We start from the raw sequence: 135,481 nt of genomic DNA, 5'->3' as shown, positions 1-135,481 counted from the left end.
TTCTGTTTTATTATTACTATAGTACCCGTACACCTCGTTAGTTGTCTTTTTATGTACTAGTTTAGAAAGTTCTTTTGTTTTCTTTTTATTTGGAGTGTGTATAGCGATTTGCAAACGACGTCCCCACTCTATGAGGCAAGTATTAATCGACCGAACCGCCGCTGAGATCATTAGCCAAAGCCTTTCTTTTGCATTTTTTTTATATTTTTTTGCCTTGATTTTGAGGGATCTTTTTTTTTTTCTTTCTTTTTTTCTGGCTATCTTTTGAAAGCCCGGTGTAAATTTCCGTCGAGTGTCACGATTTTCTATTGGAAGAGCGATCAGTGCGGGCGCGTATTACTACACCAGACATTATAACAATAGATCAAATAAAAAATGAAAAAAGAACAGAAGGAACGATTTAAACGTTGTGAAAATGATCGGCTCGTAAAGTGGACACGCGCGGACGGTAATGCTTGTTTAAAAAAAAATTTAAGTTTTTCTAATCGACACTGCAGAGGTTTATAGGTTTTTTTGTGCCTGTAAAACATCCGCGTTCAATTTTCGTTCGCCTATTTCCGGAAAGAAAAGGGGTGGACTGCAGGCAGCAATTCGTGACGTCGAAAACGACTCCTTCGGCAGCGTGTAATCTTTCCAAACTCGGAAACACGACTGGATGCAACACTACACGCATTGTTCTTTTCTTTCTTTCTTTCTTTTTACTTTCACTTTTACTTCCGGAATTTGCATTTCACGACAGATTTTCAGTTTCGAAGTTTGTTCCACGCCACTCGGTGTTCAGACAGACAAACGCGAGGGAGAAGTCATTAATGAGATTACATGCTACCACGATGATCCCCAGTGGACGCTTTACGAGCCATCCATCCTGGTTTTGTGTTTGTAACAAAGACGTTACAATCTGCGCATGCGCGCCGTTCACCTTGCCTGCACAGTTCCAGGTATCTTACAGAGTCTTCCATTGGGGATCCACGGGTGGATCCGCGCCTCCAGCTCGACGAATGCCATTTGAAGTGTTTACTGCGTCTAAAAATGTTACAAAAGTAGCAATGACTTCGTGTGTCGTCCTCGAAAGGATGTGTCCTTCTCCTTGTCCAAGGTTAGGTTGTCTGAAAGCGATAACGATTGCCAAGGAGCGAAATGACTGGCTACGACTTCGTGCATCTAGAAAACGCGCGACAGCGATCCCAACGCAACGTTCGATAAGCATCTGAAAGGGAAGACCTGGTTCGGAACCCCTGTCATAGGTTCGAATGCCATGAAGAGGAGCTGATCAACCTCCTCTCCAGCGTTCGCTCTGCTAAAGTGCGAAGAGATAAGAGGTGCTTCCCCTCCCGTCCTCGCCTCAAAACAGCAAAGCGCCCCCTTTTAAACTATCAAATAGACCTTCCTTCTTTATTTCTTGCTTGCTCTTTATCCTAAGCTTTCGTGTCCGTGTCATCCATCTCGTGTTCAGACTCCTCGTGTACAGGTATTTATAGATTCTATGCTTTTTCTGGTTCTTCCCCATGTCTCAGTCTTCGGTCGAAATTCAGTTTACTCACTGCTTTTCTGCTCTCAAACGATGACCAGCCCATGTCGCCTTGAACTCATTCGTTTGGAGTGTTCCCATGTGCCCCTAGAGCTATCCTGCAAACGCTCCTTTGTCGTATCTCCAATTTTGCCTGAATTTCAGAACTCACGCACAAGACTGCATTTCCAAAGGTCAATCCTGGTACCATTACTCCTTTCCATACTCCCCGCACTATTTCGTATTTATTAGAGTTTCATAACGCCCTGGTGCTTTATAATGGAAGAATTCCTTTTACCTTTGCCAATTATATGTCTCTCGTATTCCTGTAGGTATTTCTTTCCCTCGTTGATCCACATTCCCAGATATTTGCACTTATCCACCATATCTATCTCTATGTTCTGCATCTTTAAAGGATCTCCCTTAATGTCGTTACAAAATACTTCCAGATTTTGTTCTGCTGAATTTCAATCCGAGCGTCCCTTCCACGTCGCAGATTCCAGGCAATTACTGCAACTCTTCTCAGTTATCTGCTAAGAGTACAATTTCATCTGAGTACATTAGGCCTGAAAATTTCTGTCTCACTGTTTTCCATTCCCTTCATGTAGGGATCGCACAGCCGCATTTGTTTATTTCCAGTCGCTACATCGGCTCTCATTCTGTCTTAAAGGGAGACTGACAGGGTATTTATGCTCGCCGAGGTTTTTTAGTTGTACATAACATATGAGAGCCCAACTACCCAGAACAGAATTTGCGACTCGAAATTCGGTTTCTTTCCGCCCGAAAACCACCGATCAAGAACTGGCCGGTTCGAGTCTCGCTCACTCTCTTTTCCGTGGTCACGGGCCGTTTTCTAAGGTTTCGACACGACCACCAAATTTAATCAAAGTCGTGGGTCACTGAAGGGACACACTCAATATTAAAAATAGAAAAAAAATATGAAACACATTTTTTTTTTGTGGCTTCTAAAAGCTGCACATACGTTGATTGAAAATAAAGGTTCCACAGAGAACCGGAAGCATTCTGTGCGTGCGTCGTTTCGCGTGGCGTGGGACTCGCGGGGACGGCGATGGCAGCGGACGACGGGCGTGGGACCTCTACTTCAAAACTGTCGTTCGCGGGTACCGGCGAATTCTGTCTGCCTTTAAAGGAGAAATTTGGGACTGATCAAAAGAATTGGTATTCATCCCGTACGACTAGCCGGACCACCAAGCCGATTTGCACGAAGACGTCGCCGAGCCGTCGCTCCCTTCTCCTGGCTGTAGACATCGCTCGTGCAAACGTCAAGCACGAGCACGGCGAAGGGGGGGGGGGGGGGGGGGGGGGGGGGCCTGGGGCCCACCTCCCCTCTAAATCTTTTATTTCGCTGGGACCTCCTCTCCCCCCTCTCCCTCATACAGCATTTTGTCATGGGCACCCCCCTCCCCCCCAAACAAAGCCTGGCTACGTGCCTGCCCAGCTGTAATAAGAAATTTAGCCAGTGCAGTACAACCGCTAGCCTGGGGTCTTTAAAACGCGCATCAAGCAGTAGTGATACACGACCGCACGCCGGTACGATGCTCACCCAGATCGAAACGGGCAGGGGTGTGATTAATAAACCGAGGATCCCTGGGTTCTGCAGCGCGAGTTTTCGCTCCACGTGTTCCGCGCTGGTGTGCGCTAGCCCACCACTCGGCCACCGATACCCCCGTAGTGTCTTTTACTAGTGCTTTTTATCGCGAAATCACTCATTACCCCAAAATCTTCGGAATTGAGCGGAGTTGCCCTTTAAATGATACTGAAGTCAGACTGCGGTGAAGGGCGACTGACGGGCATCCTAAACCGCAGTTCGGCGGCTATTATAGCTTACGTAATCATAAATGCACAACAACAACAACAAAAAAATCCGCTTTTCTTTTTGTCACACTTTGCAAGTTTGTTTCTCCCCTTTTTTTTCACACTGTGAAATTTGTAGGGGGGTGGGCCATCTTTCGGGACATTACGGCGCACGCCCCACAATCCACTGGATGCTCTTGAACGCAGAAGCGCACTCACATAAGCACAAGCCTACACGCTGTCGCATGGTTTGTGCGCACGTCCACAAACGCGCAAGCACGCACCACAAACACACACAACCAGAGACGCGGCTGAGAAGAAATATGTGGGCAATGCCGCGAGGCCACAGCGCGTCCCTTCCCCAGTGCTCCGGCGTCGGGTCCGGCCCCCTCAAGCTTCATTTGGCGCCTAAGACGCGTGAACGGAGCCCACTTTCCGGGGTCCTGGCTCCGCGCCAGCCGAGCCCGGGGCTCCGTCCGACCCGGGGTTCAAGAGGTCCGTGCACCCGAGCGTCCCCGCCGGCCAGAGAGCGAGCTGTGGCCACCGCCAGCACGCTTTTCTACGGGGCGTCCCCCAATAAAATATCTGCACCGTTTTTTTTTTTATGTTATGGCTTTGCTTTTGCTAAAATGTAGCGCTAGCTGTCCGGACCTGACGCCAAAGCTTCGGAGCTTGCCGCTATACTATTCAAAAGTTACGGGCGATTACCCCAAACTTTCAATAGAAAGATGCGCGTTCTCCCGGTAGCTGATGCCATTCAGCCAAAATGTTTTCCAGCTTCATGCATTCGCAGGCTTCCTCGGTCACTATTTCCCCAATGAAAATTTCCAAAAAAACACTTTCTTACTTTTGAATAATAGAACATGTATTTCTGAACCTTGGCGACGCGTAATTCATTTTTGCAAAGAAAAAAAATATACGTTGTAAACTTGAGCCTTCCTGTAAAATCGGACGGGAAATGTCGGCGCCTGCACGTAAAAATTTCACAAGGGTGTATTATATTGGTGAATTTTACTTAGCGAAAATTCAAGGCGTGGCTTCCTTCCTGCGAAAAACGAGGCCTACAAACTTGCCATGGGGTCAATGGCGGCGGACGTGTTCGCAGACGACCGAGTTAGCGATAGCTTTAAATTGTGGCGCCATCTTCCGAAAAGCGCCAAGAGCAGACGACGCATTCTTTCGTCCGCTGTGACGAATAAAAATGGCATTTTGTTCGTACATCTTGTTATTTCATTTTAGGCCCAACCATAGTTTTCAGACTGTCACCCTTTCATATGGCGGTTGCAACTTACCCATAACAGTACATCACGCTAAACTCGATCATGTGTTAGTAGGAAGTTTTCGTAAATCGTTTCCGCCGTCCCGCAACCCGCTACGATAACCGGAACTCTACAGTCAAGGCCATCGGCGCGCAGGCGCAGTAGGGGCTTCTTCGTTGCGGTGGGCTTAGCGTATGGCGAAACGCGGTCTATACGAAAACTCCCGAATATCGGGGTGTCGAACCGGAACCAAATTACCGTTTTTAGCCGAACAGAAACTGAATCAAACCGAAATCGCTGCCGCCATCTTGGAACTGAACCAGAACTGAACCGGGAAAAAATATAACGGTAACCGGTTCAAAAAGGTTCACGGTATTTTTTTTTTTTTTTTCTTGTTAGTATCGTAAAATAAATATTTGGGAGAATAAAAAGTTGGCAGCTGCATTTCGATGTATTGTTGAAATCGTAATTGCATTCTATGATAAATTGCGGGTTTTCGTGCCGCTTTTGTCTTAGCACTATGATTAATCATGTGTAATCATGTGTCACGTAGTCGCGCAACGCCATGCTGCCAAGACATGCTGTCAAGTAATGTCACGTCGTGTGACCCCAGCACGTCACGTGACTCACTCCGTCATGTAGATTTACATTGAGAACGTCACTAGATTGATTAACGTAGTTGTCACCATGACATCAGGGCTTACGTGACATCGAGTTATGTGACACCGTGACATACGCAATTTTCACGACACATAGTCGAGTCCCGGACCCGGGTTCATGACGATCAGCATAGCCAAACATTCGGGTGACAGCTCGTGTTCAATTAAATATGATAACAGCTAGCCCAATTTTAACAATATCTGAAGCACAGCCCATGCTTTGCTAAAACCAGCGCATGATGATGATAGCAGATCACATGGCCGCTTGTTCTAATTGCGAGTGGGAAAGCTGTTTTACTTTTCTTTTCTCTTCGTCTGCCATTGCGCGGAGAGGAAAACTAATGGGTGTTTTTTACAAGTTGTCAGCGTCAGGGATTACTTTTAAGCTGTACTTACTGAAGGTACAAAAACTGTTGCACGAACCATATGTATACAGATAACTGGACCGCCCAAACATGTTTTCGTTGTTGCTGAACTGCCTCGGAAAGTTGTCACCAAAAATAGGAGTACCGAGAGCGTTAAAGAGGTACTCCACCGATTTTTTGAGCTACCTCAACTAACTATATTTTCTGACTCCCCGGCCTTTAGCCTTTCCGGTATGCTATTTCGCATCGCGAAATTCATAATAGGTATTGTGAAATCGGCAAATGAAAATGGTGCAAAATCCAATATTCAAATATTCGCGCACTTTTCAGTGCCGTGACGTCAGTGGCAGGCGGGCTTGCCAGTCGAGCAAGGAGTCTAAAAATAGAATATGCCAATCATTTGTTCCGTGCTGGAGCGCGGATACGGGAGCGAGCTTCCAAAGCACTCATTTGACACCATGAAACTGCTTTAAATCCGTTGGGAACAACTTCTGTAGTCCAAATAGTTAACCCCTGCCTTCCGCTGATGTCACTTTGTTGTTGCCAGTAGAGACTTTTAGTTTGAAAAACATGGTGAAGACCAAAACTGTAAATTCAATAACTTCGCGAAAAAACAATATTTTGACGTAATATTTGGGATACTATTTTAGCAGTTTCTGTTAGTTAGTTTAGCAAAATTTCAAGCAAATCGGAGACAGTGAAGAAACCGGTGGAGTACCCCTTTAAATGTGACCTATGAATCCGATGTTGCATAGTACTTCCGAGTGTGTACAGGAGGGAAACCTGCGTTGTAAAGGCTTCTTTGCCCCGCATCTTCGGCACAGACTAGAAAGCTTGACCCCAGAAAATACTGTTTGCAAAAAATACTCTTGTCCGAAAGCCCCTTTTCGTGGTGCCAGACGCTGTGAGACGCTGCACTTCCTCACCACGCTGCACCAAGAAGAATTTGCGCCTCTCAAAAACATGAGTTGCACTAAGCGCAAACCTTCTGCAGGGTGCACTTCTCACCCCCGGATTTAATTTTCTCAGCAAGAACAAATCGCAATGATTACCAGCATATATAGGGTGACTCAAGTCACCAGGCTCGATCTAAAATGGACCGTAAAAATCGACGCCTGCACGTAGCAATCTAAACTTTTCGTCGAAGATGTATTTCACAGGTCGGTTTTTTCTTCTAAAATTGCAAGGCGTAGCTTTCTTTCTGTAAAAAATAGGGCCAAGAAACTTGCCAGGGTCTACGGCGGGCGGCGACGCAGACGACCAAGTCTTGGAGCAGGGTGTGTTTGGCGTTCGTATTGATAGATGGCGCAACCTCCTTAACGCGACGGTTCGCGACCACCGTGGTTTATTAAAATGAACACAATCTTTTTAAAATGTACCTTTGGTTAAAAAATAAATTTTGTCACTTTAAGTGCAACACTTAAAGGGATTGTCCGGTCAAATTTTGTATTCGAGAAAACAATTGAATATCATTGTTATTGCCTCGAGACGCATCGTACGTGCAATATCGGAATTTTATAAGCCCCTCTGCGTGAGTAATTGAATTTATACTGCTCATATCGCATTCTAGCATAAACGCTGCTTTCGTTGGCAACATTGAAGCTCTGACGTCACAAAACACAAAGCGAGCAGTTTTGTCTCGTTGTTTGCCTGCGAGTGAACGCTTCAGCGTGCTTCGTTTTTGTTGTTGTGCTCGACTTATTTCGTGGTTGGGTGAGATTTTTGTTGCGCGGTTGGGTGCCACAACCACTGGGCAGCACATGCGAGCCAAGACATGACGTTCCACACTTTTCCGCGAGACTTGCAGTGACGAGCAAAGTGGATCGTCGTCGTGCGTAGGGACTGGGTTCCCGTCCAGATCGAGATCCTGCTTATGCAGCTATCGTCTCGCAGAAGAAAGCTACGAGCTGAGCTCTCAGCGGACAGAAGGCTTGTAAGCTGAGGTGTGATGCTGTGCCAACGATATTAAACTACGTCCACCCACTCCTCGCTTAAATCGGATGAGTCAATTTAGGTCTGTTCGATTCGCCTGAACTGGCTAAACTAGTGCAGCAGTGCAGGAACTGGTGCATTCGATTCAACCGTAAGTTGCACGACCGCTGCACTGGCTCGTTCGATTCATCCCAGTTGTGAACGAGTTCAGACCGAGTTCCTCAAAATCTTGCACCGGCTCCGGACTCTGTTCAGCGTCCGTGCAGAAGCAGACGACAAGAGCAGACGGCCATAACAGAACTCCTCGTCCGTCTCTGCTCGCGGTGCCATTTTTCGCAGCGCTTGCTCAAATATCTGCGATCTTTAACAATAACGCCGATACGGAGGTTGCATTTCCTCTCATTTATGATAATAACGTACCCGCGGTGGACGCGGAATTGAGATCCTAACTGAGGGTGAGTGTTTGCTTGATTATGATATTCTAAAAGCGTTTTAGGCACCTGCTCGCGTAGGTTTGGCTCCCTGTGGTGAGTGTGGTGAGTGTTGAAATATTGGCTCACGTAAATTGTTTCTTTTTGATGCTATGTGGGGATCCACAGTGTTGATATTCTTACTTACAGACACGGGAAATGTATTGCCCTCTTAAGTCTCCGCCTTCAGTTGCTCTTGGATGCATATTGACGACTCCGATACATTGCAGAGGTCTGGGATTTAGTGCGTTGGCACTCGCATGTCACCGTAGCTGAGCATAATACTGCATGCTTTGTCCGCTGGTATCTGTGGACGCCCACTAACGGGCCTAAAAAAAACACCGAGAATCGGTGTTTTTTTTTTTTTTTTTGCCGATTCTCGTTTTAACTTGACGCCAAAGACTGTATCGTCAGGCCTTCGTCTTCGAAGTGACCGGTATACCTACCGCGCGCTGCCGCCAGTGACTCCCGACGCAAAATCATCCTGATGCCGCGAACTTATCGTCGAAATGCAAAGATTTCCTTTGAGGGCATTTGCCGCTACCTTCTAGACCTGTAACCGACTATAGTTCAGAACTTCCTGGCCAAATCGAACAGACCTTGATTATGTAGCGAAACCGAAACCAACAGCTTGGCCATCTCGAAATGATACGAGAAGTTGTATTTAGCACGCGTGCAGCCCGATATCTGTTTGACCCGCGTGTGAAAATGGAGCGTAGCTACGATTCACCAAGCTGGTCCAAGTCAAGTGACGACATGCATTTGAACGGTTCGCCATTTGCCTTCGGCCCGCGGACGTCGCCTCTGAGGGAATGACCCGCAGCCTTATCACCGATCCAGTGGATCCGCCGAAATGAGTACCCAGATGCCGCTTCGTGTACCTAGATGCCGCTTCAGAGGCGAAATCTGCATCCTTTGCTTTGCAAGCACCCCTAGTTCGATCGGCGTCCGTCGCAGTTGTGTTTGCGCGAAACGGCATACGTTTGCTCGAAGCTTATGGCTGTCTGCGAGTAATATCCTGCTAAAAGGCGCGACATTTTTTGCACGTGCTTGGGAACTGCATTAAAAGAACCGTATTTCAGTAGGGTACTGCCTAGGAGACTATATAATTTGAAACAAAATACAAGATATCCATCGACCAACGCTTGTTATCCCGACCATCCGACAAACCTTTGCGTTTTGTGACGTCACGCAGCACCTACGGATGTCAGCCATTGACACTGGCGAAATTCAGGGTGCAGTTTCGTACATAGGATCATGAAAGGTTTAATTATTAACGGGAGATCATATATCAAAATAAAAATGACGTTTGTCTACATGAAGGCTCCCTCGACGTAACGAGCGCAAGAACTTAAGTACTTCCGGTTTCGACCGGACAATCCCTTTAAAGTGACCAAACGTGTCTGCATAACGGCGGCGATTTTGCTGCCAACGGATTTCGTCTGCGTGTCGTCTTTTAGCGAGTTCGTTTCACGGCACTCGTGCCCACGCGTGCCCACTCGCAGCGTGGAACGGGTTCGTTTCGGCCGGCGCTCCACGAGTGGTTGCACTCTCCGAGTTCGTTTCAGCGCTGACACCCCACGCGTGCATGCACTCGCTGCACCGAGAAAATCGGGAGTGCGCCAAAATGCAATCCCGTCATGCCTCGCTCCGGAAAAAAAAGTAGATTTTCTGATAGAAATCGCGTCCCGCGGGCAACGAAATCAAACGCGAGCTTGAATTGTGAGCGTCTGCTATTTCACGAAGAAAGCAATTGACAACCCTTGATTTATTTGCAGGTTTTAAATCGCCCTGTTGCCGTACAAACGCTGAAATATACCAGTGTGTAAAGAAATGCTCAGAACAAACGCAACAGCGGCCTCCGAGATGTCTATCACCATCCGTGTGCGGGTGAAAAATTTAACATTTTTCGATAAAACTCACCCAGCAGAAACCTCTGACTGCCCAATAAGCAGCAGAGAAAGCTAAAGATGGTGACTTTACCCGAGGATTGGGCAACATCATCATGTTTAACATTTACCTACGCAGCTAACTTGCCCCGTCGTATTTTGTTCGAGAAAGCTTTCGTTCTCGACGCCTTCACCAAGGCTAATATCTAATCCACAATGACGATCCAAATCGAAAGTCCCAGTTTTGCTGGATATTCCAACAGGCTAGCTTTAAGCCGTACCCTTTCAGTGGTTCACGCATAATACCATGCTCAAACGGATCGAGCTTCTGCTCGGACAGCATCATCAGTTTTCTTCAGTGTAAACGGTTATAAGGATTGAAAGATCGCAACCAGCTGCTTTGTGGACAGCTGGTTGCGGAAATTTACGCCGTCTGTAACTATCTCTACGGAAGCCGAGCTGCTTGAAAACATCGCAACTATAGACTACAGGTTGCAGTTGCCAACGCTTGTAGATAAACGTTGGTAGCGACTGCATTTTCGCATTCCCACGCATCGCTCGGAACAGAAAGGCGCTAGTTTCGGTTTGAAGTCGGTACCTTTTCTTCCACATAGATGGCGGCAGCATCAGCCTTCTGCACTCGGTGCATTTGGCGAGTTCGTTTGAGTCCAGTTTTCCGTGCAACACTCTGTGAGTGCGATGCATTCTGGGAGAGAACTCGAACGGTGCCAGTGCGTGTGAAACGAACTCGCTATTTCTTTCGCTGGTCGGCTGCACTTTCTGACGCTGCTCCCGACGCCATCTATCAATACGAATGCCAAACACACCCCGCTACTGGACTTGGTCGTCTGCGTCACCGCCCGCCATTGTTCCAGGCAAGTTTCTTGGCCTTGTTTTTTACAGAAGGAGAGCTGCGCTTTGTAATTTTACAAGAAAAAACCGACCTGTGAAATACACCTTTGACGAAGAGTTTAGATTGTTACGTGCAGGCGTCGATTTTTACGGTCCATTTTAGATCGAGCCTGGTGACTTGAACCACCCTATAGTGCGATGACGTCACCTGCAAACCATGTTAAACAGTTAAGCTTTCTGGTGAAACACGATGTTCGCAACACTAGTAATAGATGTTCCAATCGTAAAGTTATAACACGTTTGCAAAACCGGCTTCAGGGCGCTGCCATCTTGCTCGGCTGGGGAGCGCTTGGACGCGTCCTAATTAATCCAATTATGAAGCCTTACTAAGGCGTCATAATCGGATTACGGCCGCGCCCAAGCGCACCCCACTGGGCAAGATGGCGGCGCCCTGAGCCCGGACTTGCAAACGTGTTATACAGATAAAGCAAAGTTGTAAAGTGAGGCCCAACACAAGTGCACGTAAAAACCGATTATATAACATTAACCTCCCGAGGCAGTTTTTCGCGAAGTTTGGAGGTCATGGCACAACTATGATTTCATTTTTTAATACTGCGACGCGAAGTTGTACCAATCACAGGTAGTTTAGAAGGCGTACTCCAAATCCCAACAACCTTTTGATTCGGGTAAAATATAAGTGACTCTGGTAAAGAAAGGGATGTTGAGTCGTATAAAGAGAATGTTTTCGTGTTAGTCTAGATTTTTTTTTTTTTTTTTTACTGCGGTGTCAAAATTAAATAACAAAATTTCATATTTTTAGTACCTGAAAATAAAATAAGTGTATGAACGATAGAAAAAAAAAACTCTAGTAAACTCTCAATTGAGTAACCTTCAAGCGACCTAAGGAAAAAGTTCACTTAAATGAAAGTTCACTAAGCTGAATAGTATATTGACTAGAATATGGAACAGCATAGGCCACAGCATACATGGAGTCAAAAGTGTGAAATGAAATTTATGGAGTCATGTACATTGATATACACAAAGTGCATAACAGTTACGTTGCTGCCTTTCTCATATTGAAAAAAAAAAAAATCTTTGAAGTTAATTTGCACTAGCACTCTTAAAGAACATGAACTAACAAAGCTGTCCTGAGAGTCTATGTTTTTTTTTTCACTTCCTCTGGCAGCTTGTGCTGTGACGAAGCCATACCGCAACGGCATCGTCCACTGGCTTGCTACATCCCCTGCAGAGTCGTTTCCTTTTGGGATTGAATGCAGTTTCTCCTTCAAGCTTCGACTTCTGCTTCACTACTGTTGACAGTGTCTACGGTTTAATACCAGTACTTCGCAACGTCCACTTGCCTTTGATCGTTGTCTAGACGCTGAAGGAGATTGAGCTTGTCTGATAGAGACAACCGCTTCCGTTTCAGCGCACTCATTACTAAACTGGGCGCACAAACTTCCCTCCTGCTGCTGATACCCAAAACTAAATGGCCGAACGGAATTGAAGACAAAGAAAAGACAGACACACCACGTGGTTTGTTTTCGTCTACTGCACCGCCGTAAACGCCAGCGATGATACGCCGCTGCTACAGAGGCAGGCATCGGCTACGCCAGCACTGCAGAGCACGAAACTTTGTTGACCTGATTGCAAAAATAATCCTGGGTCCACCGATCAACTTCGTTGAACTGAAATATTCGCTATTTCGAAATTCATTAATTTGTTTCACTGACACATCTTTGCATAAAATGCATAGGAAAACCGCCGGAAAATTTTTAAAAGTTATTCTGAAATATTCATTGAACCGACATTCGCTCATGTGAGAGTTTACTATATACAGATAATCATTTCATGCCGGAAATCGTGCCCATTGCCAGAGCAACGCGGAAAATATATTCTCAATTTTATTTTGTCTCTACAAAGCTGAACCAGAACCGAACCGAAAGCCGTGAACCCGAACCCGAACCGAACCGGCAAAAAATTTGGTTTGAAACTCTGGTTAATATTCGCCCAGTGCTCACGAAAAGAAAACATAACACTGAAGGGAGAAAAAAACGGTCCACTGTAAAACTGAAATTTTTCTTCCTATTGTTAGTGACATCAGGCTAAACTCCTCCCACCCCATCCCACTCCAGAAGAGTAATGCTGGAGAGAAAGCGACCTCCTCTTCAGCGTTTGCTCTGCCGAAGTGGAAAGTGGTGGGAAAAGCTTTTCCGGACCTTTCCATTAACCTGTTACAGACTATAGATAAAAACCAAAAAGCAAACCTACCATTTCTTCCTCCCTTTCATGTGTATATTCATCATCATCATTTCACCTGTTAACACACACAGCCAAGGAGGCAGCCAGAACTTGGCTGTACGGGCTTCTGCCTTTTGGCTGCCTCAGGCACTCGGCTGTGTGGAAGTTGTGCCATTAAACACCTTGAACCTTGAACCTTGAACCTCACTTAATGAAAGCAGAATGCAAATGGCAAACTTTAGAAATAATTGATAGCAAGTTAACTATGCAGAGCAAACAAATGAAACTTCGTGGAGATACTCATCATATGTTGATAAATTTTAAAACATTTCAGTAAATACTTACCTTGTAAAAAAAAAAAAATCTAGGCCATGTTTTTTTTTGTATTAAACGTTTTGAATATTAGACAGCTAGTGATATCAAAAACACTGGCAAGGTGGCGCAAGCTGCCACCCGATTACCAGCGTTCAGGCACACCCATCCATCCATTCATCTGGAAGCAGCTCGATCTTGGTCACAACTCAATAGAGCCAATCAATTTAATTTCATTACTTGAGGTTATCTGCTTTTTTAAAGGTACTTATTTACTTTTGCATCGGAAATTCCGAAAAATGTTGGACTCAAACTTTCATCTGCTCAAGAGAGACCCTCTTTAAATGATCTTTGCACCTACGACCCAACTTATCTTTCCAATTACATTCGAAGGAAATGGCACTGGCGGTCGGACAGGGCATACTCAGACGCTAGATTCTTTGAAAAATAGGTTTCCGCATATGTTCAGTGGCCACAACTTCTATGAGGGAACATGCTTGTTTACAAACAATGAGTTGGTGTATTGTGTGATTTACATGTGTGTCAGGAGGACCGGCAGAGCGAACGCATTACAGTCAACAAATACATTTATAATGCACAAAATATTTATTTGATTCACCCAAAAAGGAGCTCGTAACAAAGGGTGAGATGTAATACCAATACTGCAAAGATAAAACAAAAGAGCCTCTTCATTGCACTAATGGTTCAGTAGCCGCCTCCTAACGCTTCGTAAAAGAAACCTTGAAAGCACAAAAAAGGTACACTAGTTGAGTTGGTTGTAAAACATAAATAAAGGCTCCCCGATAAACAGACAGCAAACACCTGGCAATCTCCGAAGAGAGGGAATCGTGACAAAAAAACAAGCTTAATACTTCCCAGTCAATTTCCCCAACTGCCACCAAAACAGCAACATGCACGGGGGAGGGAGCTATCTCAACGCCCAACTGTTTTACAGGCTCGATTGCATTGCTTCAAATAACTCGCCCACGACACATCTCGAGGCCACTGGCTCTACCAGACGACGTACAAAAATACTCCCGCCCCTCGCTAAACAAACCCCCTCCCGATGTAAGCAGGAGGGATCCAGAAATACACCTTAAAAATGATCTCGACTGCCTCCCTGTTAAACACAAGTTTCTCGCATGAATACGAGCAACCTAATCTGGAGCTCAGGTCTGGTCCAACCTTGATCAAGCGCAGAGAAGCTTGTCGCCAAAAGTCCGAACTCCCCACAAGACGTTGTTCCCTGCCAGCACCCAACTTTCACCACTGTGCCTGCATCTCGGTTGCAGTGCCACAAACGCACAGGACAAGCAATGCCATTGGCACTAGAAAGCTTATGTCCCAAACAAAGTACAAAAAACTGTGTTTGGGTCCCGAACTGGAAGATAAAATCATCAGCATCTGCAAACACTCTCTTTCATCTTTCCCTCTTCAGGTGTCCCAGTCAGTCACAAACTGATTTATAACGGCAGCAAGCACCTTTCAATCACACAGCACGCATCGGAAGCTCTCTTCCATCAGAGGTGCTTTGTTTTTATTATGCTTTGGTTTTCTGTCCCCAGACGAAGAACCATAGAAGACTGAAAGCCTGCACTAAAGCCGACGCTGCCTAAGAAGGGATGTACCGTTCCAACTGACTTGTCACTGACAATCAGTGGTAAGTACAAAGTTAGTTCGAGTCGGCGCTGCATCCATACTGTTCCTAGAGCTGACTTGGCACCGCAACGTACGTGTGGCTCGCCAAAATGCAAGATCTTGCTAATCAAACGGCAAAACAGCCACCACACACCAACGATCCTCAGTCATCTACCTTTCATCAACCCTACGCACAGAAAGACTCGGCGGCACAGTAAAGGATACGCAATCGCGGTAGTTTTGCTCCAACCTGACGTCCTTGCGCTACACAAGAAGGTGGCCTCGAGCTAACAGTTAAAGCTTGGCCCTGAGCATGCCCATGAGCTTCTCCAGCTTCATGGCCTTGCCCATGTCGCCCTTGATCTTCATCTTGCCGCTCATGAAGGCTGCCGTGGGTTTCAGGCTGCCCGCAAACATCTTGAGCAGGCTCTCCGTGTCCATGGTGAACGTGACGTCGGGGGCAGCGCCCTCGGGAGGCTCTCCCTTGCCGACACTGCCGGCGCCGTTCTTCAGGTCCACGAAAAAGTTCTCTCCGCCTGAGAGCGCACCCCGCCCCCGTTAGTTTTCGGAGCACTGCCGACGCTGTCTAAAAATTACGAGTTACTACAGTGCCGAGGGTGAAAAAAACGGCGGGACGTCTCTTTCCCGACGCCCGGCCTCCAGCGCGCTCCCATTGCTTTCTGTCATATTTTGGCCGCCGTGAATGCGCGCAGGTCATAAGACAACAAAGCGTCGACTAAGGTGGGAGGCTCGAACTGGACGCGGAACGACGGAGGGACCTCTCTGCCACCCTCATCCTGTCAGTAACAGTATCGAGTGAGCAACAAGGAAGTGGATGTAAACTAACATCAGAGCTTGGAGAGTAATGTTGTCAATATCGCCAGCAATGCAAGTTACGTTGCCACAGTGGTGACTCGCAAGTACTGGTTGCGTAATGTGACGGGCGGCAAAGGCACACATTCGTGGTGCCCCGGAAAGCGTCTGCAAACCGTTTCGCTGTGAATCGACGCAACATTGCAGCAGCTCGCTTAGAGCTACGGGATTCGTGACTTGCTTTCATACTCATTAGATGGTGCATCGGTTGCCACTTGAGCGTTCTATCCTTCGTTGCAAGAATTAGCCTGCCCCCATTCTGCCTAGCTGGAACACGAAGATGCTCCTTCGAGGTTATGCAGCTGATATCAATCAATCAATCAATCTTTATTTTTGGCCTTCTAGCCAACGTTGCCCCATACAAAAAGCTGCCAAAGGCAGCTTGACGGGGTCTAAGGCCCATTTGGAGATTGGCAGCAGAACTAACTTTCCAAAAAAAAAAAAATAAAACGCGCTAAAATAGTTTTATACAAAATACCAAAATCAAAATACCAATATTTATCAAAAATACTAAGGTCGCACACAAGCGCGCAAACCAGAAAAATATACGCACAGCTTCTGTTCATAATATTTACAAAATATAACACTTTCTAAAAGAGAAATACGGTTAGCAAGAGGCAATATATCAACAACAAAAAAGCGTACGCAGCCATTTTTCACATTACACAGAAAAAACCTTTTTAACAAGAATAGATATACCACACAATAAAATTATTTCACATGTATTTAAACACAATGTCTGACAGGACTATAAGAAGTACATCAATAATAATTTCCTTCCCATGTTATATATATCAATATTGTTGGTAAGTAAATGGAGTAATGAAGGTAGACGATAAGTGATTGACTGATAAGTATAATTAGTACGAGCTCGAGGTATGATCCATCTTTCCGAGAGGCGCGTGTTCATGCGATGAGGATGTTCGGAGAGGTTCGCCATTTCACATAAAAACAAAATATGGTCAGAAGTTGAAAAGCGGAAACTGCGAAATCTCTGCACTAGTCTGCAAACGGTTCTGCTTTATTCTTTATTCAGAGAACTCCTGCAGTGCCTAGAAGGCATTATTGCAGAGTAGTAAATCCTCTGTCCTTCTGTACTACGAATTTCATTGATTGTCAGGCCTACTTTTTCTGTCTTCGGCACAAATTCGACACCGACGACTCATTTACTACAAGTGAAAGTAATACTGGCAGTGTTTGTTACAGCATTTCAGAGTTTAACATCCTGACAAAGGGCCTCGGTCTCCGTAGAAACAAAAACTACTCAAATAGTCTAGAGTGGCCAAGATTAAACAGGCCTACTGCTTGACAACCTGCTGACAACAAAGCTTAGAAATTGAGCCAAGAAGTTGGATGAGACACTTCAAGTGTGGAGCAGTTAGCTCCTTGCCCTAATGTTAATTCCTGTAAAAAAAATACCTTATGCCAATTTTACCCACCTAAAATAATATTTTCCAGTGCCTGGTGAACAACTGTCTAGGTGTCTTGCACCGAGTATGTGGCTCAGATGCATTAAGTTCTTTCTCACCTTTGACCTGGAAGAGGAAGAGTCCGCCAGTCTGGCTGACGAGCTCTGTGCTGAGCTTTTTGCCGATCTTGTGCACAATGTCGTCGAGGGCATTCCCGCTGCCGCCACTCGTTGCCTCCGGTGCCGGTGCCGCTGCCGACAATGGAGGGCTGCTTCCCGACCCAGGCTGCTGATCAAACTCCTTCAGGCAGTCATCCGGAATGAAGAAGTCCGGCTCCAGCCTGGCCCCTGCAGAGTCGAGTGACAAGTTCTTTTACTATGGTACTGTATTTACCCAATTGTAGTGCAATCACATTTGTAACATGACAGGCGACTTCTCGTTTTGCCCGATGAAAAACAATAATACCGCAAATGCAACGTTGCTACCTTACCTACCCTACAACAACCCCAAACAGGGTTAGTACTATTGGAAAAAAAAAAAAGGTGAATAAATTTGGCCCGTTGGCCAAGTCGATCTGCTCAGTCGACTCTGCCAATAGGCAGTCCAGCTGCAGCAATAGGACTTTAAGGGGGGACACTGGCTAGACTTCTGAACTACTCAAGTGATCGTAATAAACTTTGCAGGGGAGATTTAACATCGGATGTAGGTGTATTGTGCAAACTTTCAGCCCTCTAGGACAATTTTACATACCTGCATAAGAAGATGTGTCGCTCTTTGTTAAGAAATCAATGATATGAAAATGAAGCTATTAAGCACCATTTTGACTGCTTGAATATAAAGTGGAAGGTGGGGGACTTTGGGCTGTCTAGTTTTTATAACTACAGTTGAACCTCGATGTAACGAAGTCGGTAAAATTCGCAATTTACTTCGTTACATTGAAATTTCGCTAAATCAAAATTTGGCTTTAGCATGCGAAAAAAAAAAATTCCGAAACATTTTACGGGTATGAAAACTCACCGAAAATGACATTTATTTAGGGGCAAAGTAGTCCGCGAGTTTTGCTTGCGCCTTGTCCGACAGTAGCAGCGGCGTCGGCGGCGTCATACGGCGTTCGAGCGCCCAGAGCGCTTGCACGGCATCTTGCTGCCCATGCGACGCCGTGTACCTCCTCAGTACGTCCATTGCGTCGAGCACTTCCCGAGTCCTCGTGATCTCGGCAGTTTCTTCAGGATGGCGTCCAAAACGTTTGCTTTTTCATCCAAAGAAAGAACTTTAAGTTTCCTTATGGCAGCAAGCACGTAAGTGAACCGCCCGGTTAAAAAATAAAGCTGTTTAGTTTAGGCGGTGCCAATGTTTCCAACCTACACAGCACTCTTGACCGCACAGTTTACTTGCCCCCTTGCGCCCACAGTGCCCACAGTGTGCTTGCGCCTTTGCTTTACATCACGCTCGCAAGACGATAATCGGTCTTTTCGGTCTTCTCCTAGATGGCACTGCCCGTGCGGTCGCGCTAGAGTTCCTGGCCTATACAGGAACTCTAGGTCGCGCGGTCGCGCCATCACGTCGCTCCCCCGCTGAAGTTGGCTCGCGCGCTACCCGGGGTACAGTGGACTATGATGATCAGTAAATGTCAGTGGTGATGCTGTTATGCCGTGTAAACTTTTTGCTCAACATTTTCTGGCCAGCCCCGCGGAATCCGCTTTGCCGCATGCCTCGCCGGCGCTACCGGCTCCGCATCCTTGGGCAGCCTAGGAACGTTGGAAGGCCTGTCCCCGTGAAGTAACCTATCAAGCGCACGCGTTTGCGCATAATTTTTTTTTTTTTAACCACAATTTTTTTGCGAAGTTGTTTTTTAGAGTTGATTTATTTATTGCCTTCTATGGCAATGGCGCTTCGTTATATTGAAATAGCAGCAAAATAGACTTCGTTGTATAGGGACTAAAAATACATGGGGTCTATGGGCAAGAAATTATGAAAAATAAAATACTTCGTTAAATCGAGGATTTCGTTACATTGAAGTTCGTTATATCGAGGTTCGACTGTATATATGAGATGCATATCTGTCCGATGTCAATTTTTGAAACATAACTGCAAAAGAATCGCACGGAAAATGGATCTCGCAACGGATTTCGTAGGCTGCGTGCGGAAAAAAAGAAAAAAAACAATTGCACGGTTGGGTGTAGCCACGTGACTTCCACCACTCACTCTCTCCTCTCCACTTCACCGTGCGGTGCGGGGGTTTTGGTTTCGGCCAGTTGCATTCTTTGGCTTTATTAAAAAAAATATGTGACTCTGTAGCAAAATATTAATTAAGTCATAAACTAAACGCCATTCTTGACCGATCATCACTCGCCGACTGCATATTTTTAGACTTTTCGAAAGCATTTGATAAGGTGTGTCATAAGCTTTTACTTCTTAAATTAAGTCAGCTTAATCTCTATCCCAAACTTCTTATATGGCTCGAATACTTCCTCATTAACCGTTCTCAGTTCGTTTCAGCTAACAGCCTCACATCTCCCCCAAGTGGCGTCCACTCCGGCGTGCCCCAAGGCTCTGTGCTTGGCCCTCTCCTTTTTCTTATCTACATTAATGACCTCTCTTCTTGTGTTTCTTCCCATATTCATTTGTTTGCAGATGATTGTGTAATTTTCCGGGAAATTTTATGTGATAACGATATAACCACTCTTCAATCTGACCTTAACGCCATCTCTGTATGGTGCAAAACATGGTGCATGGAACTAAACATTAACAAATGTAAACTTATGCGTGTCTCTAGAAAAAATATTAACTCGCCCGTCTACTCTCTTAATAATGTGCCTTTGGACGCCGTATCTTCTTATAGATACCTTGGTGTCCACATTTCATCTAACCTAACTTGGAGCGTTCACACCTCGTACGTCATTAATAACGCTAACCGCATGCTGGGTTATCTTCGACGTAACTTTGCTAAAGCACCTTCATCCCTAAAACTACTACTCTACAACGTCCTCATTCGCTCTAAACTCGAATATTCCGTTTCGGTTTGGGATCCAAGCCACGAAAACTTGATACACTCACTTGAAATGGTTCAAAATAATTCTGTTCGTTTCATATTGTCTAACTATAATAGAACTGCAAGCATCAGTACAATGAAATCTAACCTTGATCTGCCATCCCTAACATCCCGCCGCAAAATCTCTCGTCTTTGTCTCTTTCACAAACTGTTTCTTCTTCCCTCCTTGCGCGCCGAACATATTTTACCCCCCCAATACATCTCATCTAGATTAGATCATGTTCATAAAGTCGGGATTCCATCGTGTAGAACTAATGCTTTTTTTCAGTCATTCTTTCCTCGCACATCAGTGGAGTGGAATGGCCTTCCCGCCCCGACAGCAACAATCAAAGATCCCCAGCAGTTCAAGAACGCCATAGCTAACATTGTATAAATAAGAGTCAATTTACTGTACTAATAACCACTGCATTTTTTAACTTTATACTTATACATTGTACCCACTCCCCTCTCTAATGCCTTTGGCCCTGAGGGTATCTGAAATAAATAAATAAATAAAAGTAGTATTCCAACACCATATTGAATTTCCCGGCAAAAAATGAAAAAAAACTTTTGGGGAGTGTCAGTGGCCCTTTAAAGCAGAACAGAGAATGGTTTCTGCTTGCAAGCATTAAGCAGATTGGATTGCATTAAAAAAACTTCCTTTGTTTTCCCATCTGCAATACTCTGACTGATTCGACTGCATGATACCCTCAGTTTTTGGGGTGGCGTCAACCTACAGGGCAAAGTGACGTCTCCATGGCAGCACAGAGCTCCCAGCTCTTCTCTGCATCTAGCAGCCCTAACTGGTGCCCCGCTACAGCGAGATCTGATCGTCCCATTGCTTGCGACTTTGAAGTGGCAAACGCTTGATTAAAAGAAAGCCAAGTGGACGGAGTTCTCTTGGCTGCCCTCCTAAGTGGCTACCAGTTTCGTACAGCAGAAACATGCAAGAACCCCCTGCTTCAAGCTTAAAGGCCGACGACCAGACTCGAGATTCTGCAAGGCAGAAGATCCTCCTCATCATGGGGGAGGAGGAAAGAGGCAACGGTGGACAGGGTAAAGGAGGGAAAGGAGGAAGCGAGGGAAAAGTGGAAAGCGCAAACTGATCGTGGGTCTTTAACGGGAGAACAAAGACGCTTGTCTGTTCTGACCTGGGACGTTGGCGTACTGCTCGAAGTCCGTGACGCCCTCCTCCTTCAGCAGCCTCTCGTCAATGCAGAAGTTCCCCGTGAAGGATCGGCTTGGCTTGGTCAGAATGGCATAGGCCGCATCTGCCAGGATGGCCGGTTTGCGGCTCGAGCTGCGGCTGAGCTCCGAACCCATCAGCATGTCCAAGGCTGCCGTGTGAATTGCTGGCAAAGAAGAAAAGGGCAAAATGCTTTCACGTCTGCAAGCGTGGAAGAACTTGGCAGTCGGGTACTTGTCAAGCCTCGAGGCCTGGGGCTAGGTGAATGAAAATAAAAAGGGAATATAGGCGTAGTCCGAAATAAAGCTACCAACTAAATTTTTTGTTGTCAATTAACATGGAGGCTGTAGCATGCATGCTCATTTTCAAATAGGCCTACTTTGGCCAGCCTTCACCCGCTTTCGCAGTTTAAAAGGCGGGAAAAAAAATAGCGAGAAGGTCTGCAAGACTTTTCAAAAGGAACGTTTCAAGGCTTATGCATTAAGTCACAGAATCAACCTGATTAAATTTGTTGCCCCAGAAATCAAGCACTTTAGTTGAAGTACAGTGTATCTAGTTTTAAGCCCATGGACAGGAAAGCTTGCCATGTCTTGCAAGAAACACCCTGTTACTGCAATTAAGCTTGGTTAGACAAGCTCACCTAATGAGTTTGAAACATATGGCACCAAAGAGCCATGTGCAAAGAGCAGTGACCATACTTAGCAACCTTGCTAAAACATTTTGGCAAGATCATGTTCTACCTCGATGACAGCACAGCCTGCACTGTCAGCTCTGCATATAACAATGGCAAGCCCGAAATACATATATGGTCACAAAGATGCCAATGTTTTAAATTCACAAGCCATAAGGACCAATCACAAATTATGGGAAAACACATACAATGGAGAACAAATTCTGAAAGAACAGATACAAGGCGCCAACAAGTCCGTGACAGAATTATTTTAGTAAAAATAGATGCATCTTGTCCCATCCTTTGTATTCTTTGATCCGTAACTATAGCTACTATACTGCGTTCACTCCTAGGCTGACAGTGCAGTGGAAGCTACATTTTTGTTGAACCAGTCGCACGTCTATCTTTTGGCACATGATCACGCTCAGGTTCAGGTGATGAAAGGGTGGTGGTTGATTGCTCTGGCAAGTGCACAGATTCCACCTAACTGTTAGCTTAGGGGTGAACAAAGTCGGGCAAGGCAGAGCAAAATGAGACAATTTTTTAAATGAATCCCGTTTTAATGTGAAAGCATTAAATGTCCCATGGAGAGAACCGGCGTGATCGGCTTTTGAAGCCACACCAAACGGCACCTAAACTCCCCAGTCCCAATGGAGCGAAGCCTGTCGTCCGTAGCAGCGATCTGAAGGATACATAAAGGACGAGCGTGTTATTAACGGTGCTAAATATGAGGAAGGGACAAAGGGACGAACAACAACGACAAAGAACAACTTCCAGATAGCAACAAACATTTATTAACCCGAAGTTTGTATATATAGGGTAGGGGGAGAGAACAGGGGGGAGGGGGGAACGGAAAGGAGGTGACCCAACGTTCTAGGACACGTCACCGTTCTGGATGCCAGGAAGAAGTTCGAGACTGAGGAAGCTTATCTCCTTTGCAGATAAGTCGATGGAGGGGGAACCAAAGTTAACCTTGCATCGCGAAGGCTTCTATTATTTCGCGCCCGTACTGTGAACTGTGATCACTGATTCTTTCGGTCGAAGGGGAGTCGACTGAACAAGGTCCGCACTCCGAAGGGTGCTTCGCGATCAGGTGAAAGGAGTACTCAGTGACGCTGGTGGCAGCCTTCTTGATTTCATTTGCGTGCTCTCGTAAGCGGTCGTTGAGGCAGCGCCCCATTTGTCCAATGTATCTTGCACCGCACGACATGGCAATAAAGTAAACCTACTCTTTACAGCAGGGCACATAGCTGGTTTTGTGGTCCTTCTGACATGAAGGCGCTGGTCCGGGGTTGTTTACTTTCTTGCAAATGGAAGCTAGCCTGAACTTGCTTCAGAACACCACATTGGTGTTGAATCCAAGTGCGATGAGTTTCAGGCGGCGCGACGTGTTCTGGATGTATGGGGTGTAGGCGAGGCGAGACTTTGGAGGGGGCTTGTTGGATCGTGGGCGCAGGATTAGCTTTTTGATGGTCAATTCAATCATGTCATGGGGGTTGCCCACCCTAAGGCTGGCGCACGTCATAGTTTCAAGGAACGAGGCTATCATTGGCTCTCGCGCGGTGTAGCTCCGAGGAACGCCACCAGAGAAGCCCTCTTCACGGCGGCGCAGCGGCCCGGCTGCCGGTAAGAGAAGTGCCTGCCTGGGCAAACTCCGGAGAGGCTGCACAGCCAAGCTCGGTGCAGCAACTTCAAGAGAGCTCAGCCAACGGCCGCAACCTTGGCAGTACCGAAACATGGCCGTCCACGCAAATTTCACGTCTTTTGGGGCTCGTTGCTCCACGAACAATGACTGTGCATTTTTTTCACCAGCATATTTAGACCAGTTATACCAGGCTTTCTATGAACCAAATTATAAAATCAATTACATTGCGAAATTTGCATGCAGATGGCGCTAAACTCAAAATGTCTCATTTTTCCCTGCCTTGCCCCCTAGCACGTGCATTCTGTCATCATACAGAGAGACATTACCTATTTCAGAAGTCGCACGAAGTGGACTGCTAAACAAGATCTGGATCGCTAGTGTGTGCATTATTATGTAGGCAGATTAAAATAGCATTGATCGGCAAGGTCCACCTTCTCCTTAGAGCTGTTAAAAGGACCTCTGAAAGAAGGACAGCTGATGACGTGGGTTTTCAGACAGAGCAAAGGTGGTGCAACTCACTCGACTTGGGCCAGAGGGCGTTGACCGCGATGCCGTCTCCTCTGAGCTCCTCCGCCATCCCCAGCACGCACATGGACATCCCATACTTCGACATGGTGTACGCTGAAAACAATGAGACCCAGTCAGAAAGCGAGATGGCACAAAGCATGCAATTCAACAGAAGCCACTTACAAATTAAAAACGTATGTAGCCTTAACGACACCTCATCACCATCCACATTATAGCGAAGCAAGTGTTTACGATCTTGACTGATGTCGTTCCCGTCGGACATCACGCGATGTGCGACGGGAATCAGGAGATGGGCGATGTTTCTGAATTTTTATGCTACGGATATTTAATCATGTCGTATTACACCTGAGACTGCGGTGGAAGAAATCGGAAGAACTTTCAGTAGAAGGAACAGACACAGAGACGTTCTCTGTGTCTGTTCCTTCTACTGAAAGTTCTTCCGATTTCTTCCACCGCAGTCTCAGGTGTAATACGACATGATTAGCTACCACCAGCTCGCCTGCACTCTCACCGTCTTTTCACGGATATTTAGCCAGAAAAATGGGATGGGCAATCTCTTGGGGGAGGGCGCCCTTACCGGATTTCAAAGTAGTCGCCATTTTAGGACTGAACATAGAAAGGTATGTGCCCGATTGATTTACACGGCAATACTTCACTCAGGGTAAATGGTCCTGAAGATTACCATAAAAAGAGAAAGACAACTTCTCAAGTGACACACAATAAAAATTGCCTTTGCCTTGAGACTGAGGGTTCTTGTTCCATTTGTTCCATTTTACTTACGACACTGTGCATATATTTTTCACCAACTGTTGTCTGTTATCGTATCTGTGTGTGAGAGGCCACGAAATACACCAATCATTCCAGAAGAGAGAAACACTTAAAAGCTAACCACAGGTACTACTCACGAATAAGCTCCAGAAAAAACTGTAACCCAAGTCCAACTCTTCACTTACCGACGTGGTTCTGGAACCAGACGGGCTTCATGATCAGCGGTGGACTCAGCATCAGAATGTGCGGGTTGCTCGACTTCTTCAGGTAAGGGATGCAGATCTTGGAGCTAAGATGGGCAACATGAACGACAGGAGTTGCTATCGTGAAACCTTTTTAGTTTCAATGAAACAATGAAAACTGAAGTAATAGTGCAAAAGACTTTAAAGGTCCCTTTTCAAAAGTCAGCCCGTCTTCTTCAGAGACAGATCCGATGCTCTAATGGAAGCCTTACGCTGCTTCTGCACACCAGGAAAAGCGAACGTCTTCAAAAGCATAAAACAGAAAGCAGGGAGCTGATTCTATCAAGTTGGTTCTTTTACGTTGTGTTCGATTCACTATGTCCAGTGTGCTTGAATATTTGAGATTTTGACACTGCCACTAGACGGCTCCAAGTTTCTGAAAAGGTCTATAGGCTCCTGAGCTTGCTCCCCCGAGGGGAGACGATTATTGGTGCTCTAACAGAAGAGAGAGAGAGAATGAGTTATGGAGGAGGGATAGAGTATGTTGCTGCCTGTAACATTGTAGAGCACTTTTAGGGAAGGCCGAATGTCGCCATTTCTTGGATGCGATTTCGACGAAATGTCAAGGAGTGCTTTTTTAGGTTGCCTGAATGTGTAATATTTTCTAAATAGGCTACCTTATAGTTTCAAGTAGAATGCTTGAGTGTGAAGACACTAAGAATGTAAGGTGGTCTGCACCACTTGGCAATGCTTCAGCATTCATGCTGAAACAATAGAAATAAATTGCATGACAAGAAGTTTCCGTGAATTCACCCGTAGCAAAGTGCTTTTCGGACAGGCATTTGTGATCCGACAGTGCTAGTTTTTCCTTTTTATTTCAAATATTGCCGCGAGCGCAGCTGACCAAGAAGGCAGTGTACTCATGGCCTAATGGTTATCGCGCGTGGGTTCCACGCAGAAAGCCAGGGTTCGATTCCTGGCGGCAGAGACGCATTTTTGTTGACTTTAACGTAATGTTCTGGTAAATTCGAGAACCGTGTTACTTCTTCGAGGTCAGAATGTTCTACACGCCAAAACTTCTACGCCGATTATTCCAGAAGTCCACATGTGTACATAAGGGGCTCCGCGTGGCGATCTGCAGTCAGTCTCGCCCCAGCGATCGATCCTGCTCTCTCGCTGACTTCGATGCCCGCGACGCTTTGTTACTATCTTCTATTTCCTTTTTGTTTTGGGCACAAGTTCGCCCCATTAAATGTTTAGTTTCCTCTGTTATTCTTTGTTTCCTCGCCTGTTCCTTCGGGACAATATACATATATTGGAAGGATTATGCCGGTAGGAAATGCGTCAAAAGTGATCTTGATGCATTTCCCAGCTCGTTCGGTGCAACCGCAGTCTACACAACTCTGCAGCACCTTGATGAAAAGGCAGATTTCTACAGAATTCTACCGGAATGAAATAGCAAGTCCTGGCTTTACTGATGCACCACAAATGTGCCCGAAGCACCTCCTCCACAGCATGGCACAAGAGAGTTGATGAAAATAAAAAAAAGTGCAGGCACGCTGGTGAACTACTTCCACGATGAGAAAACCGTGACCAGGAACAGATAAAAAAGATGGAGAGTTCCTCCTATCTGTTCCCAGCCTTGGGTTTTTCCATTACAAAGAGAGTTGAGTTGGCGTGTAATGACAATGTCTCTGCCATGACCAACGATTTCACAGAGCTGGCCAAATTACTCATATTTTGTAATTAAATTACATTACTAATTACTTTGTTGAAAAGTGCTGAAATGTAATTAAATTACATTACAAATTACCACAGCCAGAAAGTAATTAATTACCATTACAAATTACTTTTAAAAGTAATGACATTACTTTCGCATTACTTTTGTATACTTTTAAATATAAAGGGGGTATTGATAACTTCCTTTTACAGATAACTTTATTTACATTATTTACACAGTTCATGGCACACAGCTAGAACTCTCTGCTGCATGTTTACCGATGGACAGAGGAACGCACGCGACTGATCCGTTTCCCACCCCAACCCGGACAATTATTTTCGGAGATGACTGAGGACCCTACGCGGGTTATCTCTGGGTGGGGGGAGAACAATTGTCATTGTTCGCAAAACCGCGTTGAGGCCGTTCCACGAGGGGCCTTAGTTCGACCTACTTCCCCTCCTTCGTTTCCCGAGAATGTCGAGCAGAAAGGCTCAAATGGCAGGCACTTACCAGCCCTATTTCTCACAGTGGAAGACAACACAGAGAGGGTACGCAGCATGCATCAGGAAAAGTAAGCGGACACTTTTAAGAGGGGCAAGAAAACGTCGAATCCAAAACCGCAAAACATAAGTAGATAATCGCGCTGAGCGGGTTTTCACAGTTCAAGAGAGTGGCAGAAAATGTCTAGCTGATAGCGGGCGCGAGAGTCGCATCAGCCGCATTAGCATCAGCAACATAGCGGCGGCCTAAGAGCGTTTTTTTGGAAAGGTGTAGAGGAAAAAGAAAAAGTAAAATGAAAAGAAAAGCGCTCTTGTGTATTTTGGACGCAAAAATATTCCTGGTGCGAAAAGGTAATTAGGTAATTTAATTACAATTACAATCGCTGGAGTAATTCATTACATTACTAAATTACCTACTACAAAAAGTAATGAATTACATTACTAATTACTGGAACAAGTAATTAAATTACAGTAATTTCATTACAGTAATTACATTACTGCCAGCTCTGCGATTTCACCACCATCACAGCTGAGAGAAGAAACAAAAATTTAGAGGAAGCACCGCATTTTTCGGACTATAGCCCGCAGATTATACATGTTTAAAAGTTGAAATTTTACCCGATGCGGACTACCTACAGGTCCAAGCTATACAAGGATTTGTATTTTTTCTAGATTGTTCACTGTGACAAGATGTGCAAGCATTTTATGAATAACGGAGAGTATTAATGTTGATCTCTGTATGATACAAGGTCCTTTGTGAGCTAAAACAGCAGGCATTTGTCAGGTTGTGCTGTGTATGATCATTCTTATGTTTGAACTAGTCACCAAGTACAGACTATGCAGTGGGTATGGACTATCAAAGCAAAATCTTTTTGCTTCTGAGCCCAAATCTGTCCCCGCAGACTATGCACCTCGTGCAGACTATAGCCCAAAAAATTTAGTACATGACCAAAAAAAAAAAAAGTTGTAATATCTGTGAAACTTGTACCACTTTCATGGCTTTACAAAAAGAAAAAGAAAGCATACCTTTTTCCATTAATCTAGGCCTATAGTTTGCTCACCTACACATTACTACCCTTTTTTTCTACACCCACTGTGTGCGCCACCCTTCAGTGGCACTCGGCATATTTCCTCACTTGAAAGAAGAAGGAGAAAAAAAGACTTCAAAAGCTACTCACGCGAGGAAGGTTCCCCTGATGTTGACAGAGTGCATCAGGTCGTAGCGCTTCATGTCGGTGTCGAGCGTGCCGGTCAGGCTGATAGCGCTGGCATTGTTCACCAGGATGTCAATGCCCCCGAACTTGGACACCGCGTCGCCGACGGCTCGCTTGACTTGTTCCTCGTCACGCACGTCCACGATGCAGGGAAGGCACTTGCCGCCGGCAGCCTCAACTGGAACCGGGTTTAGAAACGGCAAAATTCAAAGGGCCACTCTGCCCAAAACTCTTTTTCTTTAAAGCCCTATACCCTGTATCAAAAATGCCTCGTAGAAGCAGCAAGATGTCTACTGGCCCTGTCTGGGCAAAGCTGCTTTGGGGCTGGCGTGGTTAGCTCTGTTGCTGGGCGTCGCCTACATGCTGCTACAACCTGGCCATTTTAGTTGCCCCCCCCCGCTCCCCGCAGGAGTTGAATAGGCCAAGAGAGAAGGGAAATCCGTTTCGACAGGGCTCGCACACACGCAAGTTGCCGCCATACTACAATGGAGTGGCGCTACTTTTAACTTCAAAATGACGCAACAACACTTGGTTTATTCCTGTTAAATAGGGGTGTGCGAATATTCAATATTTCGAATATGCATGGAATATTTTCCTTATTCGATTCGAGAAAGTATATTCTGAAATTTCCGAATATTGGGTTATGGTAGAGTATTTCGGCTATATACGAATATTCGATCAAATAGTGAATACTCTGCGCGCATGACATGCCCTGAACATTCAGAGCTTCCTTAAAAGCTGTGTTTAGTTGCCTAAAATTGCGGGTATTGAGGCCTTTTTCCTATAAATCCTAACCCTTCACGTTATTCATAGAACTACCGTGCTTGTATGATTCTAACACGCAGGCAGATTTAGCTCTCAGATATTTAAAAAGTAAATTGCTGCCGATTTTATCGCACAGGTAAAATAATGAAGGTTGAACGCATACCTCATGGGACAAATTTTATGAAACGCACACCAGCACAAACATAAATACCATGCACTAGTCGCCTTTGTCGAAGTCCAACGATGGTTCTTCGCTGTCCACAAAGGTAATCCTTGCCTTCTTCCAAAGCGTTTTAAGAGCCATGCTTTTTTTGCTTGTACGGGTGTCCGACCGTCGCCTCCTGGGAGGGTCGTCTTCCAAACAACACTGCGAGCTCGTCGGGTCGCTGGCATCGCGATATCACGCAGTGCTGCTTTGTTGTTATCTTTCCCCGCCAGCGTGATGGCCTTTCGTTTAATCAAAGCCTCCTAGTGGAATTTCTTTTGTTTCTCCATCTTAAAACGGCAGACAGGAGTTCGTAGAGATGAGAGAATGCACGTGATACGGATACCAAAATGGCAATGGATCGATCGATGATACTAGCTGCGCCCTTTGTAACAGGCGGTAGCTTGCACCACCTAGCCTAAGAAAATGTTTTGCTCCTCCACTTAAACACCCAATTTATTTCCCTCTACATCCCTGCAACTATGGGCAGGGGGAAAGAACCACCAGGCTGACCTATGAGAGATTCGGCAAATACAAAATAAAAATAAAAAAAAAAGGAAAACACCCTTTTCCCTCCCGCCTTCTCCCCACTGGCGAGGGAGTCACCAATTTTCCTCTGGTCAACCATGTTGGGGTTCTTTCCAAATCCAAACCCACTGAGAGACAGGGTTGAGACTTCGGGCCGGAGCAACATGAAAAGGAGCCCCTCTTTTTCTTTGTCCTTCCTGTCTCCGGTTGTGCTAGTTGGATTCATGGTTTTGCCCAAAAAAAGACGGACACAAGAGAGAGAAACAAACACGAGCGCATTTTAAAATTAGAAAAACATACAGATATATCGTTGATTTCAATGCGTCCACGCATGCGTCGTGTCACGATCACGCATGCGTCGTGTCACAGAGAGAGAAACACGTCGTGTTTCTCTCTCTTGAGTCTGTCTTTTTTTGCGCAAAACCATGAATCCAAACGTTCACCAACTCGCCCAACAACAAACTATTTTATTGTGCTAGTTGCTTTTAGCAATTTCAGTTTTCCCTAGTCTCCTTCCAGCAATGCACTAACCTCTTTTTTGTTACCCCAACCCTTTTATAATCCACCTTTCCATCTCCTCCAACAAAACACTGGTCCCCCTCTATGTCTGTTCTCCCCTCAAGAAGGGCAGGTTTAAACCCCTTGCACCTCAAAACCAGGTGTTGCATAGGTTCGCTCTCCATTCCACATATGAAACAAATTGTATCCATATCTTCGAATTTTGCCCTATAAGTCTTTGTTCTTAGTACCCCAGTTCTGGCCTCAAACAGTAAAGAGCTCCCTCTAGGATTGTCACACTAAGTTCCTTTCCCTATTTCCTGTTTTTGTAACCTATATATGATTAAAGCTGATTCCTTTCCCACATCTCTCTCTCCGCATCCTTAACTTTGTTTACTACTGACTTCGTTTGACTGCCCGCTTGTAAACATTTGTTTATGCGCTTTCGAGTCCGTTTTGCGCAATTTGCGTTCAATCTTTTCACGTATAGGAACTTATAAACCTCAGCTGCACACCTCATCTGCTCCGTATCAGTTAGCCTTCAATCAAACTTTACTTGTTGCCTCTTCAGGCACGTAGCCAGGGGGGAGGCCCATGGGGCCCGGGCCCCCCCCCCCCCCGAAATCTTCCATTTTGCTGAGACCTCCTCTCCCCCCTCCCCCTCATTCAGCATTTTGTCATTAGCGGGCACCCCCCGAAACAAAATTCTGGCTACGTGCCTGTGCCTCTCTGCTCTCAACCATACCTAACCCATATCCTCCTTTAACCCTTCATTTGGTGTGTTGCCATGTGCTTCTAAAGCTAAGCTGCTTACACTCCTTTGCCTTACCTCTAAGCTTGACTGTACTTCAGATTTTATACACAGGACTGCATTACCGAAAGACAACCCTGGTACCATTACTTCTTTCCATACCCCCCCTCACAACTTCATATTTATTAAAATTCCACAATGCTTTGTGTTTCATAATAGCCAAATTTCTTTGTCCTTTCTTCATCACAATATCTTCATGTTCATTCAGATATTTTTTTCCCTCATGTAACCATACACCTAGATATTTATACTTTTCTACATGCTTTATCAGAGTGTCTTGTATCTCTAGAGGTTCCCCCTTCTCGTCGCTATGAACTAGTATCCCAGACTTGTCCCTACTGAAGTTAAGGCCTAAAGTGTCCCCTTCCCCGTCGCAAATTTTGATTCGTTTCTGCATTGTCTATCGACTCTCTGCTACAGGTACAATGCCATCCGCATACTTCAGCCCTGGTAAAGCCTGATTTACTTTTTCTCTTACTCCATATAAATCAAATCAAATACTAAATTCCCTTGCTCTAATATTTTTCCATTTCACTAAGGCAGTGGTTCTCAACCATTGATGATTCGCGGACCCTTTGTGGATCGGTGGAGATGATGGGGGACCCTACTCATGGTGAGGAGAAGGGAAAGGTATAGGTTAATTTTGATAATTATGCAATAGATGAATATAAATAAGGGCGAGTGTGAAGTAGACTACTCTAATTGACATGCACATGAGAAAACTCGCCCAAAAGTGGAATGTTTCAACTCAATCTGGAAAGAATACGACTTTTATTGCCGAGCTTGACTGATGAGGCAGTGCTTTGCAGACCCCTAGGGTGCCTTTGCGGACCCCCATTTGAGAACCACTGCACTAAGGTATATCATAAAGAGCAGGGGAAACAATGGATAGTCCTGCCTAAGTCCTTTCTGTATTGCTGCTGTAAACAACTGGTCTTGATGGCGATGAGGCTAGCCACCATATACCAAGTTTTGCGGGTTTTTGTCTTTTTTTTTTTGTTGTTTTCAATTGTAAAACTTACATATTTTTTGCCAACGATTTTGGCAAAGAAAAGTGTGCTTTAGAATCGTGCAAACATATGTATTAGCTCACGACAAAGGAGCAGTTTTATTTTTCGTTTTGCCAAGCTTGCATTGTGAGTCACTTTTCTAGTGGCCTTATAGTTTATGCTGCGGGAGCAAGGATATTTTCGGCTGCAGGCGCAGCTGTCACTGCGAAAAGGGAGCACCTCTGTACTGAGCATCCGGAACAATTATTTTCTTCCATGATAATTTGCAATATTTGCAATAGCAGCTGGAATCTAACTTGCTGGCTAAATAAAGGCAATTTTTTTTTTTTTTAAATGTTACTATTAGTTGTTTGTGCATCAAGATTACAGCTTGCATTTCTACATATGCTATCTAGACATGAACAGTTTTGTACACTCTTAAGATTGTCAATTTATAGAACTTATCAGTTGTGCCTTTTGCCTGTTTTCATGTACAGTTAACAAGTGATTACTAGTCAAGGTACAATAGCTGTGCTACCAGTTGCATTGTTTATATGCTGCCAAGTCAGCTAGTTTCATTTACTCGAATGTGTTAACATAATTTTCGGTCTTGAAGGTGATAAACAAAGTACTTGCATATTTTCCTTCGTTATTTCTTAATGGTACACGCATATTCTAAACATATTCAATATTCAAAGCTATATTTTTCTGCTATTCGTATCTGTTTCATATTCGAAAATTTTAATATTTGCACACCCTTACTTTTAAATAATGTTTTAATGTCTTTTCGAGCAAAAAGTTTGTGTCCCCGTGGTGTGGCAGGTCTGTAGCCAGAAATGTTTTTCTGGGGGGGGGGGGGGCGGGGTCAATTTTTTGAGGCCACAACTTCGAAGCATTGGAAGAAAGAGGTGGGCGGGGGGGGGGGATTCAGGGATGAAATGGCATCAGTCAAGCTGTTCGGGCCCCAAGGTCTTTCTGAGCCAGAGACGATGAGCCTATGATTTGCGGGCTCATCACCATTCTTCTATAATCTACCTCTTGACGCGTTCACCAAGATTTACCAGCCTTGTCGGGAGTCAGGAGCGCAGCCGCGGCATTCTCATCTTTGCATGTCTATCAGGAGCTAATTGTTGGGTGCACCGTCCCAATCACCGCCTCTGCGGCCTTATTTTGCGAAAACCAAATGTTGATTCAGTATCCCTTTAACTGCTGCTGTTCTGCTAGAAATTCAAAATTCCTTGGAAGCAGAGATACTCATTGAGCTGTTTAACATGGTTCCCTGATCTTGTCCATCACAATGAAAACTGAATATATTATCATTATAATCATTACTGATCAAATCTCTTCCCCACTCTGCCTAGTAATACAGCTCGAGGCGAAATCAACAGAGCTTCCTGTATCCACTTCACGGAGCCAAAAAATAGAGAGTGGTTCTCAGCTCCCAAGAGATCATGTTACACAGATACTCAGCTCTACTTCTTTTACTCCCTTTCAAAGTGAAAAATACTTTCACAAAGTTTTCGAACCGGAATTTCACCAGAACTTTTGGACTCCAAGCTAGGAAACAACATATATTTCGGGAGCTTGTTTTCGTCTTTTCTTCGTTTTCCTTTTTAGTTTACTAAAATTAGACAACTAGCTGATAAGGTGCGTGTACTTTGGATCGAAAGAAAAAAAAGAACCGAACTGCACGGAGATGTATTGTTTTCGGATGTCCACGTACCTTCTTGAGCGGCGGTGTAGATGGTCCCAGGCAGTTTGGGGTGCGGTTCGGCCGTCTTGGCAGCGATGACAACGTTAGCACCGTCCTTGGCGGCTTTCAGGGCGATCTCTTTGCCGATTCCACGGCTGGCGCCCGTGATAAAAAGCGTCCTTCCAGCGAGTTTCCTGCAAGGGGTTGAACCCGATTAGACGGTTCCAGCGCGGAGACAAACGGCGCGGACAACGTCCCAAAAGAGCGTCACCTTGCAACCGACAAACTCGATAAAATCAGTAACAGGACATATTTACTCTCACCTTGAAAGAGTACGTCGGACAATCGAGACCGGTAAACAAGGAAAACGGTGCAGAATGCGCCGGTAAGCCGCAGGGCGAGAGTGGGTGAGATTAGTACGACGGTGTATCGGCGATGTTGCGATGCTGGTCCTACTTACCCTGTGTTAATCATCTTCCTACGGTTCTGCAGCGCCTTGGAGGTACGGTAACCTTGTAATGCGCTGAAGGCACGATTTGATTTTCAACTTGCACCCGGAAATAAAAGCTCGCGGTCGGCAACGACGAGAACTCCTCAAGTGGTTCGGTCCGGGCTTGAAATCGGTATTGGATTCGATCTACGAATGACTTGGCTTAGCTTGGCTTGACTTCTTAAAAACAACTGCTCAAAAGCAAATCGAGCCAAAAAAACACGATGTTTGAGGCGCGGCATTTGAACCTTGTGTTCGAATCAGTCGACGACTGATAGACTACTCAGGAAACTGCAGCACGAAAGCTCGTGCTGCAGAGCTCAGGCGTGGGTACACCGTGGGCGTGGGTTCCCCACCCCTGCCCGTCTCGCTCTGAATGAGAATCGTACAGACGTGCAATCGTTTAGCACTACCTAAATTTTTCATCTACAATGGGTACCAATGTCGCCATGTCCTGGCAGACTAAACTCCCGCTGCTGTATAAACAACTAACGACTAATTAGTTTGTTTGTTTGTTTTCTCGAATAATAGGACACGGAGGGAGGAGGGGGGGGGGGGGGGGGGGGGCGAAAAGCATTCTTGGCTACGCCAGTGTTTTCATAGATCGATTGTGCGTTCTGCACATAGAGTACAAAACAGTAAGTGACCTCCTAAAAACATTCATGTCCTCCTGAAATGCTGCCGTGGTTGTGCCTTTCATACATTTAGGAAAAGTCCTCGAAACATTGTTCTGACGAAACCTGAGAAAATATAAAACTTTTTTCCGGAGGTATAAGGAGCCAACCTTTAATTGCATCCGTCTTCCGCATTGTGTGTTCGGCCCAAGGCAGCTTTCTGGCTTTTGCCTCCGTAGTAGATAGCACCAAGCGTATTCCTTTCACGCCGCGAGAGTGCTGCATTCAGCGCCACAAGCGTAAGCTTGTCTGGTAATGGGGCAGACATTCTGTCCATCGGTCCGTGGCGAGCGGCGGCGACCCCGATTTCAGCAGTTCTCGTGTGGACGTGCGCATTACGGCCCTGGTTTCTTTATGATGTTTTAAGACCATGGGCGTACCAACCGGGGGGGCAACGGGATAGCCGGTGACGAACACAATATCGCTGCTCCTTCTCTTGAGTTGCCCAGAGTTGAGATTAACTACCTGAAGCCAGAGCTGAATTAGTCAAAGGGCCCTCTATCTGATTTTGTCAATGGTGTTTCCTGTCTTTTCTTATTTTGTCTTTATCTTCTAGGCTATTTGGGGATTTTGTCCTTTTTCTAGGCGTATATAAATATATTAATTTTTTCCGTAACTTCCTCATTAGTTTCAAAAGTTAGGAGGGAGATAGTATGTATCGAAGGAGACATCACTAAATGTGTTGCTAGTTGAAAGAACTGTGCTGTCTGTCCTTGTTCCTAAGCATTTTCATTCTTTTTTTTTTTTTTACTCTTGGATACCAAGTGCACCACCCCCAGCCCTAAGGGGCGGGGGAGGGAGTTTTGGTTCCCCCCCCCCCCCCCCCCCATTCAAAAACAAGTTGGTACGCCACTGTTTAGGACCATTGGGAGCCTCGATAGATTGAAATGCTTAGAGCATATTCTAGGGGTCATTTGGATGCCAGTACGAGTCGTCTTCACTGCTCGAATAAAATGCGGGTAATAGAACCAAACTGCATGCTAGAGAACAGTACGCACATTGCAATGGCTGCAATGTGATATGCAAGCCTGGCGTAAAAAGGTCATAGGCAAAACAATGTACGCGTGAGAGGTTATTTACGCTCCACATGAGCTTTTTCTAAAGAAAAGCTTTGGCATCCTCTTTTCCGCACGCCGTCACATTTGTTACACAACTCAGCATTGAATTTGGTTGCCGGAACAAACAAACCTTTGTGCCACGAAAATCCACTATTTGAGAACTTGCAGGTTTGGGAGGCTTTGGTTGCGATCGTGCGTGCCGAACAGCTATGCACACGTACGACTACGAGTGCCGGAACGGGCCGACGGGCCTTTCGCTTGAAGGTTTGATCGCCCGATTCTCGACATCACAGCGAAGCAACCATTGGCTCGATTGTTCCTGCAATTTCCCTCTGTGGCTGTCAAAGTGACTAGCAAAACTACTTGCATAAATAAGTTATTTTGCCCACTAGTCTGCAAAACAAGTTCGTCAGACAACTGTCCAAGCCTACTTGATGCGTCGCACTGCAGTAATCCACTTCTGTCGCCGTGTCGCTTCCCAAGATCTCGAAGGGAAGCGGTGAAGTTTGACGCTTGAGTCACCTTCGCGACTGTGGCAGTCTTTCACACAGCAGTAGCGACGTTTATTTAGGGGGGGGACTCTAGTAGTAGGTGAGACGTCACAGGAACCCGGTGAGGTCATAGAGACTAAAAGCTGCGACTTGCCGATACGAAAAACAGTTCCCAGAAAGGCTCGTGCCGATGGGAAATGCCACGTTCACACGCGATTTCTAAATGCGCCCGCACGCAGTTCTCGCGACACGGGCCGTCCTGGACTACCCAGTCTTTTATTTTGTAGCCACTAGATGGCGCAACTTGTAGTGCCGCTGACTGCCCCTCGACCTGCAAGCTTGCCTTCCCCTGACGTCACGGCACTGAAAAGCACGGGTATTTTTGAATGTTGGTTTTGGCATCATTTTCACTTGCCAACAAAAGCAAATAAAACGAGAAAGGCACAGCAGCAGACGACAATCAGTTGGGGAGATGAAGGTCCCGAGGAGGGTCCAAACTGTTAAGAACGGTGAAGAAAGGGGAAATAAACGAAAGGGGGAGAGGAGGTCGACTTCACAGCACAAATTAAGAAAAACGAAAGAAAAGAATGCGAATGCAAGGGCTGTTGGAACATGATGCCACAATAACGAACAAACAAAACGAGAAGGACACAACAGCGAAACGACTATTTACTTCTTTGCAGGAGCGGGAGAAAATATATCCAGATTCGATGACGCCGATGCGGCCATATCGAGCTCACGGTGTCTATTTTTGGAGAAGTGACGGCGGTGCTCGCAGAAGCGTTTATGGGAAATAAACGAAAGGGGGAGAGGAGGTCGACTTCACAGCACAAATTAAGAAAAACGAAAGAAAAGAATGCGAATGCAAGGGCTGTTGGAACATGATGCCACAATAACGAACAAACAAAACGAGAAGGACACAACAGCGAAACGACTATTTACTTCTTTGCAGGAGCGGGAGAAAATATATCCAGATTCGATGACGCCGATGCGGCCATATCGAGCTCACGGTGTCTATTTTTGGAGAAGTGACGGCGGTGCTCGCAGAAGCGTTTATGGAGCTTGCAATTGGTTTCGCCAATATTTAAGTGTCGGGACATGCGGTGCAAAAAATTACGTAAGCAGTGTTAGCAGATTTGCCGGTATGGCTGTCAGGAAATGTGTTTGAAATTAGGGGGAGGAGGAGTGACATGCTTGCAGGTAAGGCATCAAGGGCCGTTACTTGGTGCGGTACCGGGTGAGTATCGTGTTGGGGATTTAGGGGCAGCAGACGGAAGACGGCTTTTTCATCTTTTCACCAAGAGAGATTGGAACTTTAAGAAGTGGCGGCAGGCAAGGCGTTCGTTGGGGCTTCAGAAATCTGTTTAGAAGGGTAACAGTGGCCACTATAAAAAGAAAAAAAAAAAATAGAGCTGATGGGTGACCTAGGTCTGCGCTGGTTTAGGGCAAGGAGTGTGGTATATGTCAGGACGAGTGGATTGGTGGGTTTTTTTGTGTCTCGGTGGAGACAAAGGGGCGTTGAAGGGGGGATGTGCGAAACGCGGTCTAACGCTTTGTCAAGAACGGGGCAAGGATATCCCCGGTTCAGAAAAATTGTGGACATATAGAGGGCCTCATTATAGAAATCGTCAACGTCGCTGCAAAAAGTGTTGAACGCGGAGAAATTGGGAAAATGGGACGGAGTCGATTTGGTGTTTGGGATGGCAAACGTTTTAACTGAACAGACGTTTTAAAGCTGCGGTTCTCGACGAAGATGGTGAGGTCAAGAAATGTAGGAGTTGAAACTGGTCCCAGTTCAACTGGTGACCAGACGTCCCGATTTAGGCGGGACAGGTCCCGCTTTTCGGGCCACGGTGTTTTGTCCCGAATCGGCTGCCTCGAACCCCGAATAGAAAAAAAAGACGCGGTTAAACGAAAGTATCGCACCAGTAAGAGGTTGCTTTTCCTGGTGAAGGTACAAGAATATGCTTGGAAGAGATGATGATGAAGCTGAAGGTTAATTTGTATATGACATCCGAACAGTACTATGGACATAGGATTTACAAAAATAAATACTATACTAAAGAAATATTCCAACCAAATGTATTAGATGTTAGATGACCAAACAGTTTGTGAATTGCAAAGAAAAGAAATAAGCACAGTGTATAAAAAATAATAAAAAAAGACATGATTTGTTACCCCTATTCTAATTTTTCAAGTCTCGCAACACAATAACTTAGATTTATATTTATTCAAAAAGGGCACGACCAAGGAGTGAAAACAACGCGGAAAAAAATAATGACTGCAATTTTAACACCTTTTTGTTCATGAAAGCCCCACCATACTAAAACAAAAATGGCTTCGTTTTTTTTTTTTTTTTAATAGTGTTGTAGGCGTTACAGAAAAAAAATAATGAAACACGTTCCGATCGTTACTCGGAAATAAAAGGAACAAATTATTGACCTTTGCTACCTCAAAATAAAATGAACCCACCACTGTTACCGATCAAAAGTAACGCACATTACTTTTGCGTTACTTCTCGTTCACATATATAGGGGCACAACGAGAACCGCCCGCAAGTTCAAGGGAGATGGGAGAGTGAAGGATTACAGCCCTACCAGGCAGGGGGATAAAAAGGTGCACGGCAGCTGAAATGTTGAGTGTGAACAAGGGAGAGGAAAACCTTGAGTTGGTGTACGCAGGACTGAATGATGAGTAGTACACTATTCGACGTTGCAGTTGCAAGTTTTGAAAACTCGCACACGTCTACTGCAACGATCCGGCAATGTACACTCGCACCAGAATCTAGAAAACAGCGCACATTCCTCGCAGCTCTGCGAAACGTAGCAAGGCAAGCACTTCGGCATAGTTTGGCACAAATGGCTCAGCAGTCCATATCACTGGATGTTTCTGTGCGCTGTGAATGTGTATGCAATAGGAACGATTAACCGTTGAAGTTGAAAGAGAGAGTAATTCGGGCGATTAATTTCCTTCTATATCTGTCTGTTAATGTGCGCAGCAGATGTGGGCTACAAGAGAGCAGAAACTCTCCAGGGCGTTGCACGTTGCAATGCAAAAGTTCATCCTCCATAGAGAAACATGCTGCACTTTTATTTTCAGAGCTTTCTGGTGAAGAGTTAGAGCGGCAACTTTTATGACCGTCCGTCATGACTGACCACTCGAAACAGAACCGACCGATCTCTTCGAGACTAAAAGCCCATTCATGCACTTGCGTCTGCTTCACGATCTGCTTACGGCAAAGTTGTTGCAATTTCTCACGAGAGAATACGCTGGCACACTGACGCCATCATGAGGTAACCCCAGAACTGCATTTTACTAGAGCGAAGGTTTTTCACTATTTGCGAGATAAAAGAAATACAAAAACTGAAAGTGTTTCACGGCTTCCCAACAGATGTTGTCAGTGTGCTCTCTCGTCGTAAAATATTTCAGGTGGCTTTAAGGCACATGGTTGTAATCCGTCGCAAGAGTGCGAACAAGCCTCGAGTCAACGATAGTCTACTCAAGTCGTAAAAAAAGACGTCAACAGGGGGGTGGTGTTCGGGGGACAGCGACGATGGCGACGTTCTCGGGAGTGACGCTGCGGTCGACGAAGTAGACCAGACGTGCGTCCAGGCCCGCTGTAGCCAGGCAGCGTATCCGGGCGATGTCCAAAAGAAGCTTGCAGCGACAGCCTATCTCCTCTCGGCGCTCAATGGACAGGTTCATCCGCACGTACCTACGATTCCAGGCGGGCGAGAAATTACTTTTTGAATTGGCTACTACACCTAAGGCTCCCCACCTTCGGATGTTTACCAAAACAAAAACATGAATACTAGGTAAATCTATAAAAAATGGTGCCCTCCCCCCCAAAAAAAAAACAAAAAAAAACAAGAATGAGAAAAAAAAAAACAAACAAGAGTAATCCAACTGTATATCTGTGTAGTCTTCATGTTCCTGACACCTTGTGTGCATGGTGCCCTCAAGCTTAATGCCACTATGCAATTTTCCAGATTTTGGTGGCCATGGCAATGCCACAGCAACCGCCAGAAAAAAAATGATTGGCTAGTTGGCTTCCAACTAAGCAATCACTTATTTGGGAGACCACATTCTAAAGGTGCTCGGTGTTACGCTGTCGTCACGAGGGGGAACTCACCTGTTTACGGCAACCTCCGGCGAGTCTGAAAGATTGTCTTCGTTGGCTTGTGCATTGGAGCGTGCCTCTGCAAGAATTGTCCATGTACGAGATTAATAAGAAGGAAAACTGGGACACTTGCTTAGTTTCCCACGTTCTATGGTGTTGGTAGCCACGAAAAACCTGGTGGCAATTGAGGATGCCTCTCTTTCCCTGAACAAAAGCTTCGGATACTTGCTACAGGGATGAGACAATTCTCGGAATTTAGTTAGCTGGTGCTTAGAATATACTGTACAGGGTGTGCTGTCGCCATGACAAGGGGAGAGAAATACTTCCAGTTCTCCTATGCTTCCCTTGTGTTTGGGTCGGTGCACGACGGCTCTTGGTTCTAGCGAGCAATTACGAGAGAGCTACGTTCCAGAAATACCCCAGCGTCCTGCATCTCAGTTTCCGACGCGTACTGACACAAACAAAATGTCACAACTGAAGTTATTTGTACTGACTCAAGACGAGGGACGCCAACGCCGCAACCGATCATAGGTGTCGCCAACAGATGGCGCAATGTGACAAGCAAGTCAAAACACTAGAAAATTGTTCATTACAGAGACTTGCGTCGCGCCAAAAGAAGCGCAATAAAAGAACTTTTGAAAGATTGTCTGCTAAAACTAAGAGCCGGCTCGGAAACCTTTTTGGGGAAGCTCAGCGCTTAACTTCGGCGCCTGGGGGAGCTAGGTACCCGTTGCCGTAGCCTTGCCGTTCACGAAGTAGCTGAATGTGTTTAGGGATTTGTAGGTTAAGTTGTTTTCAGGTATATGGACCAGACTAGTTAACTAGGTAATCCTGAAGATGCGCCCACGATGCCTTCAGCAGATTCGTCATTTCTTTGAGGAACAAGTGCTCTTTCTTTCCACCTAAAAATCAGGAAGGCATGTCGTCCCGTATAAGTAAACTTCAGAAGGTACTACTACAATCGGCACTTGGCGGGGAGACTTTTAAAGAGCTCGCTACTCACTGTGGGTCCTCAAAAACAAGCAAAAAGAAAAGCCAACCGGAAGACTGCGTAATTGCGCTAAATTTAGCGGGAAAATTGACGTCACGTCACTCAACACCAATTCAGTTCCTACTAAATTTAACGGGGAAATTCAATTTCTCCGCTAGATTCAGCGGATATATTAAGTTTCTCCGCCAGATTTTGCGGAGACTTTGACAAATCGCCTAAGCACCAATTAAATTAGCAGGGAATTGAATTGGTGTTAAGGTCACGTTGCATCAATTTTCCCTCTATATCGAGCGGAGAAACTGAATTTGGTCATAGGTAATGTGACACTAAGTCATGTGATGCTATTTTCCCCGCTAAAATGAGCGAAGAAACTTCATTGGTGTTGAGGTCATGTGGCATCAATTTTTTAGCAAAATTTAGTGGGGAAACTGTGGGAGGAGGGAGAGTATGAAGGAGGAGGGGAGGGTATGGAGGGGGAGGAAGAAAGGAGGGGGGGAGAGGGTATGGAGAAGGAGTAGGGGCATACCCTTCCGTCCTCCTCTGCAAGAGCTGCGTTCTGATTTCGCATTACAGAGATTTGTAACCTTCTTTAATTTCTTGTTTACCTCACACCCTGTGTATATATAGGTAAGTTTATTGTTAATTCACGCTGCTTTTTTCAAACAAAACACAAACGAGGCTCTCGTGTTTTTTCCTCCTCGACTCTTCTTTTTCCTTCAAACTGCTGGTCCCACATGCGCGTGGCACTACGAGTGCAAGTGTGAAAGCTACCGACGAAAAGAAGATAACCCCTTGTTAGCGGAAAATACACTCAGTCGTTTCTCACAGATCGTGGAACAAAGGCAAGCTAAAATGGGAGCAAAATAAAAAAAAAAATGAATAAAAAAAGACTCCCATAATTAGGATCTACAGTAAAACCTCGTTATAACAAAACGGGATATAACAAACTAATGGATATAACAAAGCAATCATAATTCCCCTTGCTTGCTAATAGTGGGAAGAAATGGACATGGGCTATAACAAACTAATGGTTATAACGAAATAATTACGACCGCTCCTTCAACTTCGTTATAACGAGGTTTTACTATAGTCTTATTTTTCATAGTGCATCCAGCTACACTGGATGCGTCCCATGGAAGTTGTGGCAACGTCACAATGATGCGACTGCACAGAAAAAACGGACCGTAGGGTTCTCCACCCCTGCTCTTGTTTCATGGTCCCTACCAACTTAATGACAATGAAGACAGTGGGGAGTACGGACAGAGTAACCACGCACCCCTTGCCGCGCAAGTGGCCCATCCGGCGAGGCACGTGAGCAACTCGAAGTCTCGTTCCGACACCCCGACCTGTTCCAGGAAGGGCCGGCCCACAAAGGAAGCCCACCGGCAGCGATGGTGGCAGCAGACGGCCATCAGCAAACCCTGCAGTCTGCAAACGGCCGTTCGAAATCACTCGTGGATGTTACGCCAAAACAACTTGTCAAGTTGGACAGGTCCAACGTGCGTCCGGGTTAGCCTACATCTCGGCCATAGATTTCACTTAGTTTCCGGATCCGTCTTGCAGAAGATGCAGGATGGATCAAGAGCCCGAATGCGTGATTCACGGCTTTCCTTGCTTTTCCAGAAGAGTGGAAAGCCAGCCACCGAAACAACTATAAAAACTGGTGGCATAGTGTGGTGGAGAGTGCGCACGCGTGGAACAGATTTAGGTTTTTCGGTTTGATGTGTAACACTGACGTCAAGCTTATGCAAACTGCCCCATGCAGTGCTCGTGTTACCGAATAAAGTAAATTGTTATAATCAATCCAACATCATTTGGAGTGATCACTCAATTGCTCAATGGCAAAAGTGATTGAACATTGACTTCAGGAGGAACTGTTACTTTTGGATTCCTTGCCTTCGTCCTTCATACTCGTCTTCAAGCTCCAAAAAAAGTCACACGACAAGCATTTTGTCATGCAGGAGAGAAACAGGAAACAAACTCGACATGAGGCAGACTTACGCAGACGTGGCAGCACCCGAGTCGGATGTTTTTGCCGTCGTCTCAACGAGGCAGCGAATGGCAAAATCTGTGGACACAAAAGCAAGTGGTCAGTTCCGCACCAGTGTTTCCCAGAATGTCATTCCGACATGAAATGGGGCTGCATGTCACCACTTGGTGAATCAAAGCATAGCTTTACACGAAGACAGCAGAAGATGGGGTAAAATTTCAGTAGCAAATGTTTCAAAGGTGAGAACTGCATTGGGAAAGTTGAATAGGACGATTTATTTACCAAGAATTAATTTCAAAACAAAAGTCCAGGCCCAACTCCTTGCAGTAAAAGGCGAGTGACTTTATACTTAAACATGTTTAGCGGCAGTGTTTCGTGCAGTTAATAGACAAAGTCAGCCTAAAACCTCGAAGCCGAATCAGAGAATCAAACTAAGATGATCCGTAAAGACGTCTCCCTGCTATTATCTGAAACTCAACCAATAGCGATGCAGGCAACCCATTTTACAAAATAAGAAACACCTAGACACACAATAGAGCTGAAACGTTCAGTAATTTGGATACCTGTGGCTTCTCCACACAAGTGTTTGCAGAGCCCGACTAGACGTCCCTCATGTACTTTCACAAGGTCGACGTTACCTGCAGGATTGAAACACCCCATTAAAACCAGTATTTGTTCAAGACTACCGCTGGCTAATACGGAACTGACTCCAATGCTGACTACTTGCAGAATAAAACTAATGAAAATCAAAACTCTAGTGTTTCTTGTGGTCCTGTACCAGTTGCAAAAAACAGGTAAATGGCTGCACATACATACAGTTACTGCACCCAAAAGCATGTGATTAAATTACTTGATTACTACGTATGAAAAGAAATTTAGCAGTCACTTTAGAAGTAATCTTTTCTTCGCATAACATTGGACTAAGTCGCACGATGATCGTGCCGCATCTTGAATTGCACTTCGTTGTTAAATAAATTTAGCTCGTGTAAGTTTGCAATATTAAAGTACTTTTTCTGATAATATGACGTCTGTTTTTTGTTCTTTTACCCTCTTTTATTCCTGACCGAAAAAGAAAAAAAAAAAAGAAGAAAATTCAAGGGTTTCAGAAAGCAGATAACGAGATGAATTTTGTTTAGGGATGGAGCTGACACGTAAGGCAATCGTAACTCACCTAGGCAAAGGTGCTCAATGTCAATCTGTAACCTCCGAATTTCCGAGCTGTTCTCCTGCTCCTCCCTGCGTATCTTGTTCTCAAACTGAAATGCGAAGTTTGCTGCAATGAAGGCGTCGCCCAGCAAGCAGGCGACCTTCTAAGTTTTGTAAATGGCTTGGCATTTTTTGGAGAAGAGGCAATTCGACCGTGTTTCTTTTGATCTTTGTTTCTCGGCCCTCTTTTCTCCGTCCCCGAGAAAAAAAATATTGCACGACCACCTGTGAACTGCTATACTATGCTGCTGCTGGCATATGCTAAAAGCGTGTAAATACTACAGAGTGTATTTGGATAAAAAGAAAGACCTCCATATCCATGCGATTCTAAGCACCACCCTAGTTTAATATGACGAGATTTAGAAAAAAGACATGTTTGTAGGCAAGTTTAATTACTCTGCCTTAAACGTAAGCACACCTCTCTCCAACCCCTTTCGTTGCAGAAATAAAAGTGCATACACTTTACGAACATAGTTTCTGCACTTTCATCAGTCACGGAGAAAAAAACTGACAAGTACCTTATGTCGAGACGACGCCCGATCGACTAGGAGAAAGCGGCATCCTTTCCCAGAGAGGATTTTGGCCAGCCAATAAGACAGACGCCCTGGAAAGAAAAAAATTAATATAAATCAAGTATGGCCCTAGTGCACCATTACGATGTGGTACCGTACCAGCATAGATCCTTTAAAAGAACTCAGAAGTGAACACCGAACCTTACAACACTTTAAAAACTCGAGACCAGAAAACACAGAGGCGAATAACGCACACAGACCGTCCTTTTTTGTGTTTGTAAGTCTCGTGTTTCTAACATGCAGTGATGAAAGCGGCATTGGAGCAGGTTTTGTAGCAGGCGAAAATATGCGGAGCGCAAGTTCGTCTGCTTCTTTTTGCAGGGGTTGTGTCGACGTAAGAGTACTGAGCTCCGATTGGTTCTTATTGAAGGATAGTGGGAAGATCTCAAAGCAAGCTGCCTTGAGGTGTGCCCACTATCCTTCAATAAGAGTCAATCAGAGCTCTGCGTTCTGACATCACCACAACCCCTGCAAAAGAAGCAGACGAACTTGCGCTGCGCATCGGTTCAGAGCAGCCATTGACGTTTCTGGAGCAGATGCCAACATCTGTTAGCACACAACATGAAAATAAAAAAAGTGTCGCTAAACGAGTTAGTCTTTGATAATGACTGAGGGTTTCCTTTTGATACTGGAGCATATTACTTATTATCTTTTGTAATAAGAATAAAAAGGGTGCTAAAGGAACAGTGAGCTTCCTTTTAATAAACGAAACTCTGGCCAGAGTAGGTTCCAACGGGTATTTAAAAAAATGATTAGAAAATTATCACAGCGCAACACTTCAGTTCGGATCAAGCCTCACTCCCCTACCCCTTTTACACTCGGTAGTTTATTTAGCCCGTAAATATAATTTCCGTAAAATGCCAGCGAAAACCAGCATATCTGCTAACACGGGTATCAATGAAAATGCTTACCCCAAGTTTTATGAACCTACCAAACTCAAGACTTTAATATTTTAAACTTCAAATACAACCACCCACAAATATTAAGAAAGCCTACCACTGCACCCTAAATATGACACTACTCTTTAGCTGCGTTGGAACCAGAGTTGAGTCAAAGTTGGCTGCTCTTTCGATCGACAGCTGCACAGGAACCATCCATATTTCTTGAAATATAGAGCCACTTTTTTTTTTTTTTTCTTGGCACAGCTTTTTAAAAGTAGGTCAATCTACGATCAAGAAAAAGAAAGTAGACCTGTAATAATAATGAGCATAATTTCTGAGCCTGTCATGCTACAATTTGCCTGTCATGCTACAATTTCCTTAACAAGTGTCCCTTGCAAAATTTTAGAGCACATAATCTATTTGCATCTCGTTAATTTTCTTAATTCCCATACATTCTTTTCTCCTGCTCAACATGGCTTTAGAAAACTGTTCTCATGCGAAACTCAGCTATTAACACTTACGCATAACCTTCACGCTTGCCTCGATCGTTCATCTCAGGTTGACTGCATTTTTTAAATCTCTCTAAGGCATTTGACAAGGTTTCACATAGGCTCCTTTTGTATAAACTCAGTAAACTGAACATTGACTCTCATGTTTTGACTTGGATCAACGCCTTTTTAACTAACCGTTCTCAATTTGTTCATGTTAATGGCATTAACTCGCATTCCTCTCCTGTGACTTCTGGTGTCCCCCAGGGTTCAGTACTCGGCCTTCTTTTGTTTTTAATATATATCAATGACCTTCCTTCGCATATCTCATCCTCAGTTGGTCTCTTCGCAGACGATTGTATCATTTATTCTGAAGTAACTAACGATTTTGACGTTCCTGCACTCCAGTCTGACCTTTACAATATTTCTCGTTGGTGTGATAAATGGCAAATGGAGCTCAATATTAACAAGTGCAAATCCATGAGAGTATCACGTCAAAATAACACCTGTCCCTCGTACCATATAAGAACTGTTGAGCTGGAATCCGTGTCCTCATTTAAATATCTTGGTGTTCATATCACTAACAACCTCTCATGGAACATTCATATTGAGTATATAATTAAAAACGCTAACCGCATGTTGGGCTTTCTAAAAAGGAACTTCTCTCTTGCCCCACTGTCCTTAAAACTACTTCTTTACAAATCATTGGTCCGCAGCAAACTTGAGTATTCTTCCGCTATCTGGGACCCCGGTATAACGCTTGCATTATCATTAGAAGCTGCTCAAAACCGTTCTGTTTGTTTCATACTGCATAACTATCATCGCACATCTAGCGTAACAGCAATGAAAACTACCCTAAACTTGTCTGACCCCTCCCTACGTAGAAAAATATCTCGTCTATGTTTATTTCATAAAATTTACCACCACAATGCAAATCTTCGTCAGCATCTGTTAACACAACCATCATACGTCTCATCACGTCTCGACCATCAAAATAAAGTTGGCATCCCTCAGTGTCGCACCTCAAGCTTTCATCAGTCTTTCATACCCATGACATCACTGGACTGGAATCGCCTTCCCGCACCTGTTGCCAGCATAGCCGAGAATGCCGGATTCAAAGCTGCACTTTGCGAATATTTCTTGGATTTTGGTTGACAGCGTTCTGTTTTAACAATGTTCTGTTTTTGGATTTTTATGCTTACCCGCCTAATTACTGTTTGTCTTTGTGTGCAATTAGATGTGTGTGTCCACTCCCCTCTATAATGCCTTCGGGCCCTGAGGGAATGAATAAATAAATAAATAAATAAATAAACCCAGGCACTCCCCCATGTCAGCTGCTGCTCCTAGCAGTGCGATGCAGAGCAGCGAAGCTCGACGCGCGTGCTCTGATCAGAGGCGGCAGAGGTGGACACAAGCGGCACAAGTGCCCAAAACTGGCCACGGCACGGAGGCATGTGGCAGACACAATAATCAAGTGATCTAATCAGGAGGAGTACAAGACCATGATCCTGTCTTATCGTAGTAGCTGCCATCTTGCCATTTTTTAAAGTTTACTCGCCACTTTTAGCACCTTACATCGGCGACGTCGTCTGGAAATTTAGTTCATGTCGGCGATGCACTGGGCAGCACATAACTGGCCGGCGTGGTTGATGAGAAATTTTTGTTTAACCTTATTTCTAAAATGTATACATGGAACACATGATTAAAAAAATTATCACAAAAAAAAAAAATTCTTTCAGCAACACTTACGTTGTTAGACGCAAAATTTAGGTGGAGAAGGTGGACACTGCAGCTTGCTAAGCCCCGCCCCAAGTTTACAAGCTGCTTACATCTCTCATTGGCTGGAGAGATGATGTGTGAAATGTTGATTGTAAATAAAATTGTATCTCCGTGCCGTAACAGTATTTTAATCGGGAATTTTTCTAGGTTTCAGAAACTAATTTCGATAGTCATGATTGTTTTCAAAAATATCCCAAGATTGCCTTTTACGCATTCATGTGAAGCGATGATAAACATGGCTGCCGGCGTCTGCGGAGTACAGCTCAATGAGCGCAGCTCGTCGAACTCGTCTATTTTTTAAGTGTGCGAGTCGTTTTGCATTTGCTCAAGTGTTCAGAGGAAGATCTCCTCAATCGATGTAGTAGTTTGAAACGAACAACTATCGCCAGTATGTGCCTTCGAAAGAGTTGAGTGGGTGCTTGTTTTCGTAGCGAGACTGTCCGAACTCTAGCGTCCAACGTCAACTATGTTGCTCAATCTGGCTTGATTTGTTGGTTCGCGTTTGTTGGTGTTGAATAAAGATGTTGGTTCCCATAAAAGCGGCCCCGCTGCACTGTGAATCGTGCCACCGTCATGATTGCAACCATAGTTTCAATACCGAGAAGATAGCTACACAGGTAAGAGTTAGCGAGCCATTCGGCTGGATGCAATTGGGCGTTCAGCTCACATCACGTTTGTCTGGGTATGTTCCAGTCAGTTCACTTGAAAGGCGAGTAGATCTCGAGTTTTGCAGTGTACCTGGCCTGCCAAAGTGAATATTTCTAGGTTACGTTATAATTGTGCAAGTCATGATGCTCACTCACCTTGTTTGTGGACTCCGTGCGAAAAAAAACAAGGATATCAAAGCTGAAATGACTGCACATTCATTTTGTTGCTTTATTTCGTCCCCTCGTCTGCTTTTTGCCTAACATTAACAGACGCTTGTGTTGGACCATTGCTCGCACATGATGAAATGCTAGACCCCTGCTTTCATAATCAGGTCTTGCGAGTGTTGTAGAATTCTTTTAGACTGGGGGAAAAATACCAGATAGACAAAGACAAAAATGGGCGCCGATGCACAGCTTCCATGTCCGCATCTTATAGGCATTGCAGACGATGATGGTCAGTGGTGAAATAGCAGACGAAGCCAAAGGCTGCCGCGCGTCTGCTTGCATGACTAGCAGGCGGTGTCAGATGCCAGACTGGACACCGGATGTCGCGAAAAGGAGACAAGACTTTGAAGCGTGTTCGGCCGAGCGGCCAAGCCAATCCAGTAGCAATGGGCAGGGCCACTGATCTGTGGGCCAGGTTTAGATTGGGCCGTGACCACCACCTAAATAGCGTATAACGTAAATATTGCGCAAAATATTTTTTCTTTCGTGGAAAAATTAAGAAAAACCAATGTGTCCGAAATAAATTAAAACTTTTTTTATAGCAGTGTTTTTTTTAAGTTAAAGCGCAGTTGACGCTACGAACCAGTGAAACTAATCAAACAGTGTAAAAGCGCCACGTCACGGCATTTGTCATATTCCTATACGTGTTCTTTCATTGGCTAGACCAATCAAGTGCAGCGAAGGCTCTGTGGCGTGCACTTTTAATGTGTGTTCATGGCAGGGTGCAAGATAGACAGGTGGGAAAACGAGAGCCAAATGAGTGACCGCATTGTGTCCCCCTCGGTTTTCTCTTTTCCTGTGGCGCCATCTATGTGGAGCACCGCGAACTCTCACTCCGGGTGGGCGACCGATGGCGACCGGCTAAACTGACGGAGATGGTTTTTTGTGGATTTTTAATGAAAGACTGTCGTGCTCTCGGTTTATTTTGCGCAGTCTCCCATATAGTTCCACGCAAATCCAATTCTGAGTTTTTTCCTCTCGCCGCAGCGCCATCTGTCGCAAATCGGGGGTACCCGCAAGCAGACGAGTACACAATCCGGTCACAGCGCTGCGGTAGGCTTCTATGTTTACTTCTATGGGCCGTTTCCCCACCTGTCTATCTTACACCCTGGTTCATGGTCATGTGTTCAAGCCTTCGACTGTGCTTTGACCTAAGGCAACGTTACTAAAACACTCAGTTGGGAAACTCGCCGTCGAAACCTGGGCCGCTGGCGTCCACCGAGACCGAGCTAAATGCGACAACAGCGCCACTCTTTATCGTTTGTCTGTACTGTAATCACCTTGAGCTTTTTGAAAGCCTCTTTTTGCGTAAAAACAAACGGAAAAGACTCTTTTTGTATTAAGTTTATTGGAGTTTAGTACCAAATGATGGGCGCGTGATGTTTTTTTCATCTTTAGTTCGCAAGGTTTTGCGGAACAATTAATATTGTTTTTATAAAACCATGCCTCAGCGGGCCTTTCAGGTAGCGCGTCCCGACCTAGGTGCATTTTAACTTCGGTAGTTCGACGCAGCGCGTCCGCCGGGGAGACGGGGGTTCACCCCTGTCAAAGCCAAAAATAGAAGTCACGTGCAGTTGCTCGAGTGGCCGCTGCGGGAGAAATGGTGGCGTTGTGTTCGTCATTAACTCGATGCTCGGAGACAGATTGGGGCCATATTTTTAGGGCTGTCTCTATGGGAGTTTCCCAACTTAGTGTTTTAGTAACGTTGACCTAAGGTGAGACAAACTATACGGTAAGCACAGACGCAGTGAAATACGTATTTGCAGTTTTCCTTTCCTTCTACTTCTCTAAATATTAAAGTCAACCAATAACTAAATATTTTTCTTTTGTTATTTATGTCGAAGCTTACTCGGCGCAGGTGTGGTACCATTCTCAGAAAAATGGCATTTTGGCGCAAAATGCAGTTAAGACCTTCAGTCGTGGCGAAATTGGCACAGCACTTCCAGCAGTGATGAGGAAAGTTCACAAGCTTGCCTGTATATTGTTTTCTTTAGCAAATTTTAGTTTTATGGCTGAAACATGTAGCAAGCATATTCCCAGACAACACTATGGACCTTTTTCCAACAGGCCTCCGCGCATGCCTACACCCTCTCCCCTAACCCTAGATTTGTTTTTTTGTCATATTCGGAGAGCACCGCCTCGCACGACTGAAATTGTCAGCACTTATTTCTGCTAATATTTCATCTTTCTTGACAATTATATTTTTTTGCCATTGGTAGTAGGGGGGCATAAAAAGCAATGCAAGCTGATACAATGGCACAATGCCAATATACACTGGCAGGTGGAGGCACGTTCTGCTGCCCCTCATTTGTAGTTTGCATACAACCCCCAAGATGGCACTCATTCTTGAGAAAGGTACAATATGCGATATATGGATACAAGGTGCATTATGTGCAGGGAGGAAATTGAAATGCCAGAGCATGTCATCATAGAATGTAAAGGACACAATGCGAGAAGGCTGACTTCCGCAGGGGATAGGATTCTATGAGAACAATACAACAAAATGTTTTGATGAAGTGGAGCCCAGTAAAACAAGATTAGAGAAATAGTAACTAAAATCAAGGGGAGGATAAGGCTAAATCTGATAAATTAGCATAAACATAATTTTACCTGAATAAAAAAAAAGAGTTTGGCTAGGTGGCGCAAGTTACCGCCCGATTAAAAAAAAACACCTGCCATTCACCCATCTATTGCACCAGTCATGGCTCGCGCAGTAGAGAGAAAGACGTACCTCTGCCAGCCCCGAATTCAACGTAGCAGGCCTGTCCGCCGAGGAGGCCACGACTCTCGGCTAAGCCAAGCAGCGCTGCCTTCTGCCTCAAGTGTTTCTGGGCGACCGCACAGTCCGAGAGCTCGTCCAGCTCGGCAGACAGGCCTTCGTGAAGCCCCACGTACGTCTCCGGCCGATCTGCAAGGGCTGTCGGTGCGACGACCCCAAAATGAAAACAAAACAATTACTCGAAATGGTTGGACATCCGTGCTGCGACACGGTTGTGGTGAAGGTGAGGCATCAGTCTCTGGAAGCACTTAACACGCACAAGCTAGCACTATGGTGCCACGAACACTTCTCTGTCCTCAAATGTGGTCCCTCCATTTCTGCTCAACTATGTTATACGAATGCCACGCTACTTATTGCCCTGGCGGTGTTGCAGCAGCTGGGGTGGAAGCGACAGACACCTGTTCTGGTGTGGGTTGCTCACCAGCTTGAGTCCACAAAAATTTCAGCGGCAGAGAGTTAGGACGCCGCAAAAGCGACGCTAGCGTTGCCCAATACTTTTGGCCGGAACTTGTAGGAACAACTGTCAGCATCGCAACGTCCGACAACATGACACGCCAGCTTTTGCGACGTCATTTGTTGACACTTTGGGACCACTTTTGATGCAAGGATGGGACAAGGCACCAAACGCACCAGCCGATGACATGCCGAGCCATTGCCCCGCATTAGCTGGGTCAAGTTTCGTGCACGCCGTATTTCTTGGAATATAAGTCGACCTTCTACTTCTGCGGAAATTGCTTACAAATAAGGGTCAACCTATATGTGTTGCCAGAGGACGTCAATTTATACTAATAGCGAGCGAGCTTTCCCACCCCATTTGGCTAACAGAGACGCTCCCCTGGGCAGGCTACTTCACCGAGCACGCTTGTGAGAAGCAGTAAAGCTCAATGCATGCGCCCCAGTACGAAGTGGGGATGCTTCACACAAGAGCACCGGTGCAACGCGGTGAAGTTCGACATGCATGCTAAGGCTTGGAGGCACACGTCTCTGGAAGTGGGACGACTATGGACAATGTGAAATAAATGTTTCTAGGAATTTCCTTCCCTTCCATCATGTTAAAAATAAAAGTCGACCCACATTTGAATACATTTCTGTCTTGTTCGGCGCGTTTTCCATTATAGGAACTGACCTGCATTTGCGACCCAACTTACATTCGAGTAAATTCAGTACCTCACGCACTGCACAAGGTACATCTCACATAATTCGATTGTCAGAGAGAAGAAGCAGGAATCCTTGCGTTTGAAACAGCCCAGTTTTTGTAAAACAACAGATGGCTGATCTTAAGCGCAAATACAAGTATCCTAACTCGCCAACTGAAGGGAAAATCATTGAAGCTACATGAGGAGCCAAATTTGTACTACCATACTTTCCGGCCTGCAGTCCGCACCTGGTGCTTAGTTGACATGAAAATCTTCTCATAGACGGCACATCTCGACAAATGTCTGTTGTTTTAGCTCGCAGAGAAGCCTATAATATACATAAATCATCATTAAAGGGACACTGACAGGGTATTTATGCTCGCCGAGGTTTTTAGTTGTACGTGACATATGAGAGCTCAACTACCCAGAACAGAATTTGCGGCTCGAAATTCGGTTTCTTTCCGCCCGAAAACCGCCGATCAAGAACTGGCCGGTTCGAGTCTCGCTCACTCTCTTTTTCGCGGTCACGGACCGTTTTCTAAGGTATCGATGCGACCACCAAATTTAATCAAAGTCGTGGGTCACTGAAGGCACACACTCAATATTAAAAATAGAAAAAAATATGAAACCCATTTTTTGCGGCTTCTAAAAAGCTGCAAATACGTTGATTGAAAAAAAAAGTTCCACAGACAACCGGAAACATTCTGTGCGTGCGTCGTTTCGCGTATCGTGGGACTCGCGGGGACGGCGATGGCAGCGGACGACGGGCGTGGGACCTCTATTTCAGAACTGTCGTTCGCGGTACCGGCGAATTTTGTCTGCCTTTAAAAGAGAAATTTGGGACTGGTCAAAAGAATTGGTATTCATCCCGTACGACACGCCCGACCACCAAGCTGATTTGCACGAAGACGTCGCCGAGCCGTCGCTCCCTTCTTGAGGTTGAAGACATCGCTCGCGCAAACGTCAAGCGCGACGTGTCTACTTCGAGTTGAATATGCACGCGTACGATTTCTTTACTAGGTGAGAATGTCGCCAATGCGTGGTGCATCCCGACTTCGACCCGGGAGTGCTTTTGCTAGAGGAAAATCGGCAGAAAACTTTCCAACTTACAGTTTATCGGCTGAAGTATTACTAAGGAAAGAGATACAGCAGTTTCGGTATGCCCCAGTAGCTCAGTGGGAAAGACGTCCCCTTCACACGCGGTAGGACCGGGTTCGATCCCCCGTTAAACGAATTTTTTTTTTTTTTTTTTTTTTTTCAAATATTTTTTGATATTTACATTTCTGTTTTTTTTTTTACAATTATTACTGAAGAAACAAACAAAAAAGAAATATAAGAAACAAATGTTGTAAACGGCACGTCGCTGAATTAAATGGTATGGGATTTCCTTTTTGACACCTGCGAACTCAATGTAATCACTTTCCACAAAATGCAAGGAGCATATAAATCAGGTAGCGTCCGCTTTCCGAGGTGCCCGTAAATGGTCTACAGGAATTGCAGCCAGCCATTGGTCCCGATCCCGTTGATCTTTCGGAAACTCTGTCGCACAATGCCACTTCTGTTTCGGACGCGGGACATGTGAGCCAGCTCTTCACGCAACATCTTGGGTGTATTCTTTTCGGAGCCGATCAAGATTCACCACGGGCACTCACTACTCATCTCCAACCCCTCAATATACAAAACAACTCATCTTGGAGTACAGAACAACGAGCGGAACATACATAACTGCAAAAGAATCCCACGGCGAGCAGTTCCCATACGCCGCATGTCGTCTGCTACCGGGAAGAAGAAGAGAAAAAAAAAAAAAAAAAAAACACACGGTCGGGTGTAGCCACGTGACTTCCGCCACTCACTCTCTTCTCTCCACTTCTCCGACCTCCGTCGGGTTTCGGTTTCGGTTTCGAGCAGTTGCGTCTTTTGGTTTTATTAAAAAAATACGCTACTCTGTTGCAAAATATTAATTGGGTAGTCCTCCGACACCATAATGAAGCGCCTGGCAAAAAATTAAAAAAAAATTTTGGGGGGTGTCAGTGTCCCTTTAACATAGTCTTTCATTCACAAAATTCGTCTCGTCATAATCAACAATATTGAAAAACGAAAATCCTGTATAGTCTGCACGCATAAGTAGATTGCCCAGCCTAAAATTTCAACTTTTAAACACATATAGTGTGCGAACTATAGCCCAGAAAATATGGTAATTCAGTTCTTGAGGTGAAAATAAAGCGCCATTCACACTGTTGCGACCAAGTACGACTGAGAGAGACCAGACCGGTTTTTAAGGGTTTTGTGACTTCTTAGGACTGGATGCGCTGCAGCGGAGCTAGTCCTAAGAGATCGCAAGAGGCTTAAAAACCGGTCTGGTCTCTCTCGGTCGCAAGAGTGTGAACGGGCCTTAAGGAACACTCCCCAGACACCTGCATTTGGGAGAGGAGGGGGAGAAGCTTGAGGGAACTCGGAAGAAACGGTTTAGAATTCCAGTCTCTTAATAATTGGCTTTTGCCTAATGTTGGCAAATTTGCCTAATTTTGGCTTTAATAATGGCTTTTGCCTAATTACCAAAATGAATATGAGATACCCTACAGCAGCAACATGTCACAATCACTGCTCTTTAAGTACAGAAAGAAAGAAAGAAAAAAAAAAAAGCTGTGTTACGTAGCACATTTCACAGATGTGATGTGAGCAAACTGACATATTTCACATTGTATGGAGCAAGAACACACTATCAAACATGGCAATTTTCCAAACGTGGCAATTTTCTTCCAAACTCTCCACCGTTGAAAATGATAAAGTTCTCTTGCAGCTCACCTTCAGAAATTCTTTCCAGTTTCTCGATGGTGGCCAGCAGTTCTTCATCACTCACATCCTTGAGAAACAGCTAGGCAAATAAGGCAAAAACCGGCGAACCGGGTTTACATAATGAACTTCAATTAGAAAAAAAAAAAACGTATATTAGAAAAGGTACTTGACGTATACATTAGGCTGGACGGTCCTCTTTTTTATATTTTATATAGGTGTTCCATAAAAAGAGAAAGCCGTCTACAACTCCCTGTAACACCGAATTAGAGCGCAGCTCTTGAGGAGGAGGAGGGAAGGGTACTGGGGGGGGGGTGAAGTGACCTGGGGGGGGGGTCACGTTACCTAGGGGGGCACGTGACGATGCCGATGTCATCTGTGACGTCACTGATGACGTCATCAGTGACGATGACGATGCGGACTCCGATGACGTCATCAGCGATGATGACGATGACGATGCGGATGTCGGTGACGTCATCAGTGACGTCACTGATGACGTCATCCGTGATGATGACGATGCCAATGCCGGTGACGTCATCAGTAACGTCACTGATGACGTCATCAGTGATGATGACGATGCGGATTCCGGTGAGGTCATCAGTGCCTTCACTGATGACGTCATCAGTGATGATGACGATGCGGATGCCGGTGACGTTATCAGTGACGATGACCTCATCGGGGAGGTCATGTGACCTCGGGGGGGGGGGTGTCACGTTACTTCGGGGAGGGGGGGTCGTCATGTGACCTCAAGGGGAGTCACGTGACTTTGGGTGTCACGTGACTTTGGGTGTCACGTAACCTTGTGGGCCACGTGACCCTAGAAGAGGGGTCACGTGACCTCGTGGTAATCTTGGGGATCACGTGACCTTGGGGTGACCTTGGTTACGCCGACGCCGCTCAAGCCGGGAACGGGCCCCTAAGAGCTGCGCTCTAAAAAAAATGAAAGCCGTTTGCAACTCCCTGTAGTGCCGGATTAGAGCACAGCTCTTGAGGAGGAGGAGGGGAAGGGTACTAAGGGATAGGATAGTAAGGTGCTGAGGGATAGGTGACTCCCTGAGGTCACGTGACCTCGGGGGGGAGGGGGGTGGAGGGGGGTTCACGTGACCTCAGTGGGGGGTCACACGACCTTAGGGGTGTAACCTTCATTAGAGTAACTCTCACGACGATCACAAGAGTTACCCTATAACCCTTGTGAGACTAACCCTTGTAACCCTTGTGAGAGTTATCCTCATAACCCTCACGAGGGTTACGAGGGTTACGCGCAATTATGCCAACCGCGACGGCGACACCAACGCCGTTCAAGCCGGAAACGGGCGCCTAAGAGCTGTGCTCTGAAACTCTGAGGTTAGTGACCGTTGGGGAACTGAAATAGCTATGCATCAGAGCTCACCTTGGTAGAGTTTTGGGAGCCTTCAGGTTTCGGGAGACCGGAGTTGATGTTCCTTACAAAGTATTCCTGCAATGAAAAGAGTCTCAGGTTGGTTACTCTTGGTAATCGACTTTAATATTAAACATTTGCTGCACCTGTAGAACAAGACGAAGAACTTACGTGAGCTTCCTTGGCTTTTGCGTTGCATTTTTTCAGGTGCTTACTCAGCAGTGCGGCCGAGCAAGTGCTACAGGGTTTCAACGATAAAAAAGTGTAAACATTGGCATTCGTTACATGCGGTAAAGGCTGGTTTACACATTCACGTTTCATTGTGATCGAGTACGCTTCAACCGCTTTTACCTGCTTACGACGACATAAATGCTGGCACCATCTATTGAGTAGCCCCAGCACACATGCGATTTTAATATATTTTTTCATTGTTTACGCATAGTTCTTTCACTGTAGGCTAGTAATTCTTCTGGCAACGTTACCTTATCCCATAGATTGTACATAGATGTGACCTCGCAAATACTGGAAAACGTTCAGTCCCGTTATAGGCAGATCTGAAGGGTCCCAGGTGTGCCCGTTAGATGGCGCTAGTGTGTTCTTTCGTCGCAAGCAGTCACAAACACTTGCACCGCAGTCGGTCGCACTCAAACGCCAATGTGTGAACCGGTCTCAATTCTGAAGCGAGATCTGAGCTTACTGTGTAGCGTCCAGAGGACAGGTTATGCGATCGTGACCGGTGCTCTGCGGGTGAAATCGTACGCGCGATCTTTGTTTTACTAAGTCTGGTACAGCAGAAACGGAAAAGCTTACGTTTTTCAGGTCGCACCTCAAGACGTGTTCGCCGCAATAGTCATGACCGGCCAGCGCTCGCATCCTGCATCGTCGACCCTTCTTTGGCACGACAAAAATGCACCGATCGTCACACATCTTGGGAATTTAAAGTGACAAACTGGATCGGCACATGACCTGTAACATTCGAGGGTTCATTGAACGATCGTACGAACCAAGGCACTAAGGGCATGCAATGCACGAAGCGCGAACACTTCAAAACCACGAAAAACACGGCACAAGTGATGATCTCGGGGAACATAGAAAGTACTTCATCAGTGCACACCTCAAGTAGAGCGCAGGACTCGACGCACAACATTCACACAACACAACACACAACTGAAACCGTGATTGCCGTGATCGCATGAGAATGAAACCATGAAACCATGAATGGCATGAAACTACGACAACCACAACAACCACGCTGAAAAACGAAATGCCAGGAGCGCCGCCAACGCCGCAGGCTTGCCAAGTTTGAAAAAAAAATAGAATATTTTGTTTTCGAAAACTTTTCTGTTTAACGATGTATACTTTCTTATACTTAAGTATGCTTTATTAAATATTATTTGCAAAACAAAATGTGTCACGTTTCTTGCACGTTTCAAACATTTAACTCAATGACGCACAAAAGCTTGAAACGTTGCTAAGTTTAGCGACGTTTTAAGGCCTCCCTGGCCACCTTGGCTGCTTTGGCTCCCAAATGGCACCCGCACGAGCACTGTGATGATTATCGTCGGTTGGACATGTGCGAAGACAATGCTGGGGAAATAATCGAAGGGATTGGCAACGAAGTCTTGTTCGCCGTGCCAGCGATCCTGGCAGCCATCGTCGGACTCCTGGGCTTCGTAGGGTACGCCGGTTCGTCAATGTCGTGCGCGCTCAGGCGTGACCTCCGCTGGCTTCTTTTTTAATCTACGCCTACAGTCAGCTGTCCTTCTCGATACCTAGTCCGTGACACGCAGCCTGCGAAAGCTCTCTTTTTATATATATAAATTTCTAATTTGATTTTAATTGGCTTTCGAACGATACTGTCAAGTTGTAGGTGTGTGGCTTCCAAGAAGCGCTGTTGTGTTGTAAGCGGACATGTCGCAACTTTCTTGGAAGCGACAAGCTCTCGTTAAAGACCGTGGCTCATTGCGAATATACGTCAGAAACTTTAATCTTCACCGTTAATCGAATACCCAAAATGAACAATCAACTAGCGCAACTCACGATACGCGGTTAGGTCAACCGTCGCTGTGTAAACCGACAAAGTTTGAGCTGATGCAACTGTGTATGGAAGATCAACTTCACGTCTGTCGCGGATGTAAATCAAATTAGGACCTGATACTTTACTTCTATTTCGTTGATTCCTATTTATGCTGGGGGCGCGGGGTTGTCGCTCAAAAACACCTTTGAACTTGGTAGTGTGTGTGGTTATTAGAAGGCGATCGATTTCAAGATATACTTCCGGCGATCGGAAACCTTCCGCGTCATCAGCTGCGTTTCGCTGTATCTCGGGTTGTTTGCTTGCTTACATAACTCGGAGGTATTTTGGGCGCTGGAAAGCGTCACGGGGAACTTGCGTTGCTAGTGAGCAAACGCCATGGTTGCGTCAACAAGGAAGTTATCGCAAGTGCCGGTTGCATGAGTGAGACAATTAGTTGCTCGAAAAGACAAAGGAAGAGCAATTTTGCAGGCTTGGTTCCTTCTATCGCTCTCCTTTATTTTTTTTTTTTTTCCCCGCTCGTTCCCTCTTCGACTGCTGGAATCTAACCCAGTTCCTGGGTTTGGAACTGCTACACCGTGTTAAGAGTTCTCTGATCTGGATAAAAAAAAATTTAAAAAAAACCTAAGACAGCAAAAAACCAAGTCATAAAGAAGTGGTTTCGAGATGGTCCGAGTCATTAGTGTTGAGGTGCAGGCGACCAATGTCTGAAATATCCAAATTCGGGATACTAACCTACATGAGATGTGCGGGATAGTGCACTTTTCAATTTTAAATGAAATAGTATTAGTCTGGTAGCAGTGGACAAATAGATAACAGAGGCCGTACCCTTCGAATCGGGCGGCATCTTGCGCCACCTAGCCTAGAGTCACATTCACACTGCTCGTGCATCGTACAAAAGACACAGCGTTTGCTACAGACATAATAGAATTACCTGTGGAAATGCCTCAAGCACCTTCAAAGCTTTTGATTGCTTCATAGGTTCATATCTGTGTTTCTAACATGTCTGGAGACATTTTGTTTCACCAGCATGACTGAGTCCACAGACAATCTTTTGTATGATGCATTAGCAATGTGACCGCAGCATCAGAGATTCCTCTTATTGCTGGAGCGACCTATTATACCCTGCTGCAGGAGGACGAGCTTCTCTCGTAAAGCCCCCACTCCTTCCACTTCAGTAGAGCAAAACGCTCTATTAAAGTAGAGGGCTTTGCAGAAGTTCTTGTCCGGCGTTTCTCATTGCAGTATGTTAGCACTGGACAGGTAGATGGTGGGCACCCTTCGAATCGGGCAGCAACTTGCGCCACCTAGCCCGAGATCTGGCACGTGGCTCGAGCGACCCGCTAACAGGAAACAGTTTGGCGCGTGCAGATGGCAGCAGCTGCGGCAGCTCTCGTCGGCCCGAGCGGCCGAGCATTTGTGGACGCGGCGGCCGGACCCCACGACTGATCGGCTGGACAATGGTACGGCCGGGCACCCGGACGGCAACAGGATGCAGTCGCCACGCTACGGTGCCGACGCGCAGTGCCCCATCTGCCTCACTGAGCCTCGCTACCCCGTCGAGACAAACTGCGGACACCTCTTCTGCGGTGAGTGGGGCCCTTTGCTTCCCAGTCATGGTCCGTGCCTCGGTCGTCTCCGTGTTGAAACCCGGGACCCAACGGAGCCACGCTTTGCTCCGGGAAAGCAAAATACTCTCAAGTCTGATTTCGTTACCCACTCTTGCGACTACGGAGATCGGATGAAACTCGGAGAGACTAAAAATGAGCTTGAACCAACTCTGGTACTTGGTAAAGTCTCTAGAGATGGCAATGACTCCAACCAGGCTAGTTTTTTAGATTTTGGCCATCACAACTGTCGTGTTTTAACAGAATTTCAAAGCTTGGGAGCTACGCGTTCTTGTTCACGACGAGTTGTAGCTGTTTTGAGTAATGCTGCGACTAGCGTCACTAGAACCGATCCCTCAAATATGACTCGGATCTGGCGACGTGCCCATCCAACATTGACCCGGCGTTTCCAGTGAATGTTTAAACTTCCCGACTTCCTTATAACAAACTTTGTTATAACGTGGTCGGTTAAAACGAAATAGCGGCAACGGCAAAGCGCTCTTGATTTCCCATTCACGTTTGCGCTTTTTCTGTGTAATTGTATCGGTTTTTAGCGAAGGAAATTGAGTGGCTCCTGCGGTGAAGAGAAATTTTGTGACAATTTAAAAGAAAATAATCAAATTCGGACAGTTCGTAAATTAACAGACTGCCGCACTTTGCTACCGTGGCCGAGCAGCCACCCACAACGGGCCGCAGACGTGCGGCAAAGGCTGCCGGCGGCAGCCTCTGCATCGTCGTCTGCTCCCCGCTCCTTATCTGGGAAGCGGCTTTTCCTCATCGCACGCACAGAAGCCATTGCGGCGTGCCGACAGGGGCGTTCGGAGCGCTAGCGACAACATTTTGATGGTGATCATAGAGAAAACCTAGATTTCAGGGAGCAAGTAACCCCAACCATGGAGAGCATTTGCAGTTTAATAGCGGATGCCTTCTGGGCAGATTGGCGCAAGTGCGCCTAGCATTTGGTTGTCTCGTGGCCAGCGTGGCGAGGAAACCGGGCGGAGAGGCAGACATGTTGCAGATGGTGAACGCTTCTGACTCCTTGCAGGCTACAGCTTGTTTTGCAAATACGGCCCACAAACCACGTGACCCCGCTCAAGCAGTTGCCCCCCCTCTGAAATTTAGGTTCTCTATACCGACGAAACACGAATTTGAGCCCTTGAGCGCCAAACTCGGTGCCGTGCATGCTTCTTAGTTTGCTTTATGTTCTGTGTCGGTATCACTAGGCTCCATTTCACCTTATGTCGTACCGCAGCGAAGGCTAGAAGGGCGAGCTCATAGCGTTGGCAGCCGCCCTTACTGCACGAGAGCTTGTGCCGCCGAAATCTGCCCCAGAGCAAGCAGCTCGTGCTTGTAGCCTTTCCTGCGGTACGACATAAGGTGAAACAGGGTATGGTCGGTGTGGTCGCTCTCTGCGCAAAAGTCTAGCTTCAGCGAAGCGAAACAAAATTGGAGAGGGTGCGCGTGCCCTCTCCCATTTTGAGCGCAGACTAAAGCTGCACACGTGCTCTGCTTCTTCTCCTCGAAAAGGCCAAGAAAAATTGTCCCCGAGTATAGATACAGAGATCTTGCGATAGATGTTTTCCTGTTCTTCGTATGTCAAAGTGTAGCCAGCAATATGGTCTCGTCAGAACCAACGATGTCTGCAAGTATGCCTCGCCATTCCGACGCAGCCGAAATGCGAGGGACCTTTCCCTCTAGATTATTACATTAACTCTATACAGATGGAGTACAAGCTCTGTTTTTCTGTGATTGACTAGATGTACATAATTTAATTTTTTTTTTTCTTTTTTTGCTTTATGCAGCAAACTGCCTGGTGCTGTACTGGCGCCATGGAAACTGGAGGGGTGCTGTTCGGTGTCCTGTTTGCAGGCAACAGGTAGGATCCCTGTTCATCTCCCTTGCTTCTTTGTCTGCGTGCAGCAACCTGTAGTCGGTGACAGGTTAATAATTCAGGGGGAGGGAAAGGAGGGCTGGCGAGGAGGAAGCAGATGGATTGCTGGAGATGAGACGAGGAAACATCCTCCTCTCTTCACCATCCCACCTGCTTCCTCCTGCCCAGCCTTCTTTTCTTTTGCCCTTAACTTTTAACTGTCACAAACTATGGAAAAGTGTAGTAATTAAAATAAGCATGGTGATCTGTTGGAGCCTTACACAACCATACCCGCAAAGTTTTACAATTTTATTGTAAAGGGCCCACTTTTTAGCTCTTTCTTACGGTTATCGTATTGACAACAATATTCATACAATTTTTCTGATCCCGTGTAAAAAAAAAAAAAATACTAAATTGTTTTTGCTCGGGCTGCATCTGGCCAGTTTACAATTTGGCGTTGGCAACACTGATACATTGACTTGTATGCTAGGGGGCGCAAGCTACCGCTCATTATAAGGGGTATAGCCGCTAACATTCGTCCATCCATCCAAATCCAATATACTTTCTGTTTAGGAAATCTCCTTTGTAGTGGCAACTTTGGTTGTGGCGCACGTCGTGCATTGTGTTACCGGAACTTTTGCGCATGATATCTTGAAATCACCTTTCCTACAAGATGTCGGGGAAAAAAATTGTTCAAGTGGTTATTCCCAGCTATTCGACCGACTTTCCATTTATCAAAACATTATGCAAGGGTGAAAGGTATGCATTTCCTGTGCCACCGCAATGTCATCATTTCGCACGCTGGTTGCTGGGACATTCTGTGCCATGTCAGTATACGAAAAAGCACGAGGACTCTGCAAAACTAGTTGCAACCAACGAGAAACTGGGAGAGTACTTTGGTCGATCAACAGCTCACAACACCACTCATGCAGAATGCCTTTTCACGACATTTTTGATTGAACACTACGTGCCGTTCACGGCGGGCGATCATGTCGGAGACCTCTTTTGGAAATTGTTCCCAGGCTTAAAGGAAGCTACTGTAGTCAGCTACAGGTTAAGAAAGGTTTTCGAGGGAAAGGAAGGCTGAGGAGGAGGAAGCAGACGGAATGCTGAAGGGAGGAGGAGGTCTTCTTCTCTCTTCTCCAGCATTCCGTTTGCTTCCTCCTCCCCAGGCCTCCTTTCCCTCAAATACTTTTCTTAACCTGCAACTGACTATAGCTGCGCTTGTGCTCGAACCAAGACAGCTGCGACAGTGAAGGAAATAGCTGAAAAAGAGATTGGCGATGTTGTTAGTAGTTTAAGGTGCGTGCCGTTCTTGGTCGCGACTGAAAGGAGCAATGACGTTGGCAGCGATGCCAAGCTCTATCCCACCGTAGTCACTTTTTCTGACAGGATGATATGCACTGTGCTTCTCGTGATGCCTGCTCTTGAACGCGACTCCATGGGACGAAACATTGGTGCGCTTGCTGTCGAGACATTAGAGAGCAGGAACCTTCATTTCCAGAACTGTGTCGGCAGGGTGCGCGATAACGCACCAGACATGATGGGAGCCAAGAACGGCGTTGCTGCTGTTCTCAAGGAGAATCACAAGAACATTGCCGTCATTGGATGTTGCTTGCATTTAATCAATCCGGCGGCACAGAAAGGCTCAGCATGCCTCCCAGTAAGTGTAGATGAGGCACTAGTTGATGTTTACTACTTCCTCGAAAAGAGTTCTTTAAGGAAGGACAAGCAGAAATCTTTCCAGTCTCTCCATGATGGTGAGTCCAAGAAAATTTTGAGGCACGTCAGTACTAGGTGGCTGTCTCCCGGCAAGAGCCTAAAACGGCTTCTGGAGCAGTGGCAGCCACTGCTTAGCTTCTTCCATAGTGAGGCAAGGTCATCTAGCCAGGTCTTGAAGCTACCAAGCAAACTAAGGGAACTCGAGGCAGGCTCTAAGAAAGCTACAAAGAAAAGAGAGAGTGCTCATCAAAGCAAGAGACCAAGAATGGACACTTGTGTTCCTCCGACGTATATGGCTTCTTCTCCGAGAATCCAAAAGCGTCAAGACGACAAGGTCTTGAACAGGGAACAAAGACTGTTTATGTTACTTTCGTCGAATGTCAACAAGGTGTATTGCCACTTCTTGCTTTCAGTCATTCCAGTTTGAAAAGGCAAACTTGCTCCTGCAGTCTGGGGCCCTTAGATACATTTGCTCCGGGAGATCCTTCACAACCTGCTTAGGGACCTGATGTTGCGCTTTGACAAACCGTCAGTGATCAAAGGAACTGATGTGCTGACAGACATTGACTACAAGTCTTTTGACAACCAAAGAGGTAATGAAGACACGGTACTTGGCAGCCAGAGAGCGCGGAGCTTGCAAAACTCGAACTAGGAAGCCAGGCAAGAGGTTTGTGCACGAATCACAATTTATTTATTTATTTATTTATTTATAGAGTACCTACATCTCCCAGAGGGCATTACAGTAGGGGGGTTAAAATACATAAAAGATGGTTGCATCACACTTGTTAAACGCAAGTAAAACATAGTGCTTGAAAGCACCAATACACAAAAAAATGCAAAAAACATCAAAGATCTGTTGCAAGAAAAAAGGAATACAAGCAGCAAGCACATTACTAGCAGAAAACACGATACAAGTATAACTAATAAACACAATACAGGATATTGAACACTGAGGGAGTTTTATAGGTCCAATAGGAGAGAAGAAAAGCTGGCATCTGAGGTTTCTGTCACTACAAGTTCAGGAAGGGCATTCCACTCATGAATGCTCTTTGGAAAAAAGGAATGTTTAACCCTTTCATGGTTACATTTTTTGTCCAAAGATGCGCCCCCGTGGTCGGGTTTTTTTACTCGATGCGATAGCAAAGAGTATACACTAGTTTATTGTCGCATAAAAAAATATAAGACTTAAAATAAATAGTACACACGCTTCAAAACATCTGCGGCACACTCGCTGGAGGCTGAACAAAACAAAAAAGACTAAAACTTCCACGCGCCCGCTTCTGAGACAGTCTAGCAGACGGTGCGGCTGTGTGTCAGACTCCAGACTCCGAACCGAGCTGGTTTCCAGTTGTTCGTGGGATGTCGAGCTGTCATCCGACTCAGAGTCCGAGAAGGGTTCAAAGTCCCCGAAGAGCCATCGCTCCAATCTCCACTACGCTACCCCCGAGCAGCCAGCACGGGCGGCCATCTCAAAAGTATCACTTGCACAGAGCGTCCAGTTTCGCAATTTCAAAAAGCCGCGCCAAAACAAACACGACCGGAGTTATATGGTCATAGTTCCCTACAACACCACCAGATGGCAGCACGTCCCCGCAAACGCGCCCGTTCAAGAAGAGGCGCGAATTTTTGAATGAGCGGTCGCGGACGTACCGGTACGTCAGCAACCATGCGGGACGCTCCCGCGGTGACGTACCGGTACGTCAGTGACCCTGAAAGGGTTAAGCAGTTCTGTTCTACATCTAATTTCTTTTATTTTAAGCGAATGATCTACCCTTGAGGAAATGTAATCAGGACTATGGAGATACTTATCCTTGTTAATGCGTGTGTTCTGTAGGAAAATACTTCTAAAAAGTTTTAATCGCAAGCACTTTCGTCGTGAAGCCAGCAAGTGCCAGTTAAGTTGCTCTTTAAGTTTGGTGACGCTTGACCGAAAGGCGTAGGTATTTGTAACGAAGCGCGAAGCTCTATTTTGTACGCGTTCAATTTTTGAGGACAAGTTGAGGAAATGAGGGTCCCACACTGAACACGCATACTCTAAGATAGGCCTAATGTTAGTAGTGTATAGCAAAGCTTTTATATCTTCAGGAGCCATTTTAAAATTCCTTTTTATAAAGTTTAGGACACGGTTCGCCTTAAGTGTTACTGTGTCCACGTGTTTGGCCCAGGAAAGAGTGCTGCTAAAATAGACCCCTAAATACTTTACCTCCGTAACCTCTTTAAGGTCAGTGCCGTTCAGATTGTACCTTGATAGAAAAGGGTTGCGTTTTTTGGTAAACCGAATATAATTGCATTTATTAATGTTTAGGCACATTCCCCACCTGTTACACCACGCCGCCACTGTTTCAAAGTCAGTCTGGAGTAAGTAGGAATGATCGTCGTTGCAAACTTGCCGGTAGATAACGCAATCATCCGCGTATAAACGAATACTAGATGTTAAGTTTTGAGGAACGTCATTAATATAAATTAAAAAGAGAAGAGGTCCAAGTACGCTCCCCTGGGGAACTCCTGACGTAACCCCTGCGTACGGGGATTTAACACCATTGACAACTACACACTGAGTACGATCAGTTAAATAATCTTTCAGCCACTTGATAAGATAACCAGGTAACCCCAAGGATGACAATTTGTGCATAAGAAGGGAGTGGGGCACTTTGTCAAAAGCTTTTTGGAAGTCTAAAAGCAAGCAGTCAGTTTGTATATTTTTATCGAATGAGAGAGAAATATCATGGACAAATTCAATCAACTGCGTAGAGCACGACAGACCCGAGCGAAAACCATGCTGCTGCGGGGTAAAATAATTATTTAACTCTAGATGAGATACAATATTTGAGTATACAGTGTAGACCGCATATAACGTATGTCGCGGGAGTCGCGAAAATCCGCACTATAAGCGGTACCGCACTATAACCAAAACATCAATTTTTCAGGTCAAAATACATGCCATCAGACAACTTTGTAAAATAATTTATTTTATGTTAGATGAAAAATAAAGCTCAGTTTGAGGAAAGTCTTTATTTCACCAGACTAGTACACTTCTCTCTCAAGTGTGTCACACATTTTGAAATAAATGAGCGGCTTTTGCCTGGCGCAGCCTCTTAGCGGCGTCGCGGGTTGCGGACGGATGTTGCGAGCGTTCAGGATTGCTAACCCTAATCACTTTTCTCCGGAGATGAAAACGCGTGAAAATTCGCATCCTTCATACGGTACGCGCCAGTAATACCTTGCACTTGAGCACACGCATGAAATGCGCCAAAAAAGAAATCCGGGCGATGTTCGAGGACACAAATGCTTAGAAATCACCACTGTAGTCGAAGCAAACAAACACGACGACACGGGCGTTTCTGCCGACTTGAGAGCGCCGCCACGACATCGCCGCTCGAGTAGGTGGATCTTAATTCTCTTCTAATACGTGCCGGGTTATCATAGCGACACACGACGAAAATTCACAGTCAAGGATAGCGCTTTTACGCGGAACGATGAGATGAACGCCGTCTACGACGACGATCACAACGTTGATCACAACCGACGCCTTGTTCGCGGATAGAAGCAGCCGGCCCGCGACGGGCACACGGGCATGCAACGCGCGCGAACACTTCTCCTGTCGTTGCGGTTGTTGGTTTCCAACGCAGTGGAGGGACGCACGCATGTGAACGACACGTGCGTGCGTACCTCCGTCGCTAGGGCAACTGAAGCCTCTCTCTTCGCTTCTCCCGCTTCTTCGAGCACCCTCCTTGCCCCGCGAGTGCCGCTTGCGCAACGCTTGCGGCTCGCGCCGTCAGCGCCGTTATCTAGTGTCGCACAGGCAAGCGTGCTCGCTGCTCCGGTCGTCGGCGCGGTCGGCGGGCTGTGCCAGAAACCGCACCATAACCGGTATTTCCCGTCGCGCGCCTGCGTTTTAAGCGGTATGTAATTACATGGAGTTCTATGGGAGGCGAACCGGTGGTTTAAAAAAACCGCGTTATACCCGGTCCTGCACTATAAGCGGTTACGTTGTAAGTGGTCTATACTGTATGATGTGTTCTAGCAGTTTGGAACAAACACTAGTCAGCGATATTGGCCTGTAATTAGATACCTCGCGTTTAAGACCTGCCTTATGGACGGGTGCAATATTAGCAGTCTTCCAATCCGACGGCAGCTTGCTCGAGAAAAGCGATTTGTTAAACAATATAACTAGGAAGGACGTAATCGCGGTAGCACACGATTTTAACACGTGGTTAAGGATTCCATCGGGTCCTGTGGCTGAATGAGGTTTTAAATTACAAAGAAGTTTAAGTACACCATTATCCTCAATTACAAATTCTGGCATCCCATTAAGTTCTGACATAGATGGGGCCAATTCGTCTGTCTCTGCTGGACTAGAAAAAACAGACTGAAAAAAATTATTGAAGCAAACCGCTCTCTCTAAGTCGTCCGAAGTCAATTCATTGTTCTGAAGTATTGGAAGTTATTACCCGTTCTTTTCACAATTTTCCATAATTCTTTTGGGTTGTTAAGCAACCTGGGACCCAGGGTAGAGAAGAAATGCAGTTTAGCTTCCTTAACCTCTTTTTTAAAGGCGTAATCGAGGCATTTTAGTTCACTTTTCGTTGCCGGGTTTTTTGTTTTTTTATACTTAAGAAACAGACGTCGTTTCTTATTTAGGAGGCAACGCAAGCTTTTGTTTATCCATGGTTTATCGTGTCTACGCCTTCCTGATAACATTTTACAGGGAACATATTTATCGATAAGAGCCATAAGTACACTTTTAAACAACAACCACAAATCTTCAATGTCAAGTGACGTACATGAGCATGAACAAGATTCTTTGTAAGGACAAGCGACCACATCATTTTGAAGTTTCGTCTGAAGTCCGAGATTTTGAAAAGTGCGGAGCTGGCCAGGCTTTCCACCATTGAACAAGCCAGGTTTGCTGACGTCAAATTCTTCATCGACCACTTCCCAGTTCTCTTGACAGTTGCAGAAGAGCAAAGTATGGAGTCTGCCCTGGATGATGTTCAGGCTCAGTTCAGCCACCTACAGGTGGAAGATCTTCCTGCTGAAATAACTATGCAGGACTGATGAACAGTGGGGTGCAATCTCTAATCTTCAAGACATGAATGGGGATGGCATCTTTAACTATGCTAAGCTTTCGAAAGTGATGCTGGGAATCTTGACGGTCCCACATAGCATCGCAGAGTGCGAAAGAGTTTTCAGCGAAGTGAAGAAGGCACGCATGCAGTTCCGCTCCTCCGTGTCAAAAAACTCTTGAACAGTTATTAGTAGTGAGATGCAGCCAGTTTGGGAAGGACTTCTTGAGAAAAGCAAAAACTGCAACTTTTTCAGTATTGGCCCAACCTTCTACTTCTAAAGAATAAGACATTTCGTGCAATGTATGATGTGTTTCTGCCCTACTTGAGGCTTTTCTTGCCTAAACCAAGTTTTGAAGGATAAAACAGTTTTTGTATTTCTTCACACAATTGTAGTGCTTTTTAGACGCCCCTGTAGTAGTATTTTCAGCATTGTAGGGTTGGCAGGTCTGCACAACAACCAGGAATTTAGAACAATCGCCACCACACCAAGCGTGCCCGCTGATCTCTCCAGGTGAAGCTATATTTGCCTTGTTCAGAATTTGCCAGTCTAATGGTGGTATGCTGTTGCCTGTTTTAACTTTTTGTCAACAAACTTCGCTTTCACAAAAGCGATTGAAAATCGGTGTTCTAAAAGGGGAACTCTGCTCAATTCCGAACATTTCGGGATTACGAGTGATTTCACATTAAAAAGCACAGATAAAAGGTGCTACATCATTTGCTTCGCGTAAAAAGAGATATATGTTCTGTGAAATCTTTCTATAGACAAAAGGTGAAACCGAAACTTTGGCTCGTTGGGCAACATTGGCCTCGGGCCGCCAAAAACGTGGTTACCACGCGGTGACAACGGTCACATGATCCTTTATGCGATGACGGACGGTATCTGGGCAGGCCACCCTTGGGGCAGGGGTGTCCAAGGTGCAAGTATCGCTTGCACCTTAGTCTTTACTACGTTTTGGTGTAATATGAAATCTGCACAACTGTGACATCCCTCTGCGCTTGTAGTGTGAACGAAACTCCGAAAGTCAGTACTCGCAAACGGTGAGACGACGACAACGGGACGGCTCCTAAGCTGAGAAGCGCGCTGCGCAGGCCTGTTATGCCAATCTCGTGGATACCGCTGAGTGCCGAGAGGATATGCTGCTGATGCCACCCGTTGGAAGAGTAAACACAAACAATAAGTAGCAACGTTGATGTCGTTTACCTCAACGTTGGCTACGCCAACACCGTAGCATTGATTGCACCTCAATTCGCCTGCTAGAGTTAGCGGATGTCAAGAAGTTCGTTGACCGTTTAAGAAATGTTTAAACAGGACTAGCTCGTAATATTTGGCGTGTGGTCCTTCTACATGTTACTCAAGAGGACTGCATTGCTTTTTCAAAACAACAAAAATGATGTGAAGTTGCCCTTTAACGGTCAAGTTTTTGTTTTCTCGGAAAACGTTTCCTGGTGGTCAGATTTCGTTTCCAAGGTGTAGTATAAACGAAGGGTCAATGCGAAGGTTTTCTCTTAATTATCTAGAGGGAGTATGTACAGTGCTTGCAATCAGTTCAGGTTTAGAAGCCTCAAATGGAAATATTGAAGGCGAAAGGTTGTCATCTTTCTCGCATTCGGTTTCAAATTCCGAACCGGAGGTACTTTACGGAGCTTCTCCTTCGGATGGTAAGCTCTCGTTCCCAGAGTTCAATTCTGAGAAGCGTCAAAGGTTTGAGTCGGAAGAGTTAGTGCTCCAGTCGCCACTACCGCCAGAGCAGCCGACAGGCGAAGTGACCATCTCGTGCTTATCAAGCGTGAGGAGCATCCGACTTCAAAATTATAAAAAGCCCCAGCAAAGCAAAACACCGTGTAACATATCAATTATAGTTTGCCAAAGACACAATATATTTATATATATATATATATATATATATATATATATATATATATATATAGCAACTCCTCGCGCAGTGCACGCGTTTTCACGTCTGGAAGTGAACTTTCTGACAACCGTCAAAGGGTTCACTTGTAAAAAAACAAATTCTTTAACACCATTTAATTACGGGAAGAACACCAATTTGGCGACACTACGTCGATGTGCAAGACAATAAACATTTGTTGTAGTTTTCTTTCGACCATCAAGGGTTCCTACATTCGTTCAGCTATGCACTCTTGTCGAACGAGGCCCTGCCGTTTTACAATACCCCATTTCATTGGAGGGCACACTAGTCTGTCAAAGTGGCTTAAGGAAAGATGTGGCAGGTGTGCTCTTCTCCGTGCGCAGGTGTCTGTGATGTTACGGTGCTTCCAAGAACAGCAGGTGAACGAAGATGCGGACGTACAGCGGGAAGAGCGCTCGCGTCTCCTCAGGGACATCAACGACTACAACCGCCGGTTTTCCGGCGAGCCCAGGCCGGTTAGTGTTGCCCCCCCTTTGTTCTCTCGTCGAGATAACAGAACGGCGACGGAAGAGTTTCGGTGCTTTCAGAAATTGAGCGATGTGAAGGGGCAATGAATCGCCAAATTAATAGCTTCTCGAAAGGGTGCGTTGCGACATATTTTCTGAACCATGGCTAGCTACAGAATTGAAGGACAAGTTACATTTCTAAATGTACGCTACGCGATACAGCACAATCACAGCATTGATATTTTTTTTACATTTTGCTAGGTGTAGTAGAGCACAAAATTTCACCGCTCTGATTGGAGCCTTAGATAGGCCCTTTCTACCACACAAGTAGTTTTGATACTGTAATTCAGTTAAAGAAAAAACACACACACAAAAAAAAAAAAAAAAAAGCGATCGCTTGTGTGTTGGTGTTAATAGTGTCATGCTGTTGTACATGCGTAGAACAGTGGCTTTCAAAAAGGGATCCACGAAGCCTTTGAGGCCCCTGAAGTTCTTGGCTGATGTACAGGCCACCGGGTCTAATCACGAGCCTCCTAGAAACCGCGTGTTGTATGTATCGGTGCGCCAAGACTCGTACGGAGGCGAGTTTTTTGTCTCTTTATCGGGCCCACGCAGCACTACTGAAGGGATTCTGGAAGCGAAGTGAACCCGGGATTAAAACCAGCGACAGTTAAGAAATAAAGACGAGTCGGATTGAGTGTTCGGCACGGGAGCGTATGTACGGTCCCATGTCGAATCCAGGGTCCGACACGGATTGAATCGGATTATGGGTAAGGCAAAACTACTTTATGTCAGTGTTGCATGCACGCCCTCCAACTTCTCCAAACAGTCGACATGTTTACTAAATATGGGCACGAATGTTTATGAAACTAAATACTACGTGCCTTCACTTCACGAGTATAAAATAGGACACTGTCATAACAGAGAACCATTTGCGCAAGATTAGTGCTCTTCATACTCTGCGTATCGGAATTTCTCTCGCACACTCTTTTGCAACGTGGATAAAAGCTTTAATGAGGTAATGCTCCGCTCCCCAGCCTTCGGGCTCTAGTCCATCATTAGGAGAGACGGTAAGGCTGTCCTACAAAGCGAAATGGGCGAAACCATGTGCACCAAGTGTGCAAGGTCAAATATTCTCCATTTCCAAGCGTCATAGTTGCTTCAAACTTTAGTCATTGTAATCGTCCAATAACCTCCAGTCAGTGAATGGCGTCCCCCCCCCCATCCCATCCCATCCCATCACTTTTGCCGATCAAGGATTGGTCCCCGAAGCGTCAGTGGTTGAGAACCACTGGCCTAGAAAGTTACCTCTAGTTAGCGTTTCGTTTTAATGTGCAACCGACTATGTACTACCTCGTCTTTTGCTCATCTTACACAAATCTTGTCCCAACATGTAACTTGTTAGGTGCGGGCACGCTGGAGAAAGTACTTGTGTGTTTCGCACATTTGTTCGTACCATTTTGCGAGCTACGACTCTGTAGGAATGTCTAGATGTTAAAGGCCTGATCACACTTGCACCCCCAGCGCTGTTCGACAGTGCTGCAGCGGTGCCAAGTTACATCGTTATTTTGCGCCACCGTTTATGCGTCAACTTTTAGTCGGTTCTTTGCCGCAATGTATGAAAGAGTGCCAAGATGCACAGGTTTCGATATATACTGCCCTACTCAACGAGAAAATGAGGCCAAAAAGACGTGTCAACCTCCATTTCCACATTTGCAGTGGCTGGACCACCTCCGTGACCTGCCCACCCTGCTGCGCCACGCCGGGTCAGAGTTCTTCTCCGTGGGCGGGATCATGTACATGTTCCGGCTGCGCATCGTGCTCTGCTTCGTGGCCGCCGTCATGTACCTCATCTCCCCGCTCGACATGATCCCGGAAGCCATCTTCGGCATCCTGGGACTGCTCGACGACGTCTTTGTCGTGCTCCTCCTCGCCATCTACGTCACCGTCATTTACCGGCGATTCCTGGCAACCCGCTGGCAAGAGGAGACCACCTGACCCCTCCCATTCCCCCGCTTTCCCCAAAGTGGTCTCTCCGGAACGAGTGTCGACGTTTCGCCCCTTCCTCGAAAGCCGGCTGTGATCAAGCGAGAGACTGCTACCGGTGTTGCGGCCGGAGAGCTGCAATCTGTGTGCGGTACAAGAGCGACTGTCTTCTCGCGTGCTTGGTTCCCGAGCTAGGCATACCAAAGACTAGGAGCGGAATGAGTAGCCCCCGAAAAGTCTGGGATGTGCGGCGTTTTGGCTGTCTTCCTTCTGGCAGGAACCTACGGTCATCCGAGGTGCTTGGGCAGCAAGATCGCGTTGTCGGTGAAGCGACTGAAGTGCCGTCCGCCGCTCCCATAAATGTGGCATTTCCTGCTAGGTTCGTCGTTTGTATGGAGGTGCAAATCCTCCGATCAGTTTTGGTTTCGTGTGTGGTACCGGTTGTTTCATCTTGGGAACTAGTAAACGACAGACCCCATTGAATTTTTGTGAACTACACGAGTGTTCTACGCAATGCAAACGGCATGGCTTCTGCCTTGCGAGTGCGGAGATTAGAGAGGTTTGACTGTATGTTCAGTGAAAACTGGCTCAGCTCAAAGAGCAGCCGAGTAAGGGATCTGTGCCGCGCAAACGTTTAACAGCACTTCACCCTGGGAATTGAAATTATATAGAGCTACAGTGCATTCCACTTAAAACGATAATGAGACCACTTCAAAATGCAGTCGTTATAACAAATTATCCTACCTGGACCAGAAACCGATCGTTAAGTGGATTGCACTGTAGCATAAACACTGCTGATGTAATCCAACTACCAAGATATTAATACAGCTTGACCTTTGGAGGACACGACTAGCCAGCGGTCGTTATACCTGCAAGCCAAGTTCTTTCAGTGGACGTTTTTCCAACAACACTTCAAAGGACATCCGTCTGAGTGAAACAGATTCGAGCGCAGTTCGAGGGTCACGAAGACCCATTCTGGACGTCGCTAGTGAGCCAACCTTCCTCAAGACAAAAATGTGATAGACCACAAGCGTCCAGCGAGCGTGCGTCGCAACTCGCAGACCCTTGCCGTCCAGCATACCTTGCACAAACTTCGTTGCGGAGACTACAAGTGAACAAGCAGAAAACATTCTTTAATTCACGTGACGGCGACATGCAAAAGCTTCTAAAAGAGGCCAGGGGGCCCAGAACAGGGGGTGCCCATCGATCGAACACACAATAAAGCCTTCCATCCTGAAGAGGCTTCCCCTCTTGTTCAAACGAGTGTCGCTGTCTTCTTTGGAGATTTCTTTGGCGAGTTGGGCCCTTGCTGAAAGATCACTCGTTGCGTCCGTCGCGCACATAGTCTGTGGGTTGCGGGGGAGCGGAGATCGTCAAGTCTTTAAAACGCATTAAGAAAAAAAATAATAAACTTGGGGCGTTGCATGCAGTTCCCACATCACAGGCTTGGAGGTGTTGTCGAGTCGTGCAGCAACAAGCAGCACTAGAGCTCCTGCAGTAGACGTCAGAGCCACTCCAACTGCTCTAGGGCTTCCCTGTGATCCTGCCAATAGAAGTCGAATGTTATTCTTTTTCCTACAGTCCATGTTTTACAGATCTTGCTGCCCTGCTGCAACAATTTAGAAGGGGCAGCTGGGCAGTTTGCCATTTTGTCTGGATTTCTGAATACAGAATAGTGTCCCAAAGAAATTTTGCAAAGCGTGTCCAACTGCAACGCCTGACTGCCATAGAACACTGGACAACTGCCCTCTCAAAGGTAATGAGAATTATGACAAAATTTAGAGGCACATTCATATGGGTCAAATATGTATTTTAAAAAAGAGCACAAACAATCTACTGTAGCTTGAACATAAGTGCGAAAAAGCTTAAGATTCTAGCAAAAGAAGGACGGCACAAACACAGTCTCTGGCATTCTTTGCAAGCATGTTAAGGAACCTTCCAATTTAAAAAATTTAAGGGATGCTGAACCGAAAGTCGGAGCTCACAAACACAAGGCCGGGGCGATAGGCAAGACGCTGCAAAACCCCAAAACATCACTCATGCTGCGACATCTCTAACAGTTGGCCGTATTTTTGGAAAAGACGTGCGCGATTGAACACGGCCGACAAGACACGTCGCATCACAATTCTCATTCCCTTTCCTCTTTGCTTCGTTCCCTCGAGCAGGTAAACCGAAGCGAGGCGAAGAGAAGCAAGGCCACTTCCCCTCATTCTCAACTGTTTCAGGAGGATCGTGACATCACAATCCTCGCTTGGTCGCACCCTTCTTTTCCGAAAATACAGCCATCCGAGATATCGATGTACAAGTGGTGTCTTGGAGTTTGTAAGTCCCGTTCAATGCTTCTGCAGCCTTATTTTGCAAAACCCAAATTTCGGTTCAGCATCCCTTTTTGAACAAGTATGTTATGTTACATATCTTCATCATCTGTACATGCTTAGACAAGTTTGAGTGCCTCGGACGACAGTCTTGTTCCCGTAGCCTTCTCTCCAGCGTGTGCAATAAGCCTTACCTGTTCTCTGAGGAACAGTATGGACTGCGAGATGAAGAGCCTCTTCGTGCTCGTGTCGTACCTCCAAAAATGTATGGCGTTGCCTGTGGAGACAAGCGCAGCAAAGTTAGTACATTACTTAAAGGGAAGCTACGGAGCTTCTTGGAAAACATGAGTTGGAAGTGAATTCTAGTGTATTTTTACCCCGTGAACCCGAATACCCAAACCATTTGCTGCGTAAGTATTGGTAAATGCGAGAAAAACGCGAAAGACAGTCGCTGTACGTGACGTCATCGACGGATCTTTTGGCTGCCCAAGGCTAGGGAGGTGGGGCTTCAGTCCTATTTTGAAATTGCTCGTATGGCTCTCCGGCGCGTCACATTGAAATATAATTGTCATAGCTGTCATTCTAAAGGCCAAATGAACGCAATTCAAGCGTTTTTTCTCAAATGTAGAAGTGCCCCATCTTCCCTTTAAAGGGGTACTCCGCCGATTTTTGAGCTACCTCAACTAACTATATTTTCTGACTCCCAGGCCTTTACCCTTTCTGGTATGCTATTTAGTATCGTGAAATTCATAATAGTTATTGCGAAATCGGCAAATGAAAATTATGCAAAAACAGACATTCAAATATACCCGCCCTTTTCAGGGCCGTGACGTCAGTGGAAGTTCAGCTTGCCAGTCGGGCGCGCAGTCTAAAAAATAGAATATGCCAATCATTTGTTCCGTGCTGGAGCGCGGGGACTGGAGCGAGCTTCCAAAGCATTCATTTGACACCATGAAACTGCTTCGAATCAGTTGGGAACAAATTCTACAGTCCAAAGTGTGAACCCCTGCACTTCCAATGACGTCACTTTTTCATTGTTGCCAGTAGAGACTTTCAGTTTGAAAAACACGGTGAGGATCAAAATTGTAAATTCAATAACTTCGTGAAAAAAAATTATTTTGACCTAATATTTGGGATACTATTTTGGCGATGTTGTTTGGCGAGTTTAGCAAAATTTCAAGCAAATCGGGGACCATGAAGAAATCGGCGGAGTTCACCTTTAACTAACCAAGGAAGCTCGCACATGGCTCAGTTCATGGTATTTAGAAGGAACACAGAAGCCATGGAATAGACTGCCAAGAGCACAATGTATTTCTGAACTGCGACGACATAGATTAATTTTAAAAACGGGAAGAAAAACTGGGATAAGAGAGGAGAAAGTAGCAAAGAAAATCTGATTGCAAGCATGAGACAGGCCCTCTTAAACATGGAGGTCAAAGATATTTCAGATTTCTAACAGTGTCATTGCAAAGGCTTCGACAATCTCCAAGTCCTGTCAGATGCGATTAGGTCGGTCCTGGAGAGTAGGGAACTGGTTGTTTGAATCCAGAGATGGATCCAGGCTTTTTGTTGTGCCCCATTTTAGTTCTGGAGAAGCAGGTCGCAGCACTCAAAGTAATACAACAAAAATGATGACTCCGCAAAATTATCTGTTCTGCAGCTGAGAATGGAGGCTATCAACAGTCAAACCAAGAACACTTAAGCAATACAGAAAGACCACTAGCATGAGATGTAAAAAGCATGCCATGCGATCGTGATTACACAAATACGCACAGGAACTATTCCCACCCTCGCCACCGATGCACAGCTGCACAAGTCCCAAGCAGTACTTCGTAATACTGCAGTGGCTACAACAGTGGCCCAGCAACCATTCCAATTTTGATTTTCCCTACTCGGTCCTCTCGTCATCAATGGTGATACAGCGCTGCCATGACCGCTCTGCCATTGAATTCGCTCTTTCGTCCAAGCGACTTACCGCTCTTTGCGCCGATGTAGTTGCCCTTGCCATCGGCCAGGAAGAACTGGTCGTTCTCGAAGCTCAGCTGGTCCACGTTGCGAGTGTTGATCATGACGTCCTGCGACAGCGGCAGGTACATGGTGCAGCCCCGTGGCTTCCACTCCTCCGTGTGGTAGACAGACGCGTTGTGCCGGATCGTCAGGAAACTCCGACCTGAGGTGAGAAGCCGCGGCGACAGCGGCCCGTTGGCTGTCGCCACCAGACGGTCGGGTGAACTGGGAACTAGACGTCGCGCTGTCTTCACCCCCTGACAACCCGATACTCATGTTAGTTTCTCGATAACAGTATGAAACTTTAAAATACCATTCTTAGTGAGCCAATCCAAATTCATGGCGACAGGTTGCCTTATAAGAACATTTCTTGCATACCGAAATTGTGCTATCCGCACACCGGCGAAACAATCGCAAGTCTTGTCGTAGCCACCACTGCCAGCACCAGCACTGCCACCAGTGCTTGAAGGCATTGAGAAATAATTTTCCTCTCTCAAAATATGCAAAAAGAACAATATCAGTGTAAGATATCTGTGAAGATAAGCATGAATAAGTCTATTGCATACAGAGTGCCAAGGACGCTTATACTAGTGAGGAATGCTATCAGCATGATGACACTCCACAGCGATCTTGGCACAACTGGTTCAGGATGACTCCTTCAAAGATTTGAGAGGACCGAAATGGCGATTGCCATGACAACAGAGACCGATCAGCCAATCGCCTGCGAGGTTTTGGTTGCCTGTATGTTAGTATCCATTTGTGTCCAGCTGGAAGGTAACAGAGCTATCCTTGCCTCCCGCTGCTCACCTTTCACTGTAAAGTGAAAGGTGAGCAGCTTATACACACCTTTCATTGTAAGGTGAAACGGAGCATAGGGTGACTGGGTGTTGCGTTTTGGCTGGGACAGTCCTCTTTCGGGGCCTTGTTTCTACTGTCCTGTCGTTTTATCCCAGCTGAACGTAATGTTGCATTCCTGTGGGACTGCGGTTGCAAAACAAAACTAGCATATGGAATAAACTAGAGCAGTGTTACGAACGTCAGTCGGTGGAAGCCAAATAGAAATGTTTTATCCCATAACAATTTAGCTCTACTTGTGCAGGGACATCTGCTTGCACTTTTTTGCTGCAAATATGCATATATATCATCTTTGTTTGCAATTATGCATATATGATACAATCCTCATCTCCCGCAAAATTCAGGATTGTAAAGGAAGGCATGTTCAACCAACAGCAGCAAAACAAAAAGTATCGAAAAAACTGCAGAGGGTTTCTGTTTGGCATGGATAGAAATCTGGCAGACTCCAAAAAGCAAGGCTTTTTTAGTGCAGATTGAATTGAGCATTCATTCAGTCCTAGACCTTGGTTTTACAAATCTAAAAACCAAAACACACACACAAAAAAAAATAGTTTTTTTCTTTTTTCTATGCAGTTTTGGTGATAGTGCATTGTAGGGTGTGGCGAAATAGAGACAAGTGACATGGGTGCTAGCTTTGATCAGTTATGTACAGCTCCTTCGATACTCAGTGAATTCTACTTGGGACTTTACGATAGCAATGCACCAGCGCTTTTAGACTGCTATGAATAAAACTAACCCATTCAAATGAGGGACGCATCTGTAATTCTGGGAGCAAATCTTTGCCTCAAGTACTCGCGACTCCAGCGAACTATGGGGGCACGATGGTAGGCAAAATGGCGTTCGAAAGGAGGTCTTTTTCGTCATTCAGCCAAGCAGGCCACCATAAATTTCTTGCACTGCAGCATAAAATCAGCATCTTAAATAAAAGCAAAAGCAATTTTTCGACGGTAAAAACCTTCTATACTTCGTTTCAGCTTCCGTCCGAGCGCAGCCAAAGGCTGAGGGACGGTTCGCAACTTCGAGAAGAGCATTCCTATGCACCACAAAGTAGTCCGCAAAGCTTTTTTTTTTTTCTAAATAACTGTTTTGTGCGTAAACATTGTACAATATTCCAGATATGTACTGCTGAGAATGATTTGCAAGTAAAGGAATGTATGATCTGGAGTTTATATTTTTATTAGTGTATGTAAAGTTTTTTGTAAGTAAAGTTTTATTAGTGTATGTAAAGGTTTGGTGAAAACACATACATCCGCTAACAACACAGCCGTGTTGCCAGCGCTCCGTTTTTCTGTGCGATTTCGTTCCCGTAATGGCCGAATCATGTGCTTTGCTGCTTTCCTCACCGAGGCACTTCAAAACGTTCTTTCACAAAAGCACATTCGGGCGTTAGGCGAGAGAGGTTGTGATAAATGTATACTTTCAAATTCGGCAGGAGACTCCAGCCGCGTCCTACCGCAAATTCGGTGTAAACAAGAAAAGCATCTGGGCCACTACAATTCACTGATACGCGGCAAAATTAGGGCACCCCTTTACCTGCCGATCACATTGAATGCCGAGAAGCTGGTGGAAATTACTGCGCCTCGAGCCGTGGTATATCGAAACGATACAAGAAAACATCAACAGCCGGGTCATTCCGCACATTGCGATGTGTACTTACATCTCGAAACTATGCAGAAATGCCGAACAGGTGGAAAGCTCGGACACAAACGCCAGTGGCCAGCCTACGTACTGATATCCCCGGTGACTAAATTTCAGAATGTGAAAGGGCAGTTTTTAAAACTGTAGCAGACGATACCGTTGATACACCCGTAGCAGACGAAATACTCTGCAAGCGCAGGCGGCTTGGACGACCAGTGGTGATACAAAAGTGCAGGCGAGATCGCGTGACCTGATGCCGGCGTGCGATTGGCTCCGGCCACACATAGCTTTTGCTGCGCTCTGACAGAAGCTGAAACAAAGTATAGTCAGTGCGCAGAATGACATGGCAGAAGCATGAATTAAATTACTGGAAACAATGTCTCTATGGTGCCTACGAGAACCAAGCAGCGATAGCAGACGACAGAGTCGAAACAACCTCCTCTCCTGAGCGTCTTAATGTTGCCACTACGCGGCGCCGATTTCGCTGGAGTCATTAACTGATGGCAAGGAGGTTTTATAGCCTCACTTTCTTTGCAGTGCAGAGTGAATATAGATTTCACATTTAAATATTCTAAGCTTAAATGCCAAATGGTAAAACAAAATGGCTAGGTGGCGTAAGCAACTGCCCGATCCAAAGGGCTCAGCCGGATTCATCCATACGTCAATCCATAACCAATAGGGACCGGGTGTGCCAAGGAGGTGCGGCCTCACCAGCCCGAGAGCTCCGCTGGGGGTCGGATGGGGACAGCAGGCCAGCCGTGTTCAGCTTGGGGCACGGCTGGAACATGGCCGTTGGAGGGGGAGGGAGCCCCTCCCAGGTATCTCCCAGACGGCGCCGCTTGAAGCCCCCGTCGCACAGCTTGCCGTTCACTCCACAACCGGCGCCCCCTTCCTGGTGGCAGTCCGAGGCCGGGCCATGCTTTCCTGCGCATATCACACGGCCGCAAGCATCACCATAACTGCTCAAACGCTTTCGTTCTGCTAACGTAAGAGCTACAATACATTCTCAACGCGCCCACCACACATACAGGTTCGAAGCTTGCATAGCTTCTCCAAACCATTTTACTGAAACTACCCAACTACTAATGAGCAGTATGTCACCCCCAAAAAATGGAGAATTTTAGAGCGCAGCTCTTAAGCGCCCGTTTCCAACTTGAGCGCTGGCTTCCGGCTCAGCAACACTTCCTTTGATTTCATTGCTCTCAAGACTGACTGACTTGAGCAGTGGCACCGTCGGCGCAACCGCGCGGTGCATTATGGGCAAATTTCCCCACTAAATATAGCGAAAAATTTTCCCCGCTAAATTTAGCAGGAACATTTTTTCTGCTAAATTTTGTGGGGAAATTTTTTCGCCAGACCTAGCGAAGAAATATTTCCGCCAAATTTTGCGGGGGAATTTTTCCACTTGATTTAGCGGGGAAATTTTTCCACTAAATTTAGCGGGGAAATTTTTCCACGAGATTTAGTGGGGAGATTTTTCCACTAGATTTAGTGGGGAAACTTTTCTGCTAAATTTAGCGGGAACATTTTTCTACTAGATTTAGCGGCAAAATTTTTCCACTAGATTTAGCGGGAAAATTTTTCCACTAGATTTAGTGGGGAAATTTTTCCACTAGGTTTAGCGGGGAAATTTTTCCGCTAAATTTAGCAGAGAAATTTTTTTGCTAGATCTAGCGCGAAAGTTTTTCCGCTAGCGGGGAAAATTTTTTGCGAAATTTAGGGGGGGAATTGCAACGCCGCCCTCCGCGACCCGAAGGCGATTCAGGTCGTCCGACTCGAAATGAACTATGCTCGAAAGGACTGCAAAGGACTGTTGTGGCCTCCTCTCCGTACTTTCCCCTCCTCCTCCTCAAGAGCTGGGCTCTAATTCGGCAATACAGGGAGTTGTAAACGGCTTTCTTTTTTTTTTTTTTTCTCTTTCTTTTCTCGCAAAAATTAATTTTGAATCGCTGAACACTCATTCTCCTTCGAAATGTAGCGCCAGTAACCCGAATCAGATGCTGAAGTTCCAGAACTAACCGTTATCTCATTAAAACTTAAGATTTTCTAAACTTTTCAATAGAAAAATGGCAGTCGGCTGACCGTCAAACACATGGAGCTGAATGGTGCCAGTTACCAAGAATGGGCCCCATTTTTGCCATTGAAATTTTCAGAAGACCACAACTTTTAAACAAGATAATGATTGGTTCTGAAATTTCGGCACGTAGTTCGAACCGCCAGCACTACATTTGGGTAAAGGATGAGCCTTCGGAAAAGCATGGTTTTATTTTTGAAGTGCAAAACACTCCTGTAAATATTTGGGGGCGACACGCTGTAGCGTAAATAATTTGTTATATGGATGTTTAAACAGCAAGAAGTCAGTCTGGCCTAAGTGGCACCCAATGTATCTGCTGTAGACGAGAAATTCAGCTAGTGCAGTGCGACTGGTGGCCTGGAGTCCTCAACATGCATCACACAGTAGCAACACACAGACACGTGCGAGTATGATGCTCATTCAGATCAGAAGTGATCAGCAGCGACATATACCTGCATACAACCGTAGGAAGTATTTGTGCGAGTCAAGAACTGTATAAGAACAATTCTTGACTTGCCTGTTGAGCTACTACGACAGTACAAAATTGTAATCGGGCTACTCAAGCACAAGTGTCAAAGGAAGCACCACGCTATAAAGTAACATCTTCCACAAATTTCCCGCCACAAAGTTCCTGCCAAACGCTCCGACAATCATTTGTTTCCAGGCGGACCACAATTCAGCTGGCAGTCCCAAGTTTTGTCCTTTTGGTAGGAATTTGATCCTGCCAGCTTTCCAGAGGTTTCTATCGAAACAAATATTCAAAGAGAGGTCATTAAATTAGTAAACATGAAAGAATAAAAGAAATCAATATTAGATTTAAGAATGTGGGAATAAAAAAGTGCCTCAAATCGGGCAGTGCAGCAGTGTCAATCCTAGCTTAAACCCTGCAGAGACTGCGTCTCTTGGTTTTTCCTTGCACCGTGACGGGTATAAATAAAGCAGCAATGTTCGATTCGATATACATTTCGCACAGCCCCATATCTCAGTAATAAATTATCCGTTTGGGGGCTCCAACTTAAAATGGGTCGCAGAAGCTCGCTCAAGTCGTCGACGAGTTTTAACTGTCGAGCTCTCCACCTACCATGCAACAATATAGTCACTTAAAGGGCGAGAACGGTGGGGCGTCTTTTTCGGATGCCCCGCGCATACGATTGCTGCCTTCCGTCGTGCTTCGGCCACAAGCGCACGCTAGAAGATCACGAGGCGCCAAAGAGTTATTGACGGAAGCCCACCCGCTTTGGAGGATAAAAGAACCCCTGCCGTTCTCGCTCTTTCAGTGACCACAGTGCCGGCCATATCTTCCAAACCCCCCAAAACGAGTCGGTGCATCGCACATAGGACGACCTTACCCGGGCCAGTCGACAAGCAATCTTCGCCGAATCGTACCCCAATCACGACGCCTTGCGTCCGCCCCCGACACGCCCGAAGGAAAAGGGGGGCACGCTCTCCCAAGGCGACGCACAGGTGCGACACAGCTGACAAATCACGCGAACACCAAGTCGACGGCGTCGCGCGCGCGCGTAGCCAAAGAGTGATTGCTTCCGAACACGTCCGCCAACCAGACAGGCGCCGACAAGAACAAAACGAAAGGCGCTCGCTTTCGCGCGAACAACGACGAAAAGGTCGGAGGTTGACGCGAGAAATGACAGCGCCGCAAAAGGTCAAGGTTGGCCAAAGGCCACCACAAACCACCACCATTCCGGTAACCACACGTGAGACACACGCAACTTCCGTCAACACGGAGCGCGATAACGAATTCGCAAATTCGCGCGAAAAATAGAAAACCCTGAACATTCGCTACGCTAGACTTTCCTTCCATTCGCGCCAGGAGGTTACGGGCGATACGAGATGGGCATTTTTAAAAAGAAATAAACGCGCGCGCGAAGCCCTACAACAAAGCCAAGGCAGCTCGGAGCGCGGGGTTAGAGCACACCGGTGTTTACCTCGGAACGGGGGCTCGTCGTTGAAGAACTCGAACTTCACGAGGGGACAGGAAGAAGCATCGGGGGGTAGGCAGCCCGCCGTGGCGCACACTTGGCCGAGCGTGTTCAACATGATCCCCGAAAGAAAAAAAAAAACGCGAGCCCCGGGCTGCAATCACGCCCGAGTCTCAACGACCTTCGTAGCAGCGCCGCCGCGCACACAAGCACACGCGCTCGCGATGGATGGATGGATGGATGGATGAATACGGCTGAGCCCTTTGGATCGGGCGGTAGCTTACGCCACCTAGCCATTTTGTTTTACCATTTAAGCTTAGAATGTGTATGCGATCGCAGCGCCGTTCGGGGGGTTCGGCGCGCGCTTTTTGGGTTTCGGATGAAATGGCGGCAGCTGTGTAGCAAAGCATTCGCAGCCGTCCCTTTGTTCAACTTGTTGCGCTTGCAACTTGCAACAAAAAACAAAACAAAAATATATGAGAAAAGGCGGAAGGTGGGCATGTGTAGCGAGGAGCCCAAAATAAATTTTGCAGCTCAACGCGCGCTTCTTGATAACCTCGTCGAAGAAAGAATTAGAATCGCGGCTTTGTTTACTGTGGACTCGAACATTATCAGCACCCGTGTTGGAGACAATATGGATTCAAGACAATGTATGCTGATTTTGAGACGACGGTACTGCTACATACGATAACACCTCGTTATAAAAGTAAAGGTCGTGTTTAGCGTATCAGCGCACCTTGTAAAGTTGTAGGTTGCCATGGATGATGGCGGTAACGTTTATGCTACTCGAGCCAGCCGCGTGAGTGTATGTTACCTTCGCTTGGCGCCCAGCGCGTGAAACGTTCACAGCAATGGATTGATTGGGATGGCTGGTAAACCACGAGTCTTTGAAAAAAGAGGAAAAAGCACACGCGAGCGCACACACGCGCACACACACACACGCACACGCACGCACGCACACACACACGCACGCACGCACGCACACACGGACACGTTCCGAGGCATCAACCCCAGTGCTCTCCAAATTTAGCCAATTGATCTGAAAAAAAAAAAAAAAAAAAAAAAAAAAAAAACACAGAAAGAATAAACACAGAGGACAAAAACGCAGACGAGTACGCGACACAAAAGAGCGGTTCAAAAGGGCGCCGGCAGAACGCACGTTTTCAAGCTCCCGTATCGCGCACGCTGCTTTATTCAAGCAAAATACGAACTTTTTTTTTTTTTCGTGGATTTGAGAGGTATAATAACATTCAGTTTGGTACCTCAACAGCCTCAACTGCGTTTGCATGATTAAGCCTCTCGTTGCATGTTGACAGCAAGCACCATCTTGGCTATTCCCAACACGCGTTGACGAACTTTCTTTCACTTGTGGGACCGGACATTTCATCACGTCGTTTCATAGAACGCCTTCAGAGGCACTATTGAAGAGTAATAGCCGTACTTCAGAAAACTAACAGGGAGTTTAACAATATGGTTTACTGGAAATTATATAGCTGGCAGAACCGGCACTGACTATTGCTTTGAATCACTTTCATTCCTCTACTGCGTTCGATGAAACGGCGTTCGATGAAACGGCGTTCGATGAAACGGCGTTCGATGAAATGGTCCTTCGCCCCCCCCCCCCCCCCCCCCCAATGCACGTATAAAATAGCAAAAATACCCAATTGGCTTACCAAAAACTTGTATTACTCCCTGTTTCACTCGCGGCTGTTATGAAATTATGGTATGGGGAACGCCACGTCTACAAACTATGGTAAGCTGACTATACTTCAAAAAAAGATTCTGTGAATTTCGGAGAACTACCATGGCAATATTCGCAAATTTCATAGCAGTCTTTATTTTACTAAGCATAACATGCTCAAAGCAAATCAAATCTATTATTTCAAACTTACAAACACACACAAAAAAAAAAAAAAAAACTTTGCCGAGTGAATGAACTTGCTTCACAGCTACACTTCACAGCTTCACAGCTCTACTGAGAAATAGTAAACGTAGAACTCATGAAGTGCGTACAAACTATGGAAAACATAAAACTGAATATCAGATTCCTGCATTTCTAAACAGTATGGAAGATTACACTGATTTTACAGTCATTTTATAAATACAGGAAAGAGATTAAACAAATGCTTAGACAAAGACACCAGTTACGCGTCGTAGAAGTGTGGTTATGGTTACCCTGGGGGTCCTCCACACGACTTGTGAATGCCAAAACTACTTAGTCTTTTTTTTTTTTTTTCTTTCTTTCATTGTGCTGGATGAAATGTAATTTTCGTTTACTGTGTTGCATAAAATGTTTTTTGGTTACACAGGCATGTATATTAAAGCAGAAACTGTTCCGAAGCTGTATAACGTGCCACCTTTCGCACTTCTGTAAACTGCAGGGGGTAGAGGCCCAGTTAGACAGGAGTGATTTTGCCAATGCCACCCTATCGGGCTTGGCCTCTGAAAACCCGAATAAACTTCAAACTTCAAAAAGTTGCTTCAGTTAGCCTCAGCCATAGTGTGTAACTCTTGATGTTTCGCTCAATGACTTGGTCGGTAAGACTTGACGAAACGTCAAGGCTACCACACGGATGCTTCCAGAAGGTTCTTCGCGCCAAAATGGCAACGAATAGGAACAAACAAACAAAAACGAATACGTCACTTTTACCCCGAGTCGTCATGTCGTCTGTGCCGAAATACACGGTCCCACTGTCCGGTGTGCTCGAGACCAGACCGAAGTCGTCCATGCTAAGCAGAACCATGTCCGAGAGACAGCTCACGGCGGGCCGACGGTTGCGCCAGGACCGCCGTGCACGCCCGTTGCCCCTCAAGAAGTAGCGTTCCAGGGGCAGTCTGGCCGCCAGAAGTGGCAGTACGAGTATCGCCAACTCGTCTTTCTCGGCCTGAGCAGCCACGACCTTCACTTGCTGCAGCATGGTACTGTGTGCGCTGGTGGGTGTCTCAAGCCGGGCGATAGTCGCCTGGTAACACGAGACTCGCCTGGCGAATACGGCGACCAAGTGTTCCGAAAACGCACACCAGTCAAAAGGCAACATGGAGAACGCAGGATGACGAAGCAGCCAGGCGCTTCATTGGTTGAGACCGGGGGAGGAAGCAGAACCACGTAGGCGCATTGGCTGGTAAACAAACGCACGAGGTACGCAAGAGGCAGACGAACTTGCTCGTCGTATGGACTAACTAGAGCCACTAAATAAGCTGCGCTTAGAGTATCGGCACTCCGTTCCCCTACATTGTTGTGGGCGCCGCCATTTTGGCTCGTATGCAGAGCAGACGCAACTGCCGATCGTCATGATTCGAAAGTGCGACTTCCTCAGCATTAGATTCGGTGTTAGGAAGCTCATATAATATTGCTTTGCTCTGCCGCGAACTGTCTAAACATTTGTGGAGGACAGAAAAGCGTTTCCTGTGATTTCAGATAATGCTTCAGATAACTGGCAACCATGATTTTAAGACACAATATGGCCAAGTGTCGTTACTCTGAAGCGTAGCTTATTTAGTGGCACTAGGACTAATCATTCTTGTAAACGCCTTCTGCAAGTTGCCATCTTTGTCTGCTCGGTTGTGGAACATCGTGTTAAGGAGACCTGCTTTTAACGCTGTCGCGTTAAAAGCTAAGCATTACAACCAGGAACAAGTAAAAGAAGGAGAAGGCAAAACAAGAGTGATAGACAATAGCGATTAAGACGTGAGCTTTTTCCAGTGATGTGGCGAGAGCAAAACGACATTTTCCCGCGTACCGGAGGCTCCGTGATTTGAAATTACATCACTACAAAAAAAATTTTTTTTTCTCAAATTCAAAATTTAAAAAAAAGAAGCTTGCGTTAGGGTTTATCTTTTAGCCGTTGGGGTTAAGTTGGGGTTCACTAGAAAAGAAACAAAATTAGTTTATTAGTTTTCTCATCAACTGAAAAGTTTTCATTACTTTTTTAAATTTTCATTTTTGGGGGAACATAATGCACAAGCTGTAAAATTGACACTCGTCGCAATTAGAGTCTAGCTGTTGTGATTTCGATTAGAAAATTCCTAGTGGGCGTAGGAAAAAGTCCAGGCGAGCGCTGTGCTTACAAGGCCTACAACGCTATCTATATCACTTTAAAAGAAGGCCCAACCATTATCGAGGCTTCAGCGGCTGTTCAAGTTGTGTCGTCACTACCCACTTGGCAAGCAGTTGCTGAGTTAATGCTGCTTTTTGTTGAACATAGAGGCGTCCCGTGACAAAGCGGGACGCCTTCTTCTAATCAGGTTTGAACAAATAGTTCAAAGAGTGAATTGCTGCCTTCGCCTGACGTCATTTTTTTCATTGTTGCCAGTAGAGGCTTTCACCTTGAAGATAACGGTGAGGAAAAAAAATTGCAAATTCAATAACTTCGCCAAAAACTTTATTTTGGCCCAATGTTTGGGTTACTATTTCAGCAATGTTTGTTCGTGTGTTTAGAAAAATTTCAGGCAAATCAGGAACTTCATAGTCACTGATTTGCCTGCCGGCATACCCCTTTAAGTCGGGGTCACAGTGCTTATACATGGTACAAAAGACAGTCTGCATAGAGATTCGAACGCGAGTTACCGCGAGATCCATGCTTTGAATGCCGCCCATGGCCATGAATTCTAGGAGAAAACTCAGGTCACGAGGCATTCGAACCACGGACATTGCGGTGACTGTGTTTGCAGACTGTATTTTGTCTGCTTCTTTTGCAGGGATTGTGGTGACGTCAGAGAAACGCCGAGCTCTGATTGGCTCTGATTGAAGGGTAGGGGGTAGACCTCAAGGCAGCTTGCTTTGAGGTCTACCCTTAACAATGCCACTCCCGAACTTATCATTCTGATAATTCTTCCGTTAATGAATTCGGTCATCATTAGTCCTGTTGGAGTTTTAAAAATCTTTAATGGTCTGAAGCTGTCTTCGGCAGCCGGAATATATGAAATTAACTCGAAATTCCTCAAAGCTACAAGTCCCTTAATCTTGGCAGATATTTTTTAAACAATCACTTAACACTTCATTTTTGCATAGAGACCTGAAAATTGGTAAAGTAATTCCCTTACACAAATTTTGTAATAAGCACTCTCCCAATAATTATAGGCCTATCTTAATAACCAGCGTGCCCTGTAAAGTATTTGACCATGTAATTTATACTGAACTCGTTCGCTTTCTGGAAACAATTTTTTTTTTTTTTTACCAGCCCAACGTGGCTTTAGGAAATAATTTTCTTGTGAACCATAAGTCGTGTCTATCACCAACGATTTTCATACCGCTCTTGATCAGGGCTCTCAGGTGGACAGCGTCTTTCTAGATTTTCCTAAAGCTTTCGGCAAGGTTCCACATAAACTTCTATGCTTAAGCTAAGTAAAGTTAACATTCACCCTAATGCGTTTAATTGGATTGTTTCATTTTGAATCGATCGCTCTCAATTTGTAACATGTAACATGGCGCTAACTCCTCTCTCGCAACCGTCTCTTCTATTGTACCTCAGGAATCCAATTTAGGTCCATTAAGGTTTTTATTTATATTCATGACTTGCAGCCTTGTGCTTCTTTTTCAATCAAACTCTTTGCTGACGACTGTGCTATTTACCGCGTTATATTCAGCGACTCTGACTCAAAGAACTCCAACATGATTTAGGTTCGATTTTTAAAACTCTGGTCAACGCAGCTTAATATTAATTAACAAATGCAAAACGATGCGCGTAAGACGTAAAGCCAAATTCTCTGCTACTTATCACCTTTATCACACACCCTTACAGCTTGTACATTCATACAAGTATCTGGACGTAATCACAAGCGCTTTGCGGGCAGCTGCATGTTAATTACGTGACTAAGAATGCTAATAGGATGGTTGGCTATCTCAAACGTAACTTCTACCTATATCTCCTTCATCGTTAAAGCTTATTCTTTATAAAACGCTTGTGCGATCTGAATTCGAGTATGCAGCCTCCATGTGGCATCCCTATACGAATTATCTCCCTGACTCACTCGAGTCAGTTCAGAACAGGCCAATTCTAATCGCACCGCAAGTGTCACATCATTGAAAATAGCCTATCTACTATCAAGTCACGCACATAGTCGCAGAATCTCTCGCATTTGTCTTTTTCATAAAATCTACCACCCTATCAGTCACAGCTAATAATCCCGCCATCGTTTGTTTCCGCACGCATTGATCAACGTCATGAAGTCGGTGTCCCATTTTTCCACTCTAATTCATTTTTTTTTTGCATCTTTCATTTCTAAAACTTCAAATCATTGGAATCGCTTACCTGCATCATTAACATCAGTCGTTAACTACTCTCTTTTTTGTACTAGTATAGCTAACTACCAGTTCCCTGTACTGTTTGAGTATTCATGCTGCTCCTATTGTGCTTCACTTTTTTTGTTTTTTTGTATTTCCCATTTTCTTTTGTAACACCCCCGTGCCATGAAGCTAAAATAAAGAAATAAACAAATGTTTTGTTTTGAAACTTTGGCATCTAATGCGGACCGCTAGCGCTATACTTGGGTAAAGAATGAGCGTTCGGCAATGCTTAGTTTTTTTTTATCTGTTTTTTTTTTTTTTTTTTTTTTTTGCGGTGAATAAAATCTCGAAAATTCGTTTTATGGGACACCCTGTACTAGCTTGGAATGCGCGAGGTTGGCAACGCACGTGCAACGAAGCGTCGCGCTCTTGAACAAGAGCCCACTACGTTCCCAAAAAGTATATAATATTGTTTTGTAAGCGGAAATCAGCGTTCGTCGTTGTGGTGGAAAGGGGAGAGGTTTTCGATGACGTCATCAGCAGCCGTTTCCTAAAAGTGAGAGCTGTGGCTCACACACGTGCGTTTGGGAGTGATCGACCGCGTCGTGACCCATGATGCTCACCGGAAGTTCGTCGTCTGCTTCTTTTTGCAGGGGTTGTGGGGACGTCAGAATCCCGAGCTCTGATTGGAGGATAGTGGGTAGACCCCAAGACAGCTTGCTTCGAGTTCTACCGACTGTCCTTCAATCGGAGCCAACCAGAGCTCGGCGCAGGGTGTAAGATAGACAGGTGGGGAAACGGCCCATAGAAGCCTACCGCAGCGCCGTGACCGGATTGTGTACTCGTCTGCTTCCGGGTACCCCCGATTTGCGACAGATGGCGCTGCGGCGAGAGGAAAAATATCGGAATCGAATTTGCGTGGAACTTTATGGGAGAGTGCGCAAAATAAACTGAGAGCACGACAGTCCTCCATTGAAAATCCACGAGAAACCATCTCTGTCAGTTTAGCCGGTCGCCACCGTTCGCCTACCCGGAGTGAGAGTTCGCGGTGCTCCACATAGATGGCGCCACAGAAAAAGAGAAAACCGAGGGGGACACAATTCGGTCGCTCATTTGGCTCTCGTTTCCCCACCTGTCTATCTTACACACTGGTCTGACGTCACCACGACCCCTGCAAAAGAAGCAGACGAACTTGCGCTCCGTACAGTCGTTTGCGACGAGAGGTCCCACTCGAACTCGGATCTGCGAATGAGCCTCGAATTCATCGCTGACACGGTTTGTGGATTGTCGGTTCGTCTGTCGTCAGCGGCTTTGCCAGTTTTCGTAAATTAGTGAACTTTCCTCGCCGGCGCCCCATAGACCTTTCCGGAAAATCCCACGAAACCTCTCGTCAATCCCACATTGCACCGCGCGGCGCGGGGAATTGTGGGGCCATCCCTATGTACGCTCGGGCCGGCTCGTGCATCCTGGAAGTGGCTTGATTCCTTCTCCCTTACCACTGCAATCTCAGAAGACAAAACGCAAAGCGAACACATCACAAAGCCGATACGCAGGGTGACAAATGAATATTAAGATGATTTAAATTGAGATTTAAATCGCGCCAGTTTTACCGTGATTATTTATATCAATATTTTCCCTCGCAAATAATTCCCAAAAGCTTTTTTGTTTCCTTTTACTTACAGTATATGTTTCTTGTTCGATGCTTTCTATGTAGATTTGGTTTGTATCTTAAATGAATTATAAAATCAAACAAGATTGTACCAGTCTACACGCGAGCAAAAAGCGGCGCTCTTCTGAGCGGAATGCCGAGCTTTCTTTCTACAAAAATATACGAAAGAGTCAGACGAAGAGGACGGACAGGACAAACATGACAAACAGGACAGGACACGAAAGATGTTTGTCCTGTCCGTCCTCTTCGTCTTACTCTTTCGTATATTTTTGAATTTATTACCAACGCGCTCAATCCAAGTTTTTCTTTCTGCCTTCCATTTCGCTCGTCAGTTACGTGGTGTTTTATTGTAATCAAATTATTACGCGAAAGAAAGGAACGGAAACAATAAAAGTTACGCCAAAGCCAATCAAAACATTAAAAAAATGTAATAAAGCTCTTTTACTAGCTAAAAGAATCAAGCTGCATTTGTTTTAGTACGACATGATCTGCACGAATAAAAATGTGGCAAATAAAGCGTACTTTAAACGTACAGTAATTATTTCGTCCGCCTTGTTTTCAGTAATCTGATGGATTGGTCAATGCATCTGCCATGTTTAAACATTGCATCTATGCTTCGTTTTATGTTTAGACGCAGCCGACGCTGGTGGGAACAATCAGACAGGCTCAAAAAGCGCACCGTCATGTTTCTGTCCGTGTTCTATTATAGCTGAACCATTCATAAACAGAAAAGGCCTAGTGACTCGCACTTTTGAAGCTGCTTTATTGGTCCCATTATTTCGTGGAGTCGGCTGCGAAGTATAAATAATTACTTTTTTTTTTCTAGCTACAGTGACTTAAATTAAATTTATTCGATTTATATCGAAGAAATTATATTGAAATAACTTTTCAATCATCTTATTTTGTTATCGTCCTGATTTCTCTAAGCGTTCCGATGATCGCAAAATCGCAAAGAAGCATGAACCGCGCTCCTTCGAAGGCAGGTGTTGGGTATTTCCGCGATGGACTTATTCGATTGTGATGTCGGCGTGTGTTCGTTATAGAGTTATCCGTCCACGTCGGGAGCGCTCCTATTGTCTCGACAGTAGAGTTTGGCGATAACAGAACCGCGCGACGTTCAGACTCGGCCACGCCGAGTGATACGGAGACAGAACGGGACTTAACTTTCGAAGATAACTCCTTTGTCTGTTATTTTTCATAACAAAGTTTTTTTGTTTTCTTGTTTTTCTTTCTAGGTGCTGCAACGCCGCTTGTGACAATCATTCGTGCCGGTTAGAGTTCCTGTACAGCTAGCGCTCGCCGCGACAGCGGCAAATCTCCCAACCACTAATTTAGTTGTCCTGATAATTTTTTTTTTTTAAACAAACTGCAGTTGCACGGAAAGAAAAGGGTAATTCCTTGTGGGAGAAACATTATCAGCGGCCTTTAACTTTAAAGTGCTGTAACTCATGGGATTAGGTAGTCGAGGAGCACTCGTATAAATCAGTGAAGAGGGCAATGGGGAGCCCAAGTTCGTCTGCGTCGTGCGCAACGGTCGCTGTGACGTCAGAAACGCCGAGCTCCGATTGGCTCCGGTTGGAAGGATAGTAGGTAGACCTCAAGGTTGCTAGCATTGAGGCGTCTACCCACTATCCTTTCAATCGGAGCCAATCAAAGCTCACCGTTATGACGTCACTGCAACCGTTGCGCAACAAGCAGACGAACGTTGCGCGCCGCAGAGACAGTCGTTTCGGGGAGTGAAGTACATGTTGGTGATTAATTTGCGATTTGGCTGGGAAATGGATGTCACGTGACGTCATGGTATCACGTGACACTGTTCCGTCATGTGACGTGACGTAACTGTGACAAGTTGTAGCGTCAACGTGACATCCTGGCGTTACGCTGCATCAAATGTTTCAGCAAAGTGAGCGAGGTGAAAATGCGCTCGCAGACGAAAAGACGAACTTCCCAGATTAGGGGGGGGGTCCGTTAGAAAGGTTGCGTTTAGTATTTCGTGTTTTTCGGTAAATACCGATAAACACCGATAAATAATCCTCCAAGCGGTTTTTTCGAATTCAGAGAAAACCGAAGCTGTTCTTGAATAGGAAAATATCCCCGGGTTTGGGTTAAAAATTGTATCTGCAGCGTTCAAGAACGCTGCAGATAAAATTTTAATGCAAAGTTTTGTATTTGTATCTAGTACAAATACAAATACAAAGTTAACAAAATTGCCCCGTCTTTTTTTTTTTTTTTCTTGATACCCGGATGACGTATTTTTAAAGTATATTTGGGTCGCGGGGAAACGTTTGTTTGGACTGTTCGATTTGTAACTTAACAAAGATGGAAAAGGACGGGAAATCAATTGAATGTAGTTTTGGCAAGCATGTAAGGAATTGCACCGGTGCTGGAAAAGAAATCAAATACCCTGAGATAGACCTGAATGTGCCAAACCCGTCGCATTTAAAAAAGAAAAAAAAAAAAAAAACAGTCAGAACTAAGTATAGTGCAAACTAGCGCGGCGACTAATGACCATTATATTCACAAAAAGTTCGCAGAAATACTCAAAACTAACAGTTCTTGAATCACTATAGAAAAGTAGTTCGACGAGCGCACCGTGTAAAAGAAATAATACAAAAAATTTAGAACAAATCGCAAAAATATGTTGTATAGAATGATGAAGCTACAAAAAAAGCTAGCCGCGCATGAAGTCGAAATAGTTGAAATCAAGCAAAGAGTTTGCAATCTTAAAGAAACAAACAAGAGCGAAGAAGTCACGAAGTTCAAACAGGATCTCAACACACCTTGAAGAGCACCCTAGGTTAAACAACTTTGAGGTTCACGGAATTACTGTCACACGACATGAGGACCTAATCGACAAGCTTGGAGGCGTTTCCGACAAACCGCAGGTACCACGATTAAGAAAAGATGTCCAAGCAGCCTACCGTGTGCCAACAAGAAAATGGAAAATGCCCCCGGACAAGATGAATCAAAACACCAGAGACAAATGGTAAAAAAACAAGAGCAAGTTGCGCTCGGAAAACGGAACTGATGACTTCTACTTGCAAGAAAACTTGACCGAAAAAAAGTTTTTTTTTCTCGAAGCCCGGGAAAAAGCGAAGTCACTTGGATATTGGTACATGTGACGCAAAGGAGGCTGTGCTGCGCAAGAAAGCGAGATAATTAATGAACGTGCTATCCGTATCACGGCACGAGCAGATATTGATAGAATACAAAAAGGCAAAAATGAATGGCAGCCAGACGTATTTTTCTTTTAAGAAGTAGTGAAAAATTGTATCCACTACTGTTTATAAGTGTTGTTTTGTTTCGTTGCACGCTAATGTTCGTATTCTTAGGAAGTATTGGTACGAAGTAAACCGTTTGGTGGAACCATATATTCTGACAAGTTGGACGTGATCATATTTTCAGAAACTATCAAAAGTGAGGAGGAAACATTGTGTATTCTAGACAATTTTGAGGCATTTTCCCACTATAGAGACGGCCGAAGGGGGGGGGGGGGGGGGGGGTGTCATGGTTTTGATTAATCAAAACCGAAAGTAACTAAAAATTAAAAAAAAAAGATGAAACTCTCCTCAACTGAGACTTTCCGCATAGAAATTGAATGCAACGGAAAACTAACTTCCGTCCAAGGTTTTTTACGAAGCCTTCAGGGCAATGCAAATGAATTTATAGATAAGCAAATGATTAAACGTAAGCATTGTTGCTGTAGACGTAAGTATAGACATTAACAGTTTGAACCCGTCGGCAAATCAACGCCCTGAAAACGTGGGACTATACGGCTTGGAGACATTGATCCAAGATTTCAAATGGGAAGAAATATCCAAGGAAAAATTGACGCAATCTTGTAAATACCACAGGAAGGGCAACCCGAAGGTCAAGCTATTGCAGTAAAAGTTGCCGACCATTATTTTGTAGCAACAACTATTGCAAATATTTCTAAAGCTAAATTAAAAGGGTATGGTGAAGGTTACTTTATCAATAACAAAAAAGTAGATCATTATATTCGGGAAGTAATCTGAAAAGAAATAGCTAGAGAACAAAATCTGAAAGAACTATATGATGGTATAATAGACATATTCAAAAACATATCTGAGAAATCAACACAAAAGAGCAACATAAAAAAACATAACAAAAAAATGAATGAATAACTAAGAATAAGATTAACGATTTAATGAATTAAAAAAAAAACCAAAAGGCGTGGCCGCTCTTAATGTGCTTTCCTAATAACAAGAGATATAAAAAAACAACCATCGGGAAATTAGGAACAAAGTGACAAATTTAATAAGAAGCGGAAAAAGAAATTAATATTGGGCCAAGTTTCACGAACCGAAAGATACAACACAGTGTTGGTCATTATAACGAATCGTGAGAACGAAAAAAGAAAAAAAAATCGATTGAAGACACAATGAAAGTTAATATAGCCTTAAAAGTTAATATGGCCCTAATTATGTTGTAGAAAAGCTCGCCGATGATTTTAATATAGAATATTCACATTCAATCAAAACCCTTTGTCACGGATTAACAGAACGACAACATAATCAAATAAAAATTTGTAATTTATTATTTTTTCAAGATGTGACGGAAACCGACCTAATGTGAATATATAAAAAATAATAAAGCATGGGGTTACATTAAAAAGGCCAAGTGATATTAAATACCACATTCATGTATTAAAACCAGTACTGACCCAGCTGTACAGTTGTGTAATCTCTAGGGGTGTCATTCGTAGAAAACTCAAGACAGCGCTAGTAATGCCAAAATACAAGAAAGGTGAGAAGAAAAAAAAACTTATTAATTTAAGGTCAGTGTGTCTCTTTTTCGTATTGAATAATATAATAAAAATATATTAATAAAATGCTTCGAAGATTTATCGCGAGACATTATATAGTAATTAATACACAAGATCGGTTTAGCTAGAGAACATACAGGAACGTGTTATTTATTAGAGGATTTTTTTTTATTGTGTGTATATGAAAACATGGACAGCGGGAAATATATAGTGGTCCTGTTTATAAGTTTTACTAGTGCGTTTGCAAAGTTAAATCATTTCATAATATTAGATAGATTACATAGTAAATGGATTCTGGGAATAGCATATGATTTGTTTCAGAATTATCTTCTTGAGACAGCAAGTGGTGCGACTAGGTTCCCGATATAATAAGGAAATTAAAGTCAACCACTGGGTACCACAGGGAACAGTACTCATCCATTAGTTTAATTTTATTTATATGTTCATGAGATCCCAGGTCAAACCAAAAAAGTATTTTTTTTTTCAGTTTGTTGATAATAAAATAACCGCCTACACCCACAAAAAAAAAAAAAAAAAGCAGCGTAAGGGAGGTGTAGGAAGATATTCTCAATATTTTTCGAGTACCGTAAAAATCAAATAATCGAAAAATTTGCCAAAACAAGAAGTGTGTGTCCGAGACCCAATCGAAAAAAAATTACAAACTGAAGTACCAATAAAAATGAACGAGAAACTTCTGTAACAACTGTTCTTGGCCAGCACGAGAGTACGTCGACAATGTAAAATACCCTGGAATGTATATAGGTTATTATCTTAAATAGGAAATTCACGTAGGATAGGTATGCGAGAAAGTAAGAATATTGGCGACACATATGTTTCATATTCAAGATACAGTACCCCGTTCCGTACTTCCAACCATAAATAAATATTTAAGAAAATCGGTATTACAGCGAAATCACCGAGGCTTGTTACACCGCAAAACTTCGCGTGAATAATGTGACACGCGGCGATTTATTCCGTGTGGACGCCGCACAAGGTACGCTAAAACCTGATTCGCATGATGCGATTCCGCTCGCAATTTTCAGTCGCGACGTCGCTCGGGCTGCAAAAGCGTGAACTGTAGCTGAGACGTCGACGCCGATAATGAAAATCGCAAGCAGAATTGGAACAAGTGAATCAGGCATAACAAGCGGTGATGACGACTGGTAACAATAACCAACATCTTGTATCTACTGTTTACACTGAACCTGCTTAGCCCAATCAACCTTCAAACTTACAAGTGCTTTGAAGCCTGCACTTATTTCAGGGCCAACGTTTGGTCTATGGGCCGGTGTCGTCTGAAAGAGCAGACGACAAGCAGAAACATTTGAAAGAGCAGACAGTTCGAACGATCAGTCGGCCGTTGGAACTTGTAGCCGCACTGAACGTAGTCCGCCGGTGGTCCGTCAAACTTGACAGTTTTCCCTCGTTCATGTTGGAACAAAACAAATAAATCTCATGACAGCATGTATCCGTGAATTCAAACCAAAGTGCTTCCCACCCTATTGAAAATTCTCATTTGTATGACAAATTTCTGTGTCCAATAAACACATATGAATCATACAAGATATATAAGAACATATAAGAACCGTATAAGAATCGTATAAGAGCTAGATAAGAACCATATAAGATATATGAGAACATACAAGCACCAGATAAGGAACTTGTGGGAAGTTTCTTATAAGTTTCTTATGTGGTTCTTATATATCTTATATAATTCTTATATAGTTCTTATATAATTCTTATATGGTTCTTATATGTTCTTATATGTTGCTATATATCTTGTATGATCCATATGTGTTTATTGGGCACGAGAAATTTCACATACAAATGATTTTTTTACTAGGGCACCCAAGCAATCGTGGTCCGACGGAGTCTAGTTTTCTCTTTCCACGGCACATATTCACGTTCTCAGACAAACCGAGCGCATGAAAACTGACCTCCGAACCCCTTCTCGACTCTTTTGGTACAGCCCCAGTCCCGGCATTTCGAAGAGAAGTTTTTGTCTGGTTTCTTTCAAAACGACACAGGAATGCACGTCCCACATGGCGACTTCCGCCCACAGCCTCAGACCGGAAATGCGCTCGACGCGCCACTACCGCGCCGTGACGTAACAGAGTAGAGTTCGTGTATAAGATCGAAATATGGAGAGACAACAAGAAAATACTACGTAGCTAAACTTTCCAACGAACCGTCTGCAGATATATAACTCAATGCAAATACCAGCAAAAAAAAAAAAAAGAATAAAAAATGTATGAATGAGAAGGAAAAAGAGGTAACCAAAAAGGCAAATAATTATAAAGAAAATCAGGATCAACGAAGCGGACCACCCCTCCGATCGTGTCTATTACTATAGAGACTTTTTTATGGTGAATTAATTATCCCTTGTTTCACCTCAGATAGTGAATGGACATTTAAAGTACCCATAATATTATAGAAATTTTTTATTATAGTTTAAACTTGTAAAAGAAATTTGAACACGTATGCTATTACAATAAAACTATTAGGCATGCCAGAGGCACAAATTTTTTTTTTAACATGGGCGTGTGTTTATTTGAGTATGCACCTGCCGCACCCCACACACAAGCCGTATTGGCGTATCTGGGCACAGATCGTAAGATGTTAAAAATGGAGGTAAAAATGTATGTATGTATTGTCACGAATGAAGAGGTGACGAAACAAGGAATAAATGAGGAAACTGAAACGTTTAATGTGGCGAACTTGTGCCCAAAACAAAAAGGGGGCAGAAGATAACTGAGCGTCGCGGGCGTCGAAATCGGCGTAGCAGCGGTATCGAACACTGGGGCGAGACTGACTCCGCTCGCCATGCTCTTATGTACCCGCGTGGCTTTCTGGAACATTCGGCGTAGAACGTTCGGCGCGTAGAACGTTCGGAACTCGATCAGACGACAATGTTCTCGAACTTACGAGAACGCCAAGTGGAAAGAATAAATAAAAGAACATTCCGCTGACTGGAATCGAACCTAGGCCTTTCGCGGCCACACACGCGCTCGCTCGGCGACAAGCTTGGCAGTATGTAGTCTAATGGACTCTGAAAAAAAAGAGGACACAAGAAAAGGGGGAAGGGGGGATCCTTTGGGGTCACTTAGGTTTATAACTAATACGCAGCTGTTGAATAATATCAACCCCAATTTCTGTCTAGGCACTGAAAACAAGCACCGAAAAACACCGATTCTGGAAAGAAAAACCGATTTTAAAGAAAAATAAATCTCCTAAAAAACACGGAACCTCTGTTTACACAGCAAGTGATGGCAAAGAAAGAAAAATATTTGTCAGCTCTGTTTAAAAAATAACTCGGGTTTACCCTTTCAAGGACCTCTCTCACCGTTTGAGGTTGTGGCATACAAATGTTGCACAAATCGACGTCGATCTCAGCAACTTTTCGGCAATTCGTTGGTATAGACCCTTTCCGATATTAAGTCTGACCACTTTGATCACTATCATCATCTATGGAACGGCATCTGTGCCATACCAATGGCGGCCTTCTGGTGACTGATGAAGGAAGACGTTGAGGATGCTCGTAAGCGGATGATGCGAGGCCTGTACATTCGTTGGGTCAGTACGACGCGACGTAGAAATGGAACACAATTGCTGCGTAAGCGTTTATTTCTAATCGCTCAGCTTCAGTCAATCTGTGGGCGGCACACAATCGGCTTTAAAGCACTTTGGTGTATAGAATTTTCTCGAGCCATTTGAGTGGGTTGGAGCTTTTTTCTGAATGCAGGTTCTTGTTTGCCATCGAGCTGAAAGTGATCGAGAAAGAACTCACACTGAACAATTCCTCGCGTGCTGTTGACTTGCGAAAGTGACGGTGCCGATACAAGTTCATTTCCGCCAATGATATGGCAAAACCTAAGCTGCTTTACGAACCACCAGATGGCACTGAATTTCGGAAAGGGTCTGTTGGCTCAATCTTCTTGAATACAGCGCGGGAAATTCCGAGACCATCGTTTCGAAACTTTCGACCTGGCAGACTTCGTCGTCGCCGATGACAACATTGGGGAGTTTTCGTAGATCGTTTTCGCCGTCCCGCGCAACGATCTCCGCAACCCGCTACGGTACCCTTAACTCTGCAGTCAAGGCCATCGGCGCGCAGGCGCAGTAGCGGCTTCTGCGTTGCGGAGGTCTTAACGGAGGAGAAACGCGGTCTACCAAAACTCCCCATTAGGGAGTTTTGGTAGACCGTCCCGATAACTCCGATTACGGTGCACCACACTCCGACGACGCCTTTGCGTACGCATTGCACACCGTTATCGGGTATCGTTATCGGAGGTATCGGAACGATGTACTAAAGATTCCTTATTATATAAAAAAGTGCCAATTGGGGAGAAAATTGTTCTTTACGCCAAGAAAGATTTGATTCTCCCCAAAGATCGCTTTAGAACGTTCTGTCTCACCAAAAAATGCTGTCCATAGAAAAATAAGGAATCCAAGTGTCCTGGAAAAGTGTGGTCTTGTTTGGCAGGGGAAAAGCAGAAAACGTTCTTTGGGCAAAGAAAACCCATAACTTAAACAAGCCACAAGCAAGTAGAAGGCTGCAAGTGACTTCTTCGGCTACAAGTTTAGATCGAGAAGACTGAATTCAATCCTCTGGAGTGGTGGAACTTGAGGCAGCACGGGTTTCCGCACCTCATTCTTGTAGCGCAGTTCGTCCATGCCACCCAAGCGTCGATGCACCAATCAACGGTTAGAGAGACTTCTCATTAGCTGAACTATCTGAATCCGTCCGTGTTGACGCCATTTTGTTTCTTCTACACAGCAACCTCGACAAGCGAAACGCCGCGTGTGTGTGCGTTTTTTTTGGACAGTTGGCACCGATATGAGGTGTTGCCATTATTGCATTTTGTGATGTTTTCCCTGTGGTGTACTTCCGCTTTATCACATATCCACGAGTACTTTGCTGTGGTGAATGAGCACCTTTCCTCTCCCACTGTTTTATTGTTTGACCCAAATAAAATGACACAATGCTATTGGTCTATCCTTTGTAAATTTTCATGTGCATAATACATGTGTCTGCTTAAAAAGTGGGTCTTACAAAAAAAAAAAAAGAAAAGAAAGGAAAGTAAATATTAAAAATTTCTTCCTTTTTAGCTCATCTTCCGGACAGCATGTCAGTGTCACAGACACACAAGAAAATTTCGTAACAGCGATCATATCTCCAGCAACGCGAAGTGTCTCTGGAAGGATGATCGCTTATTTTAGAAATACGATAAAACAGGATAAGATAAAATGAGCTTCACCGTATTCTGACACGAAGGGTCCTCTGCACAAAGATAATCAGACGGCTTATAGGACACCATTCAGATGCCTTTTAAGATTTTTAGTCATGCTTGATTTTTATTACGTAAATTGAATGCTCAGATTGAGGGTCGAATGCGGCTCCGAATTTTGCAGATGCGGTTCGGATGTGGATGCAAAGCCTGCATCGGATGCAAGTGATCAAAGTGTTATCCGCGCAGGGCTCTACAGTAATAACAAGTTAATGCATGGCTCGCACTGACGCCCTTTTAGCTTCCATTGTGATGGCCCAGCTGCCCAGCGCGTACCTTTCGCGGGACACATCTTGCGCCACCCAATATGTCTCTCCACGCAAGAACAAGTAGGAGTGACCACCAGCATCGTGCAATGACGTCACGCCCAGGCCTACACCGATCAACACTAGCAAGAAATCAAGATGGGCGGCTCCTAAGATTCGGCAGGTAGGGAGGGGCGTGCACATATAGACCTGTTTTTCGTCACAGCGGTCAAAACTGACTTTACTGAAATGGGTAAAAAAAATCTATAACTTATTTAGAAAAAAAAAAAAAGCGCAAAGAAACAGGATTTCCCACGGCGTACGTCGACCGCGGTCACAGGTTCGCTGTCTAAACAAACGCTGACCCAGACGGTTCCTTTCCCCTCACGAGCTTCGAATCGCCGCACGGCATAGCAAATTATTCCCAAGATCCAAGCACATTCAACCCGATTTCCAAACACGCACAGGGGGGGCATAGACCGTACAAAATCACTTACCCCCCCCCCCCCCCCCTTGCCTCTCTTCTTCCCACTCAAAGCAAAAGAAAAAACACAAAAAAGAAACGCGAAAAGAAAGAGCTTTTGCTCCAAAATGAAGCGTTCGCGCGCAGTATCGCGTTCTCTGGGTTCCTGGCTCTTCCTTCATTTTCATTTTTTTTTTCTCCCCCGAAATTCGGCGGAGGGGTGGGCGAGGTGTGGAGCGTAACCGGCTCACGATGTTTCGATCCATACCCCCCGCCGCGACGATGTAGTACCGCTACCCTGCTCCAGTGCCGTGCAACGATCGAGGGCGGTCTGACGGACCGCCGCCGCGGAAGGTCCATCGGCCCTCGCGACCATTATACCCCCTTCAACTCGGCACCACACCCATCGTATGCGACCTCGGTGCCCCGTGCTGCTGTGATTCCGCGTCCATCTTGGAGGACCCCCTTCAAGGCCATCGATTTATCGCGGGTTCCCCTGCAATGTCGTAGAGGTGGCGGTTGGTGCAACGAAGACTCCGTCCCGTGGACTGCCCGCCCGCCGCGCCGTAAGTTTCGCGAAGTGGCCGCCGCACCGTCTCCGTCGCTCCAATCGCAAAGGTTGTCCGTCGTCTGCTTTTCGAGTGCAAGGCGGGAAAGCTGGCCTTCCAGGTTCTGTTCCCTGTGTCCCTGCTGAGTTCCCGGCCCAAGCGGCTGGGAAGGCCCGTGTTCGATCTCTATGCTTTCTACCGGCCTCCCAGGTAAGTGCACAAAAAACAAAAATCATGGCGTAATTTTTTTTTTTGTAGAAGAAAGGGATTGAGAAAAAGGGGAAAGGAAGATGTCACGTGATCCTGCGTAGACTGCTCCCATGTAGCGCACTGGCGGCCTCTAGTGACGGGCACCGGAGAAAAGCTCACAGGAGAAAAGCTCGTAAGAGAAAAACTCACCGGAGAAAAGCTCACCGTTCTTATGAGTTTTTACGGTTGCTTTTCTCCGGTGAGCTTTTCTCCTCGATTCTTTAGTAACAGCTTGCACGCGCAATACCGATCTGTTTCTGACACGTTGTTTGCATTCAACCGTCATTTTCATGGATTACTGATGTCAGCGACACAAAATATTTCTGAAACGAGCTGGTGCAGACTCTTGCTTTAGATGGTGCCGCGTTTAGTGTTATCAAGTCAGGTCTCTTTGTATAAAATAAGGGCAACGCCATTTAAATGCGTAGTTCATCTCCTCGTTGTCCCCCCCCCCCCCCCCCCCCCACACACACACACAAAAAAAAAGGTTCGTTTTTTTAATTTTTATTTTTAACAATAAACTACGCATTGTTGAACGCTCTGTTTCCGCTCAAATGTACCGGTGAGTATCCGTACCAGATGTCAAAGTCCCAGAACGAAGCGTTGTCCTGTTCAAAATTTATAAGCGTTTTTCGAAAACAAACATTAACGGTAAAACGGTGGCCGACAAAGCCTGCGAATACATAGAGAAGTAAATATCGGGGCAAAAATATTACTAAAATCGCTACAGGATATGCCGATAAAATTTGGCCGCTTACCGGTACAACGTGCGCTTCTGCAAATACGCTCAGTGTGCTTTTAATGTTCAAATATTCGACCCCCCCCCCCCCCTTTTTTTTTTATCACCGATACGCACCGTCTATTTTCTTACGTTGAAGGAAACAGCAACGAACACCGCAAGTGTTTATTGTTTAGGCTGATATTTTTTATAACGATTGCTTCACTTCTGCGGAGACAATTGGCAAAAAACCTGAGGGCTCGTTTTGCATCCAAGTCATAACCCCAGTTGCACACTTAGTCCTGTGAATGTCCTTAGGATATCCTTCGGATGCCCTAACATTCTGGGAACATCCTGTGGACGTTCATAGGCCATCCCCAGAAAGTTAGGACATCTTACGAACGTCCTAAAACATGCTATGGACATCCTAAGGACATCTTAAAGGGGCACTCAAGTGGTTTTTGAGTTCGTGTTTTGATAATGACAGCTGAATTTAGACGCCTTAAGTATCCCTAAAAACCAAAAAGTATAGTCATACGGTGATTATTTCTTTAATAAAAATGTAATTAAAGGCCGCCAAACCTCGGATCCATCCGAAAACGAAACCACTCTCATTGGTTGTCGCACGCTTATCAAAAGGATCTCGGGCCAATGGCGTTGAACGACGTTCCGTCGCGCAGTGATCCCGAGGTAGCCGCATCGGCCGAACCTCTTTGTCATTCGAGCTTCGATCATGGCGGAGTTCTCTACGCTCGAGGACCTGACTACAGTTACTGTAACCTGACGCCGTTAGAGGTTGAAGTTCTTCGGCGGACAGCCGACCTGGGGATGATTTCTTATGACGCCACTCCGACGTGCGATGTGGACGATAGCAGCGCTTCGGAGTCATGTTCGGGTTCCGAGGACGACGAAACGCAGACCTTTTCGGGCGTTCTTCGATTTGCGGTTGGGGCAAGTCGTAACCAAACCAACGTTTGACATCGCAGCGTTACCTCTGGTACGTGATGTCAAACGATGTCGCCACGTTGACTTTCGCCTCGGGAGAACGGGGGGAAGGCTGGTTCAGACATGTGCAACGAGCGCGTACCTACGACTGCGTCCGTTGCAACCGGAACGACCGCACTGCGCCGCGCGTACACACACCTGTAACCACTACAACAAGCGCAGCGGGTCGTCAGCACGGCGACCGCTTCTGTACGCCGCCGTCAGCTGTGTCAGCGGCCCCTCTAAGAAAGGGGACGCACTGCTACTCAATGCCGTAACAGAATATAGACAGACAGTTTTCTAGTCTAAAGCTTTATTATTTTTTCCTGATAGGCTTGCAGGGTACAGCGAATGAAAAAAATAAAATAAAAAGATGCAGCGCCGTCTTGGACGATCACAACTCTAATACACGACATTGCAATAGTACAAATATCGCCACACGCCTTTTCTACGATTATAAAAGACAATGTAATCTTAGCAGCGATATAGCAACGTAGAAATATGATTTCGTGATCAGATAGACGTTGCGAGCGTTCAGGACTGCTAACACTAATCACTTTTCACCAGTGATGAAAACGCGTGAAAATTCGTATCCTTTATACGGTACGCGCCAGTAATACCTTGACCTTGAGCACACGCATGAAATGCGCCAAATCAGAAATCCGGGCGATGTTCGAGGACACAAATGCTTAGAAAGCACCACTGTAGTCGAAGTAAACAAACACGACGGCACGGGCGTTTCTGCTATCTTGAGAGTGCCGCCACGACATCGCCGCACGAGTAGGTGGATGTTCCCTTCTAGTACGTGCTGGGTTATCATAGCGAAACACGACGAAAATTCACAGTCAAGGATAGCGCTTTTACGCGGAACGATGAGCTTTCACCAGGCCGTCCATTCCGACGATCACCACCGACGCCACGTTTGCGGATAGGCCGGCCCGCGACCGGCACGACCGGCCTGCAACGCGCGGAGATACGTGCGCTTCCGCGCATCCCTGGGGAACGGGAAATTCACTCCCCGCGGAGGAAGGCAAATAGAAAACGTAGTCCCTTGTTTGTGAAACGATAATTGCGCTATCGCGTATCTCTAAACTAGAAATATTTTACGTCTTGTGAAATTATCATGCACAACATATTTAAATGAACTGAAAATTGTTTTTTTAGCGAAACTTTACAAAGACCGCCAAAATTTTCAAACATACGATAATTTCATTGGTCCTCGCAAGTACAGAAAAGAGTCCGCACGTATTTTATTCCTGCGTGATTAATAGGCGTTTCTGCCTTCTGAAACTGAAGATACTCATTCACTGACACTTCCTTAACACCATCGCACCAAAAAGTAGCTTCTCCAAAAACCGTTTGAGTGTCCCTATTCACAGCGTCATTTGGAGTACTCGGTTAATGCACCAACTCGGCGTCAGGGCGTGGTAATGGGTATGCACGTGCAAGTTTTGGCGAAACCGCTTTTTTTGCTTTTGTTTTCTTTCGGAGGTCAGGAGTGGCTCCGCGAAACACGGGAAATGCCAGCACCGGTTGGATTCTGGTGTATCACTTCATTCTGCTTTTCCGTGCTTGCCCGCCGTACCAGCGCCGTACAAGCGCGGGGCTGTCTCGTTTGCGTTTGCACATGGTAGTACCGCCCACTCGTGTGGCAAAGAGAAGGCAGTTGTCGAGACGTATACCTGATGATGTCAGAGTCAGCGAATGAGAAGGGAAAAACAAAAGTGATATTAGATATAATGAATGTAACCTTAAACCACGCGTCTTAGAAAAGGACACTATGTTTACTGCAGGCACGATGCAAGAATTATCCTTCGCCCCTCAACCATGCTCCAAGCATATTGTTTACTTCATGCATTCTTCAAATTTGTTCGCAGATAGTTTTTTTTTTTGTATGACTATTGTGACGGAACCGTCAAATAAACAGGCCTTAGACAGTCTGCAGACTGGATGGATGGATCTTTAATGGGAATACCCTTTGTAACGGGCGACGTCCAGTTAGTCAAGGTATAGACATCAACGAGTTTTCTTTTACCATACCCTAATAATAACCGTCAAAACAGCGCCTTTCAGAAAGAAGAATTTGCGTTTGTTTTCAGCTTGTTGGTAGCCTTTTAAAGCATAAAGTGCTCTTTAACAACCCCCCCCCTCCCCCCCCCCCCCAAAAAAAAAAATAATAATAATAATTGTGCGTTCGTGCATCAATTCAGCTTATACGCGGTAAAATTAATGTAACGTGACGTGACATCACGTGACCCAGACCAATTCAGTTTCATCGATACATTTAGCGAGAAAATTGACGTACACTGCAATTGAGTTTCTTGGCTAAATTGAGCGAGAAAATTAGTTTCCCGGTAAATTAAAAGGGAAAATTGACGCCGCGTGACCACTGTACCAAGTCAGTTTTCCCTCTAAATATAGCGGTGAAATAGGTCCTTCCCTCCCCCGAAACGACTCTTCAATGTCTTCTAACCAAATTTAAACGACCGATCGTCGGATGCCCCATTTCACGGATTTGAGAACTTTGGAGATAAAGGTCGCAGTCAATTTTTTCTTCTCGCTATTTCCAGAGTCACAGATTCTCCGAATCTAGACTTTCTGGGAGGACAATCTCGGCGGTGCGAAATTATGATGCGGATGCAAACTTAGCATTTGTTTTTTCTAGCAGCAAGAGTAGCTTTATTAATTAATGTGGCGAGAATGCCGCGAGAGAGCAGCTGCTTCGTGGCAGCCGACTACTGTCCAGATCGGTTATAACGAAGTCAACGAGAATCGGAAATGAGTTCGCTAAATCAGCTATTTCGTTATAACCGACTTCGGTTATAACTTATAACGAAGTCAACGAGAATCGGAAATAACTTCGCTATATCCGCTATTTCGTTATAACCGACTTGGGCTATAACGAAGTGTCAAAGAGAAGGGGAAATCGTGATCGCTTCGCTGCAGCTGCTATTTTGTTATAACCGACTTAGTTATAACCGCGGTCTGGAGTCTCGACAATATAACACTTTCAGCAAAGTTGCGGTGAGCGAGGCGCACACGAAACAATCTGACCAGCGTTGCTAGTTTGAAAAGTGGTCGCTAAACCAGACGCTCATCAATATCTCACAGAACACACTCACAAAAAAGAAAAAAAAATTAACATTTGTATTTAGAATATATACTTTAGGAAGACAGTAAATTAACTCAGTCAGTTTCGGGTACATATCAGTGTTGGACAAGGTACTCGGAAAACATATTTACGATGAGTTACTAAATAGTACCTGCTTCAAAATGTACTTAGATACTCAAGTTACTTCCGCTGCAAAGTATCTTGAGTAGATTGGAAATACTTAAAGATGTAATTTAATTATATACTTTTGAGGATACTTATGCATTGCGTAATATTTACTTCAGTGACACCAGAACGCTATGCTTGCAAGCAACAGGAGGAAAGCAAGCGAAATCGCAGTGTTTTTCTATGCAGTTCCTGTACAATAAGTAGTATCACCTTGTGAATGTTACAAAAAACGAAGTCGCTTTACGTATAGCGACATGGTAGAAAATCACATCTTATGGTGGTTTTATGATGCGCGCCTTGGACGCAATGTTGTACTAAGCCCCGAAGCTGACATATATCCAGAGTCCACGTTAAACAAATATGTAAGCAGATTACGCAAATGCTGCACTCGGAGATGACAAGGGCTCAGAAAGAAGCCCTTCTATCTTCCCCGTGGTTGTGGACTTTTTGTTTTTACTTTTCTCTTGCTAAGAAGTGAGTTCAGAGAGGCTCACAAACTTGGGAGTAATTTTTGTTTGCATTTTGAGGGGCTCATCTTGCTCCTGTCTTGACTTTGCTCTTAGTCTCTTCCCGAAGTTTGTTATCCGAAGCTTTTCCAAAGTTTGTCATCCAAGCAAGGTGAGCGTAATGATGCTGGTGAGGTATACTGCGCTCACGTTATTTCAAGTACCCAAACGTGGCTTTCAAGTAATATAGCCCATGGCCAACGTTCAATACAGAGCAACTTTAACATTCAAAGGGCAGACAGATACTTGAACAGTGGACGGCGGCGTCCTTGCGGCAATTAAAGAAAATGTTTCTCCTCTGCAGTTGTTGGTTTAGAGGCTGATATTGAAATAAATTTTGTTCGAGTCAAATTCGCATTTTCTTATATCTTGCTAGGCGTTTATTACAGACCTCCAGATGCTGATGCCATGTTCATTCAAAAATTTTATAATGTTCTGACTTTTGGAACACTGCGTTATCCCCAGTGTTCCGTATTTCTTGGGGGTGACTTTAATTACCCTAGAATTTACTGGGTTGACTGCGTGTTTGATGGCAGTTGCAGAAATATTTCACGGTGCAGAGACTTCATCGACATGTGCAGAGCTTGTTCAATTCATCAAGTTGTCTTAGTTCCAACGCGTTAAAATTATGTTGATGACTAATTTTTTGCATGGATCCCTGACCTAATACTATATGTTTATGTCATTGAGGCAATAAGTGATCATAGAATTGTCTTGGCAGATGCAACCATTGCTGTTCCTAAAAAATGTTGCGACAACGAACTGATTTTCGACTATGCTAGAGCAAATTCTTTCGACATCGCGTCTTCCAGGCTCTCTTAGTTGTCAGATTAATGGAAGATAACTGGAGCTTGATCAAGGCCAAGCTTTTAGAAACTGTGAATTTATTTGTGTCAAAAATAAAAATAGCATTTAACAGTGAAAAACCTTCGTTGCGAACACTACAGATTCGCGGGGAAAATTGGTAAGACATTCTAAACTTTCTAAAGATTCAAATAAAAAGGCAAAAAAAAAAGCCATTCTATGGTGGGACACTTAAAGAATTATTGAGCTCTAATCCTAGAAAGTTTTGGAAAATCATAAGCCTTCCGACAAAACAGCACGCTTTACGTGGCCTTACTGATGGTCATGGGAACCCGTTGTCTGACCTGGAGAATAAAATTTGTTTTAATCAATTCTTTGGTGAGATTTTTAATGAAGACTCAATTCCGCTGCTTATATATGATGTCAGTTATAACAATGCATTTCTTGATCAAATAAGCGTCGATTCCCACGGGATTAGTCAGCTTATAGCCAGTGGTGTAGCCAGGAATTTGTTTCGGGTTTGGGGGGGGGGGGGGCTTAGGTGGCTGTGATGTGCATGACTTTAGGTGCAAAGGGGGAAAAGGGGGGGGGGGTCAAAATGCATGTGTATCTTACAGGGTCGGCTGGTTTTTCGGGGGGGGGGGGGGAGTTCGGGGGAGGCATAACCCCATAAGCTCCCTCCTGGCTACGCTACTAGTTTACACTCAACCTCTCAAACTCTTCTAGTCTTTGAAGTGATGGTATCACGTCGAAACTACTGAAGCTCACTTGGCCATTCTTCAGTATTCTATACTACAACTATATTCCAAAAGTCTAGACTAGGTATTACTACCAAGAAACTAGACACATGCAAAGGTTATTCCTATTTTTAAGTGAAGATATCATGTCCCCTAATAAGTATCGCCAAATTTCCTTAACCATCACACCCTGTAAGCGCACCAAAAGGTCAACCTCTTATTTTTATATGTCTGTTCTGTAGGCTGTAAAGCCGAAGCCACGCTGCTGAGATATCATCATCATCGTCATAACGCACAAGACACAGTCGTCTGCGGACATGGATCAAGCCTGTCCGAAGCATATATGTTTGCTTCATCCATAGATGTATGCGCTTCGAACACGTCTGGAGAGAAGTTTTGTATGACCAATGTTACCGTCCATACAAGAAAGAATTACACCTCTCAGACATTGTCTGCAGACTGGATGGATGGATAAATGTTAATGGTTACACCCACCTTTGTAACGGGCAGTAGCTTGCGCCACCTAGCACAGTAAATTTTTGTATGACCGATGGTGGCGCAGGTTACCACTGTCCTTCTTGTGATGCATTGGCGATGTGACTACTGTTTTACACAAGAGAAAACCAAATGGACTGACAACGACACGTCCGCTATAGTCCGCCTGAATCAAACGTGACAAATAAAACACACACACACACACACACACACACACACACACACACACACACACACACACACACACACACACACACACACACACACACACACACTTGCATACAGTGTTACGACGGTTTGAAAAGAACACTACACTACGTCTGTCACTATAGACGAGCTGCTTCAATAAACGACGACACTGCCGCGTAAATGATCTTCGATGATGTCAGAGTGCAGTGTTCCGGATGTTTCGTACCCCCCAGCGGTGAGGCCAACGGTCATTGTTGGGGAGCGTGGCCTACATTACTAATGGAAATCCGATCGGTTTTTGTTTGCTTTTGCTTTCTTGGCCTTCCACGTTTTTCGTCTCAATGGCGTTTCAGCTCGAATCGACACACGCACGCGGCACTTAATCGATTTCTTAAAGAATATAAAAAATAGGCGTTCTCCTTTTAAACTTCTCGTTCCGTTTAGACAGAAAGTAAAACAAAACAAAAATATGTAAAATTTTAGGTCAGTTGGAGTCGGCGGGATGAATGCAGAATAGCTTTGACCATTTAAGTGGCAGATGGTGGTTGACTTTCAGTAATGGCCTTAGTAATTGGCTCGATACTTGTGCCACATAGTTTCTTTGTGGTTAATGGCTGTCTCACGGGGATAATACGTTATGCTTTGTTTGTATGTAAAGCTATTTTTTAGGACTCCATTCGACATGGTAAACTTGGCGTCTATCTAAACTTTGAGCGTGTCTTAACGTTACACCTTCATAGTCAATCAAGATGTTCTCTCAAACTGTTTCTTCAAGTGTTCGAAAGTGATATTCAAATTTCAATATTTCTTTAAGACAAAACGACAAAGAAGTAAAAATATGTATTTAAAGGAAAAAAACATTTGTTTAAGAAAAACAAGTTTGACCTTTCTGATAAGAGGAAGGCGAAAGTCACCTTCTGTTCGGAATTTTTGAGACTTCATAATTTACTTTTACATCTCATAGATACAGTGCTGATAAATAAAAATGAAAGCTAATTGTTTATGCCGTAAACGTCTAACACAAGATGGCGCACTGTAACAACCTTTATCCATTGTTACGCCACGAGAGGAAAACTTCTAGGACGCTGGGGTTTTTTAGGATGACTGCATTGTTTATTTGTTTTAGTTCTTTATTTGGTTAAAGGACAGTTCCAAAATTTGCAAGCTCTGCTCCTTTGACGAGAGTTCAAAAGGTTTATTAAGTCAAGGTTTCAAGATTTATTTGAAAAAAATCAAATATCTACAAAAGTCTCTCGGTGGTTTCGATTGATTTTAATTTATAAATTCACTATTGTACACTATAACTAAAAATCACCACATGCATTTGCAAAAAAAAAAAAAGCGCTAATATCTCGATTAGAATATGTTTTGGAAGTATTCTCTAAAACACATTGCGGTTTTGTAATTCTTTATGGTAAGCAAGGTGTTTCGCAAAATACATACCCTTGCACCTTCGTATTAAATTGATTATTAAAATTATTACCATTTAATTACTTAAAACACGAAAAAAATAAAACACATAGGGACGGAGATACACAGACACGACAGATCTTTCAATTAGCAACTGACGTTTATGATGCCTCCTCAATGAGTCAGCGCTTCTCTAACCCACCCCACGAAAAAGAAGACGAAAACCCGCGATAACAGAGAAGATGGTTAGATAATAAAGAAGATCGAAGATAGAGAAGATAACAGAGAAGACTATCTTCTCTGTCATCGCGGGCTTTTTTCCTTATTATTCGGATATCATAAACGTCGGTTGCTCATTGAAAGAACTGTCCTGCCTGTCTGTGTCCGTTCCTATGTGTTCTATTCTTCCGTGTTTCAAGTCATCTGTACCAACCTGCTCCGTATTCATGTCCGCATAACATTTGTGTGTTTTCTGTTTGCTTATTTGTTTATAAGGTTTTTATTAGAGCTTGAATCTCGTCAGATGCACGCTTCCGTAGCAGTAAAGCCCATGTGAGAGCTCACACCCCTGATCAAACTTACTTGTTATTTGTTTTACGCAGTAGGTCCCGTCCGAGTTATTCGTAATTAGTGGTGGGTGTCGATTAAACGTTTTAACCCGATCAATCACCACCCTTTCGTCGATTAATTAATCGATTATCGGTTTCGTTCATTTCCATGCACAATAGCTAGAATTGAAAAAAAAAAGTTTTTGCTGAACGTTTATTAAAGAGAGCAATGCGCATTCTGAATTTTTAATCAATGTGTATATATGAGCCAATCAAAAAAACATTCATGCTCGCAAATTAATACTTCGACCGCAGAGGCAAAGGGGTTTGTTGATACTGTTCCCAAGAGTCTCTGTTGCACTAAACGGAAACTCGGACGGCGTTGATGTGGCATACGTATAAACTTCTCCACTTATTCATAGTCGCAGATCTCACTCCTGTACAGTTAACTTTAGGTCAAAATTTTACCTAAAGCTTGCCTTCATGCAAGATACACTTGTCCACGTCTTCGTTCTGAAAGTGTTGAAGTTGTACGGTTTTGTTTGTTTGTCAAAATTTAACCAATTAGCCCGTTTAAAAAAAATTAATAGCGATTAAAGCATGAATTGATCAATCGGCATGGTTAATCGATGAAGTGCCAAGCCTTATACTACGACTACTAGAGAATGAATGGTGCGTAATAAATGGTGATAATGAATGGTGAATGGACGTACTTGTAACCAGCATGGCACCTGTGTAACGGCACGTTCACGAGCGCACATCTCGCAAAATTCTGAATTCATGTAAAAAAAAAAGCTTCCGTTTCTGTTGATGATCGTAAATCAAAGTATGAAATTGAAATAATAATTAAAAAAGAACGTAAATAAAAGAAGCAAGATAGGGAAACCGAAAACAAACAACAATAAAATAATATGAAACGAAGCCGTTTTTGGTGATTTAAAAAAAAAATTCATTTGATAGGAACTCGTTAAAAATAATAACGAAGAAATAATAAAAAAACTATCGCGATTACCTCATTTTCTTTTTTTTTTCTCTTCAGGAAACGCAAACACACTATAGACACACACACATACATACGCACGCACGCACACACACACACACATACGACATCTCATTCGACTCCGAGGAGCACAGGATGGACACCTTATCAAACGCGATGTCCACATCGGACCGGTTCGGAGAATTCAAAATTCTATCCTTGACCCAACGTAGATTCGTAAAAACAAACAAACACACACACAAAAAAAAAAAAAAAAAAAAAGAAGCGACAGCGTCGCTTAGTGTCTTTTTTTCGAAATCAAAAATGGACCATCTGAGCTGCAAGGTGAACCCGAGCAAACAAAAACAAACAAAAAGTGCGGCGAAATATCAAAGCCAAGAAGCGCATTAAGGGAAAGGGGGAAGCGGATCAGAGAGAGAGGTAAAGGTCACATGACAGTGGGGCGTAGCGTAACGACCCAGCGAGACCGACCTACTGCTTGGCCGGTCACCAATCGAAGCTTCCATTTAAAGTGACCGGGCTATCGACTCGCTGATTGTTTTCGCCAAGTCATCGATCCCCGCGGCACTGTCTCTCGTAAGCGGAGCACTCGCTCGACGCTCCAGTAAGGGTCCACGGTCGCCGACAACTTCAGATATATGCAAGGCATTACTTAGGTTGTAGGCAACTATGGAGCCGGCATGTTATCGTCACGCCGCAGTTCATGAAACGAGGGCATTAGGCGATAACAACACCGAAAACAAATCATATACAGCGTGGGCGAAATGGACTAAACGCAATTTAAACTGACCGAATAAATCGTATTCTTAACTTATCGGGCTGGAATTTATGATAGAGGTGCTCGAACCCGGTGCATTCATTAATTGAGCGTATGAATGCATGGAACCTCCTAAGTCAAAACAAATAAAATAAAAACAAAATCTGGTTTTGTGTATGGAAAAATTATCGCCAATTATCTCAACATCACCAGAAAATCGTTGTGGGCTATTGTGGTGTTTATTACGATTGAAAAATTTGTGAAATGGAAAGAAAATACAATTGGCTTATTTATTCTTCACTTCATTTGGCACAAATGGGCTCCACAGTAGCACTATGTTTTTTTTGTTTTTTTTTAGGATACATGCATGGTGTAGGTAAAACATAGCTTTTTTATTTTTCTTGATTTACTCAGGTTAGCCAATCTTTCCACAATTTTAGCGAAAGCTTCCGAAAACTTCAGGGACCTCTGTAGTAAATAGGGAGTTTTCGCAGATCGTTTTCGCCGTCTCTCTCCGCAACCCGCTACGATACCCGTAACTCTACAGTCAAGGCTATGGGCGCGCAGGCGCAGTAGCGGCTTCTTCGTTGCGGAGGGCTTAGCGGAGGGGGAAACGCGGTCTACGAAAACTTTCTAATACCAGCGCGATAAGTTAAGAAGCCGATTTATGCGGTCAGTTTAAAGTGCGTTCAATCCATTTCGCCCACGCCTTACTTCGTGTCGTAGTAAGTCTAGACGCAACCGACGCTACGAGCTAAATGGAACCAAACAAGCAGCATCGAAAGTCAAAGTCGGTTCAGAGAGAGTTTTAGTAGATCTTGTTTTCAGGCCACGCTAATCGTAGCGGGAGCTCGCGCTGCCACTTCGATGCATGCTCTGAAGCGCGCGCTCGTAGCGGTAGCGGGGCCTTGAAAACGATCTACTAAAACTCCCTATTATTGAACACGTATGTACAGAAACATGACGAACACCACGATTGTGCGCTTTTTGACGCTGTCTGATAGCTGCCATCAACTCGTAGCGTCCGCTGCGTCTGGACTTAGACTGAACAAAGTATAATCACAACGCAGAAAACCACAATTATAAAAAAAAAAAGCCTGCCTGCTTGTTTTTTTTTTTTCTTTTTTTCTTTTTGCAGAACACGAGACAGCCAATCCCGGCAAATGTCGAAACTTGGATTACGATTGGTACATTTCATGCCCAAGGAGACGCGGCAATTTTTTTATGTCCGGCATGTGTACAAAAATTTAAATATAGAAGCCTCTGAACCATAAAAAAAAGTATTTGTTTGTAAGCAAAAAAGCAATATATGGATATGTATATATATTTTTGCTGATATCATATGTCCTAAATTTCTGGAATTTGCATAAAATCGATGTACTTAAGAAAAGCACACAGCATTTTCTTAGAGTGCACGTCAATATCGGTCAATCAAATATCGGGTCATATCAGGTAAAGTCCAGGAATTGATCAGACCGAATCGGAGGGGATTCGAACCACGGTACTTCGTTATCAGAAAAAAAAGGAAAAAAGAAGATTGCAATTGCAGAAAGTTATTGTTTTGAAGCAACGAAGACCGAGACCTGGCGGTATAGGTCCCTCAATGAGCGAAAACAAGATTGTATCAGTTATTCATTTTTCTGCAAAATCAGCTATAGGAATTTTTTTCTCATGCGACAATTAATCCATTGCGTGAGGATATAATCAAACGTGTAAGCGAGTTTTACTTGATTCTAAGGAATTGTAAACTTTAATAATTGAATGTACAATACTTATTGTGGGATGAACTGCGTGATGAAATACCTTGTCAATAATAAGAATCGATGCTCTGTTGTTTTTGTTACCGTCCATTGACTGTATCAAAAACAAAAATGCCAGTGCTGTTACTTCTGCTCGTTCGTGCTGCACGGCTTGAATCGTTATTTCTACTCGGTTTTATTTTTGATAGATTCATGTCTATTTTTAGGCCAAGGATCCGTGTATTAGTATCTTGTTCGCCCGGATAAAAAATAATGAATTACACTTGTCAAACTCCGAATGCACCGGCTAGAATTCGAACTTCGCTTCGGTAACTCGAATGGCATTTGGGGGAAACAATCTTTCTTAGCTAGGCTTACTTTTAACTTTTTGCAATGCACACAAAAGAAATCAAAATCACGATACAATAAAAATAAAACGATACGTATACAATCACGCGATTCTTATCTGCTGCGGTTGATGCCACCTATGCTCCGGGGTATGGTTTTCATGATTAGGTAATATAAATTGAATTAAACCAAAACACACGGAAATGATCAAGTTACATACCGCTACAAATCAGACATCTCGGCTTAGCTAAAGTACATAGAAAATTTAAAAATAATATATCCCCAAAAGAGTATAAAACACAAACAACTAATATAGCCTCCTTGTGTTATATATTTATATATAAAAAAGGTTAGAATAGACACTCGGGTTTGATATTATGCACAAAGAGCAACACATAGAACAAAAATGCTTGGTCGCGCGGTTGGTTACGAATTTACTAAATATTGGAATGTGGTTGCGCCAGTTTTAGGTGGTAAACTTTGATGACTGACGCCAACGCATGCGAGTGAAATACGATGTCGTGTTCACGCTAATTGTGCCGCGCAGTGTGCTACTATACCTATGATCTGTTCACCGGTTAATGTGCACACTCCGTTTAAAGTCAACGCACACGCTCCCCGCACTGGAACACACCATACCGGCGCACGCGTGTAAGTCCAAAAAATCAACCATCTTTCACGCAACTGTTTTTTCGCGTCGGAGACACGCGTCCAGCCGATCCGGAAGTGGACGCGCTCACTTCCGGCGTCTGATGGACGTTGGTGCTGCTTCCTTCCCCTCCGCGCCGGCGATACGTATACTTCTACTTCCGCTTTTTTTCCTCTTCGTTTTCCCCCGTGGAGCCGATCTCTTCCTCGTGATCATTCTTCTTCGCGTTGGGGGCCAGAGGTATCCGGCGAGGTTGCATCCTCGCTTCCTGTCGGCAGGTCGACCGCCGATTTTGCGCCGAATCGTCGCCGCATCAGCGATCCCGCTCCGAGCGTTCCGAGAACACCGATTCGACACGATCTCAATTGTCTAACGACTTTGAGCTAGTATAGACAAAGTTTGACGTCCAAATAATACGCATTACATCTCTCCAGCTATAGATAACAGGGTAGGCAATTAGATATAAGGAGTATTCACTGGACGCCATATTTGCGGGTGTTGTCTAGAGCGCATGCTCAGAACGAGCCCATATTAATAGGTTGCTAAGACCGGCAATCTTGATGGCGCGGAACGCACGTTCCAAGAGAACCGTGGAAGCTCGCCATCTGCACGCGCTCAGCAGTCGCGCACACAGCTATGGCCGCCAGTGAATACTTCCTGCAGTAATACGTGATCCATACTCCGTTTGCCCCCGAAAGCTGACAGTATACGGTGGAAGCTACCGACTCGGTGAACCAGTGATACGCCTATCTGTCGTCACGTGATCACTCTTCCGCCTATATCCACGCGCAGAGTTTGGGGTCAGGTGATGAAAGAGAGGCGGCTGATTGGTTCGGCTTGTGTGACGTCATTCGTTGCCAACTTCGGGACCGCCTTCGATGTCTATGCGGTGGGCAAGTCGTCGGCTTTTTGAGCAGGACTTCCGGTGACGTCAGAACAACGCCGATCCCTTATAGGCTCCTTGCACATGACGTCATTTCCGATACCCTCCAGAGAAGAGGGGGAGAAGGAGCTCCCCTCTTATCAGGACCCTCCTTTGTGCCTTCCGGATTTGCACAGGCGTCGCTATTCTCCTCCCAGAAGATTATAGAAGATTAACCCGTCACTCAAAATTCTTACAAAAGCAGCTTCCCTCTCCTCCTTTTACTTGGTGTGCAAATGTGTGCGATGTGACGTCAATGCAAGGAGCCTATTGGCTCATCGAAGAAATAGTGGGTAGACCTTAAAGCATGTAGCATTGAGATCTACCCGCTATTTTTTTCTGTCAGCCAATAAGAGCTCGGCATCGCTCTGACGTCACCGCAGGCAACTCCTACGCAAGAAGCAGACGACTTGCTCACCGCATGGGCGAGATAGGACGCTGAATACACCATCGTGAACGCGCTCGTGGCATTGCACTGTAATCGCTCGTGCCTAATCAAATTGCGTATTTATTTATTTTTTTCTTTAGGGATGCTTACCGAATGTGTTTTTTGAAGGACAAACACAAATCTCCAAACACAGCCGTCTTTGAAGATTTGTGTTTGTCCTTCATCCCTCTTGTTCGTTCCCCTTCTCAAGGGATTATTTTCGTCATTCTTATCCAGCTCGCTTGCACCTTCGCATTCAATTGCATGATAATCTTAACCTTAAAATGCGAGCTTCACCCTTGTTGGTGTAAGACTGGTGGCGACTGATAAAACCCGTTTGCTTAACTGACGTCTAACCCCTAGTAAGCTCAGTTGGTAGAGCGCTCCACCTGTACGGGAGAGGTCCAGGGTTCGATACCCGGACCAGGCGGATCTTTTCGGTCGCTCACCAGTCACCTAGCTGTGCTTTCCGAATTCAATGTTGTTGCGTGCCTCGGCATGTAACTTTCCTGGAACTTTTTATTTGTGATAGATCCGTAGCTTTAGCCTTCGGCTATGGATTCGGATCAGGCACGTAGGCCCATAGAGCCCCCCCCCCCCCCCCCCCCCCCCCAAATCTTCCATTTTGCTGGGGCGTCCTCTTCCCCCCTCCCTTCTCCCTCCCTCCGAAACAAACTGCTGGCTACGTGCCTGATTCGGATCCTGTGTATATTCGCGCAACAATTTAGTTCGAACATAATATATAGTCAGCAACCACTCTAGTTGCGGACAGCCGCCTTAGAAAAAATGTAGGGAGTGACTGGTTGCGCTCTCGCTTCTCGCTTCGTGGCCAGATCTTCGGCCTCCTTGTCGGCTAAATGTCATTGGCTGTGGATTAGCTGCGGATTGTCCACGGACTGATGATAAGATATGCCCGGGACATGGCCACGCCCCGCGCTTCTGAATCTCTCAGTCGCTGTGTAAACACCAAATCAACTCCCTGACTTCTCGCTACTGCCGTACTGCACATGTTTAGATGATTCGCCTCACTCGAATCTGCATGTGTGGGAAAACCTGCGCTTGTTTGCAACCAGCCTGTTGGTGTATATATATGTATATATAGGTATATACTCGCGTCGTTTGGTGTAATACGCGAAATTATCCCTTGTATATGTGGCAGGCATTGGTCTTGTTGGCTGTCACACATAGCGAGCCTTCCACTTTTGCGCTCGAAACTTTCTTCTTCTTTTGTCTTGTTATTTATCGAGCAGTTTCCTTTGCTCGCAGCGATTGATTCCTTGAGTGCAGCGCAGAAAACTACATACAGACACACAAAAAAAATGATGAACCACAGAATGAGAGTACCATATTTTCCGAACCACGGTGCGCGGACCTCACATGTTTAAAAGTTGCAATTTTACCAGGTGCGGACTATCTAAAAGTGCACACTGTACAAGGATTTTTTTTTCTTAGTCGTTCACTGTGACAAGACGTGAAGCGTTTTATGAATGACAGAGACGTATTGAATGTTGATTCATGTACGATACCCGCTTCTTCGTGACCTGATACAGCCGGCATTCGTCAAGAAGTGCTGCGTATCACTACGCGTGTATCACTATATACTGCGTGATGCACGTTAAGGACTCCAGGCGAGCAATGCTACCGCACTGACTACACTTCCCATCTACAGTGTATATAGATGCAACGAAATTCCTCCTTTCAGACCCACGGCCACAACCGTGCGCGCGCATAGCTTTCGTTGTGGCACATTGCAAATCGGTGCATTTTTTTTTTGTTCATTTTAGTTTCGGTTCGCAGTTTCTAACAGCTGTGTGCGCGACGTGAGCTATTGCGAGTCATGCAAATCTCTCTCGCTTCCCGTATACGTGCGTGCAGCTGTTTCGAAAACGGCGGCGCTGTTTGTGTGGGCGCCGCGTTTCATGCCCCCCGCTCTATACCTTGTCCATCAACGTCACCGTGCCGCGGCACACATTGGCGCGCGGGAGCAATCGCTCGTTCCGCTTCCGTCATGGGAAAAGTGGCGACCTTGAATTGACCTTCGGCGCTTCCGGTTAATGGCGCAGAAAACAATAATAAAAACACACACACACACGATGAGACCGAAGAAAAAACTCCCAACTTCACTAATACGAAACTCTGGCGCCGTATTACTGATTGGGATTTTACTAGTCGTGTAATCGTTTGGGGGGGGCCAAAAAGGAAAAAAGGGCAGAAAGTCGAAAGCCTGCTTTTCGGTGCGAGATTTTGAGAATCAAGAGCACCATTCGGTATCACTTTTTTATTTTCCTTCGGAAGCTGCTCGCTTTTTTACTGCGATACATCCGCGACGGCCAAAACACGTCGGCCGACTCCAGGTCACGTTTTGGGAGCTCGTCAGCGATCAGTTCGTCGAAGAATATTTGAATATCACGCTCGTGGCCCCCAAAAGAGCGCCGCGTCCACGCATATCCTTTTGAGGATGACAAGTTTCACGGTGTGCTTGGAAAAAAACACGGCGGAAACTAGGGGTCGTCGCATTCGGGGGAAACATCTACGTCCCGACCACGTGCTTTCTCATTTCCCTCTCGAGTTGTGCAGGAAGAAAACCAGGAAGGAAGAAGTCGAAAAAATAATTTCCCGGCTCCTTTAAAACACACCGCACGTTTACGTTCTCATATTCTATGGCGTCGCACTTAATCACTAGGATTATGATACATGATGTTTCTTTCTTTCTTTTTTTCATTTAAGTTTTTTTTTTACTCATACAGTTGAACTTACTGCAAAGGGAATGAACATTTTTAACTTGCAAATTTACATAGACTTTACAGTGTAAGATTGCGTCGCCAGAGATAGTTTACTCTGTGTTCCGCAAAAAAAACACAAAAACTAAACCTTTTTTTTTTTTTTAGGAGCGAGGGGCGGAGAGGCAGACAGAGACATGTAGAGGATGGCTTCACAGATGAATCATAGATACGCGCATAACGCAGTGTGTTAGCGGCCGACAAACGCGTCCCAAGATAGCAAGCAAGCACTCACGTACCTGAAGACATCAAAAGCTGAACTAGACAAACTCCGCGAGCCGTAACTATCGTGCGTCTGAGAATAAAAAAAAAAAAAAAAAGGAAAGGCGCGCTGTTAAAATTAAGTGCTCATGACAGACGGCGAGTAAGCTACCGTCGCTTCAAGTGCATCGCAGGTATACGACGATAAGTTCTCTCAGTAACGAGGCGAAAGCCCCAACAAAAACAAGACCTGTGATTGCGATATGAAAACGCTTACTTCAAGACCATGGATGGTCTGAAAAAGAAAAAAGGCATCTCACGAAAAAACAAAAACAAAAAAAGACCGATGCATCAATGAGAGAGAGAGAGAAGGTTTCAGTAAGAAAAGGAGAGAGCGCTATAGAAACGCTCAATTTCCCGTTATGCCGGACCGCAATGAACGCTGCGAGCCATCTGAGCCAACCCACAGCAAGGAGGATGTCAGGTGAGCTTCTAATATGGCGGGTGGTGGGGGGCGTAAGATCACGTGACACCCACCGAGCCAGGGATTGGCTCCGGTGGCTCTTAGCGTTCGTTGCGGTCCATCGCGAGCAAAGATACGAGTCGAGAAAGAGAAATAAGAGTGGGAGAGAGTTCGATAAAAGGAAAAAGGCCTCCTCGCTCCCGCATGTCCTTCTCTCCCATTTCGCCCAGTTCTGAGCAGCAGCGCTCATCGAGCGGCGCTTTCCCAAGCCGACGCAGTCGGTGGGACTTGCAACTTGGTGTCGGTTACGACTCGCCGCCCGTCCGCGCTCGACTCGTCCAAGTCGCCGTGCAAGTTGTTTTTTGTGTGTTTTTTTTCTCTTGTGCGCCAATCTGTGAACCAACAGCTGTGTCTTCTTCGAGCAGTGCCGACGATCCGTCTGCCACCGAACGTCGTCGAGTGTTCGTGTGCGTTAAGAAACAAACAAAAGAGCTGCGTTCACATAGCAGAGACAGCGGGCGACACGCCGACCGTAAGGAAAACACGAGACACGCCGCTGCCATGTTGCCCTGAAGTCGCGTCGTCTGCTATCAGCGTGCTGGTGTGCCGCGCGTCGTCTGCTAGCGCCTCGCGTACGTTCAGGCCGGTAAGTTCCCTTTTTGAAAAATAAATATAAACAACGTCTAAACGGAAGAGGGACAAAAATGAAACACAAAAAAAAGTAACCGGTTTCAGAAAGAACCGGTTTATTTTTTAGATTTTTTTTTTCTTTCCGTTTCGACCACGTTTGTTTTGCGATGAAAACATACACGTGCGGTTGTTTGTTTTGCGATGGAAACATGCACGCAGGACTGAAAAATCCCAGCGTGAGCGTGTACTGTAGCGACGAAGCGATGGTCATATCATAACCGTGGCTCATGGCGTAAAATGTGGTCCCCGCCAATATCCTTTTGAAGAAATATTAGCGGATGAGCGCAAGTCTCGTAACCGCGCTAACGGTGAACACCAGTGAGTACAGCCACAGGCATATACGTCAGCACCACCAGTTTCGGAAATTCATTGTAGGAATCGATGCACATATTTTTTTTTTCCCAATTCCAGTTAGGAGATGCGCAGTCCGCCGGTAATTCTGGTTAGCGACCTGCAAAATGCTGTCGTGCTCATTGGCTCTTGACGAACTGCGGATAGTAGAGGCACGGTTAATTGGGTGAACGCGCGTAGGTAATCGGAAGAAAAACACATAATAATGCGCCAATCAGAGCCTTCCATTGTAAGGTAATAGGCTGGCGTAGTTCCTATGGCAACACCTCCTCCTGTACGTAGTGTAAAGCGCGCGATTCATTTGGGTTACAGGAGGAGCCCTGGCAAGCAACAGTGTAACTTGCTTGTCAGGGAACTGTCGGCCAAGTCCTTGGTTCGAGTTGTCAAGGTCTTCATGTTTTCGTCGCGTTGCCTAACTTTCATTCGTATAAGCGTCCAATATTCAATCCATTAACTTAAAAAGAGGAAAAGCGGGAAGAAGACAGGAACCGTTACTACGCTTTGTGCATTGAATGCGGCTGACGTTCGACTGGTTCAGTAGCCCGTGCAAACGCTCTCGTGGGCCACAATAGAGAGTTTTAGTAGATTGTGTTTTCAGGCCACGATAATCGTAGCGGGAGCTCGCGCTGCCACTTTGATGCATGCTCTGAAGCGCGCGCTCGTAGCGGTAGCGGACCTTTGAAAGCGATCTACTAAAACTCCCTAATGATTCATTCCACTTCATACTTTGAGTCCCAAGTGAGCTGTCTTAGAGCGTTTTCCGGAGTTCGATGATCGCCGTCTCTGTTGGCGAGTATACAACAGTAGCCGTGGGTACAGTTTTTGAAGCCTAAGCACGGTACCTTTGGAATTTTATATAAGCATATACTCGATTTCACACATAGTCTACTCGCTGTCAAAGTCATCACATCGAGCGTGTGACTTCATGCAGCGTATCATCCGAGCCTGCGCCGATACATTACTCGGTAAAGTCACGGACTCGCGTCACGGTAGCTTTTACAGCATTGTACTACAGATTGTATCAACCTTCCAGCGAGGAAAGCATCAAACGAAACAAAAAATCCTAGACACACACGAAATCGACAATCCGTTATGGGGTTATGTCAAGAGTGCTCAATGGACACATTGAAAGTGTTAAAAATTATGTCCACACAAAGTGGAGTGGTGTGACTACACCATTTGTGAAAAGTGGTAAGCTATTACATCGTCAGCGTACATAAAAACACACTAAACCTAAAGTAGCAAAAGCAAAATAATGAACGTGCCTCGTTGAGGAGCTGAACAGATTTGATGGCGCCGTTTACAGCCTTGTATGAAAATACGACGTCTTCAAGGGCAGTTCTTTCGTTAGATAAAAGTACAAACGAAATTTTTTCTAGTTGCATAGTTGTGATAAACTATATAGGATCATTCCATGTCAAAGGAGACGCGGCAATATGTTTCATATCTGGGGGATGTACGAAAAGAAATAATTTGCCCATAAAGAATCCTCAAATCTCTAAAAAAAAATTTTTTTTTCTGAAAAATAAATTTATTATGCTGTGAATTCCTGGAATGTGCATGAACCCCATCTGGTTAAGAAAAAAAAAAAAAAAAAAAAAACGTTGTGATAAAACAGTTGCGTACTACAGGAATTTAGGTGCACGCCTAATTACCTAATAAAATTTTCTATCTTACACTAAAAGACAAACATTGAAAGACTCCATTTCGAGTTCATATAGGCAGCTCCAACAAAAAGAGACTTTATCAGATATATTTATTTATTTAATCAACTTGGTTTTGACTGTTAGCTACAATACTTTCTTTCCTTTCTTCTCTTAAAACTAATAATAGAATGACTCACATTAAATATTTAAAGCCTCGTTTTGCTACGTTTTCATTCAATGATAAAATCTACAGTTCATGCAGAAACGGTCATATATGAGAGCCAGAAAAACCGATCTGCCTGCACTTTCCGAAAAAGCCAAAAATGTAGTCCACCCCATCACTTCAGCATATAAACAAATTGAAAAAAAAAAAAAAAAAACACTTTTCGTTCTTGCTGGGAATTTATTTTTTAAAAGATGAGCCTCTCGGACCATGCCTCGCAGGCGACGGACGCTGGCGTGAGCCAGCGAGGCGTCAAAAAGGTGCGAGACGCCCCAGCAAGGTCTTCAACGCTCTCCTGAAAACGCGCTTTATTCAGTTACAGTGGACGTTACCCTGACCCGCATGCAACCGTACCCTCTTTACGTTACGTAATGATACTGGCGTCTTCATTTTATTCTGCTTCTGCCCAGGGAACTGCGGACGAACGCAGGCCTGGATCGTCTGCTTCCCGAGTTTTGGGAATGCGTACTGCGCGTCGGTCTCGTCTGTCGTATGCCCAGATTAAAAAAAAGAAAAAAAAAAGACCGGATAGTTGCTTAATGATGCGAAACGGTAACGGCGATGTCGCTTCTCCATTGAACTTTTATGAAAATAAACAAAAAAGGTATTGTAGCTAACGCACAAGTCCAAGTTGACTAAACGAAATAAAGTAATCTGGTAAACGTTTTCGAGCTCCTATTTGGACTCAAATGACGTCTTTCCATGTTTCTATTTTATTGTAAGACAGGGCATGTTATTAAGTAACTAGGCCCTCCCTTAAACTTGCGTCGTACGCCACCGTTTCTTCATATTGTTTTTTTTTTTTCCTTAACAACGCCGGTTTTATGTAAATTCCAGAACTTTAGAACATGATATCAACAAAAATAAACTTTATTTTCCAGAAGAAAAAAAAAATCCTTTGACTTCAGAGGTTTATTTATCCAAATTCATTTTTTTCCCCTACATATCGCAGAGATGAAAAAAATTGCTGCTCTTTGCGAGAAGCAAAACTGAGGTATACGGGCTAAACAGGAAGTCGATATAACGCTAAATCCAGGCAAGATTTCTACAAAGGTCTTGACGGGTTAAAGTCAGGTTTTGGTTGAACACACACGGTCAGCATATCTAAGACAGGTATACGAACCCTAGGTGCACGAAAACAAAACCCGTATATCCTCTTGTTCCCAGTACGTCACTGAAGATCGGCACGTGTGCATACTCAACAGCAAAAGACGACGCGACTTCTACACGGAGTTCTGCCAAGATTCCCAGGTTTCGACAAGGCACAAATGAAAATCGAAGAGAGCAGGCGTGTCACGGTAGCGGCATCACGGGGCGTTTGCATGATACGCGACCATCCACGCAGATCTAATAACCCCTCCAGCGAAGAATGGTTCATCGCGCGCCCTCTAGTGCCAATCGATCGCTTCGCAACCCGCATTCGCTGCTGTAGGGGTCAGCGGAGGTGAAGCGAGAGTCAATTGGGACATCGTGAAGCCAAGAAGGTCACATGTTCGATGCAAACCAAAGCCCATTGAGCACACTGTTGACACATATCGTACAGAATGCAGTTTGCAGACAATGTCCGAAGTTTGGCCCCAGATAACGGTGTCACCAATGTCTGCGAAGAACACCATATGTATTTTGTATGATGTAATAGGAGCAGTGTGCTGCGGCTCAAAATAAATTGATTCACACGTTCGCGCTTGAAAGTGATCGACTGCGCTGCAACCGCGCTTCTTACTGAGTCGTATGCATACGCAGTTCTGAGCGGTGGCGCCGCAGTCGGTTACTAGCGCCATCCATCGGATTGCTCCTGAAACTCGCGATCTGCGTATATCTACCAATTTTCATGCATCATTATTTCACCGTATAAGCTCGAAATAATTCTGGAAATGATATAAATGAATATTTGTCAGAAACAGCGCGTAAATTTGATTCGGGAAGTTAAGCCCCTGGTCTCACTATATATGAAAGCTTCCGGAGCTACCTGTGTTCACCCTTAAAGAAAAGCTAAAGAGGCGTTTGAAAAAAAAAAAAAAGAGTTTGAGGTTTAATTCGTTAATTCTAGAGTATTCTTATCCCGTGAATCTGAATATCACGCTCGTTTTTTCCGAAGATGCAACTAAACGCGAGAAAACACGAAAAAAAACCCGACCAGTCGTTACGTCATAAAAGGATCTTTTGCAAGCTTGCCAGGTATATTTCCCCGCACTGAAACCACTCCTGACGTCTCTTTTTGACCTTTCTGGAAAATAGCGAGAGTTCGCCTGCATACCTTTGATAGGCGCTACAGATGCGCTAGAGCGGAGATTCCTAAAACTCCTAATATGACGTCACGCTCCGGGAAGGAGGGGCTTCAGCGGTACTTCGAAAATGATTTTCTGCAGCCTCCTTGCACCAAATTAAAAAAAAAAAAGCTCTATATTTGTGATCTTGAAGACCAAATGAAGATGATTTAAGTGTTTTTACTCAAATACATAGATTGCGTGAGACGTCATTCGCGGCCATGCCAGTATTTTATGCTCCGCGAGCATTCGGTTCGCAGTGGTAGTTTCACGCCGCAGGAGTTGTAGTTCGAAGAAACCAGCAAGCAGAAATAACCGTCAAGTGCCCAGCAATGGCGACACTTGCAAGCTATGTATAGGGAGTATTCACTAGACGTCATATTTGGGGGTGCTGTTTAGAGCGCATGCTCAGAACGAGCCCATATTAATAGGTTGCTAAGACCGGCAATCTTGATGGCGCGGAATGCACGTTCTAAAAGAACCGTGGAAGCTCACCATCTGCACGCGCTCAGCATTTGCGCGCACAGCTATGGCCGCCAGTGAATACTCCCTATAAGGAGTATACACTGGGCGCCATATTTGTGGGTGCTGTCTAGAGCGCAAGCTCAGAACGAGCCCCCATTAATAGGCTGCTAAGACCGGCCATTTTGAAGGTGTGGAATGCACGTTGTAAAAGAACCCTGGAAGCTATCCATCAGCACGCGCTCAGCAGTCGCGCACACAGCTATGGCCGCCAGTGAATACTTTCTGTACAGAACCGCTTCAGCTTCCCTTTAAGCTGAGACTGCAGCCAATGGCACAAGCAGGACAGCTCGAGGTCGCTACTGCTTTAAAGCGTTCTTCAGCGGAACGAGCGCTCGCGCTAGAAATGCATGTCTCAAAGCCAGGACCGCGGACAATCTCGCGCTTGTACCTGCAGCGCAAGTTTGTTCTCTTCTTCGACACTGCTCTTGTTGTAAACGGTTAGAAGCAGTTCCAGTGCAGTCAATCGCACTCAAACGCTAATGTACGAACCATATTTGAAATTTCAGACTGGAACAGCTGTAGTTGTGTCGAATGTACGAAAGTTATTGCTGGAGCAATTGGACCGTTACCATGAAGGTGAAATACATAGTGCCTGGATACCGTAGCATGTGCGCGTCTATAGGAAACAGAAGCCCCTGCAGTAGGGAAAAAGCCTACAGAGACTCACTACGTTCCCGCTGTCTACAGTCGGAGTTCAGGGGAATCTCCTCCCACCTCTTTCCACCTTGGCAAAGCAAACGCTGGAGAAGAGGTCGCCTTCTCTCCAGCGTTTGGTCCGCAAAAATGGAGAGAGGGAGGAGGAGCTTCCACTTTACTCTGCTTAAGTCTTAACCTGTCACCGACTGTAAACATACACACGACACAAATGCGTTTACTGCCTTGCGTGTCACCGTTAACCTACCGGCGGTTGATCGCACATCGCCTCCCAGGAGAAAATAAAACCTTTCCCGTAGTCGCATAAAGAGGCAAGTCAATGCGCAAAAAGAACACGCGTCGGAGCGTTTCCGAAGTAGCAAAAACGCCTGCTTGGCAGCGGCCCAACCGGAAAATTGCCCGAAGGATCGAGGTACACGGCCCAATGAAAGCGCGGAAGCGCTTGTAAAAAGAAAAAAAGAAAAAAAGAAAAAAAGAAAATGCCGATCGACGGACAGATCTAGAATACGTCCTCTTGTGTGTTTCTTTCGTTTTAAGTCATTCTCCTTCTCATTGAGCCAAGAGAAGTAACAAAGTCTGGATGGCTATAGGCTTTCGATTTATACAGTCTGAACCTGCGTTTAATGCTTGGATAAAAGGTTCTCGTTTCTTTTTTTTTTTTCTCTTTTTAACGATGTTTGAGTATCGGGAACTTTTTCCAAACCGTTACCCTGTTCCGCGTACCGCACTACCCGAGCATCTGAAGCATGCTAAAGGCTCCGGTGCTGCGGTACGCGGAACACGGTAACCGTTTGCTAAAAGTAATGACTTTTAAACACTTCGTTTGCCTTAGGACATTTAACACATGATGCGATTTGAAGACTCCCCCCGAAAACTTGAGAAGAAAACGTAGCGGTGGCCGATTCCGATCATCTCATCATCGCTCCTCGGCCAATCAGCGTGCGGCATGAGCCGATCAGCATGCCAAACAACCAATCAGGAAGCACGAGCCGTGAACACAATGATCCTTTCGATTGGAAGGATAGTGGATAGACCTCAAGGCAGCTATAGCGTTGAGATCTACCTTCCATCCTTCAAGTAGAGCCAATCAGAGGGTCGGCGTTCTGACGTCCCTGCTACCTCTGCGCAAAAAGCAGACGAACTTACGCTTCGCATAATTCGAAAATCTGGTTTAATCGTAGGCGGTGGTTACTCTACACACATCTCCCAGCCACTGTAGACTTGACGTGTGGCTTGCGGATCGCCCGTTGACTTCGGTGAACCTTTCCACCAGAACATAGCTCGAGCTATGTTCTAGTGGAAATGCACTCGCGAAGTCACCTCAGTTCACTACGGTAACTGAGAGCTCAGAGTGTTCCTCACAGCTTATTAGTTCGTCTGCTTTGCCAGAAATCACTCGGAAAGTCAATCACAGCCATCGTTCGTGGCTGATAAAAAAATAACCAAGCTATAAAAACAAGAAACATTTTTACAGGACGCTAAAGCCTGCAAGTATTCTCAGTGGCTTACTCATTTGCTTTTCGCGTCTTCATTGGGGTCAGCGCAGATAGAATTTTGTCATTTTTTTTTTCTACAGCCACGATAATCTTATCTTGATCGTTAGACCAACGTGGGTGTCAGTTTCATTTGCTCGGTTTTTGCGATAAGGGACGCCGAAACGATTGCGATGACTGCACGCACCGATTTCAAGTCTCGCTGCTCGAAACGTTTACGTCTTCGGTTCATCACGTTTTATAAACAAAATGTCAAAAAAAAAAAAAAAATTACAGTTCTTTTTTTTTGCAAAAATAAATTACGCATCGCCAAACGCTCCTTCTCCGCTCAAGGGTAGCGCTAGAGGTCACAACTAGATGCCGAAGTTTCAGCCCGATCCGATAACTTAATCAAAAGTTATAAGCAATTTTCTAAAAATTTCAATGGAAAAATGGAGCCCATTTTTGGTCGAAAACTCCGTCGGTAGTCATTTTCCCATTGAAATTTTCAGAAAATCACTTATAACTTTCGATTAAGTTATCGAATTGGGCTGAAACTATGGCATTTGGTTGTGACCTCTAGCGCTACCTTTGGGCGGTAAATGAGAGTTCGGCGATGCCTAGCTTAGTTTCGCAAAAAACAAAAAAAAATTGTGACATTCTGTATATGCTTCTTTACGCTTTTTGTTATTATTTTTTTTTTATTTAGAAAAGATTTGTTTGCTGAAGCTCGAGTATGACGGGTGCATTCACTCTAGGAACAATTTTGGCGCGACGTTTCACGCGTCGCCCTTCACTTTTCTATCTCTACCATTTGTTTTACGAAGCAATAGGGACCCGACAGCGCTCAGAACACATCACAGAAACTCCGCAACAACGTGCGCACTCTACATATATAAACAAAGCATGTTTGTTTACTTTCCTGGAGAAAACGTCGGCAGCCAATCGCAGCAAACAACGAAAGGTTTTCAGCCAATGACCAAGCTCACAACTTTACTAGACTCGAAATATGGGATGTGCGTTGAAACAACGAGCAAGTGAAACGCAGTGTTCTCTGCCGTAAAGTGGAGAGGTGAGTTAGTTGCGTAGGGGTGACATTGCAATAAAAACAGCGCACAAGCAGTCTGGAAGAGAACACAGAGCGCTGACTCTCTCCTGATGTATTGTGAAATAAAGAGGAAGACGAGACATCATAAATTGAGCACGCGCACCTTAATAAGGAGGAAAACCAGTGATACAGGATTGTCGTCAACGACTACAACGATTGATTCTGGACGTGCAGTAGAGCCAAAGCTACAGGGGACAGAGCGTATGCCAACCTGTTTAAGAGGAGAGAAAGAAGGAACAGGAGAGGGGTCTCGATTCCCTGTTCCCCCTTTCACTCCTCTTGAACAGGTCGGGATACACACTCCCCCCTGTAGCTTAGGCTGCACTGCACGGTTTTAGTGAGACGGAGTATAGTCTTTGACTCTCATATTTCTTTTTCTTCTTTTTTTAAATTTAATTGGTTTTCGTTTGTGTTCTTTTTTCTTTCTCTTCTCTTTACAGTACAATTCGATCATGTATCACTGCTTTCCTCTAACAACGCCTGGAGCTCAGCACGCGTTTTCTGCTTCGCCAACCCCAGCGCGTGGGTGTGATTAACGTTGGCGGCATAGGATAGGCACCAGGCTACGTGGCCGCTTGTTCTGGTTCCGAGTTGAGGGGATGAACGATGCTTATATTTCTAGAATTGTTTTGGGGACTGCCATTGACTTCAAAACACAAAACACAGAAAACCTAAGGCTAGTTTATTCAGTTATTAACGTTAGGGAGTTATTCTAAGTATAGTATTTAACGAAAGTAGCAAAATAGTTTCATGGCCGCTAGTTCCCGAGAGTCCAAGGTGCGCCGGGTGAAGAGTATTCTGTTAACGATGCTTTCTCTGGTATTGAACGAAAGTAGCAAAATAGTTTCATGGCCGCTAGTTCCCGAGAGTCCAAGGTGCGCCGGGTGAAGATCATTCTGTTAACGATGCTTTCTCTGTGATTGGTTTTTCGTACTTCGTGAGATGATCGGATCGGTTCAGCAACGATAGAACACCTTGACGCTGATTGGCCCCATCAGCAGGTGTAGCGTCGGCTACGTCTGGGCCTAAAACGAAGGGCTAATGATCGTACACGGCTGCCAAGCTTGTTCTAGATTGGCGGACAAAAAGAACAACACGAAGAAATAAATGAAAGGTCTCATTAATAGATCCGAAGAGACTCTATCCTTAGTTCCTCGAAATGGGAACGGGAGGAAGGGGCGACGCTGCAACTATCAGTTTTTATTCGCATAAAAAATTAAGTTATTTTTTTAGGTATTTTATGTTACACCGAGCCAAAGGGGCTTGTCTGTGTGTGTGTGTGTGTTTTTCTTGTTGGAGATTATCACAACGTCTAAACCCGTGTGTCCGGTTGTCCGTAATGAAGCCGGGAGACCTAGTTTCGATTTCTTTTATATATTTTTTTTCTTATTACTCTTTTATTTGTTGATTTACGCGTATTATTCAATCGCTTTGTTGTGTTTGTTTGTGTCTTTCCGTTTAAAGTTTGTGCGTTCGTTATAACTGTCCCATTGGTGCTAGCGATATACTGTTTCGAGCGTAGCGGCAAAACGGCCGTTTCGTAAACGGGGACGAGCTCGGTTTATGCTGCATGCCACTACGCTCTGTCGACAGGTATATGAGCCGGTCCGGAGTTGCGTATAGAGCTGAGGTCGCGCAATAAATCGCGAGGAATTGAGGGGGCGGCCTCGATCAACGCCACTTAGCAGACGAGTCCCTCTGCAAGAAGCAGACGAACTTGCGCTTCGCATATATCTTGCGCCGTCGCCATCGCCGCCAGCTCGTGTTATCGGCCTCTCACAACGAGCTCGACGCTATGCGGAGCCCAATTAAGTTCGTCTGCTTCTTGTACAGGGGTTGCGATGATGTCAGAAAGCCAAGCTCTTATTGGCTGATTGATTGAAAAAAAAAAGTGGGGAAAGGTCAAAGCATCTAGCATTGAGGTCTCCCGCCCTATCCTTCGTGTGTGTGTGTGTGTGTGTGCGTGCGTGCGTGCGTGCGTGCGTGTGTGTGTGTGTGTGTGTGTGCGTGTGCGTGTATGCGCGTGTGTGTGTGCGTGCATGCGTGTGTGTGTGTTTTGTTTACTTGCTTGGACATCCATAGGTCGCTGTGATTGGTTCGTCGCGGACTCTGGAGGGCTGATCACTGGAGTGTATTGTAGCACGTGAAAGTTGTTTATACTTTAGTGGTTTGGCAACACACACCTCGGCGGTGTCTGTTCAGCTGGATGGATGGATAATAATGGCTACACCCTTTGTAACGGACGGTAGCTTGCGCCACCTAGTGTGTTTTCAATGACCAGGGTGGTCAAACTCCTCTATTGCATCGTGCAAAAGAAGATGGCGTGTTTCCTCCTGGTACGACCTGTCTTTTCAGACTGGTCGTACAAAAAAAAAACCGTCTGCAGACATCCGAGCATACTCACGCATAATGAAGCGAGCCTGCTTTCAACATTGCTCGCGGCCTGTCCGCAGACAGTCATGTCATTATGTAGGCAGCAAACGCTATTTTGTGCGGCGTATACTGGCAATGTGAGCGTAGTTTAAGATCGGGGAATATAATCGGTGTTAGAGCACCAAACCAGGTGCTCAAACCCTGTTTCGATTTTTTTTTTAAATAAACGCTTTAATGTTGCTAGCAACTTACTCTCTGTCTCTCCCTCCTCCCCCTCTTTTTTTTCCAGCAGACACACACGAAAAATGCGGAAATAAGAACCCTGGGAAAAATAACGCATAAAATAGTATATATATAGAGAGAGGGAGAGAGAGAGAGAGAGATTGCGACGCCG

The 135,481-nt window shown here is 45.1% G+C and overlaps 5 protein-coding genes across 9 annotated transcripts in view; 2 read left to right on the top strand and 3 right to left on the bottom strand.

Annotated features, from left to right (window-relative positions):
• Positions 1-13,888: 13,888 nt before the first annotated feature.
• LOC121835326 (hydroxysteroid dehydrogenase-like protein 2) lies at positions 13,889-34,802 on the bottom strand. Its single transcript, XM_042289392.1, has 8 exons — positions 34,615-34,802; positions 34,185-34,348; positions 28,630-28,843; positions 25,235-25,338; positions 24,273-24,374; positions 21,404-21,604; positions 17,341-17,568; positions 13,889-15,475 (listed from the first exon to the last, which is right to left on the bottom strand). The coding sequence occupies exons 1-8, from the start codon at positions 34,626-34,628 to the stop codon at positions 15,234-15,236; spliced, it is 1,269 nt and encodes a 422-aa protein (XP_042145326.1). The 5' UTR covers positions 34,629-34,802; the 3' UTR covers positions 13,889-15,233.
• Positions 34,803-39,929: 5,127 nt separating this feature from the next.
• On the bottom strand, positions 39,930-59,064 carry LOC8052986 (tRNA:m(4)X modification enzyme TRM13 homolog). The gene is given in 15 exon segments (XM_029986976.4): positions 39,930-40,582; positions 41,000-41,066; positions 43,255-43,309; positions 43,312-43,406; positions 43,980-44,046; positions 44,532-44,606; positions 45,140-45,224; positions 45,693-45,778; positions 52,498-52,683; positions 56,487-56,556; positions 57,865-57,930; positions 58,024-58,090; positions 58,550-58,593; positions 58,663-58,818; positions 58,967-59,064. Coding segments are annotated over 14 exon segments (1,296 nt in total). The 5' UTR covers positions 58,780-58,818; positions 58,967-59,064; the 3' UTR covers positions 39,930-40,366.
• A 279-nt stretch (positions 59,065-59,343) lies between these two features.
• Positions 59,344-75,781, top strand: LOC8051927 (E3 ubiquitin-protein ligase RNF170). Its single transcript, XM_029986975.4, has 5 exons — positions 59,344-59,530; positions 61,259-61,476; positions 63,297-63,370; positions 72,413-72,544; positions 74,255-75,781. Exons 1-5 carry the CDS (start codon positions 59,424-59,426, stop codon positions 74,531-74,533), a joined length of 810 nt encoding a protein of 269 aa, XP_029842835.2. The 5' UTR covers positions 59,344-59,423; the 3' UTR covers positions 74,534-75,781.
• On the bottom strand, positions 75,634-85,599 carry LOC8052984. Of its 4 annotated transcripts, none has more exons than XM_002434281.5 (5): positions 85,354-85,599; positions 82,048-82,260; positions 78,812-79,042; positions 77,031-77,113; positions 75,634-76,064 (listed from the first exon to the last, which is right to left on the bottom strand). In XM_002434281.5, the coding sequence occupies exons 1-5, from the start codon at positions 85,463-85,465 to the stop codon at positions 76,026-76,028; spliced, it is 678 nt and encodes a 225-aa protein (XP_002434326.4). In that variant the 5' UTR covers positions 85,466-85,599; the 3' UTR covers positions 75,634-76,025. The 4 variants fall into 4 exon arrangements, with proteins under 4 accessions (XP_002434326.4, XP_029842832.3, XP_042145325.1 ...); XM_029986972.4 differs by having other exon boundaries at positions 78,812-79,006; positions 85,354-85,585; XM_042289391.1 differs by lacking the exon at positions 85,354-85,599 and adding an exon at positions 84,760-85,297 and having other exon boundaries at positions 78,812-79,006.
• Positions 85,600-123,990: 38,391 nt separating this feature from the next.
• The window catches only part of LOC8052985 (receptor-type tyrosine-protein phosphatase mu), a 77,364-nt gene continuing 65,873 nt past the window's right edge, over positions 123,991-135,481 (top strand). The window contains exon 1 of one of the 2 annotated variants that reach the window (XM_042289389.1): positions 123,991-124,424. The gene's annotated coding sequence lies outside the window, so the exon portion shown is untranslated. The remainder of the gene's footprint in view (positions 124,425-135,481) is intronic. The other variant, XM_042289388.1, reaches the window with a different exon arrangement.

The sequence above is a fragment of the Ixodes scapularis genome, unplaced genomic scaffold (assembly GCF_016920785.2).
Source record: "Ixodes scapularis isolate PalLabHiFi unplaced genomic scaffold, ASM1692078v2 PGA_scaffold12__126_contigs__length_90152505, whole genome shotgun sequence".
In the NCBI taxonomy this organism is placed as follows: Eukaryota; Metazoa; Arthropoda; class Arachnida; order Ixodida; family Ixodidae; genus Ixodes; species Ixodes scapularis.
This window is presented reverse-complemented; position numbering and strand designations above follow the sequence as displayed.

Coding starts and splice junctions, on each gene's coding strand:
- LOC8051927 (XM_029986975.4), top strand. CDS start 59,424: ATGTGCGAAGACAATGCTGGGGAAATAATCGAAGGGATTGGCAACGAA. Junction 61,477..63,296: donor CTGCGGACACCTCTTCTGCG/GTGAGTGGGGCC, acceptor TGCTTTATGCAG/CAAACTGCCTGGTGCTGTAC. Junction 63,371..72,412: donor GTCCTGTTTGCAGGCAACAG/GTAGGATCCCTG, acceptor CTCCGTGCGCAG/GTGTCTGTGATGTTACGGTG.
- LOC121835326 (XM_042289392.1), bottom strand. Junction 21,605..24,272: donor CGCCCTCTGGCCCAAGTCGA/GTGAGTTGCACC, acceptor CTTCTTTGCCAG/CAATTCACACGGCAGCCTTG. Junction 17,569..21,403: donor GCAGTACGCCAACGTCCCAG/GTCAGAACAGAC, acceptor TCGACTCTGCAG/GGGCCAGGCTGGAGCCGGAC.
- LOC8052984 (XM_042289390.1), bottom strand. CDS start 85,204: ATGTTCAGGGTTTTCTATTTTTCGCGCGAATTTGCGAATTCGTTATCG. Junction 79,043..82,047: donor CCAGCGGAGCTCTCGGGCTG/GTGAGGCCGCAC, acceptor TGGTGGCGACAG/CCAACGGGCCGCTGTCGCCG. Junction 76,065..77,030: donor TACTGTTCCTCAGAGAACAG/GTAAGGCTTATT, acceptor TTCTATTGGCAG/GATCACAGGGAAGCCCTAGA.